The sequence below is a fragment of the Saccostrea echinata genome, unplaced genomic scaffold, assembly GCF_033153115.1.
Source record: "Saccostrea echinata isolate AGI-Se365-2 ecotype Australia unplaced genomic scaffold, CSIRO_AGI_Sech_v1 ptg000054l, whole genome shotgun sequence".
NCBI lineage: Eukaryota > Metazoa > Mollusca > Bivalvia > Ostreida > Ostreidae > Saccostrea > Saccostrea echinata.
The window spans coordinates 52,095,414-52,239,592 of NW_026889803.1; the positions used below are offsets into that span (position 1 = coordinate 52,095,414).

Here is a 144,179-nt window from a genome sequence, read left to right on the forward strand (position 1 = left end):
TAATATCGTCCGTTGAACTCGAAAAAGTTATTTTCAAGTATACACTTGAGAAAAAAGATAAGATCAGAACTGCAAGGTCGAGGTAATTCTAGATTAGAATTGTATGCTAAAAATATTTTTTCGACAGAATGTAGTAATTCATCAAATTCCATGTTAGTGTACATGCTGGTCACATCATAAGTAACTAAGATGGCATTTTCAGGTACAACTAAAGATTCAATTTTTTGTATAAAATCTGACGTGTTTTTGATGTATAAATTTTGTTTCTGAACAATGGGCACTAGGAAATGATCACATGCAGTAGTGACCTATATTTTCCGTTGGTGTGCCGCATTGAGAGATAATTGGCCGACCAGGTGGAATTTTTCGGAGGCTGCATTGGCCTTTTAAAAGTGCATCAAGCACTTGTTTGTTTATTTTATGTATTTTGGGGAGCAAATTCAGACTCCCACATTTCAAGTTGTCATTTTTGTTTGTGCTTAAAAACCGATAAGTTTCTTTGTCTAAGGTTTTGTTTTGATACATCTCAAAAACTTAAGACTGGAGCTTATAGATCAGGTTTTACTACTTCGACATAATAGGCAGAATCGAGTTGTCTCATACCGTCTGAGATATATTGATCTCTGTCCATTACAACAACTGTGTTGCTTCTGTCTGCCTTTTTTGATTACAATCCAAAGGTTACTTTTTAATGAGACAAATGGTTCCCTCTCGTGTTTAGTGAGGTTGTCTTCAAAACGTTTGATTGGCATTGATGTTAATTCGAGTTTGATCTTGTCGATATACTTTTCTCTCTTTTTTTTTTTTTTTTTGATTTTTTTTTCAACAAAATTCATTATTTACAAAATGTCCAATATCTTTTCTTTGACAGAATTGTGTATATATAGAATTACGAGAGAGAGAGAGAGAGAGAGAGAGAGAGAGAGAGAGAGAGAGAGAGAGAGAGAGAATTACAAAAATCGTTGGTTCCACCTGTTCCACTGAGTATCAAATTTCTCTTTTTCACCATTTTTATATGATATATATTTTTGTGTTTGGTAAAAATAACTCAAGTGTGATATCGCAGAGTGCACATTTAGAGGTTTTTCAGTGCATCTAGAAGTATAAATATAATATTTCAACCATAAGATTAAGATATAAGCTATTTCATTATTTTTTTCCTCCAATACCTAAAATGAATGATTTTTTTGTTATGGACAAATGGGGCTTTTTCTGCTGGAGATAATATTCAAAGTTTACAAGGAGTGATTGTACAAGATCACATTCCCATAGGATATGTTCAATTGTCTCTTCTTCTCTTTGAAAAAAAGTACATTGCTTTGAAACAACCTTTTTAATTTTGAATAAAAAAGAATTTGTTGCCAATATTTTATTTAAAATTCTGTACTGAAACCATTGGAGTTTACAGTTTTTTGTAACTTGAAATGGTAATTTATGAATTATTTTGCATTCTTTGCTATCCAAATCAAATAATTCAATCCACTTTTTGTAACCAGCTGTTAAAGAAGAATTTTCATTTAGAATTTGATAGAAGTTTTTTTTTTGATTTTTTGCATTTTGATACAAGATAAAAGCTAGACATAATAAGAAGATTTTCTGATTTTTGTAAATTTTTATCAAAATTGCTCCTCTTTATCCAAGCTTTAACTGCATGGATCAAACTAGAATATTCTAAAAAATTAATCTTTATATCTGGGTAAGTATTGCAAAAGCATCCATAGCTATAAAAAAAAGTCATCTACTCCAATAATATCATTAATATATCTAATATTATTGTCAAAAAGGTTTTTACTATAAAAGGTTTTCCCTCCAATATGGATCATAGGGTTATAAAACAGTGGAGAGTCTACAGTAACATCAGAATCAGTAAAAATTTTATTCAAATCAACCCAGGACTTGAACACATCAATCCAGAATTTATTTTTTTAAGGTTTTCATAAGTTGAGTGATGTATTCAATCCCACAGGATGCAAATTTATATATATTCATATTTGGGATGAAATTTTCCCACCCTTTATTTGTAAAAACTAGATGTATTATCCAAACTAATTTTAAAGAAACAATGAAAGCGTTTAAATTTATCATTTTCAGTCCTCCATCTTCATATTTTTTAACAATGACATCTTTCTTAACTCTATGGGTTGAATTATTCCATAAGAATGAGAAAAAAAGTTTTTCTAATTCTTTACAATAAGAATTAGATAGATTTTGGATTGACATAAATAAATGATTTAATATAGGTAAAGCCAGTGTCTTTATAACAGTAATTTTTCCAATTAGAGTTAAAAACCTTTTTCCCCATTGACTTAGAATAGACTTGATTTGCACTAGCTTCGGTTGATAATTTATTTCAGACATTTTATCTAAGTCAACATCAAATTTTATCCTTAATAAAGTAAATCTAGTAGTTCCCCAATTAAGTTGGTAATTTGGGATTAAAACCTCATCACTGTATTTTTTCGGTCCAATCCACACAGTGTGTGTTTTTGAGAAGTTGATGCATAATCCATACATATCTGAAAATGTGTTCAAAGTTTTCAGTGTTTCTAAAAGAGACTCCTCACTTCCATCAAGAATAAGGGAAGTATCATCTGCCAGTTGAGAGATCTTTTTTTTCTACATTTCTAATGGTAAAATACCTTTTATTTTTTTTATTTTTCCTAATTTGTATGACTAGAATCTCTGCACAGATCAGAAAAATATATGGAGACTAGGGGTCTCCTTGTCTACATCCCCTCTGAATATCAATTACATCAGAAAAATTACCACCTTGATTAACAGTAGCTTTAATATCCGTGTAAAAAAGATGACCCATTTTCTGATGAAAGGGCCGAAATTGAAAAAATGTCATGCTTTTTGTATGAAGTTCCAGGAAAGAGAGTCAAAAGCTTTCTCAAAATCGATCAGTAATAAAAGTCCTGGAATATTTTCTTCTGTAAAGTGCGTTATATCACATATCAATCTTATGTTTTCTCCAATATATCTGATGGAGATAAAACCGGTCTGGTCAGGGTTGATTATTTTATCTAAATATTTTTTAAATCTGTTTGCAATAGAGCCAGATGCTATTTTATATACAGCATTTAGCAGTGTAATAGGACGCCAGTTTTTAAGAAAATGTTTTGACTTGTCACCTTTAGGTAATAATGTTATAACTCCATGTCTTTGTGTAATAGACATGATATCATTCCTGTAACCATAGTTAATAGATCTTACAACAAAAGGCCCAATATATTTCCAAAACATTTTTAAAAACTTTGTGGAGAAACCATCAGATCCTGGAGATTTGTTAGCCTTCATATTATAAAGAGTATTTGAGGCTTCTAACAAGGTTATTTCACCCTCTAAATGGTTTGATTCTTCACAAGAAAGTTTGGGAACATCAGTATGTATCAACTCATTATCTAAATTTAAGTCTGTATTCCCTTCTTTAATTGTATATAAATTTTCATAGAAAGATTTGATTTCTTTCAAAATCTGTGACTGATCATGAATAACCTCATCATTGTTTATTTCTAATCTTGATATGATTTTACTTGTAAAATTCCTTGACTCCAGTTTACAAAAATAGTTTGTGGGCTTTCCCCCTTCCCCTTTCTCAATCCATCTTGCTCTACTTCTTATGTAATTACCTTGTGCTTTCTAATTTTTTCTAATTCTTGTTTTTTATCATATAGTTCTTCTAAGTTACTTTCAGAAATATTTTCTTCCATATTTTTAATGTCATTGATCAATGAATTTTCCTCATTTTCTCTCTTCTTTTTGACATATGATGAATAAGAGATAGTTTTACCCCTTATTTCTAATAGTAAGGTTTCCAAAAATAATTGATCATTTATGGTGAAGAATATATTTTCATCTGGCACTGTGTGCATGTTGTCATAATTGTAAACTGGAATTGCATATTGTCTTTTAACCTGTAAGATAACATCCTTAATACAGTTCAAGTACTTTTAATCATAAAGTAATGAGTTACTGAATTTCCACAAGCCGCGATCTCTCTTAAAGTCATTAAATACTAACAAGAGAGAAATGATAGAATGATCTGATCTGTAACTGGGCTCTATTGTACATGTATCTAATCCTGATAAAAGTGGCTCTGACATTAGGAAAAAATCTAACCTACTTTGCTTTAATGTAGACTTTTTCCTCCATGAATATCTACGAAGTGACTCATGAAGTTGTCTAAAAGGATCTACATAGCCATTAATCTCTATTATTTCTAAGAGTTTGCTCCATGTATTTGGATTATTTACTTTTTTATAGTTATAATAATGTAACTCTGGATTCAAAACCAAATTGAAATCTTTTTTCTAATTAATGCATCACATGTGTGCTCTGGTTTGTAACAAAAGAATGCAATAAATTATCATCGGAATTGCTGAACAAATAATTGCACCTTAATTTTCGTGCAAATTCGTCAAAACCTCTTAGTACAATGTTTTTGGCATTGTAAGACTTAGGACTTGGTATAAATTTTAGTCCTTTACTAAGAAGAGATTGTTCAGCACGTGTCAAACAGTGTTTTGACAACTGAAGTTTAAAACTTGGATTCCAGTTTTCTTTAAATTATTCAGCTGCAAGTTACGAGCAGAGATATATCGTACTCGTAAAAGAGCTTTTTTAGATTTCTGTTCTCTTTTAAAACGTCTACCCATTTTGCTTGTCAGATGGATAGAATATGTATGAGTAAGAAAAATCATCATCAATGCCAAACACACTAATCAACGGAAGTTTAATTTTTTTTTTCAAATAGAAATTATACTTCATAAAGTGAAGTTGTTTTTTGCAAAAGCTCCAGAGGTGAAAGCTAGTACTATTCAATTCTTGTGCGGTCATGTGCTCTCCATGTTTTGTTATAATTGCTTCATACATCATTATCTACAAAAATATGACAGAGTTTCAACTTCCGTTTGAATGCTAAACAATAAACAATGAAGATACTAAATAACGTTTTTTGAAAAAGTCAAAATAATACTGAATTGAATGGGATGTATCTCTATTGATGAACTGGAAAACATTACCTCAATTTTGAATTCACCAGCAATGGTGTGAATATCATGCCTTTGCTGATCCGTTAACTTGTACACGTGACAGGTATCGTTTGGCGACACAAGATTGGTGTTTCTCATAGCGAGCATACCCTGTCAAACAATACTATTCATTGTTCATTTTATCCTGATTTTTTTCTTTGCAGAGCATATTTGTCAAAGGATATCGTTTTCGTATTCAACCCTTCGTAATTCGAACTAATTTGATATGATGTAAAGAAATATAGAGCTAACAAACAGTAATCAAACTCAAAACTCCATTGATACAATACACATCGGGAGCAGAGGAAGCACAGACCTTTAAAAGCATCAGATGTTGGATCAGGTGCCATGAAGAGAAACAATATAACAAATACACAAGTATGCTTTGTGGATTGATAAACATGATTTTAAAATTATTTCACAAAATTTTTTTACAACATCCAAAGCATTCCAAAAAAAATCTTCAAAAAGACAATTCTGTATATGATTTCTCTTTTGTATCGAAATCAAATGAATATTGAAAGTAATGTATCAATGTTATATATATATATATATATATATATATATATATATATATATATATATATATATATATATATATATATATATATATATATATATATATATATATTACAATCTACCTTTTGGGGGTCATAATTGTAGGCTTAAGCAGTTCTCATATCAGGCTCACGGGGAAAGTTGACAAAAGTACATGATATAAAACACACTGAAAAAAAAATTATGATAGTATTGTTCCTATGCACTACATGTCACGATTTATCCGTGACGATTTATCCGTGACGATGATTTCGACTCTGATTGATCGGCAACTTTCAAATAATCATATTGAACATTTTACTACAGCTTGGGTGTTATTTGGTATCCGTCGTAGATTACATGGAATTTTCATACGTCCGTTTTATGCAGTGCTGCATTGTCTATTTATAAGTGTGCATTGTTTTACAGTTGCCATTATATCGTTATGCGATATTGTATCTTGCATATTGTACTTTTTTATTTTATTTAAGGAATGTCTTGTTGTTTCGTCTTATGATGTGACCAAACAGTTTGCTCAAGTGATAAATGACAATTTGCATGATGATCTTACCGTTGTCGTGAAATAGTTAGTCTATGAAGATAAAATATGATGACGTCAAAAGTGGCAATATGGTAATGTAAATTTCATGAAAAAAAAGTATTGGCAGGTACGCAAAATGGCAGAAGTTCTAGGGAATGGAAATATCATACACTTCTTTATTCAAACTAAAATATATTGTATAGGAAGGGTCAGAGAGACCTGGAAATTAATCTTTACACAGCACATTGGTATATACAACTGGATACAAGCGTCTGATTTCGATCAAAAGAATATGTCAAAAATGAAAATATATTACAAAGTCAAAATATTAGCAAATTCAGACTATTCTCAGCATGGCATGATTTATTTAACTACTTGTTGAAAGATCCCAAGAGATCTTGCTATTTGTATAATTATGCATATGTTGATTTTTGTGATTTCTACAAAGGATATTATTCCAAACAAGAAGTATTTCTTGGACAACACTGATAAGTTTATAGTATACTACTCAATAAAGCAAACAACACTGCCTAAAGTGTCGGATCTACATGTACCAAGTAGAAACAAAATGAATCTACAAAGCTCTTAAATACAACCGATAGGAATATACGCAAGGATACAACGTCCTTACAATCTCCCTGATTTACCATATCTTTCTAACGAATGAGTAGATGTGAACAAACGAAACCCTTATCGCGATTAAATACCTATTAAAGTCTTTGGCTTAAGTACAAATTATTTTAGTCTGAACATATATTTAAGTTAACAAATGTCTTGTTGTTTGACAACTAATTCTGGTCAGAAAATTATTTTGACAATTTTTGGTTAATATTGAATAGGTGAAAATAATGAACAGAGATCGATCTCAAAAATCAACAAACGATACAAATTTGTGAACAGGGCCTACAACATGGACCCCTGAAAATTAAAGAGATCAGATGCCAAGGAGAGGTAAATATCCGGTCACATCCGCTATGAGCCCTATGAATTGGTGAGGTATACGGGTTAATCTATAGACAAATTTAGTATAACTACAAAATTGGTGAATAATATCTGTCAAAATACGATCCAATGATTTTTTTCTAAGAGATCATTATAATGACCACAGAATTTATGAAATACTGACTTTAAACGAGGTTGTTGAAATCCCTGTAACATATAAACTTATTCCTCAGTAGCTTGCCTCATTTTAAACTTGATCGTACTCAGAGTATGCTCTTGAGTATCGAATAAGTTAGGAGACTTATAAAACACATATGCACGTGATAGTGGAATAGTGAACTATTACTACACAAATAAGAAAAGTTGACGATGGAAAAGCTGAGGTCATCCCGTTTGTCACACAGTTGTTAGTTGACCCTGATCTTTTATAGTCAGTAAAAAATCCAAATATGAAACAGATGTTACAGACTCTGTGGTGCCTTTCATTTCGAGTTCATGGGATATGTGGAGTCGAAATATGAATGTTAGTAACTACTGTTAATTGATCAAACGTCGTCGATAAATCTGAATATGCCGAGTTAAATACCACAGCAATTGAAATATTGAAAAGTGTTGAGAAGCGAAAGCCTTTGATTACATCACAGAAAATGACTAGAATTTAGAAATATTAGTTTAACATTCAAAATTTATTTTCAATGCTCAAGTAAATTTTAGATTCAAAGTGCAAATTAACAAATTTAAGTTCACATGTTAAGTAATTACCAAAAACACATTTCACAAAATGTGACTGTAAATGTAGTACATTATACAACAATTACATTAACGTGTGGCATGTAATACAGCTATACTGTTCTTGGTTTTCTTAAGTAGACTATTAAGCTTCTGTTAGTGAGTATTGGTGATTGGCTGTACATTTTTACCAGCATAGTTGTGTTAGTACTTTGTGTAGAAAAATGTTAAGATTATTTTTAACACTACAGTTTAGAAACATGAACTCTGCGATCAGATCGGGAGTGCTTGTTTGGTTATCATGTACAGGTGGTTACGTGCTGCCAAAAATCAGTAATGAATACCTAACGCTGTATTAAGTATTAATTTTCTTTCCAAATTGTTTTGTAGAAACTGTGTATTTTTAGCACTAGGAATGTAACGTTTATTGGCAGTATTCTAGTAGGAGTACACTATGGCCTTTAAACTATGATATTGTTTAACTTTAACTAATCATTCTAGTAAATTGAACTTGTTAATTCTATCTTCGTCCTCGGGTCTAAGGAAACAAACCGGGGTAATTCCTATGCACCCTTGATTGGACTTGTATAACTAATAATAAACAGATCAGCTGCATAACTCCCTTCGACAAATTGATTTCATTAAAAATAATGCCATGGTCAGGAAAATATGATACACGTAATCTGTTTCATTTTTTCAAAAATATTATTCAGAAGGTTTTTCAATTGATTTAACCAACCTGGTTCATTACCCACAGAACGTCTTAGCCTTGTTATTTAGTTCTCAAAAAGGAATGTCTGTCAAATAATGTGATACATAGCATGTTGACGATATAACACTTTCGCAGTGTTCACAAATCCGTTCTTTAGTTCTCATTTTACTTATCTTGTTAATGTTTATACGTCTAACAGGTCTTGATAAGATAAAAATGTTCCAAGCAGATACAGTCTGTATATTAGATTTACATGTACTTATATTAACTATGTAGTCACAGATATGGAAATGCAATATAGCTAAATAAGATCCTGCTATTTTTATTACACTTAGAAGTATACATTTTTTTCTCAAGAATGCGAATACACATAAGTACTAACACATATGAACATTTAGGACATGGTCTGTCTCCATTTGAACAAAATTAGATCAAAAGTATTAAAATAATCGTAAAGTTGGTCCAGTCGCATAAAAAATGCGTTCGTATTTCTTTGCCTTGTTTTTTTTTTCTGTTTTGTTTTGCTGTTTTTGTTTGTTTGTTTGTTAGAGTTTTGTTGTCTATGCCCTTTTTCCCTCTTTTTTCTAGAAGTGTTGTAAATCAAATGAAAATTCCAAAAAGACTTTAAGAAAATTTAAGATCACAAAATTTTTCAAAAAGTTAGTAAAATTAATATGTCTTATGACTTTTCTACATTATATACAACCATTCCTCACGATAGATTAAAAATTAGGCTTTTTGATATCATAGACAACCGCTTCTTCAATAAATATGAAAAGAACTACGCACGCTAACTCTCGATACCTGCCTACATTTTACACCCATTTAATTCAATACTAATGGCAATTTGTCCATAAAATCTTTGTTGAATGCAAAGAACAGTTCAATGGTAATTGACTGATAATTTTAATACCAGTGTTAAATAGTTATTAACCCCTAATTCCAGCTCTTTAAATAAGGGGGGTAGATGATATTTTTCATTGAAATCGGGCTTTAAAGCATCACCACACTTTAAAATATTCTTGGATATGAATAAATGTTCCTTAAATCTTATCTTATGTTTTACTCATTTAAAATAAAACATATATTATTAATAAAATACAATGTTTTAGTTGTAAACCCCTTTGAAAAATCTGTAAACATATGTTCCCACCGTGAAACACAAAAAGCTTTGGTATGAAATTGTGAAATGACAGTCCATATTACCTGTAAAAAGGAATTTTTTTTCACGGGGGGGGGGGGGTTAAAAATATTTTCCGTTTTCCGTTGATTTCAATAGTGAAAAACACAAGTTTTACCAAAATTATAGAGTTATCTCTCTTTGTTTTCCCAAGGAAGTAATGTTTTATGAAAATTCATGTAAATATCTATATAGATATGAAAAATCATTCAAATGTGTTAACTTTTGAAAATTGACTTTGAGGTAGGCGGGAGAACAATACTATCGTTCGCAGTTCTTTCTTTTCTTGTGATTGGTGCTATATTCTCATAAAGCAGAATTTTTCAAAAACTTCAATATAAAAAGAGGAAAACACCTTCTGTGGCCCTTCAACTCGACAATCAGATATATCGACGACGTTTTATCAATTAACAATAGTTATTAACATTCATATTTCAGAGTCTGACACTGTTTCATATTTGGATGTTTTACTGACTATAGACGATAAAGACCAACTAATATCTAAACCGTATGACAAGCGAGACTTCAGCTTTTCCATCGTTAACTGTCCTTATTTATGCAGTAATTGTATATGAGGTTTACGTCTCCAAACTTATTCGATACTGAAGAGCATGCACTGAGCACGATCAACTTTTAAACCGAGACTGGCTACTGACAAAGAAGTTGATGTTACATGGAATTCAAGGACCTTATTCTATGGCCGCTATAATAACCTTGATAGCAAATGCACTAATGTTGGGTCGTATGGCACATATTTATTACTAATTTTTAGGCTTTTCTTTTAATACTGAATGACCACGGAGAATTTGTCTACCTGATCAATACATGGGGCTCATGGCAGACATAAGTGGTCGACAGGGATGCTTACTCTTCCTATGCACCCGATCTCACCTCTGAAATTTCCGGTAGTCTGTTTCTCATGCCCTGTTATAATATTTGTATTGTTTGTCGATCACTGTTCGTTATCTTCACCTTTTTCAATCGATTGTTTGATAATAAACTTTATCGATGGAATAAGGAGATAACGAAGAGTAAGCAAGCTCAAAAATCCATTGAAACAATACAAATTAAGAGTAAAGCAAACACGGACCTCTGAAAACATCAGAAGTGGAATCAGGTGCCATGGAGGAGTAAGCATTCCCTGTCGACCGGTCACATCCGCTGTGTGCTCATTGTCATGATTGAGAAAACCATAAAATCCGTAGGCAATTCTGGGTTTAATAATGGCCTGACAATTAATATGAAAAACAGCATTCGACTTCATGATAGATTGTATTTCCCGACAAGGTTATTGTACCGACCATACAACTTGCAAAATGATGATTCTAAACGAGACTGTTGATATCCTTGTTTCATCAACTTGTTTATCAATAGCTTGTCTCGTTTTAAAAAAATTGTTCGTGCGTTTAACATCTTGTGTATCGAATGAACAGGGAGATATAAACCCAGTATGCAGATGACAAGGGTATATAGCTACATAAGTAAGAGAAGTTGACGAAAGAAAAGTTGAAGTCATCAGGTTTATTATAGAGCACTGCTGTTAGTTACCATTTTTTTCTAGTAAAATAATTTTGAATCCCCTGTGCTCTTGCGGACGAGTGGAGGACACTCATAATTATTTCTTTTTATACAGAAGCCAGACTTTTTCGACAAATTTTTGCGAATGGAAAAATTACATACTTTTGATATTCACACTTTACCTTGGGGATATTAATTGTTTACTGCTGCTGAGAATGAATATTTTTAAAAGATTTGATTGATTAATATCATTCACTGTTCTAAGTTTTAAGAACCATTCTCAATCCCATTTGCAAAAGTTTACAGACATTAAAAATATGTTCAAACCAGGTTCCTTTGACACATGCTGCAAGAAAAGTGTTGATCGTAGAATGTTTTGTGCTATGCTATGCAAGAAGTTGTTTAGCAATTCAAGCTTAACAAGTTCTTAATATATGTTTGTTTGTTCTGTTTTGTTTGTTTAACGTCCCTATGAGAATTTTTCACTCATATCGAGACGCCACCGCTGGCCGGTGGAGGGCTGAAAATTTAGATCTTTACTCGGCACATACGGCATTTGAACAGTGAGAGATCTTTTACGTGAAAGCACCTACTCCGACACGGGACCTCGGTTTATACAGTCTCATCCGAAGGACCGGACTCCACACGTCCTGCATTGGATTCGAACCAGTGACGTAAGATCAACTCCTTACGCCGCGACTCTAGAGCAATTTCTCTATATAACCACTGTGCCATGCAGGCGACTGTTCTAAAGCTAAATATAAAAATTTCAAAAAGGCAACTTATTCCGTCTATTTTATACAGAACAATTTACCAAACACACTGAATTTAAGCGCATTTATGGATATGGCAAAAAATGCCTTCATGGAAACATTGAAGTAAGAAACATTTTGTAAGAGAAGATAAGGATGACAGGAACAACTCTTTTTCATCAATTATATATAAAAAGAATGAATTGTTTAGTTCCGAGTTAAAACTTGAGACACAGATTTTCACACGTGTTGTTAACATTTATCCACTATATTAGTACGACATCATCTGTCAATCAATTAACGAAGGATCCAATTTGAATCTAGGCTGTAACTAGGAGAAGCATTTATATAAGCTTGTTTAGGATATTAGAAGCAGTTCTCCAATCTTCCGACACCATGCAAGAGCAAATGAGAGAAAACGCATCTCACTTCATTCTTTATTCAGCAGAAGTTGGATATAACAATTACAGTGAATATGACATGGTGGATATTGAGGTTGCAGAACAGAAGTGGCTTTTGTTCATTGCTAATGGATACTCTAAATTTCATGGTTACATAAGTTTAGTAATATGCATCTGTGGCATTATTGCGAACATTGTGAATATTTTCGTTTTGAATATGAAAGAGCTGCGTTCTTCAAATAATTTTATCCTTACTCTAATTGCAGTCAGCGACAACATCACCATGTTACTATATATACCACAAGTTCTTCTCTTCCATATTAATTATACAGATTTGCCTCTATCGCAGTATTTTTCTTACAACAGAGTTGCTTACAGTCTCATAGCGTCCAAGATAACCTTAGCTTCTCATAATGCCAGTGTATGGCTTGGAGTGTCCCTAACTTTTTACCGGTTTATCCAGACTAGGAGTAGACATCATATCCCTCGGGCCACGCGCAACATGCAGACAGTTGCAGTAGTGTCCATTGCCCTGCTGATCTCCGTTGCTTCATCGCTACCGAATTTTCTCACAAACAACATCGAGGGATATACTTTACCCAACAATGAGACTATCTACATCATAAATGCTCCTATGCTTGCCAATAGCGGTTCTCGTAACATCGTAGACACTAATGTTTTGTTGTATGCCATCGTAGGTAAACTGCTTCCCTGCATACTGATGACAATGTTTGTTGGGGCGCTGGTGCACTCTTTACTGAAAAGAAGCAGGAAATTTTCATTTGCTTCCAGTAAACGGTCCGTCATGATTGGGAGAACAAACAGGCTTCTTTACGCTATCGTTGCTCTCTTTTTGATCACAGAACTACCACAAGGAACACTGGTTCTGATGTGCGTCTTTATCTCCGGTTTGTATGAAAATGTGTACATTCCGTTAGGAGACTTCTTTGATGTTATTGCTTTACTTAACTGTGTGATTAATTTTGCTTTGTATTGTATCATGAGTAGTAAATTTCGATGTACATTTAATAGACTTTGCTTAAAATATATATACTGCAAAAATCCAAATAGACCTCCAATGGATCATGTCTCAATTCGATAATAAAGGTTTACCTAAAAGAGTTTACTGTTTTATTTTCTTTTTTGTAAGTGCTTCAAATAAAAATACCTCCTAATTAAAGATTTAAAGTGGATAGATTTTCCTTTCCAGTTTCCAGCTTAGATCTTGTATCAACATATCAGCGAAATATATCTGATTATTGCATTTTTATATATAAAAGGTGTGTTTGTCATTTGTACTTCATAATAAAGATATATTATTATAAACACGGTTTGTTTTGTAGGAAGGCACGGATGGTTTGTCTTTATTCGAGTTCATGTTTGTCTGGTATGAGGTGGTTTTTAAAGTGTAATATATGATGTCAAATATACTTGCATTATATATTACTCGCATTCAAATGTAGATGTTTAGCTACTTGAAAAAATCCTATCAATCTTCATATGGAAATCAGAATGATGCTTTTATAATAAATAAAAATAAAACAGTGAAACAACAAAATCAAAATCGATTTATAACACTGACCATGCATTTTACATAAAGATCATTCCCATCTATTTTGAAATGAAAAGTATTCAGAATTAAAATCATTATCATGAACTGAAACGAATCTTGACCCTCTTTTCTGTCCCTTAACTATATATAATAATTTCAGACTTAAGACGCGATATACCTCAAAGACATTGATCCTTTTCATTGACTCGTTTACGAAACCCCGAGTTTGATGTATCATACTTATTAACACTTGGTTAAGACATCGGGCGTTATCCGATTATTGAAAGATGCTATGATAAACAATCCAACCTTCTATAATCAAAACCTCACAAGATAAAACACTGTAATGAATCTTATGTATTCATTTAAGCTTCTTGGTCATTGCCACGATAAAATATTTTCTTTTTCTTGACTTACTTGCATTATAAAAACTAAATTTGATCTGTAAAAGGGCAATTTTCAAAAGAAAAATGATTATTTTACAAGAAGAGAGGGAAAATTGGAAAACAGAATTGTAATTCTGTAAAGTTTTTTTAAAGTTTCATAAGAAAAATGCTTATCTTGCTCGAAGAAAGGAAATTGGGAGTTCACAATTATAATACTGTATATTTGTAGATATGAATAGTATATATGTATCAAGAGATACCTTTAAAAATGTTTCCTATATAAATCTACCTTAAAAAGTTCTAACATTTACTGAGCGGTCATAAATATCGAAGTGAGTGAGATATTGGACCGCTTACGTCACACTGTGGGCAGGATCAGCTAAATCGCATTTGCATTCGTTGGTGTTCGACAGTGACAGAATTGGCCGAGTTTTACCGCAGTGGGGGTAAAAATGTAAACATTAACTGACTGTGTTCGAGGGCAAAATGTGTTTTGTCGACCCCCCGACCCCCCCCCCCCCAAACTCTTTGCCTTTGACCTAACGGCCTGAGGCAAACAGTTTGGTTCTTGGGTCCGACAAAATGCACGTGGCCCTTGAACCTAGTCAATAAATGTATAGAGTTTAATGCCAAATTCGGTTAACATATAGCAAAAAAAGAAAGGAATCATCTGACAAGTGAATATCAAAGGTTTTTTAAAGGGACCTGAACACTGTTGCATTACCGTTTCGTTAACAATTTTAATTTTCTATTTTTATTCAAAAAAAAAATCAATTAATGAATTGAACTAACATGAAAAATCTTCAAATTCAATGACAAGACATTCTTCATAACATCTCTCTAAACACTTGTGTTTGTAAACATTTACAAGAGCTCTGTTATTGTTAATGTTAACTTTTTTAACTGTGTTCAATTTGTTTACTCTGCACAATCACTGAGCTCGGACTGACAATACTGGTGAGTTGGTTTAGCATTCTCACCTTCCTACTCTGAATGTTATATATTATAGTTTCAATATTTTTCATTAATACACAACAAACTTTCCACTTTTCTTAAATATTAAGGTAGGCCCCTACTCGAGTGACGTCATCAATTGTAGTACTTTATTGAAAATACATAATTATCAACAATAGAATTATTGTAAATCTTTTTAAATGATGTTGCATTAGTAGCAGTGCAGTGTGAATTTGATTCCATATAAAAAAGGTCTTGATTTTCAAGTTTACAAAATGTTATAATTGACGTACATTGACGTACATACACATTCACATTGTACACCTTACATCTACTGTTCATACAGTATTTACAATAACTTATTTCATAAAAATACTGATGTAGTTCTTTTTTATCTTAACAAAAAGATTCCTATTGAGTGTCAAAAAAACAAATGAAGTCATTTTAGAAATATGTTTCATTGATAGTTTTCAAGTTGATATTGATTGATTTTTAGGGAGTATACGTGTTCTAGAAGCTGTAGAAAGATAAAAGGCCAGTGAAGTACAACATGTTTTTAGTTCTTTAAACGAAATAGATGTAAATGTAATGTTTTAAAGAGAAAAAGAAGGTGTTAAACCATGAAATTCTGAAAATATGTACATAGGTGTCAAATTTTGTGATAATTTTAAATTTTCGACACTTATTATGAATTTTTAACATGATAGTAGACAATTGATAGAAAGTTATATTACTTTAATTTTATGTTTAGATTAGCCAAATACTTATTTCATTTGAGATACTGTGATGAAAGAAGGTTAGGAGGTATACGTCATTTAGAGTTTCTGGTCAGAAACTTAACCTGTCAAGATGTGTAGTTTTGGAGCTTTTTAATAACATAAGATTAAAGTTCACTGGAAAGGGTAAGGCACACTACTGGGCTAAAGCGCTACACAGACAATATGGATTTTAAAACGACAATGAAGCACCGCATTTACATAATGGGATGGGGGGGGGGGGGTCATTTTTTATGGTCTCTGGGTCTTATCTCCATTTCTTTTAAAATGTTTTCTCGTTTCTTTGAATTAAAATGAACAAAAATATCATTTTAAAATCATGGAGAAATGACCCAGAGAAACTTTTAGAAAAACCTATTTAAAAATTATAACATTTTGTACCAAATGACTCATCTAGCCAATTATCAAGTTATTTTTAGCTAAATCAAAACACAATATCGGGAAAATATTTACCTTTCCTATTTCACAGGAACCCGATACATCAAAAGAATGCTTAAATTTCATGTGACATATCAGTGATATTTCATTTTTCAAGTGCGCCCAGATTCCTGCCGAATGCCAATCAAATGTGCCCTGGTTTTTTCAACATAAACTGTATTGCATTGTTTAACATTTATGAATTAATCTGTTGTAATAAAACCGTTTAATTTGCTCACTCTGGTTGTCGGATATCGTATGATTAATAAATATTCTAGTGCTATGTATTTTAATAGAATGATATTCATATTATACCAATCTATTATCATATAGATACGGTTGCAATATATTAATACATGATAGTTTTATCAAACCCTAAATTATGGCAACTTTCTAGCTCCAGGAATCATGACTTGAACAAACACAATTCTTTATTATAATTACTGAAATGTATAAGTATTGTACATTAATTTGAATATCTTTGGTCTGTTATTCTCGAGAAAAAGAAATCTAAATATTTTTCTCATATATTTTAATAGTGAATCGTGCATCTTTTTTTAACTAACCCTAGCTTCACGACGCACCATTTGTACAAAAACGAAATGATGTACTTGCCCCTAATACTAGCATGGCATTTTGAAAAGTAGACTAGTATGCCAAACTATGTCAAAAGCTTTCCTGGGTTCAATGAACAAAACATAAATTAGTATCACGCTCCCCCTTTATCCGAGTCTAATCCGAACTCTGACTACATTGTTAATTGTTACACTGTATGTATAGTAATGAATTAGGTAAATTAAGTTATTACCTGTCGAGACATCGGAAATAAGGCCTAATTGATTGCTGTAGTATAAATATGACTCTATACACATCTTTTCTTGAGGAGATTAGTTATTCTTGGAAATGTCATTATGGCCTTATTGTGCAGTGCATTGAAGTGATGGTTACATGTAGCTTGTTTCCATTCTCTTCTTTAGTTGTTTTTCAAAAGAGTCGCTGATAAGTCATCTACAGTATGCATGAATGGTTCGCAATGATTGTTTAAGCACAGATTATTTGACAGAATTGTTTCTATAAACTATGTTCTTAGTTTCTAAAGGAGGAATGACGTACAAGTTTGAGAGTTAGAAGTCTTACCATTTCCCTATTTTGTGATTCATTCAGGTCATTAAGGTTAGCTTTATCACATGTTCGCTTTTATAAACTACTTCAATCGATTCTCATTGTAAATGACGTAAATATACTCTGAAACGCTAAAGGAACGCAACAAACAGTAATCTACAAATATTTAAATTATTTTATCCAAAGATTTTCAAAAATGAATACAGTGAGCTAAAACTCGATTTAAAAACATCAGAGATTTGATAAAAATGGTAAATGATTATCTTTTAACTTTAGAAAGTAACACATGACTGTTAAAACACCCCACACCCCGGCCATTTAATTACGGAGTGCAAGACTACCATGCACACCAATTGCAGTTTGATTTCTACGATACAATAGGTTCATCAATTTCGAGATTTGAGCGAAAGAAATATTCTTCGCAATTTTTAAATGCCTGTTTTTCAGATAATGAGGTCGAATTTTCTCTAGCCTAGCGCAGTATAGTAACCCTTGGACTTCCGGTCCAATGACTGTCATTCATGCTAATGATACGTAAGAGCCTGTAGAGACGTGATGTAGTGCATATTTACATCTGCAACTCTGCTTTACCTTTATTTTGAGATTTTCGAGTTAGAGCTATGGAAATGTGTACTTAAGTCATTTTCAGGAAGCCTTGGCATCGCTTACAGAAAAGAAAGAAGAATTTATTTTTCAGAATATTGCTGCATTACTTATGATGAACAGATATAAACCCTTAAAACCCCATACTATTGCCAAAAGTTTTGTTAAACATGCAATTTTTTTTATTTCTGTTAAGCGGACTCAAACTTAACTTCCGGTAATGGTATGAAAATCATTCAACCGTTAAATTACCGATATTTACAAATCTGAACATGTCTTTACTTTTTAGATACAAAATTATATCCTATATATAATATTTCCCCCCTAAAATAGGACGTTGCGTTTCTTTTGCCCATTGAGACAAAAAAAATCGGGAGCAAAGCAAACACGGACTTGTTAAACATCAGAGGTGGGATCAGATACCATGGCGGAGTGACCATCCCCTGTCGACCGGTCACACCCACCGTGTGCTTCTTGTCATGATTGGGTAATAACGGAAAAATCCGTCGACAATTCAGTGTGTAAATAATGGCCTAACAATAAGTATGAAAAATGTCAGTCAGCATTTGACTTTATGATAAATTGTGTTTGCTGACAAGGTCATTGTATCGACCATAGAACTTACGAAATGACGACATTAAACGAGACTGCTGATATTCTTGTTTCATCAACTTGTTTGTCAATAACTTACCTCGTTTTAGAAATTGTTCATACCTAGAGCATGCTCTTGCGTATCAAATCATCTGAGAGATATAAACCCCGTTTGCAGGTGATCATGGTGATGAAGATATATTGCTCAGTTTTTAAGGTTTCATCCGAAAGATCTTTCACCTCAAAGTGCCGAGGGCGTGGAGAAGGAACAGTTGCTTCTTATTTTTTATCGAAGAAGAAGAGAAAAAAAAAGAAAGCCCCCGACACCGGCGGACTGGTGCCAGAGGCGATTAGTTATGAGAGAGAGAGAGAGAGAGAGAGAGAAAGAGAGAAACAAGTTCAAAGAAGAAAAAAAGCCTCCACCATCGGCTGACCGGTGGCAGACGACTTCGGTCAGTCACGGCCGGGGTTTGAACCCAAGACCTCTCCAACAAGGAGCGATCGCTCTACCGACTGAGCTACCGTGACGGTTGAACAATCCATAGACAATTAAGTTTAAAAATTATCGCCTTACAATTTGTATGAAAGACGTCAGTCAGCATTCGACCTAACAGCAGATTTTATTTTCAGAGGTCATTGTATCGACCATAGAATTGACAAAATATTAAGTTGATATCCTTAGTTCATCGACTTATTTGTCAATAGCCTGCATCGTTTTTTAAATTCTTCATATGTTGAACAATTGTGCTTGCGTACTGAATCAACCTGGAGAATAATCCGCGTTCAGGACTGGTGATAACCGTACATTGACACATAAAGGGTAGTTGACCATAGATAAATTGAAATCATCATATTTATCATAAAGTTTAGTTGTTACTTTGCATCATTGTCTTTCTCTTTTAAAATATCCAAACATGAAGCAAAGGTACCAGACTCTTAGGCGAAAGCCACAGCAAGAGACTTCTTTTTCTCATGTAGAATTTTTCAATAAATCAAAAGAATTACAAACTGGACTGCTTACCCATGGGAATCATAACAGACTTTTGGAAGACATGGTCTTCAAAACTATATAGACGACTACATGTATTGAAGCAATGTAATCTCTTTAGTTACAGCGTAAATACATGTATCTATTTTGCTGTCTGGAGCTTGGCTACAACATAACTGTGTAAGAGCGAAAATATGCATGATAATATTTTTTTTTTTTCGAAAAAGACACTGTTTTACCAAATATCTATCTTATTTTTAAATTGTTAATTTTATCTTTCTAATTTTGGTAAGAATGTCTTGAGATAAAAGATACCAAAGAGTCTAACACATCTGTTTCATATTTGGATATTTTACTTGAAAAAGACGTTAATGGTAATCTAACAACCAAGCTTTATGATAAACGTGATGACTTTAACTTTTCAATCGTCAACTTCCCTTACTTATGCAGCAATATACCTTCATCACCTGCATACGGGGTATATATCTCTCAGTTGATTCGATACGCAAGAGCATGCTCTACGTATGAACAATTTCTTAAACGAGGTAAATTATTGACAAACAAGTTGATGAAACAAGAATATCAGCTGTCTCGTTTAAAGTCATCATTTCGTAAGTTCTATGGTCGATACAATGACCTTGTCAGCAAATACAATTTATCACTGAGTCAAATGCTGACTGACGTTTTTCATACTAATTGTTAGGCCATTATTTACACACTGAATTGTCGACGGATTTTTCCGTTATTTCCCTATCATGACAATGAGCACACGGCGGGTGTGACCGGTCGGCAGGGGATGCTCACTCCTCCATGGCACCTGATCCCACCTCTGATGTTTAGAGGTCCGTGTTTGCTCTGCTCCTATTTTGTATTGTTTAATGGACTTTTGGGCTTGAGTACTGTTCGTTATCTCCATATATTTCATTTCCAACATAATAGACAATTTTCTGAATATAATATGTGTAAAATGGACTGAAATTCAATTCGTTTCATAAAATAAGCAATATTATTATTTGTGACTTCTTCTCAATTCTTCTGGAATATTGACAATATTTCTACCGTAAAGAATACAATGTAAATGTAATTTATGTATGCAAAATTAATAAAATATCTTAAGCAAAACATCAGTCTCAATTTTCAATTTTATCACAGTCAATGTGGCTGGATGCTCGTAATTTTCAAATTCCAAAACATGACATTTTTTTTCAGATTTGGAAAACTATTATGCTAACGACCTTTACAAGTATGACCAGCAAGGAAGTTTCCATTATATATATATATTTTTTTTATTTTCTGATAAATCACATTATCGTTATATAATTTAATAACTTACTAATGAAACAATTTAGACTAAATACGTTTACCAAAATCTCATGGAACATTCAAGTAAAAACATTTTTAGAACTAATTTAATAATAGTCGCATTGAAAATCAACAAAGCACATTGTCTGTTCATTTTTTAGGTCAGACGATACGTTCCTCAAATATCGGTTTTGTATATCTTCATATTGTGTGGAAAATATTCAAAATTTTAACTATCGTCTGATTTCTAAACTGGTTTCTAATTGTCTTTAAAAAAAACTGAAACACTAAAAAATGTGTTACTGGCTAATGAAGTTTGTTCCAAAAGGATTTTATAGGAAACAACTTCCTCTGGTATCTTGCACAAATGCCTGGGAAGATACCTCAATTTTTTGCAGGTAAACATGTTAAAGAAGCAATACTTAAATGACAAAATCTTAGAAAAAATTATATATTATTGAGGAACGTATCGTTTGTCCTTAAATAATTTTTGTTAATTCATTGTAGTATTTTTTCTTATCTATTTATTATTATCTGTTATATCAAATTATCTTTTATTCAAACACATTCTACTTTTGCTTAAGGCATGTCACTCTTGACATGAGTTAATTCAAGGATTTTTTTAGCAGTATATTTTAGATAACTACTCATGTAGCATGATTCAAAATCGCAAAAAAAAAATTGAGGGGCTGTGTGCATCTTACCGAGCAACGGTACAATTAACTTGACATGTTTTGCACTTAAATTGTAACTTTTAAGTTAATCACTTTAACCTTTATCATCATATTTTCCAAATGTAATCATTGCAATAAATATTATAACTATCATTTTATGTAAAATAATTTGAATAATGTTATTTATTGAAAAATTCCAGCAAATTAATGCGCGTAAATTTTTGTGTGACCTTTTCGCACTAAAAAAATATCATTTGAGGGTATTAAAAAAAATCTAAATAGGTAATAAAATATTTTCTTGTATCAAGCTTTCTATGACTTTTGTGCTGAAAGAATCGTGTAATTTAAAATAATTGGAGAAAAAGTTTATGCCAATGATGAAAATTTTGAGATATTGGTCAAAATATGCGATTTTCAGACGAAAAACAATATAGATTTTATCTTAACTTTCTAAATATATCTTCATTTTTTAGAAAAATCTGTTGAGTGAATGTGTAAAACTTGTTTTAAAAATTTTAATTGATACCTATTATTTAATATTTCTACCATATGATAACGAAAAAAATTCTCAGAGTAAAAATATGTACAGCTAAAGTTTCAAAATATTAAATCAAACCTACATGTATGTGCAGATTTGAAGAATTTTCCTCTTAATATCCTTCCACTACAAAAAATAGTCTCCCATAAATCTTGTTTCTTTACACTTTTGTGAGCAGTTTTTTTTAATTAAATATTGTACAATTTGTATAACATGTTAAAAAATTTAATTGTAATAAATAATTTTGAAGTATAAGAGGTTCTGACCAAACATTTCTTAAGGTATTCCGATCCTCAGGTTCTGAAAATCAGGCATTGAATAATTGAAAATGCTCATAAAAATGTCTCTGAATTCTCAAAGTAATGTGAATTTACCCACGGTAATTGTTCAAACTTCATCATTAAAGTTAATCATATTATATAGGAAAAATTAGTAAATCTCAAATAAATTTTCAGGAAATGCGAATAAAGACACCTACTATGCATTTTCTAATTGGAAAACATTTTAGGATTTAAAAAAAAAAAAAAAAAAAAAAAAAAACTATAGGTATCCAGGCATTTGAAGAAAATTGCATGATTTTATACTATACAGTACTTTAGTTTCTTCTGTGTACATTAATTATTTTATAATGTATAGTTTATAAACTGTTTCCTATCATTGCAAAACACCATAAATCATTTCTTATTTTATATCATACTAATTAGCATTGGTAGCTGAGGCTAAATTAAAGGAAAAGTCAATTTCTTTTAATCTGTATTTTTAACATACCTATATCAACGTTTTAAAAGACTGTTTCTAAAACTTCAAAGAACCTTGAATCATATTGAGATGCATAAAATGAAAATTGTTGCATGAAAAGATTTCATATTTAAGCTTCATTTTGAGACTTCTGGAATTAAACAATAAATTAAAGAGTTATCCTTCCTGGCTGAGGATGACCTACGTAAGTTTTCTACGGAGTTGTTAGCACATACTCAAAATTGAATTAATTTTAGATAATTCTACATTTGATTTCAATTTAAAGGGTAAATAATCTGCAAAATAAAATGAAGTTAATGATGAAGACCGGCTCAGAAGTTCGTTAATTACATTCAGCTTGTAAGGCCTTCAGCTTGTAAGAGTCTTCTAAGAGTACATAAGTAGTGTGGGTGATTTAAATGCAACGAAAGACATTAAATTAAACCCTTCGATTGACAGGATTGGATACATTTACAAATATTGAATCATACATTCATTACCCTCAAGTAACACAGATTTCATCCCTCCATGTGATAACGTGAGGACTGTGTTTAGGCTGGTAAATCTTGCATTGGTTTAGGAGGAAATAAAAACCTTTCCTATGAAATGTAAAAATAACGATTGGTGCACAGGGATGGGCACGATTACTGAAAAATGTAATCGATTAATAATCGATTACTTAGAGTAATTTTGTGTAATCGATTATAAATCGATTACACTCATTTTTGTCCTGTAATTGATTGTAATCGATTACTTTGGAAGATGTAATCGATTAATAATCGATTACTTCCAAGTTTTTAATACAGCACTTAAATCTGTTTTCCCTTCAAATTTCAAAGCAATATTTAAATGGTAAATGTTGATGTTATCCACTGAAGTTTGAATGTGTTCCTGCAGTTTCAGTGCAGATTCTTTTGAGGTTTTATTCTGGCTAACATTCTTACTAAATGCCCAAATGAGGGATTCTCTACCATGGAAGGTAGAGATATTATTCTTTCAACAATATATGCCAAGGAATTGATTATTCCTTTCAACCTTGGATCTGAACCTCCATCTTTATTGACTTGGCGCAAAAATTATTTATAATAATATTTTATTGTGAATTACTTCATTAGTAGTATTTGGGCTGCCCGTATGTTGACAGTGCACATAAAACATTCCTGTACGTGTCTTTTTTTTTTTTAAAAAGTAAATTAGAACGAACTCTTAGTAATAAACATGTAAATTAAATGTGTCTTTAAGTATTTTAACAAATAGCACAATTTCATTCTGTATTGAAATAAGTGTTTGAGAGCTATTAATTGTTTTAATAATATTGTTTGTCTTCAATGGAATGAAAGTTAAACACTAGGTAGTTCACAGTTTACACCTCATTATCTGCAAATCAAGGATGTCTCAGTCAATTAATTAGCCAATTAAGATAAGCAAACACAGTGACACACTCCCTCTCTTACAGACACTTATAATCTCTCATTGATATAAAAGCAACCTTACAATTTTGAATGAAAACATGAGATTGATTTTTCAAATTTTAAAGTTACTAAAACACAAGTTTGAAGTTGTTTAAATATTTTTCAGACATGAATAAGTATTTCCATCTTCTTCTTTTTTTCGAGTACAATGTAGTTTTTTGACCAAATTATTTATATTTAGTACATCACTTAAATCTGTTTTTGCTATTTATAATTTTCTATTACAAGACAAAGTTTTTCAACATCTGAAATATGAAAAAGGACATGCAGCAAGAGGACAGTGGGTCAAATGTAAAATGCACACAAAAATCTGTATATTTTATTAATAAATGGTTGAAATACACTTCTGAATTATTTAATACTAGACCAGTAGGTCCATAATGCAAATTTTATTGAGAAAATTATTAAACTTATGATAATAAAAGTTAGGAAATCCAAACATTACACTAGGTGGTTTATATTTGATATTTATATGTGACTGACTGGAAATAATTCTCCAAAATAACATCCATTTATGTATAAAATAATTGAAAGTAATCGAAAAAGTAATTATAATTACATTGAAAATTTTAGCTGTAATCGATTAAATTACGATTACAAGTAATCGAAAATCTCTTCAATTACAGATTACTGTCGATTACTTGAAAAAAGTAATCATTACAATCGATTACGATTACCCCATCCCTGTTGGTGCATGATCAAGTTTAAAAGCAATACAAAAATGAGAGCATGGGAAACACAAATCCCTTAAAACACCAGAAATGGGATCAGGTGTCATGGAGATATACCCATCCCTTGTCTTTTGGTGATATACTCCAAAAGCCCTTTGTTTTGATCAAGTTAAAGGAGTATCCCTTACACAAATCAGTATGAAGTAAAACAATGGCTCAACTATTTGTATGAAAAAATTGGTCAACACTCTACCCAATGGCAGGTTGTATTTGCAAACAACTTCATTATAACGATCACAAAGAATCTGCATAATGTTTTCTTTTTACAAGATTGTTAATACCTCTGGAACATCAGTTTATTTGTCAGTAGTTTGTCTCGATTTAGAAAGTGATCGTTCCCAAAACAAATTCTTGCACTGGGAACCATAAACAGCATATGTTGGTGATAATTGTAAATTGTAACATTAGAAGGGAATTGATGAAATAAAAGTTAAAGTTATTTCGTTTATTATGAAGTTAAGTAGTTAGTTTTCCATCAAAATATATCTATCAAAATATCTGAATAAGAAAAAGATGTGTCAGACACTGTGATTTTATTATTTCGATTTCAGTGAGATTCTTCTAATCAAAGCAAATGTATTCTTAATTGATAAAACGTCGCCAATATATAGATGCAACAGCAAGAGACTCCTTGTCATAAAGAAGTTTTTTTTTTAAATAATCCCTGCTTTTAAAATAAGGACACAAAAACAGTTCAGCTTATAAAAGGGTAGAAAAAGAACCCTTAGGAAAGATTGTGATAATCTATGAGGCGCCGTTTTAATATTTTTAAGGTATTTTCTGATAGCACAAAATGATTTTTTGATGTCAGAAATTCGAATTTTTGATATCAAAAAATCATTTTCTGATCATTTTTTGATATCAAAAAATCATTTTGTGATATCAAAAATTCAACTTGATTTTTTTATATCACAAAATCAATTTTTTTGTTGAGGCTCATACGGATAATCAACTCTCCCCAGAATTATGGGTTCACTGTGTTTGGATTATGTACTATTCTCTAAAGAGTGAGTGGAAAGGCGAACTTGTATGTTACAAAATAAGGGCTACAAGTTTCGGTGTTTGTGATGCAAAGAGAACTTACTGAATGCATAAAGTGTTAATTACTTTATTAATTTCTATGAATCTCTTCCCATTTCACTCATATTTTCTGATATCAGAAAATCGATTTTTTGATATCAAAAATTAGAAAGCATTTTATGATATCAGAAATTCATTTTCTTTTCTGATATAAAAAAAATCGATTTTCTGATAACAAGAATTCGATTTTCTGATATAAGAAAATCTACATTAATAATGATATCAAAAAATTGATTTCCTGCTAATGATTTTCTGATATCAGGAAATCAAATTCTTGATATCAAGAATTATTTCTTGATATCAAGAATTATTTTTTGAGATCAAGAATTTGAATTATTGATTGCAAGAATTCTTTTTTGGATATTAAAAAAATACCTCTAAAAATATAGAAATGGCGCCTCATAATAATCAGGCATTTTTTCGATTGTCATTTCTCTTGAAGAAGTACAGTCATCTTCTACAATTAATCATTATGTAGTCTCTCTTTCAATTAATAATATTGAAATGTAGTTTAAAAGTTGGAGAAATCGTTTTGATTTGGTTGATCTTGGAAAAGACTTATAATTTCAAGTATGATAAAAGATCTTTTGGATTTTTAATTCCCATATAAACGTCAGTTATTGGAAATTTTTAGCAAAGTACATGTTTCTGTCTTCGTGAGGCATAAGGTTGAGGCTTAATAGAACATTTAACAGGATCCCCATTTTTATCTTTGTATGGATTTTCATAAAGTTTTGGAATCCATTACAGGTATATATAATACAAATGGCTGTTGAGAATGCTGGTATTATTTAAAACTGGAATAATTGTGTCTGATATTGAAGAATTAATTCTTCCATCGAAAGGGAACTGCAAATCAAAGTGGAATTACCAGCAATAAGATGAAAAAATGAAGATAACGACATTGATCTAACTGAAAAATCCGGTAAATAATGCGAATCGTGAACTGGGCAAAAAACGCAGAGCCTTGGTCATTGGACACACTAGAGGTGGGTTCAGACGACGAGGAGGATCCTTTGTGGATTGGTCACACCCGACGTGAGCTCTCTGTATTAATAAGCTAAATGGAGTAATTCATAGTTAAATGGTATAAAACATGTAAAACAATAGCATAGCATTTGTGGAAAACATCATGTTAGTCAAACTACGAGTCAACGATAGGTTGTATGTGTAAACAAGGTCATTGTAACGACCATATAATTAAACTGCGAAATGTTGACTTTAGGCGATATAGTTGAAACCCGTAACGAAATAATAAACATCAATTTATTTGTCAGTAGCCTATAGTTTAAAAATTAATCGTACTCCGAAATGCTCTCGAGTATCGAATAAAGTGGGAGACATAAACACCATATGCAGGTGATAGTAGAATATTACTATATAAATAGGGAATGTTGACGGTGGAAAAGCTAATTAAAAGTCATCCTATTTGTTTTATATGCATGTAGTTTAGTTGTTAGATGACCATTGACGTCTGTAATCATGCAGTAAAATATCTAAGTATGAGCTTGAATACTGTTCGTTATCTCCATTTATTATATAGTCTATTTATAATCTCTATATAATCTATACAAACGCAAACAGTTCATAACACTACATATTCACTGGTTTTGAAGCCGTATTCACCGGAGGGACGGTGCGCGTGCAGCGGCATTGTGACGTCACAATCAAAACCTCAAACAACGTTGTAAACAATGGTTGCAACTGCCGGAGTCAGCTGTGTATCTGAGCAGGAAAAACATTAGCCAAGCCTATCGCAGGATTATTTCTAAACATTATGATGTCTTACAAACAGCAAAAGGAAAACACGGAAGTTATAATTCGTAATCTGGACATCTTTTTTTATTTTTCTACGACAGAAGTTCGTAAATGGAAGTGGTATCATCATACAGCCTTTAATGTCTTATTTATTCACATCCGGACTATATAATAAAACAATTATGGACTCTTTCGGTGGTGAATATGGTTTGTTATTCACCAGAAAAATATCAATATTGACCTCGGCTTCGCCATAGTCCATAATTGTATAATATTTCATGAAACAGATGTAGCGGGCTCAGTGGTGTCTTTTGTTTCGAGTTCAGTGGAACTATCGTTCATTGTTAAAACGTCGCAATATATCGAAATGTTGAATTAAAAGCTACAGAAAGAATTTTCTTGTTCTCGTGTAGAGGATTTTGAATAAAACCTGCTTTGTAAGAATATAAAAGGACAAGTCCGTTAATAAAGGAGCTCAGTATTAGTGCAAATTACATATGATTCCCACAAAATGTTGGAAGACCCGTATGCTCTTCAAAGATTACGTAGATAGTGTCAATGAGGAACCACATCACCTTTTTAATCACTGTATCAACTTCAGAGTACTTCTGTATAGCATTAAAACTTAATTTTTGATGTTCAACGTAATTTCGTAGAAAACCTATCACAAGATATTTCATTCATTTGATGAAGAGGCAGTTAATTGATGTCAATATTTCATATATATACATGTATTGTTCAAAGAAGCAGTCGTACATGTCTATGATGTCAAATAGCATGGTCTTTGATTCATTGTGAAACAATTTCTATATATATATATATATATATATATATATATATATATATATATATATATATATATATATATATATATATATATATATATATATATATATCTGTATATTAAGTGTTGAAAAGTTGATGTTACTGACTTTGGAAAAAAAAATGTGATTCCCGATTTTCTAAAAGTTCTTTGAAGTTTTCAGAATTCACATTTGATTTACACCACTTCTCAAACATGATGTTTGACAGAGAACAGCACTTGAGTAGATATACATGTAAGCACGTGACTTCTTGAGAATGTATTTATAATGATTAAGTTGGATTTCAGATGTGGAGATAAATTAGAGTTTTAATAAATATTTTTTTTTGTATTTCATAGGTGTCGGAACCGGGGGGGGGGGGGGGGGGCTTAGCCCCCCCCCCACTTTTTTTGCAAAGATAGACATAATATATGTGTTGAAAATTGGGGCTCAACTTTTTTCGTTGGTTTAGCCCCCTCCCCCACTTTCAATTAGCCACCCCACTTTCAATTTGCTTCCGACGCCTATGGTATTTTAAGTAATATAAATAACCATAATGATATTCTCGCTAGAAATGTCAGATCCATTGTGCAAAGCAACTAGATCTATAACTCGAAGCGTATATATATATCATGAATAAGGGTGCTTTCCATTAACGTTGATCTGCATTCATTCATATATATATATATATATATATATATATATATATATATATATATATATATATATATATATATCATTTGAATAATTCAATAAAAAAAACAACCTGGAATTTATATCGTTACAGGTGCTAGGGCAAATGAAGTCATTGAAAAGATCATGGGTTTCCCTCGAGTTTTAGGGGCTGTCGACGGATGCCACATACAGATAAGAGCTCCACAAGAAAAATACCATCCCATGTCTTATCTGAACAGGAAACGGGACTATTCGGTTATATTACAGGTGAACATACAATTCGGTTTAAAAATACTATAAGGCAAACAACAGCACTTCTTAATCGCCTCCATGATTCCTGTGATTTAATTCATTCATTTACTTTTTAGGCTGTATGTGATCATACTTTACGGTTCACGGACATTCTATCCGGATGGCCTGGGTCAGTACATGACGCAAGAGTCTTCAAAAATTCACCCCTTTATGAAGCCAGCTGCAGTGAAAACCTTTTTCCTGGCGATACACATATTGTTGGAGATGCAGCATATCCACTGCAAAGGTTAATAAAAATTGACATTTATTTAAAGAAATGGGCAGATTATACTTTTTTGAAAACCATGTACATCATTTATGTTCAAGTTATTTGTATTACATTTCAGTTGGGTTTTAACACCGTATAAAGATACGGGGAATCTGGCAGAGTGTCAGAAAAGATATAACTTCATACATGCAAACACTCGTCAAACGATTGAAAGAGCCTTTGGTTTGTTGAAAGGAAAATGGAGGAGGCTGAGATTTCTGGAAATGACCAAACTTGAAGATGTCCCAAGTGTTATAACAGCAGCCTGTACACTTCACAATATGTGCATAGAGGTATCCCCCCCCCCCTCAAACTTTGAAAAAAAAAAATCGTGAATTTTGGCATACGAAACACATGTAAAAATGAATCTTGCTCTTACTTGATTTCTTTTTTTTTTTTACAGAACAATGAGAATGACCTGGACATGTGCAGTGATACCAGTATCTTTGCTGATGCTCCAGCTGTGAGTGAGCCTTTGAACCAGAGTGGATCAGTAAAACGGAATGCCCTAGCCCAGTATTTCTGGTCTACCAATCGATATTAAATTCAACGAAATAAAGAAAACAATGCTAAATTTACAAATGTTTCCTTTTTTATTACAATTTAAGAAAAAAGCTTTTTATGTAACATTTACATTAAAACTTTTCCATAATCAGGATGATGCCTCCTGAAATTGTAGCTATTAAGTTAAATCCAATCCAATTTTTGGGTTGAAAAATCCTTAATTATCATCAATGAATGCATATACATACATGTATCAATGAACAACTAATAGTAGATTAACATCAATATTTAGATGTGTTGACGTAAATTGAATGGACTTGTCTACACTATCAATAAACAATGGGTAATTATTGGGTAACAACTTCAATACTCACATGCCTCTAGACCATAAACTACTTACATACTAAGGTCAAAATTTCAAATTAATGTACCTACTTGAACAATAAAAAATGATTTGTTTGATGTACAACCTGTCACAAATATTATCTGTATAACAGTCCTTCGCATAATGAGAACATTAATAAATTATTTAAAGTGTGAGTTTTAAGATAATTATCAAAAGTACTTGTAACTTAAAAAGAAAAAAAAAACAAAACTATCTACCAACACACCTTGAAAAATGATGGTCAGAGTACAATATAAAAATATGGATGGCTCTTGATGCATGAAAACATAACAAAATTTTCAGTATGTCTTTGTTTTTGAATATTACACAAAATTGCATTGTTTTGAAGAAGTGAGATAAACATTCTCTTCAGGGCTAAAGACCATAAACTGAGAATATAAACTTTAGTCAAAATTTCAAACCAATATATCTTTTGAAATAATTTTGATAATGAAACAAATGAAGTAAAATATTCAACATATGTTTGAATTAAAATGTTAGACAAAATTGAAAATTTTTAAGCAAATACATTCAATAAAACTAAAAATATTAAAAAGCAAAATTTTGACTTTGATCAATTCTCAATTTATGGTCTTGGGGTCATGTATTTACTTATTTGATCTATGATATCAGAAAACACAATAAACTTATTTTTCAAGCAAAGACACTAATTTCTCCATAAGCACCAGCTTTCTTTCATTCACTCTCATCTGCTCCTCCTGAAACTTTCTCCTGTCATCCCTCACCTCAGTCAACAAATCTATCAACTCATCCTCCCTCTTACGCTTAGACACGTTCTTCACTTTCTCACACCCTACTTTAACACTCACTCTCTCATGCCCCTCCCCTTTCTCCCCCTTCTCACCACTAATAATACTTAACCCCTTACCCACACCAACAGATATTGTTTTTAATGGCGTTATTTTTGGATCATCACCCATAACCTCCATCATTTCTTCATAGAACTCCATGGACCGCCGTCTCTCACCAGACTTCTTATTCGCATCCTCTACTGCCTTATACTTGGCAGTAAGCTTGTTGAATTTTGATTGACACTGAAGCCAGTCACCAGTAAACCCATACTCTTCCTTCAATTTGGCTGCAATTTCTTTCCATAGAGCTTTATGGGTCTTCTTCTTTGAGGCAAACTCTGCATCCAACTCGCCTCTTAAATTGATGAGGCCTTTCGTGAGACAGTTGGTCCACGTTTGCTTTTCATCTACAAAATAGACAATTTTATAATCTCTTATAATGCGTGAAAATTAAATTCAACAAGCAAATTCAAAGAATTGTGGTCCCCCGCTTTCGGTGTCTTAGTAGATGGGATGCTGTTATTTATGTCACATCGTGTCAAATATGAACGCCCTATCATATGTCATTCTAAAGTAATCACCAAAGTTAACATTTTTGAAAATTAGGGCAAACATGATAGTCAAGGTCAAGGGGCAAAAAATCATAGCGTGCTTGGAAACTTTTTGTCACCAGTAGTGTACTTGTCAAATATGAAAGCTCCATCTCTTCTCAATCAAAATTATAAGGAAAGATAACATTTTGAAAAGTAGGTCAAACATCACTGTCAAGGTAGCTGGGTCAAAAATCACGGTATATTTAGAAAGATTTTACCACAGGTAATATACATTTGTAATATGAAAGCCCTATCTTTTATCAATAGTTATGACCAAGGTCAAAGATTTTAAGACAGACGGACTGACTGACAGACGGACAGGCTGACAGATGAATGCGATTTAATGTCCCCTTGCTTTAGCGAAAGGGGGGGGAGGGAACAATGATATCAGTGAGAAAGAAAATATCATATTAATAGTATATGTACTGATATAAATAGAAGAGTCCAAATTTAGTGCCTAAAACTCTGTCCCAGGGGGCATGGAATATACAATTTATTTAGGAAGCTGTATGTTTTCTTTTTAAATATGGAATCCATTAAGTTTTCATTCTGTACAAACAGATTTCAAAAGCATTTTTCAAAATTTTATCTAATAGATTGTACAAGAAATGATGTACCTTGCACAGGTGTGGCAGGAGAAATTTCTGCGACAGTTGTTTCATTTTCTTCCCCTATTGATACAAAAAATATTTATTAGAAATTTATATGCTATCTAATAACAAGAGGCCCATGGGCCTTGAATCGCTCTTCTGATAAACTGTACATCCTATCACTTCTACTTGAAGCCTCGAAGTATCCTGTATATTTACATAAATTAACCCTTGAAATTCCAATTCACACACTGAGAACCCAAGATGATTCTAAGCCAATTAGTACCTGAGAGTTGGTAATGGTGACCTACTTATCACTTGTCATTCTCTGAGGACCCATCAACTGAGTTTGATGATTCTAAGCCAATTAATACCTAAAATATTTTTTAAAATTATAATCATAAAATTTTATAAGTGGGTCAAAGTGACCTACTTTTCAATTGTTTTACTCCAAGGACCCAAGATGCCTCAACTGACAAAGTTTGATGATTCTAAGCCAATTAGTACCTGTAATATTTAATTAAAGCCATAAATTTTCAAAAGTAGGTCACCGTGACCTACTTTTCAGTTGCTGTACTCCAAGGACCAAAGATACATCGACTGACAAAGTTTGATGATTCTAGCCAATAAGTACCCAAAATATTTAATTACAGCCATAAATTTTCAAAAGTAGGTCACAGTGACCTACTTTTCAGTCAACCTACTCCGAGGACCAAAGATGCATCAACTGACAAATTTTGACGATTCTAAGCCAAATAATTCCTGAAAAATATTAAATACAGCCATAAAATTTCAAAAGTAGGTCACCGTGACCTACTTTTCAGTTGTTGTACTCCGAGGACCCAAGACGCATCAACTGACAAAGTTTAATGATTCTAAGCCAATTAGTACCCAAAATATTTGATTAAAGCCATAAATTTTCAAAAGTAGGTCACGGTGACCTACTTTTTAGTCGACCTACTCCGAAGACCCATGACGCATCAACTGACAAAGTTTGATGATTCTAAGCCAATTAGTACCCGAAATATTTAATTAAAGCCATAAATTTTCAAAAGTAGGTCACGGTGACCTACTTTTTAGTCGATCTACTCTGAAGACCCAAGATGCATCAACTGACAAAGTTTGATGATTCTAAGCCAATTAGTACCCGAAATATTTAATTAACGCCATAAATTTTCAAAAGTAGGTCACTGTGACCTACTTTTTAGTCGACCTACTCCGAAGACCCAAGATGCATCAACTGACAAAGTTTGATGATTCTAAGCCAATTAGTACCTGAAATATTTAATTATAGTCATATAAATTGAAAAGTAGGTCACGGTGACCTACTTTTCAGTTGACCTTTTTTGAGGACCCAAGATGCATCAACTTACAAAGTTTTATGATCATAGGACTTAAAATGTCCAAATTATGCCTCTAAAACGCTTTGAAATCGAATGCCTGCAAAGTTCAAAAAGTAGGTCACTGTGACCTACTTTTTAATAAATATGTTTTATGGCCCCAAGAGGCATCATCTTACAAGATTTAATGATTCTAAGCCTCCCCGTATTCGAATTAATGACCTTAATTGTTTTAAAAAAGATTAGCCATAAAATTCAAAAAGTAGGTCAAGGTGACCTACTTTTTAAGTGACGTACTTTGACGACCCAAGATGCATCAACTGACAAAGTTTGATGATCATAGGCCTTAAATTGTTCAAAATATGCCTCTAAATCATTATGAAAAAGAATGGCCTTTAAAATTTGAAAAGTAGGTCACCGTGACCTACTTTTGAGTCAACATGATATGAGGTCCTTAGATGCACCAACTGACAAGATTTGATGATCCTAGTCCTTATAGTAAGCAAAATATCAACATTTTAATAAAATGTAATTTTTGGTCAACTTTGAAGTGACCTTGAGACCACACCCATTGCCCCAGGGTAAATCCCCGTGCAAATTTTAATCTACAACATATCCTCATCCTTTTGTGTAAGTTTGGTGATAATCTGCCCAGTGGTTCTTGAGAAGAAGATTTTTTAGCAACCAGTACTTTTGTTTCTATTTTCCTAATTATCTCCCCTTGTTAAAGGGTCACAACCCCAGTTTTAGTATAAAAGGGAGCCCTTGGGCCAAGGATACCCTGTGACAAATTTGACAATAATTGGCCAAGGGGTTCTTGAGTTATGGCCCATATTCTAAAAAGTTTACGCACACCGCACAAATGGCCATAGCATTAGCTCTTTGAGCCTTTGGCTCAGAAGAGCTAAAAATGCAATCTATTCTGATCATTTCATTCAACTTTCAATGGCATACATGTTTGTTAATTAATTATTGAATTATTAGGAATTCATATAATGAATACATGGCAAAATTTATAATTCAGTAATTGGTAAACAACACATGTATCAATTATTGTGCACACTTTTGGCATGAGTTACTTTTTTTTTTTAATAAACTGAGAATATATTCTCTGAACACTTATTTAGAATTGCAAAACAATGTATATTAAGGACAAATAACACAAACAAACTTTTTTCAGAAATCAGCAATATTTCTCATAGATTAATATTCAAATAGGTAACCTGAATGATATTCCCTGGGTAAAGTGGAAGAATTTTGTAAGATTTTGTCACAATGTCAAAAATACATGCAAAATTTTGTATAGAGTTTCATAGAAAACGATACAAAGTTGCTTACACATGTATAAGCACCAAAGAAAACTTACAATTTCTTTATATTTTAGGGATTGATTATTTATGTTATTTCCATTCATAATCAGTCAAAAAAAATATATATATATCAATCCATGCATCAAATTCTTGTTTGTGGTATGTACCCTTAAGTCAATTAACATGACTCTTAAATCATAAATTAAAAGAATAATTTTGAGGCATTACACCAAAATCCTTCCCGCATGTATAAAGATTTCTTTACTTAGTTACCATGTGCAATTGCCACAGTGCTTGTTGCAGCTTTATGCATCGGCTGACAAGCAGCCCCCTGACCATGATGTGGTTCTTCTTCCCTGCAAATATTTTGAAAACTAGAGTGGTATTAAAAAATTTTGAACCTTCTAAATTCTGGTTATCCGTAGCAGTGTTTATTTCTTATCATTCTTATTGCTGCACAAAATTTCATATCTTAAATAAAACATCGATGAAAATCTGCATACTAATGACAACATATGCAAAATAATTAAAATTTATTTTAATATATTATGATTATTTTATTTACAATGTGAACATACCTTTTCCATTTGAAGTGTGTGAACTTTTACTTACTTTGTACTTACAGTTATTGTGAAAAAAATGTTAACTCGTCAAGACTTTAACGTAAAATACCTATACACAGTAGCCATGTTATCCTTAAGAATAAGGGGTTGTACTGGCGAATTTACTGGATAGTTATGTTGATTAAAGTGAGCTATTAAACGAAAGAAATAACGAATTGCATCCAGGACAATGCAGTAGCTCCAGAGACGCCATCGTCAACAAACAGATAAAATGTAAAAGACAAGATCTTCTTAATCCAGACAGGTGATATGACGCAATAAGCAGTCAAATATGACGTAAAAAGGTGGGAATACTTACCATGCGTTTTGCGTTTACTTACCAAAGGATATAAATAAACAACCGTTTATTCTATGTGTGGAGAAAATTCGGGGTGGTTGTACTTTACAGGTTGAATTTAAAAAAATCATATATAATTAACTATGAAACGGATACTTATCTTGAAATGTGTTGGAAGGTGTTCTCCAGAACTAATTTTTATGCATTGATGTTGTTATTGAGCATATTATGACCCATCTTAGGAAAAATCGCCGTTTTGTAGTATCTGTAAATCTCTTCTTGATGACTCGACGCCATATTGTTTCCTAATCGGCAATGGTAAAATGCGTAACCGCAATTGCCAGCCGGCAACGCGCGTTCCATTCTCCGGCGTCGACGGCAACACCGGCAAATCCGGCGTTGCCTGTTTAATGGAAAGCGCCCTATGTGTCAGTTCAGTCAGTGCTTATCGGGTATTTAGGTTATACTCTTACATTGCAAACTGGAAACGGTATACGTTCCGGAAATGGTTAGTAACAACTTTTAGTCTAAAAATTGCGTAATTAATTAATATTAAACACTGCCACAATAATCATGTAGAATATACGCACATCAAACACTATAAAGTTCATGTTTATTTATGGATGTTTCAAGTGTTTGAGGTAGGCCTATGCGAAGTTTCCCTTTTTTTTCCATTTGGACCGAAATTCCTCAGTATTAGATAGACTTTTGCTGGAGTAGAATTTTATGGAGTACAGTTATTTTATATACTAGGCCTATTTAAAACACAGGATATTTTTATAACCAAAATGTCAATTATATCTAATTAATTCATATTATCTGTTGGCGATTCTAAATAGGCATAATAGGAAATAAACATTTTTGGTGTTAGATCAACATGCATCGATATATAACTATAAGGGAAGGTAAATATTTCGTGACAAGCCCCTGTGGTTAGATCTAACGTTACATGTATATTATGTTTAAGAATAATGATTGTTTGAAAAAGATACGGAAATGCATAACTGCCTTGTTAACTTCTTAAACAATTTAATAATGTGTTTAGCTATATGTACTCTGTGGCATGTGTCACATGTATTAGTCAGATGTGTAGTTGTATGACCGATACATGTACTATAAACTAAGGTGTAATGGTGCACTCTTGTAGCTCCTGTCTCTCTCCACCACAAATGAATTGGTCAACTCTTGATCCTCATGCTTATTGATTAAAATTAAGGCTGGGATGATATATCCAGGAATCGATATTCAGTGCCCTGTTCATACAGAGAGTTTAATTCAAATTAAATGTAAGTTACTGTGAATTAAAGTTGAACCACATTCACATAAGAATTTAATGCAAATTGGTTTAATAATTTACTGCACATTAAATTACTTCGCATTAGCTCTGAGTGAACGCTAATTAAGCAAAGCTAATTGGAATTAAATTTTGATGCATGCGTAATCATGATAATGGCAAAATTAAGTCTCGATGCCACATGTCGGTGGTCAGATATAGGTACTTATGCTATTTTTTAGTGAAAAACAAAGGAAAATTATGTTAATCACTGAAGTGTGTACAGACACTATGACATATTATGTCAAATGGATCTGCTCTGCATAAGGTGACGTATGTGATTTGAAAATTAATACATCATATTACCCTTACTGAATAGCCTTACTGTAGTGATCTCAAACTTGAATTATCCAAATGCAAAACTTGGTTCCCAAAATTACCAGAAAGAAAGAAGAAAATTATTTATTAATGTAAATGTTTTTGTTTTTTTTTTTTTTTTTAAAAAAAAAAAGAAGGATAACCAGACACACTACTGTCTATTTGGCAAGTTGAGGTACCAAAATAAATTTTGATGCCATGTTTATAGGTAAATGTATACCACTGTCCTTGTAGATAAATTTATACCACTGTGCTTGTTAATAAGTAGGTCACAAAATTGTCAGACATAGACCGTATTTACAACGAAACAAAATAGAATGACGAAACTGATTATCATGAACGGTATAATCTAGAAACGCTACCAATTAAGGGATTCTGAATGCAAAATCAATGTTGGTCACATACTGGGCAGAAATCAAGTGTTAGATTTATTTTTTATAAACTAATGTAAGCTAGATAATAATATACTTTTTAACAGAAAAATTCACTTGTCTGATCGGACAAGTAGGAGAATTTACTTGCCCCATGAAATCAAACAACCATTAATGTCGATCCCTGATATCAATATAAAAGCTAGATACCTCATGAAAAGGGGCAAGAATCTAGGACCATAATGAATTGAGTTTGGAAATTTTCAGTTTAGATTAAACAATATATTTCTTCATATTAAAACACCAAATAAGAATATTCAGAGAAGCTGTATATCCGTTATAGCACAAAAATTCCTAACCAATTAAAAATATGATATGTATTATATTGTAGTACTAATATCCAGATAGGTATTGATATAGAAGACAGCTAGTTTATCATCCCAACCCTAATTGATTTCATCCTTAAGGTTTTCTTCAATGGGTGATAAATCTAGCTGTACTGCATTAATTAAGTGGCCATTCCAACTTGTCCAACATACTAGCTGTAACTTACAGGAGAAAATCTGACACACCAGACTAGCAGGCATTGAACCTGGGCCCACAGGCACTTGTTTTTGTAATAATTTTTTTAACCCATAGTATATTTATTACACAAGGTATCTAACTCTGAATTACATGGAGTACCCCCCTCCCCAGAATCACAGTCATTTACACTTTCAGAGAAAATGCACTGACAAACTGTTTATTACCATTGTCTTCTACGATAATTTATCTACACAACCATGATGGCGTGCTAAGTAGCTTGTCTTTATTTTATCTCCATAAACAGTTTCAACTGCTTATTGATGGGAAAATTTGTCTCTGACAGTTACACTGTGAAGTGGTATGTATTAATGTTTTTGGATTTTGATTGGCTAAAAATCTTTTTCTAAAATAACGTCAGAAAAACATTATGTTTTTATGGAAAATAGAATGTAAACAAATTTTATTTATTCACTGCAATATTTAAACATTGGAATTGAATTTTGAAACCCACTCTTTTTTAAATTTGCTCTTTGCTTGAGACTAGTACATACCTTTTCTAGTTTGGAACACAAGGGCCAAAGCAATCCAGGTGAGCACTGTGGCCCATGGTTTTCTTACTTAAAATTAGGTCAGACAGTCTGGCATGTAACCCACAAAAATCTCTTTCCTAATTGCAGTAGTTATTGGAATTTAACTTTGCCTAGTCATTTTAATGATTATCATGATTATATAAATGTAAAATGTCAATAAACTTCATCATTGATAAAATGCTTACCCACACTGATAATCTTTTCTTAAATGCATGAATTCAAATAAGAAACTATAATTTTAAAAATGACAGTACATATTATAAGTCTATCAACCAAGTAAAATTCAGCTTTATAAATAATAAAAGTGTCCAAGAATTGGTAAATTAATCCAATGACTCCTCTATTCATGTCTTTTATTTAAAAGAAAACTTTTTTGATCAGAGTCAGTATATTAGCATTCATATACATGTATATATATGCAGGAATTTTCTGAGCGTATTATTGACCAGAATAATCAATTATCAGTGTGAATTTAAATGTATTACTTCTATTGGGATTCTCATGGAGAATACATGTAGTGGCAAAATCAATGAAATTCTCTATTTGTCACTATTGTGCATGCATTTCCACACATTCATCCTGGTCATCTTTAGCTTTCACCATATATATATAATGATCCATCTTCCATTTAATTATACTTATTCTCTCTCTCTCTCTCTCTCTTTGCATTTCTTAATTGTGTCACTGAAATGCAAATTTTATTGCAAAGTGATGTATGATGATGTGAAAACAACTTTATGAAATAAATAAAAAAAAATCAGAAATAATTCTCCGAGGAATTGTAAGAGAATAATAGAAAAGATGATCCTCGAGAGATTTTGTTGGAAAATAAAAACCTCACCCTTCAGACTTGGTTTTTATTTCCCAACAAAATCTGAAGACTGGGAGTTATTCTCCAACAATTTCAATGACAATTGGGAATTATTTCTATTCTGCCATTGCAAATTTTTAAACCACGAGGCACCTGCTCCCACCTCTTAGATTTTCCATGGGTCTATGTTTTATACCCTGATCTATTATAACCTCTAGATTTTCCAGGGGTCTATGTTTTATACCCGGATCCCACCTCTAGTTTTTCCAGGGGTCTATGTTTTATACCCTGATCCCACCTCTAGATTTTCCAGGGGTCTATGTTTTATACCCTGATCCCACCTCAAGATTTTCCAGGGTTCTATGTTTTATACCTTCGTCACAGATTTGTTTTGTTTATAGTTTTTTTTGTGGATCGAATCATTATCTTTAACTTTTTTTGAATAGATAAGTGGAGTGGCTAGATTTGAACTTCAATAGAAGTGTCTTTTGAATTGTTACAATCGAATGTTACTTATTAATTTACACTACACCTATTAAAGTTTTCCATACCCTCACCCTGACACCACCAAGTTTAAACTTAATTTTCAAGACAAACTGAGAACTAGCATAATATTCTCCTTTCCCACATCAAATATAACATTTGTCTCTTAATAGCTTAAAAATTGATATTTACGCCCTCATCTGAGAAACACTATGCTAAAACAGTTTTAAAAACCTGAGCTTTTGCTCAGACACAAAATGGGTAACATTTTAGACGAATTCAAGTCAAATCTGATCCAAAATATGGCTATTTTATTCTTATATATATAGTCCAGTTTTACATTGATTTATTGCTTTCTTACTGTTCTGTAACTTGCCTTGATAATATGCCACCTGTATTGTGATTATCATGATTATATATTTGTGTCTTCATGACACACCTACATGTATCTATGATCATAATGTTTCTTCATTTACAAATCATAGTAGCTCAGTAAAAATCAGAAGGTTATGGGTTCAAGCCCCAGCTGAGACAGACTTAAATTAATACAAAAAAAAGATAGCAACTTTCTGGTCTTTCTGATGAGAAAAAATGAAAAAGGAACTGAAGAAAACTTTCCTTATAAAATATTAAAAGAATATATCATTGATATCCAGCTAATAGGTTTAGCTTAGCTATTATAATAAAGAAATTGATAAATGTAGATTTTACTCTGGGGCACATGTAAGTATTGTGAACATTTCTTCGACTCCTTTTCTATTTCCCAGGGTAATGCTGATTAAGATTTCATAGTTGTTGAATAATGAATGTTCAGTTTGATAAAATACCCGTAGGTTTCAATTGCCAAATTCTATGTCTGTGTTTGACCACTGGTGTTAGGAGTAGAAAAAATTCCAGAAATAGAAAAAAAATATCTGAAATGAAGAAAGAAAAATATTCGTTGGGAATGGAAAAAAAAATGTCAGAAATGATGAACATGTAATTCTGGAAATGAAAAGCAGTGGGTAATGGCCCAATAGAGAACCCTTTGTGCTAAATGGCCTTGACCAACTTGAATGCCAGATAAAGGTCTAAATTTCAAACCTTTCACCGACATATGATGATGTCTCATGTATGAGTTCAATAATCTTGCAAGGGATGTATTAAACTACAAACAATCATTTCAAATTACTGCTTAAGTGGGTTAATTAACTATTTTGCAATATTGCAACTGTTCATAAAAAATAGATATCTGTTATTTTTAGCTCACCTGAGCCAAAGGCTCAAGTGAGCTTTTCTGATGGAAATTTGTCTGCTGTCTGTTATGTCGTCGTTGTTGTAAACTTTTAACATTTTCATTTTCTTCTCAAGAACCACTGGGCCAATTTCAACCAAACTTGCCACAAAGTATCCTTGGGAAAAGGGAATTCAAGTTTGTTCAATTGAAGGGCCAAGCCTTCTTCCAAGGGGAGAAAATTATGATTTCGTGAAAAATTAATGACATCATTTTAAAAATCTTCTCAAGAACCACTGTGATTCATATTGAAAATATGAAACTTATGTGGAATCTTTGTGAGGTAGTGTAGATTCAAATTTGTACAAATCATGACCCCCAGTGCTAGGGAGGGGCCACAATGGGGGATCAAAGTTTTACATCGGCATACATAAGAAAAATCTTTTAAAATCTTCTCAAGAACAGCAAAGCCATGATTGGTCATATTTCTATGGAAGCATCCTTTGACTGGTAATGTTGATTCAATTTTGTTCAAATCATGACCCCCGGGGGTAGGGTGTTTTAGGATGTAAAGTTTTACATAGGAATACATAAGAAAAATCTTTAAAAATCTTCTTCTCAAAAACAGCAAAGCCTTGATTGGTCATATTTATATGGAAGAATCCTTAGATAGTAAAGATTCAAGTTTGTTCAAATCATGACCCTCGGGGTAGGGTGGGGCCACAATGGGTGATCAAAGGTTTACATAGGAATACATAGGAAAATCTTTAAAAATCTTCTTCTCAAGAACAGCAAAGCTGTGATTGGTCATATTTATTTGGAAGCATCTTCAGGTAGTGTAGATTCAAGTTTGTTCAAATCATGACCCCCAGGGAGGGTGGGGCCACAATGGGTGATCAAAGTTTTACATAGGAATAAATAGGAAAAATCTTCTTCTCGAGAACACCAAAGCTGTGATTATATTGCTATGGAAGCATCCTCAGGTACTGTAGATTCATTTTGTTCAAACCATGTCCCTGGGGGTAGGGTTGGGCCACAATGGGTGATCAAAGTTTTACATAGGAATACATAGGAAAAATCTTTAAAATTCTTCACAAGAACAGCAAAGCCATGATTGGTCATAATAATATAAAAGCATCCTCAGGTAATGCAGATTTAATTTTTAGCTCACCTCGACGAAGTCGAGATGAGCTTATGCTATACCCCCGGCGTTGGCGTCGTCGTCGGCGTTAGCGTCGGTGTCCCGGTTAAAGTTTTAGGAGCAAGTCCCATTCCCAAGTTACTATAAGCCCTACCTGGACCAAACTTGCATGGATGATGCATCTAGAATGGACACTGCCACACTTGCTTCGGATGCTGGATCTGACCTAGATTTTCCAGATGAGTGACCAGGTTAAAGTTTTTGGAGCAGGTCCATTCCCAAGGAACTATACGCCCCACCTGAACCAAACTTGTATGGATGATGCATCTAGGGATGGACACTACCACACTTGCTTCGGATGCTGGATCTGACCTAGATTTTCCAGATGAGTGACCAGGTTAAAGTTTTTGGAGCAGATCCATTCCCAAGTAACTATAAGCCCTACCTGGACCAAACTTGCATGGATGATGCATCTAGGGATGGACACTACCACACTTGCTTCGGATGCTGGATCTGACCTAGATTTTCCAGATGAGTGACCAGGTTAAAGTTTTTGGAGCAGGTCCATTCCCAAGTAACTATACGCCCTACCTGGACCAAACTTGCATGGATGATGCATCTAGGGATGAACACTACACACTTGCTTCGGATGCTGAATCTGACCTAGATTTTCCAGATGAGTGACCAGGTTAAAGTTTTTGGAGCAGATCCATTCCCAAGTAACTATAAGCCCTACCTGGACCAAACTTGCATGGATGATGCATCTAGGGATGGACACTACCACACTTGCTTCGGATGCTGAATCTAATCTAGATTTTCCAGATGAGTGACCAGGTTAAAGTTTTTGGAGCAGGTCCATTCCCAAGTAACTATAGGCCCTACCTGAACCAAATTTGCATGGATGATGCATCTAGGGATGGACACTACCACACTTGCTTCGGATGCTGAATCTGACCTAGATTTTCCAGATGAGTGACCAGGTTAAAGTTTTTGGAGCAGATCCATTCCCAAGTAACTATACGCCCTACCTGAACCAAACTTGCATGGATGATGCATATAGGGATGGACACTACCACACTTGCTTCGGATGCTGGATCTGACCTAGATTTTTCCAGATGAGTGACCAGGTTAAAGTTTTTGGAGCAGGTCCATTCCCAAGTAACTATAAGCCCTACCTGGACCAAACTTGCATGGATGATGCATCTAGGGATGGACACTACCACACTTGCTTCAGATGCTGAATCTAACCTAGATTTTCCAGATGAGTGACCAGGTTAAAGTTTTTGGAGCAGGTCCATTCCCAAGTAACTATACGCCCTACCTGAACCAAACTTGCATGGATGATGCATCTAGGGATGGACACTACCACACTTGCTTCGGATGCTGAATCTGACCTAGATTTTCCAGATGAGTGACCAGGTTAGAGTTTTTGGAGCAGATCCTTTCCCAAGTAACTATAAGCCCTACCTGAACCAAACTTGCATGGATGATGCATATAGGGATGGACACTACCACACTTGCTTCGGATGCTGGATCTGACCTAGATTTTCCAGATGAGTGACCAGGTTAAAGTTTTTGGAGCAGGTCCATTCCCAAGTAACTATACGCCCTACCTGAACCAAACTTGCATGGATGATGCATCTAGGGATGAACACTACACACTTGCTTCGGATGCTGAATCTGACCTAGATTTTCCAGATGAGTGACCAGGTTAAAGTTTTTGGAGCAGATCCATTCCCAAGTAACTATACGCCCTACCTGGACCAAACTTGCATGGATGATGCATCTAGGGATGAACACTACACACTTGCTTCGGATGCTGAATCTGACCTAGATTTTCCAGATGAGTGACCAGGTTAAAGTTTTTTGAGCAGGTCTATTTCCAAGTAATTATAAGTCCTTCTTAAACCAAACTTGTATAGATATTGATCTTGGGATGTACACTAACTAGAAAAAATATGATTTGAGATTTGCCTTACTTATAGATAACCTTCGTCGAGGTGAGCTTCGTAATCTTTGATTACCTATGTTTTTCAAATCATGACCCCCCAAGGAGAATAGAGGGGCCATAACAGGGGGGGGGGGTCATAGTTATGCAAAGGAATATAAAGGATATATCAATAAAAAATTTCATCTTAAGAAGAGCAAAGCCATTATGTGTCAAATTAATTCAAAAGCATCCTTAGGAAGTGTACGGGTAGATATCAATTTTGTTCAAATCATACCCCCCTCCCCACCACCACCACTTTTATATTGAAACTTTTCAATACTGAACTGATTTCTGCTATTTCCTAGCCAGAGTCCTTAGGTGAGTGATGTGGCCCCGGGCCTCTTGTTTTTAAGTTGTTGAAAATTTTGAAAGTAAATCTTCATCTTGTTTGGTGTAATTAATTAAGTCATTAACAAAGAGTTCATTCTTTGTAAGTACTTCCTCCATTTCTCAGCATTTTTAAGGGAAATAATTAATAAATGCTACACATTCTGCAAGTTTATTGATTTTTATTGGGAAAAGTGGATCTTGAGAGCATTAATCTCATTTATATCATATCATGCAGAGATCGATACAGAATTCCATATTTAATATCTGCTTACGTAAATCCTAGGCAGTACACAAGTACGAGTGTCCATAATATCAGCCATTTTGTTAAAATTCTTAATTTACAAAGTAACGGGGCACTGTGCTTCATTTTTGTCTTTAGTGCAAATTTTTTTTTGGCTGGAAGCAGCGTAAATTAAAAATGCAGAGCATAAAGCAGGCTTTCACTTTCATTAAATCCTGAATCATGCTTGGAAGATTCTCCTTGTTAATCAAATCCCAGATATGATCTTTTTTTTTGGTAAATAGTGATGTATTGATTTTCAACGCAGTCATGAGCTTCATTAATTGAAAAGAATTTCATTGGACTTACAAGTATCCAGATATGGTATCAAATTATAAACTTCATTGTATAGTGCAGGCTGCTGGGAAAAGTACTGTTGACATATTTATTGGGAATTGGTGTGTTCTTTAAGATTCTATAGTGTCAGTGCTTGAGATAGATGGACTGTCTTGGGTGTTGACCAAGTGTATATGGGTTGCTGTTGTAGCTACCAAGTTGTGTCCAAGAATGGAGTAGGGAGACAGATCCGTATCAATGGTAATCCCTGTGAAATCTACCACAGATGTGGCAGACATTTTGAGGTGTTACCTGTTAGATATCCGATATCTGTCACAATACTTATCTATTATTACTTTGAAGCTCAGTAGAATGCACTGGCTGGATTTTTTTTGTTAACAAGTTGTATGACATTTACATAGATCAATAAAAATGACTTCCTTTTCAAGAAAAAAGCAGCTGTGCTCAATTAAGTGCTAGACATTTTCCACGTGGACAATGTGTACCTACCAGGAAAATGGAAGTGCATTTATTTTATTTTTTTAAATCCTTTCTTTTTCTTTCTGAAGTACATTTCTTTCAATGATAAACATGCCCAAATTTTTTACATATTATAATTTATATTTGCTTAATGTTATCTTTACATAAGAGTTTTTTTTTTTGTTTTTACTTTATAATTTAAATTTTTGAGCTTAAATTTTTCTCTTAGATATATATATATATAGTTTTCATTTGTATTATTTTTCAAAATCTCTTAGACTATTGCCTTCCTTGTGTTATAAAAGGTATGAAAAAAAGCATAGCATACATTTCTTAAACAATATGCATATTATTTGTTAATCTAGACTATAATAAGTGAGCACCATTCATTTTTTAGTGATTGAGCCCACCAGTGTAAGTGCCATTGAACAGCCATCAACATCAGTGTTACGGAGTACAGAAGGTAGTTTTGAAAATCAGGCCAAACTTTACGTACCCCGTCACTATGGTAACCAGACTGGACTCAAAAGTTAACTGTGATGTCATGATCAGTTACCAAAAAAATGACTTGGAATTTACTTGCAAATTAGCAGGTAAGCAGAACTGTACTTAACTTTATTCAAGGAAAGTTCAAAAGCATGAAATGTCATTTTTATCATACTGTGTTAAGCTGATTGATGACTTTTGAAGTGCAAAGATTGTCATACATTTCAGATAATGTTATTTATACTACATGTGTATAATAGCTTGTTAGAGTCTGGAATATTAAATTAAGAAGTGATTTTCAAAACTCTTTTTTTTTGTTTGTTATTCAGTTTGCTGTCACTAGTTCTTGAACTCTTTTTAGCTCATCTGAGCCAAAGACATTAACTTTTTCAATGTGAGCTTTTCTGATCAAAATTTATCTGTCCATGTTGTTGTTGATGCATGTTGTAAACTTTTCACAGTTCCAGCTTTTTCTCCAGAACTACTGAGCCAATTTCAACCAAACTTGCGACAATTTAAAGCATCCTTGGATAAAGGGGATTCAAGTTTGTTTAAATGATGGGCCACACCCTCTTTCAAGGGAAAAAATTCAAAAAGAGTGAAAATAGGGTGGGTTATTTAAAAAATTTCTTATCAAAACTCACTTGGCCAGAAAAGATGAAACTTGTGTGGAAACTTTCTAAGAAGATAGTAGATTTACAGTCTTCGACAAATCTCCAGAGTCCCATGACCGAGACCTGGTAAAGTTGGAAGCGGGCATGTGGAAATTGCACACTTACAAGCCCCAAGGGCATATAATTTGGAAGCTTAACCCTCCATATTGTTTATAACGATGTACTTTCACTTTTGATTCGTGTGATCGATTTATTCATCAGATGTTTCATTTCCATTCATAAAGTACATATGAAATTAAATTACACCAATAACATTAAATATTCTTAAAATTGTTTTATTTATTCATCTGAAGTACATGGAAAATAAAAGTTTAACAACAGTTTATTCTACCGCAATTTCCAAGAAACTCTTTGCATTGGAGACACAAAAAGTGTACTCATTGAAAACAATTAATGGCTTGACAATAGATAAAAAAAAAATGAATTTCATATCATTTCCTTGGCAAAAGGCAAATTAGAATAAAATTACTTGATAAAATTCTGGGCATGTAAATATTTATTCGGCGAAGACTGGATTTAAGTTTGTTTAAATCAATAGGAGATCAGAATTTTACCTAGGAATATATGCAAGAAAATATTTTAAGGTGGAGCGACCTTCTGATAAGAGAGATAACTTCCCAAGACAATAATTCCAAGCTGTCTGATAATTTGTGTTACCAGAGTTCAGTAGTGAGGACCATTGTATAGTCAATTCATTCAAATCCTATTAATGTTACAACCATAGACTTATTTTCTTTTGCCAATAGTTTTAATAATAACTAATAATACTGGATATAAAACATTTGCACCCAGTTCTTTTAAACTGTTAAAATTTGGATATTTCTATCTCTTGCTATACAATTTTAAAAATGCGACAGTAACAGTAATTTATCATGTAATGGATAAAGAATTTTCATTTTAAACACATTTTCCCCCTAAAAATATTTTAAAGAAAGATAACTCTTGTAGATGGATGCATTTTTCTTACAAACTTAAAAAGCAATGCTTCATTATGCTTTCTAATATGAATTTAATACATGTATGTACAGTACTGTATGACACTAAATATTGTTTTCATATATATTTCGTATTTTTAATTTAATGTTAATTGTGATAATATATTATTGCTCTTTCTATTAATTCACTGTGTCAAATTTTCTTCATATCATGATTAGACATAATATTCATTTCTGAAAAAGTAAACAATACTTCATATTTCATACTGTTTTCCATTTGAATCTATAATAATGCTATTAGTGAAATTTAGAGCAGTGGGTTATTACACCTTAAAATCTAATAAGAACAAGAGTTGGCCAAGATAACAAAGAGCAGAGCCATAATCTGTGATTTTAAATTACAAGCATCCCCAAAATCAGATTTCACGTGGGAATATTATAAATATGTTTTATAATTTTTCCTAGAACAGTAAAGTCATGATTATTAGAGATATTAATATGCAAGCATTGACAGGTAGTGCAGATTCAAGGTTGATCAAATCATAACCCCTTGGGGTAGGGTTGGGCCACAGTAGGGGATCAAAATTTCACATGGGAATGTATAGGGAAGATGTCTAATAATCCTTTCAAAAACAATAGGGTCATGATAAGTGGTAGCTATTAGATGCAAGTATTCACATGTAGTGCAGAGATTCAAATCAAGACCCTCCTAGGAAAGGTGTGCCACAATAGGGTATCAGTGTTTTCAAAGGAAATTAGGATTGTATTTTTGTAAAAATATTTTAGAAAATAGAAAGACCACACTAAATCACATTCATATGGAAACATTCCTAAATTGTGTGGATTGAATTTTTTCTTCAGATGATAAATCTTGGATTTAGAATAAGGCTAAAATTATGGAGCAGTTTTCACCTAGTGCATGTTTACTTCTGCAGAACTGTAAGGCTATGTTAGGCATAATGATATTGAAGCATCTCCAGGATGTGTTGATTTAATTAAATTAGGTTATATCATGATCCTTTGTGGCTAGGGAGAGGTCATGATATGGGACAACCATTTTTAATTTGATTAAAAATTGAATTTTTCTATTGTTGTGATAATTAAAGAGCAGCAGGGCCAGTTTGTCTCAGGTAAGGCCAAATAAAAAAATATGTGTGGTTCCAGTTACCCGACCTTCCCTATTTTATACCCCTGACCCTAAACTTTTTTTTGGCAATTTTCATATTTTTTGCGGAATTTTCCCTGATTTCCATCAATGGCTCCGGTTTAAGTTTTAGTTTCAGCAATGACGGCCTCCTTGCAAAACATGGTGCTAGTATTTAATAGTTTTAAATCCAAAGCAAGCTAGCATGTAGGTGTCCCCTACCAATATTGACTAGTATATTATCACAGCACATCTAAATACCATTTGAAAAGCAGTGATAGGTATTACTTAGAAAAATTAAGAAAATCATTTTGTTAAAAAAAAAAAAAATTCCCTACCTACCTACCCTAATTTTTTTGGAAGTGTAACCGGAACCACACATATTTTTGTGTTTGGCCTAAGCATTGGGGCCCATAGGAATCTTGTTTGGTTGAAGATTTTTTTCATCTGTAGTTTGTCATCAGTAAGCTTTCTACATTTCTGCCTTCTGCTCTGAGCCACAGAAGCCGGAAGTATAGTCCCATGAAATACATATACTAGGGAAAAATTACTAATTAATACATGTATTTCTCTTGAAGGACAAGATAGGATTTAAGACCCCTTTTTTGCCCCAAATGTTGGGTGTCTTTCAGAATGATGTGATTGTTCATGATTGAAAACCTGTTTCAAAATGAGTCTTGATTTTAGTGACAAAGGTGATAGAAAGATCACAAAATATATCAATTTCCAAATTTTCTCAGTTTTAATCCGATTTTCACCAATATTTAAGGCACATCATTTTGGTTTCAGAAAACACACAGCATAATCAAGCTTGTCATATTTCCTGGGCTATTATCAGATACATCTTTAGTTGCAGAACTGTAGCTCTCCAAAGAAATATTTTTCCAAATTTTTAGGTCACCTGAGTAACTCAGGTGACCTATTGCTATCCGTTTTCGTCCATCGTCGTGCGGTGTGTGTCGTGCGTCATGTGTTAACATTTGAACATTTTCAGCTTCTATCTCTGCAACCGCTCAACCAATTTCAACCAATTTTGGCATAAAGCATTTATGGGTTAAGGGGAACAAAAATTGTGAATTTCATGGTCCCTGCCCCCCTGGGGCCTGAGGGGTGGGGCCAAAACCACTAAAATTAATGCAATCTTTAAAAATCTTCTTCTTTACTCCTGGACATCAAGCAGTCAAACTGTTTGCATGATTGTAATAAGCATTGAGCCCTCAACCAAAATTGTGAAATTCATGGCCCCAGGGTCAGGGGTTCTGGCGCTAGGGTGGGGCTCTAATGATTATATAGTGAAAATGCATTAATTCTTTAAAAATCTTCTCCTCTGCTCCTAGGTATTTAGCTGATGAACTAAGTACATGGTAATGATGAGGAAGAGTGCCTCTTCCAAAATTGTGAATTTCATGGCCCCAGGGTCAGCAGTTCTGGTGTTAGTGCGGGTCTCTAATGATTGTATTGTGAAAATGCATTAATTCTTTAAAAATCTTCTCCTCTGCTTCTGGATAATAAGCCAATGAACTAAATATATAGTTATGATGAGGAAGAGAGCCTCTTCCAAAATTGTGAATTTTATGGCCCTTGGGTCAGTGGTTCTGGTGTTAGGGCAGGGCTCTAATGATTTTATAGTGAAAATGCATTAAGTCTTTGAAAATCTTCTCCTTTGCTCCTGGGTATTAAGCCGATGAATTAAGTACATAGTTATGATGAGGAAGAGTGCCTCTTCCAAAATTTTGAATTTCATGGCCCCTGGGTCGGGGTTCCATTTGGGGGTGGTGAGGGGGGGGGCTTATTTATTATATACTGAAAGTAAATTAATGCTTTGAAAATCTTCTCCTCTACCCTTTGGTATTAATTAAACTAAATACATAGTTATGATGAGAAAGGATGCCTCTCCAAAATTAAGAATTTCATGGCCCCTGGGTCAGGGGTTCTTCCGCTTGGGTGGGGCTCTATTGATTAATTAGCAAAACTGCATTAATGCTTTGAAAATCTTCTCCTCTGCCCCTGAGTACTAAGCAAACTAAATGCAATCTAATATCATTGTAAATGTATTAGATATAATTATAAGTAAATGTGCCTTTTCTTTGCTTCTGGGTATCTAAGAGGCAAACAGAGTACAGAATCAGTATATGATAAGTGAAGCAAATGAGTTACTCCCCTTTGCTAAATGTTGTTAATCAAGAAATCCTTGTGTATACTTTAACTAACAGGTTATTTGATTGAATGAGAATACGAGAAAGAATGTTATATATGTAGGAAAAAAATAAAAATGAATGTTTGGTTTAAATGAGCAAAGCATGCTCAAAATCAGATTATTGCCTGATAAGCAGTGTAAAAGATTGACATAAAGATTATTTATATACTTAGCAAAAGTTTTAATTGTATATATAGTATGTTTACACTGAGGTGATCAATGGTAGAAGAGTCATGGATGACAAGAGACTAGATATAGTTGTTTTATGCTCTATCAAAGTGAACAAAGAATCAAAGAGATCCGGAGTGACTTACTGTAGATAGTGGCAAATAGCCACTTAGTATACCCAAGTCTGTGTGTACTGAATTGTAGCACTAGGCAAGTGACAAAAACATATCTGTATATAATGAATACATTTCACAATAGGCAAATGTCCATTGTATTTGTATATTTTGCATTCATTATCATCCCTGTAAGACTTTGGAAAACCAAGTATGATCCCAAGGAGATCACTGGAGTCTAGCACATTACAATAAGCAAGGGTATTTTTACCAGATTTTGAAATTCTTGAGCAACATTGCTTCATCTATCAGTTTATTTTGTTTTATATTTTTATGGATCCTTTACAGTGTTGTATAATACTCAGGTGACCGTTAATGCCCTTGGGCCTCTTGTTACCTAAACTGCACAAAAGTTTAAATTCCTTGGACCTTTGTCAACCACCCTTGTAGTCCTTTACAAATGACTTTTTTAAATTAGGACTTTCTAAAATTCACACAGATCAAAGAAAGACGTAGAAATAAACATGTAAATGTATATAAATTAGCATATATGAATGTTAAAGTAATTTTTAATCTTCAATTTATGGACTGAATAGTAGTTAATAAGAAATTTGAAAATTAAATTACCGGAACATTAACCAAAGAACATGAACACAAAGGCTTCAATATTATGTGCCAGGCTTTTCCTGCTTGATTTAAGGCCAGAATTAGGCTTCTTGTATCAATCTTGCTTTTTTTCTCCAATATTCTTGGGAAAATTCCCAAACTAAAACAGGAAGTGGCCTATATTTTCTGGATGAATATTAATGACCAGGTTGAAGTTTTTATAACAGGTTCATTTCCAAAGTATATTTTAGTCCTTAATCATAACTAAACTTGCATGATGCATACACATTACTAAACTTGCTTTGGATGCAGGATATGATGTAATCTTAAGCATTAAGTGGGGTATTTTCCTTCATTTTCTTTACTCTTGTAATTAGATTGAATATATTGGTATTAAATTTCATGGAACTACAGTATTTATTAATGTTTCAATTAGCATTGTGATCAGACATGTAAATAATAATCTTATTTTCTAGAAAGGAAGTGAATTATATAAAAAACACTCTATTGGTCAGAGAGAGTCTCCCAGAAATCTGTTTATTTTAATATGACTGTACATAAAAAAAAAAAAAAAACAGACTGATATTGTTTCCTTTAAATGTCTGGCATCAAGAGATTAATTTGGAAAGATATCAAATTACAGTAAAAAAAAAAAAAATGTAATCAATTAAAAAAAGAAGAAAATCAGTAAATCAATGTATTAAGAGCAGTTTGCTCTTAATGTCTGATATACAGTGTAACATTTATGTAAGGACCATTATTATTACATATTTATTTATGATACACTTTACTAACTAATATGACCATAAAGCACGAAATACTCCACTCCCAAAAATGAAATGTATAATTATTATATATTTATACTATAATATACATATATGATAAAAAACAAATTTCTAAGAAGGGTAATTTATTTTCAATAATTTTAATGCTGTTTTATGTTAAAATGGAAAACAATTTCAGGGAGATCGAATGACCCTTTACTCAATGCAGTTGGGTTTGACTCTCCCTGTAATAATTACATGTAAGTGTTCTAACAATAATGGGGATAAAAATGAAGTTCAAACTACATGTACTTTCAAATACCATAGGGGCTTAATATTGAATTGTGGAAGATGATTGATAACGTAATCAGAGTTACCTCTCTTAGCAGAGGGTTATCTCTCCTGTGTATTTTGTAGAAAAGTTTGAAGAGCAAGGATGGAAGGTTTGGTTTGCGGACCCTAAAATGGAGCACCGCATAATGGTCAACCAAAAAGGAGAAGCCATCCTCTCATGCAAGGTATAAACAAGTTAAATGATTACTGTATGTACCTATATTTGCCCGACACATCTGTAAGTATCCTGGATGTTTAAAAAAAAACTGTAAAAACTTATTATATCTGCCTGTATGTATTGTTCATACAATGTAAGTCTGGAAGGGCTGGTTTCTTCTTTAGACACATCAAAGTATACAGTTTGAAGGAGGTATTTGATTATTAACATGCACAACTTTCCAGGAAATATTAAAAGATGATTTGTATAATATGTTATTTCAAAGTGACAGCAGGAGACACTTATTTTGTTAAATTTGAAAAAAACAGGAAGAGGCCGGTGTAAGTGTGGAAAGGTGTGAGACCTCGGTAATGTGATAAATGCTGTATAATGATATTGGATGAACTTGAAAAACTGTGAAAAATCCACCTCTCTGATAAGAGAGGAAACCTTCACAGGGGTAAAGGACAATATTTTTTTGTAAAATAGTCAAGATAAAAGGTCAAGATAAAAGGTCACAAGGTGTGTGGTGTAAATTGATTTTACAGGTAATTCAATCTGATTGCAGGTAATTAGATTCCTTTTTGAAAAATCATTAGCATTTAAGCCAAATTTGATAGGAGTGAACAGAGGGGTAATGAACCTTATACATTATGTTTCTCATCTAGGTAACTTATTACATTGTTATTACATTGTAACTCATTATGTTGTCTATCAAGCTAATTATCTCAAGCATGGTAGGAGTACAATATATGAAGTCTTTAAGTTGGTCTGAAGTTTGCATGCACACTGTCGAGTATATATTTGAAATGTTTGAGTAGGTTTTAATTATGTCTGTATATTAATTGTTTGTAGGTATATATACTTTTTCTGTATCAGGTTTTGTTTTGTTTGATTTTAGGTGTTTGTAACTGTGATCACAGACACTTCCGCCAAAGACACCCAGTGTCAGGATGAGTTAGCGCTGGCTTATATATCCAACTCCTCCGTATTCCCAGTCAGTCTGAAGAAATACAGGGAAATCGGTCCAATGCTTGATGGAGGAATGTATGTAACATTCATAGCATATAGCTATTAAGTCAACATGCCTTGGAATTTACTCATGGTTTCCCCCAAAGTTATTATGTTTTAAGGCAGAATAATTTGAAATAATATATAATTGAGAAATAGTGAGTACTAGATCTGTTCAATGTTCCATAATTCAATAGGTTTACAAATATTTTAGCTGCCTAGTTTACCTTTTGCATACATCATGGCCAGGATTAGTGATATTTTAAAATATGCCAGCAACCTCAAGAAGTGCAGATTCAAGTTCAAATAATGGTACCCAGGCAGGCCTCTAAGTGACCTCTAAAATCTAGGCGCCAGCTGGCTCCTAATCAAAAATATTTAGTCGCCAATGCAAATTTTTAGTCGCCAGGCAATTTTTCTTAGGCGTCAACTTTAAAAGCTTATATTAGTCAATATACGGACCCACTAGGGCAACATGGGAAAAAGGGGGGGGGGGGTCTATTGCAATCATAAAGAAAAAATCAACGAGAAATAAAAGCTGGCAAAATGCCAAAAGGTTTTAACTTAAGCATGCATGTAAAACTCTATCATCTCAACCACTGTCTGTAGTCTTTTTAAGAGACTTAGATCTCATAACTCTAATAATATAAAGAATTGTTTACATGATTTACATTTTATGCTCGTCCGTACAATTACGACCAAACAGTAATGTCTAGACGATATCTCTAATGAGTGAGAATTTAATTGACAAACAATTGACCACATCCCATTCAATTTACTGTGTTTCACAATAGTTGATTTTCTGGAGTCAAAAATTACCTGGGGCTGCTTAATTGTATGTTAATCGCCAAGTCAATTTGAAATGGTCGCTTATTTTAAATGAAATTTTAGGTGCCAATCAAAATTTTTTGGTGCCATGGCAACTAAATTAGTGGCCAATTAGAGGCCTGCCAGGGAAAAAATGGAGCTGTAACAAAGGATAAAAGTTTTTTGAGGGAATGTAATCGAAAATTAATGAGGGGGGGGGGGCACAGCAAAACTGAAAACCATGGTATCAGATATTTTTATTGACAAGGCACACATTTTTGTGGCCTTAAATTAAACAGAAAAATATACTTTAGAATCATTTAATTTGTGGGGGTCAATGTCCGTGGGCAAGCAAACTTTTACTTGTTCGTTGGGACATAATTTCATGGGTTACATGTACTCGTTCATATAGTAGATTCAATGAATCAATATGTTTACATGTCAATTCATGGGTAAGGGTGACCCACAAAATCCACGAACATTGGTCATCCACCAACAATGATAATTCCAAGGTACCAAGTAGAAAATACTAAATCTTTTTAAATTATTTACAGTATTTTTTGAATAGAAACCTGTTACAACAGAAAAATACATGTCAGTAAGAATCTGCTAAAAGCATACTTTTATGTGATAGGAAGTTAATGTTGGCAAAGATCAACTGGACATTCTTTTTCAAAGAAGAATTATTTGAGCAGAATATGCCAGCTTTGTTGAGTTCCATAGGGAGGGTTATTGATGAAAAGACAGAAGAAACGGCAGCTCCGGAGTCATTTGATGATGGTAATGATAAGGTCTATAGTAACAATGTATAAAAGACACTGTGTTGGGTTCACAGAGTTGTTTTATTAAGACATGGAATATTAGAACCCTGAAATTGATAATAGATGAAAATCTGCATTACAAGTAATTACAAATACAAAGCATATAATATTTTTATTTTAAAATATAATGATTGTGATATTATCTTCAGCATTATGATACAGCTGCACTCTACATAAAGGGCAATAACTCTGTAGCAGAACAAATTTACAGAGATAATGCATAGAATTCAAGGAAAATGGATTTTGGTTATTTAGCTGGATTAATGAAAATATATGTCAAATATACTTTATAACTTATTACCTTATTAAATAATTTCAAGTTTTAGAAATTTCTACAGTAGGCCTATGTTACACTTATTGTTATCAAAAACAATTTTTCTGGAGGTTTTGATACATTGAATTTGATATTACTTCAATTATTCAAGGGAAATTTGCTGTGGTCCTACTTCAGCAAAATAACATTAAAAAATAGTTCAATATGTGCTTCACACTCATTTACGTTAAGTTCTAAAATAAAGAATATTACTTGAAACCAATAAAACTGTAACTATAAAAAATGATTAACTGAATTCAAATGTTTAACTTTAATATAGTCAAAAGTAAAGGAAAATAATAAGCTGTGAGAATTAGTAGGGAATTCACTAACCTGCTGTTAGGACCAAGGTCTGGGTTGAAAGTGAAAACATGAATTGCATGAAACCAAACTGTCAAGGTGACAGACTTGTTTCACAGATACATTATATGGCAAGAGAAGTAACTCTTGCTTATGTTTAATTTATTTCCTGGAGCTCCTAGATCAGTGTAATGTTTTTATTTTCTGGAGATATTGAGATTGCATGCAATCAGATTGCAGATAATCATCTCTTAATATATTAAACTGTACAGTATTGTGGCAGAAAAGATTTTATATTGTGTAAAATAAGTAGGACAGTTTTTTTTCACACTATATTTTTGTTATTCAAAATTGTCTAAGATTTGCAAAATGGTACAGAAAAAAATCATATTAATTCAATTTTAGGCACAATTCAGTTCCATGGCATGAATATAAATGTCCATGACAAATTAAATGTCGATTCTGAGGGAGAGGATGAAGATGAAGGGGAGTCCTCAGGTGATAAACCCCAACACATCCAGAAGTCGGACTCCAGCATGCTCAGCTATGATTTCTGGGATAGAGCCTTTGGTGACAAGACTGAAGTGACCTGGGTGGAGTTTAAGAAGAAGTTTGAGGCTGAGTACAAGGAAAAGATTGTCAAGACATACACAGAGGAAGAATGTAAGCTGTTTTTGAACTTGATCTACAAAGACATATTTATGCTGAACAAATCCATGAAGAAAGCCACCTATGACCAGTTCTGTGAGGGAAACCCCTCTGCTGATCCCCACAGGTTCTACCACAGACTGGCTCAGTATGCCAAGGGATATCACGCCATGAGAGAAGTCTTCAATATGGATAGTACACTGAGGCTTATCACCATACAGAAGCTAGGTATCTAATCTATTTCTTTGATATCAGTAAGATTAAATATGGATAATCCAATGTCCCTAAAGTATTCTCAGTTTAAATTGATTAATTTTTTTTTAAATTTCAAATTCATAACCTTTATGTGACCCAGACTTATTAGTTGGTAATGAGCATTTGATTGTACGTTGGTCATTATGACCATGCAGGCAGTTATTAGGCAGTGAGAAAATGCAAAATACTATTTAAAGAATATTTACATAAAAACAGAATTTATATGGTAAATGGGACACACATTCAATCATCATCATCTATCATTTCCTATACATGTATTTCTTAAGAAAAATTTGGCAAAAATTATATGTCTGTTACAACTGTGGCAATCAGGTAGGTTCAATCACCTATGGCCAGATACTAATTGGTAGAGCACCTGACTAATGATTCAGGGGGCCCGGGGTTGAATCCTAGTCTGGTCTGTCACATTTTTTCCTTTCCAATTTAAAAAAACTAACAAAACAAATTGTCATAAGATTTTGATGTAAGATGTGTTAACGACCAGACGTGTAATGTTGCAGGAGAGTTCTGTTTCCCAGCTGTCATCAGTGGACTCACAGACATGTTAAAGGATGAAGATGCAAACATAAGAGCAATAGCCACAATAGCCTTGGCAAAGTCAGGTAAGACAACCATGATACATAAAGCTTCAACCAAGTCAGGTAAGACAACCATGATACATAAAGCTTCAGCCAAGCCAGATAAGACAACCATGATACATAAAGCTTCAGCCAAGCCCAGTAAGACAACCACAATGCGTGAAACTTCAACCAAGTCAGATTAGACAACCATGATAAAGCTTCAGCCAAGTCAGGTAATAAACCATGATGCATAAGGCTTCAGCCAAGTCAGGTAATACAACCATGATACATAAAACTTCAGCCAAGTAAGGTAATACAACCATATAAAACTTCAGCCAAGTCAGTTAATACAACCATGATACATATAGATATAAGCATACTGTGAGGCCATGTTTATCTTTGTCAGTAAAACTTCCTCAAATGTCCTTGATTTTTAGTAATTTTGATCATTTTTCTAACAGCTTATTTTGTTAAAAAATATTCTGATTCTACACACAAGTACTCCAAAGTTGAAATTAAAAAGATGATTGAGTTTCTGATTTACAATATCTATGTAATTTTTGAAGATCAGGTCTTCCAACAATCTTTTGCAATTCCTATGGGTACTAATTGCACCCTTTTATTAGCAGACCTGTTTTTGTATTCATATGAAGCAAATTTATTTTAAAACTTTTACATGAAAAGTGGAGGTATCTTGCTATAGCCTTCAATTCGACATTCAGATATATGGACAATGTTTTATCAAATAACAGTACTCATTTTCATTCTTATGTTGATTCAATATATTCCTTTGAACTTGAAATAAAGGACACCACAGAGTCGGACACATCTGTTTCATATTTGGATATTTTACTAGAAAGGCAAACTTACAACAAAACTTCATGATAAACATGATGACTTCAACTTTCACCTTCCCTTATTTTTGTAGCAATGTACCATTATCACCTGCATATGGAGTTTACATGTATTTCTCCCAGTTGATTTTAGCAAAAACAATCCGTTGCTAAGTCCAATGTTGACCGACATTTTTATACAAACAATTAGGCATTATTTTCACACTGAATTCTCTACAGATTTTTCTGTTTACACAATCATGACATGTAGCACATGGCAATAATAAGATTTTCTTGGGAATTTTTTTATTTTTGTGTTTAGAGTACATTGCTCTTGTTGATTTCTAGCACAAAGTAAATTGTAGATATTCATTTTGCTATTACTGTGGAATCATCATTGTTCGTGGGGGATCAATGTTCCTGGATTTCGAGGGTCACCCTTACCCACGAATTTACCTCCCCACAAACAATTTTTTTGTCATCGTACTGATTAAAAAAATCTACCAAATAAACGAGCTGCCCATGAAATTACATCCCACGAACCAATAAAATTTTGCTTGCCCAAGAACATTGACCCTCACAAATTTAAATGATTCCACAGTAATAAATACAGCCATATTAAATTGAAAGTAAAATTAATTCCTCATTTTTTGCCTTTTTTAACAGGAAGAGCACAGAAGACCACTGTAGAGAAGATAATTGGGATGTTAGAGGATGTTGACAGACTGGTCAGAGAGAGTGCCTGTCTAGCACTGGGATACCTAAAAGCAGGAGGAAAAAGTGAACAAGCAGTTGCAGATCGATGGTAAAATTTGCAGATACATTCAGTTACTGAGGAATGCTGAAAATAATACTATTAATGTTTGAATACATGTAGTTGACTCCTTGTTTTTATCATTTTTATCAACAGGAGGAATGATCCCATTAAATCTGTGAGAGAAGCAGCAGAAATAGCACTGAAACGAATGGGAGGAGATCTGGCCAAAAAGTGTATCCATATCACAGACGTTCTGTCCTCAGAAATGCAGTTCCTAAAGACTCCTATATCCTAATGGTCTATCAACTACACAGAGAAATTAACTATGGCGCAGAATTCACTTTCCTTTTTAACCTGTTTAACTAAACTATGGTGTACCGGTAATTTATTACAAATGAGGTCCTGCTTTGTTATGTCAACAGGGTAACTTCAATTGTAGAAACTTTATTGCTCTTTATAGAAACATAGAGCTTCATAATTTTTTAAAGAATTAGTCTGCATTAAGAAGATTCTTGTAAAATACACATGTAAGACTTTTATAAAAAACATAAAAACAAAAAAAAAACATACAGTCAAACCTCATTATCTTGAACTAGATGGGATGGAGAAAAAACTTCAAGATATCCGAGGATTAGAGATATCAGGGGTAAAATACTTAAAGAATAAAGTGATTGGGACTTTCAAACACTTCTACATATCCATGGTATTCCAGATATCAGTGTTCAGGAAACCAAAGTTCAACTGTATTAGATTCTGAATTATTTTAACAATCTTCTATTATTATTTATTTCAAACATGTCTTCAGGGGGTTGGGTCTGTTTTTCATGTTCACCATTGGTTACAGCCATCATAAGCAATGGGGGAAAATCATGCAATAATATTCATGTATTTTTGTCACTTCAAAGGATGAATATATTTTTGATCATTCTGGGTTGGTTGAAATGACATTCCTCTGTTGTGAAAAAATTTTCCAATCACATCCGTCCATGCACAAAAAGAGGCTTTATTTATTTATTTTTTCTTACACTGTACAACATTTTTGAAAGTCTCAATAATTTATATTTACAATTATTTTCTTTCTGCCAATATCATCCTCACAATGTCAAGGTTTTGTGATTTCGGAACTCCACACAAACCCTTGACATAAGTCATTATTTAAAAGTTGGGCTAAAAAGCTTCTACTTCATTTGTTCCTGGTCTGGAACTGGAACAAATCAGAAAACAGCTTTTATTGTATAGGTAAGTTTTGTAAACAAATATGACTCGTCTTTAAAATGGAAAGTGTCAATATTGTAGGATTTGTGACTAGTTACTTTAAATGAAACATCGGGGATAAATTTTTTGAAGATTGTCCTCCTTACAATCACAAAAGATATGCTCTAGATTTGGGCAATTTGATAAAGACTATTTTGAAAAATATATTCTCATTGGTTAGTTTATAATTACCCATTACGTCATGTGTAACCACAAGCCCAACTTTTAAATAATGACTTATGTCAAGGGTTTGTGTAGAGTTCCGAAATCACAAAACCTTGACATTGTGAGGATGTGCCAAAATATGATTGAAAAGTTTTTTTTATTGAATCTTTTAATAAAAATCCTCTTTAACTTTATGTAACTCAAGCAGAAAAGTTTTTTTTCCCATGAATCTTTGATCTGTGATAGTTTTTTTTGATGTATGTAAATTTTTTTTATATACTTCTTTATTTTTATTTTCAATTCCACTACATGTATTTTTGTTCATTATACTCATCACTTGAAAAAGTATATATAAAAAGGGTCTATAATGATGGGGTGTCTGCACATCTGTCTTTATGGGTACCACAACTATACCACTGAATAAAATTTAGTGAGATTTCCACAGAATCTTTATTACATAATGCCATTGTGACCTCTTTTTAGCTCACCTGAGCTGAAAGCTCAAGTGAGCTTTTCTGATCACCTGTTGTCCAGTATCAGTCCATCTGTCTAGCTGTCCATCCATCTGTAAACTTTTCACATTTTTGACTTCTCAAAAATCATTGGGCCAAATTTAACCAAAGTTGGCAAAAAGCATTCTTGGGTGAAGGGGATTCTAAATTGTTTAAATGAAGGGCCAAGTCTTATTCCAAGGAAAAGGAAAAAATAGGGTGGGGTAATTAAAAATTCCTCTCAAGAACCACTGGGCTAGAATAGAGGAAACTTGTGTGAAAGCTTCATGAGATAGTGTATATTCTAAATTGTTCAAATCATAGCCCCTCGGTTTTGGGTGGGGCCACAATGGGATATCAAAGTTTTACATTTAAATATATAAGAAAAATTCTTTAAAAATCTTCTTCTCAAGACCACTGGGCCCAAAGGGATGAAACCTGTATGAATGCTTCATTACATAGTGAGATTCTAAATTGTTCAAATCATGGTACCCAGGGGTTGGGTGGGGCCACAAATTTACATTGAAATATATAGAAAAAAATCTTTAAAAATCTTCTCAATAACCACTGAACCAGAAGAGATGAAACTTATGTAAAAGCTTCCTGAGGTAGTTTAGATTCTATAATCATTCCTTCAAATCTTGGTCCCCAGGGTTGGGTGGGGCCACAATAGGGGATCATAGTTTTACATTGAAATATGTAGGAATTTTTAAAAAAAAAAAAAAAAAACTTCTTCTCAAGAACCACTGGGACTGAAGAGATGAAACTTGTGTGAAATCTTCTTAAGACAGTGTAGATTCTAAATTGATCAAATAATGGCCCGGGGGTTGGGTGAGGCCACCAAGGGGATCAAAGTTTTACTTTGATATATGTATTGTATGATTATAACAATAGAAGATCAGAGTTTTACATTGAAATATGTAGGAATAGTTCTTTAGAAATCTGCTACAGAACCACTGAACCAGAAAAGGTGAAACTTAAAAGCAAGCTTCCTGATGTACTATTCATTCTAAATCATTCACATCATGGCCTCCCAGGGTAGAGTGGGGCCACAATAGAAGATCAATTTTTTATGTTGTAATACATAGAAAAGAATTCTTTAAAAATCTTCTTAAGAACAACTGGGCCAGAGGAGATAAAATTTCCTGAGGTAGTGTAGATTCTAAATTGTTCAAATCTTTTTTCTCAAGAACCTTTGGTCCAGAAGTGAAGAAACTTTTACAAAAGCTTCCTAAGATAGTGTAGATACTAAATTAAATAAATGGTGGCCCCTGGGGGAAGGGTGCCATCGCAATAGCAATCAAAGTTTTACATGGTATGATACTGGAAATAAATTTTGAAAATCTCCTCAGGAAATACATTTGCACCATTCATATGCAAACATTCCAAAGTTGAGTGGATTCATTTTTAGCTCACCTGGACGAAGTCGAGATGAGCTTATGCTATACCCCTGGCGTCAGCGTCGGCGTCAGCATCCCGGTTAAAGTTTTAGGAGCAAGTCCCATTCCCAAGTAACTATAAGCCCTATCTGGACCAAACTTGCATGGATGATGCATCTAGGGATGGACACTACCACACTTGCTTCGGATGCTGGATCTGACCTAGATTTTCCAGATGAGTGACCAGGTTAAAGTTTTTGGAGCAGGTCCATCCCCAAGTAACTATAAGCCCTACTTGGACCAAACTTGCATGGATGATGCATCTAGGGATGGACACTAACAAACCTTCTTCGGATGCTGGATCTGACCTAGATTTTCCAGTTGAGTGACCAGGTTAAAGTTTTTGGAGCAGGTCCATTCCCAAGTAACTATAAGCCCCATCTGGACCAAACTTGCATGAATGATGCGTTTAGGGATGGACATTGCCACACTTGATTCAGATGCTGGATCTGACCTAGATTTTCCTGATGAGTGACCAGGTTAAAGTTTTTGGAGCAGGTCCATTCCCAAGTAACTATAAGCCCTACCTGGACCAAACTTGCATGGATGATGCATCTAGGAATGGACATTACCACACTTGATTTAGATGCTGGATCTGATTTAGATTTTCCACATATGAGACCAGATTTAGATTTTGGAGCAGTCTCATTCCCAAGTGAATATAAGCTCCATCTGGACCAAACTTTCATGGATGATGCATCTAGGGATGTACACTAACAAACCTGCTTCGGATGCTGGATCAGACCTAGATTTTCCACATGAGTGAATTTTAGCAATATTTTAACTAAATTAGCACGGATGATGTATCTAGGGATGAACACTTCCAGACTTTCTTTGGATTCTGAATCTGACTTACATTTTCTAGATGAGTGACCAGGGTAATTTTTTTTTTGGATTAGCTATATAAAGTTATGGCCTGTTATGATTAAACTTGCATAGATGGTGCATTTAAGGATGAAACTTCCTGACTTGCTTTGGATGTTGGAACTGACCAAAATTTTCTTGATTAGTAAACAGGTTAAAAGTTTTTTGAGCAGGTCTATTTCCAAGTAACTATAAGTCCTACTTAAACCAAACTTGCATGGATATTGATCTTGAGATGTACCCTAACTAGAAAAAAAAATATGATGTGAAATTTGCCTTACTTATAGATAACATTCGTCGAGGTGAGTTTCGTAATCTTTGATTACCTATGTTTTTTCTTCAAATTATGCACTGTGGGTTAGAGTTAGCTAAAATAGGAATTAAATTTCACATAATGCATAATGAAGGAGAAGAATTTGCTTTATTGAATTATTGCAAGACCATGATAGTCATGATGATATTGAAGCATCCCCATGCTGTGTGAATACAAAGACCTTTAGAGTTAGAAGGAATACAGAAATATTTTTGGAAATCTGATGAAGAACAACAGGGCTAAAGGTACTCAGGTGAGCATTGTGGCTTCTTGTTTACTTTATTTGGTCTTTTTCCATTATACTCATATGGGGCAGGGGGTGAGCTCAGTACTCACAGTACTTGAGTTTTCTAATTTCGATGTGGGCTTATTGTGAGCTTATACATGTAGTCAAATTTTTGAGAGTTTTGTTAAAATGGTTTCTTTAAAATTATTTTTGTTATTGAATATTGTTTATTTTGACTTTATATATAAATGAATCATGGAATGAAACCCACATGCAGTTTGAATTTTTTTCTGTTCCAATGAGACAATTATACATTAAGACTGATATTGGCACATTAAATGCAAGTTGTATTTTGTTTTTTAGATTTATTCTTCATCATGTTCATAAACATTGTACCAAAAATGAGATTCTAGAAAAATTGTGCACTATAAAAAAAATCATTTATTTGTTGTTTCTTTTCAAGTTCTTATCATAATTTTTACTGTGAAGATCAATAATGAGTGTATCGAGTGTTGTGATTTCCATATTCATCGTAAACACTACAGAAATAATCAAATGGACGCACTGCCTCTACTGGGAATTTGTAGGTCAAGGTGACCTCTTTTCTCTTTAACATGGTAGACGATGGCTCTATTTTCTCTGATTTGTTGATCAAAACCATGTGGTCTGGCACTGGAACATGACAGGATACCCTCATCTGTCCATTTCCTTCAACCACGAGTCGAAGATTAAGCTAAAAGGAAACATTGATATACTGGTATATTGGTATCTAGGATAAGCAGAGTGTTTGTTAGATATCTTAATTTTAGTTGAATATCTGTCTGTAATAATTATCCTTGTTTATAGTTACAAAAGAAAATGACAAACCCTTCAAAAAAGATCATCCTAAGGCTCATGAGAATTCATAATTTTCTCATGCACAAACATCAACAAAAAGGAAATCGAAGTCTATGAGACAAAACATTAAAGGAATCTGTCAATACTTACCTCTCTTGAACTGCTTTCTGTCATCTTTGTAAGATCTTCCAAGAAGGTGGGCCCTGTGTACACTTTGAAGGTGCTTACATTCTTGTCACCTCCTGGATTTTCAGAGAAACAGATGTACTCGCCATCTATTTCTCTGTTTTGTACATCTTTCTTATGAAATGTGACATACGAGGAAGAAAACAGGGGACTCCTGACTTCCTGTATTGAGATATTTTCAGATTTGCTTATTTGACTACCATCTTTTTTCATGTATACTCTTGGAGGATTTTCCCCAAATGTTTGGCAAGTGACAGTTGAAGGTTGTGGAAAGGTTTTCCCTCCACTTTCTGACAAGTATACCTCAGGGGGGAGATTTTTACTAATGGATACTTTCTCAACAGAGGAAAATACCATGCCCAGTCCAAGGATGAGAGGGGCATCTAAAGTGACTTTCAGGAATACCACTCTCTCATTCAGAAATGATTTTGGAAAGCTAATCTTTGCCCAGGGTGTTGGCCCAATTGTTATATTTGCTAACTCGTGTTTAGTTAATAAAGTTTCGCTATTTACAGAATTATCATTTGACAAATCTTTCGATGGTTCAATGTCTCTGTCAAAAGATCTTCCCCGAGACGGGATCTCGAACGATGCTCTTCGAGAGGAAAACTTGCCTGTGCTTCGAGGATTCCTTGACAGTAGCACACCTTTTCTTTCACTGTGATTTTCTATAGGCTGATAAAAAATTTTATCATCTGTGTTGTTGAACAAATAAACGCCAAACTTTATTCCCCAGTATACCCTTGGCCAGTTATAATAATTTGTTGAGAATGGTGGGTCGCAGTTAAAGTCGACATTAATTTCGTGGACATCTGAAGTTGGTGACGAGACCTCTGAGAATTTGGAGATACATTTTCGCAACTGTACAGGGAAAGTTGATTTACTGGGATAATCCTTGCCCCATGAAAAAGACTCAAATCGCAGACTGCTGGTCTGGTCAGCAATTTTGGTGGTAAAGTACACCGCTCTTACATAAGATGAATCCACAGTCAGAGAATAAACCGTCAGTTTTCCATTTTTCTTCACAGAGGACCCAAATGTTGGCTCATCAACTAAAATGAATTTAATATTAGTATAATATAAAGAGCAGTGAGGATATGTGATGGTTTGTGCCACTCTGTATATGCATATTCGACTTCAGTCCTTAATACATTTGGAACAGTATATCCACATGTCTTAGGCGTCTTAAAAAAATTGTCTACCTAGTCGATTTTATCTGACCTAAAAGAACTTTATTAACCTTTTTAGAGGTTATCTTTATCGCCTCTTGCTAATATGGAATTTTCACCAAACAAAATTTGATGAAGACCCCCACTGCTACCACGTATGATCATCTGTATGACCATTGCCTTGCAGTTTGTTTCTTGTGTGTATACAGCTGATTCCTACTTGAATCCTTCATATTTAGCTCACCTGAGCTATGAGTGCACGTATTGTTGTCTGAATTCAAGTTTGAATAAACCATGACCCCTTGGAGGTAGGCTGGGGTCACAATATGGGGTCAAAATTTCACTGGGAAGAAAGAAGGGGAAAATCTTTTTGAAAAAATATTTTGGCCAAGGTGACTCAAGTGAACGCTGCTGCCCATTGGCCTGTTGTTCATATAGTACTACTAATATATTATCATCAATATCCTTATTTCTATAGCGTTGCAAAACTGTACTTGCATAATAAATCCGATGCAAATCCATTAGAAAGAAACGCAGATATAGAATGAGTTTTGAAGTAGACAATATCAGGATTTCCATATCAGTTGAAAAAGTACTAGTTAAAAGTGTACAAAGTCTGATTTTAATACGCAGTATTTTTCACATAAAAATTTAACAGCAAATAATATAACGTAATTGTAACCTAGAATTATTCTTTTAAATTTCTACAGAAAAACTAAATAATAAAATCGATAGATTTTCATACAGCAGGATGTGTCATACACATTCAGGTGTGTTTATCACTGAAAAACAAATCTGAGTGTGTATGATCCTTTGTTTCAGAAAAAAATAAAGGCATTTACAATTTACTGCAATATATTACAATTTCGACCGCTTACCCCCAATGACACCCGAGTTGATTTGCCAGTACACAGTTAAAGAGAGACCCGCCTCCGGAGCTACCATCTCCACAGAAATATCAACAAATCCAGTGGTAGAGTTGTACTGTTTGCTGACTGACTTCACGTTATTTACACCATACTTCTGTCCCTACAATATGTAAAACCGAGAATTTTAGTAATGTAGTTTTTTCCACTTTTATTTTGTTTAAAAAAAAATACCGCAAAAATTCGAATATTTGAAATCACAAAATCATTTTCTGATATCAAAAAATCGTTAGGATTTTCTAATATCAAAAAAACGCTATTTTTTATATCAAAAATTCGAATTCTTCATATCAGAAAATTGCAAGTCATTTTCTGGTATCAAAAATTCGAATATCTCATATCACAAATTCAAATTCGATTTTCTGATAACAGAAAATGATTTTTTTTTTTATATCAGAAATTCAAACTGATTTCTTGAAATCACAAAATATTTTTTCTGATATTAGAATTTAAAAAAAAATGGAGAAGAATCTTCACATAAATAATGAACACTCCTTTGACCCGTAGAAAATCGCTGAACCATAGTGCCAGGTTTGCTTTCTAAAATGTGTTGTCATTTTTCATGAAAGAATTATACGAATTTACCATAATGAAATTTGATTTACTATTTTATAATTCCTCACATCAGAGACATAAATAACAGAGATTCCCAACTCCGCCATTAACATGTTTGTTTAACTAAAATATGCAATGGACCTGATTTTATCCTAAAAATAAGTCTTTACCGGTTGTGTATTTCTATCCAAAATTAAATTAACTCTTTTATATGTGGCTGTATGATTTGTAAAGTTTTAAAACAATATATTGGTTTTTAAAAGCAAACTAGGCAAATTAAAGAGGTCATTGACCGAAAGTAGGCGAAATCGCGGCAATATGGCCGACCACGAGTCACTTGTTGCAATTTCAAATTATTCTTTTCGTATTGCTTATTATTTTTTTTTTAAAGTACGAGAAAAATAACATCCTAAATAATTTGTTTATTTAAATATTTTTTTTTACTTTGTTATCCCTGTTGATTTTAAAGATTTATGTGATTTAAATTGCATAAGATTGGAAAAGTGTAAACAATAGGGACCGCAAGATCACGCGAGACTTTGAAAAGTAACTTGTGAATTTCTGTTACATTGTATTTATGTCTCTATTAATGTGGGTCTACATTGATTTACAACTAATTTCTGGGAAAGACGAAGGTTGCCTCACAGGGAGCATTCGTAAATTCGTTCTTATTTTTATGGGGTCTTATTTTCTGACATCAAAAGATCGATTTTCTGATATCAGAAAATGCAAATCATTATTTGACATCAGAAAATCAATTTCTGATATCAAGAAATCGGATTTTTTATAAATAGTAAAAAAAAAATGAATTTTTTTTTATATCAAGAATTTATTTTTAGCTCACCTCAACGAAGTTGGGGGAGCTTATGTAATACGCATCCCAGGTTAAGGATTTTGGAGCAGTTTTCTTTTCAAGTACTTCTATGGCCTATATTAGTCAGAGATGCATGGAAGATGCTTCTAGTGTGTTTCATTGTACCAGTCAAGGTTTCAGATGCTGCAATTTCAGCTAAAGAATGACCAGGTTAACGTTTTTGGAGCAGGTTAAAATTTTTGGAGCAGGTCTCATTTCCAAGTAACTATAAGCCCTATATTGACCAAACTTGCATGGATGATATATCTAAGGATGCACACTACTGAACTTGCTTCGGATGCTGGATCTGACCTACATTTTCCGGATGAGTGACTAGGTTAAAGTTTTTGGAGTAGATCTCATTTCCAAGTAACTATAAGCCCTATATTGACTAAACTTGCATGGATGATACATCTAAGGATGCACACTTCTGGTCTTGCTTCTGATGCTGGATCTGACCTACATTTTCCGGATGAGTGACCAGGCTAAAGTTTGGATCAGATGTCAATTCCAAGTAACTATAAACCCTATATTGACCAAACTTCCATGGATGATGGATGATACATCTAAGGATTCACACTACAGGACTTGCTTCAGATGCTGGATCTGACCTACGTTTTCCGGATGAGTAACCAGGTTAAAGTTTTTGGAGTAGATCTCATTTCCAAGTAACTATAAGGCCTATCTGAACCAAACTTGCACGGATAATACATCAAGGGACGAACAATCTCAAACTTGCTTTGGATGCTGGATTTGACTTACATTTTCTGGATGAGTGACTAGTTTTAAGTTTTCAGATAAGTCTATTCCCAAGTAACTGCAAGCCCTATCAGATAAAAATTGCATAAATGTTGCATCTAGGGATGCACACTCCAAGGTTATTAGTTTAGTGTGGGACTTTGCCTTACTTAAAGACAACATTCGTTGAGGTGAGCTCTGTAATCTCTGATTATCTATGTTTTTTATATCAGGAATTCGATTTGATATCAAGTATTCTTTTTGTTTTGTTTTTTAAATCAGAAAATACGTCTGAAATATTAAAACGGCGCCTCATAATATAGAAAACTGAAAGGCTAACAATATCAGAGATGGTCCTTCTATGGGCGGTTAAAGAAATTAGCAGATACACATTCAGGCATACATACATACGGACAGACAAATTGATATGACCCTTAATTTTTAACAGTCTTTCTTTTGTAGTAAAGTTCTTCTGTGTAAAATTTAAAAACTGTTTGAGTCATCGAGTCAAAACTATATATGTGTAGATACAGACAGCTAAATCTAAAGGTGTCTTGCTCTCATAGTAAAGAACATTAAGTACAAAATTTAAAAGCATTGCAATGAAAAATCTTTAAGTAATCGCTCACAACAAAAGTGTCATGGATACATATTCAAACATGTGTACAGACAGATGGACAAGGTGATGACCGTAAAATCTATAGGTATCATTCTTGCACTTATGGTAAAGTAGTTATGGACAAAATTTGAAATTTCGTGAAAATTAATGCGTTATCGCGTCACAAAAAAGTGTTGATAAACAGACATACAATGTGATTCTTATAGGGCTCCCATATTTTCATGCGGGGCCCTACTTACCTGTATTTCATTTATTTGACAAAGGAGTACAGCCAGTAGAAATGCAATCATCCAAAGAGATGAGACATTTAAATCCATGCCTATTGATCACAATTTAAACAATGTGAAAATGTAGCGTAACGTGTCTTTATACTTTTTCAAATTAGCCCAAAGGAAAGATATCTATCAAAGCTGGAACTGGGATCACGATTTTTGCGACATATGTTTATAAAAATGAAACTCTTTAATCTAATTTAACAGTCTCATTTTTTAAAAAAATGCATCTATGACTCCTTTGAAAAGAATTAATTTTTTCAACCTTAATGAAACATGAAAAATAATCAGAATTCTACGTATGGAGTATTCAGTCTAAATTTGACAATTAGCCGGTTATTGACCTTGTTTGTGAGAAGGTAAAAATTATTTGTCTCGTACCTCAATGCTTCCAGATAATTTTATTTTGTCAGTCTGTTTCCTTGGCCGTCTGGAAAAATTAACTTAAAATCTTTAAAAAAAAGTTCAACTTCGATACATCATAAACGGGAAGCTCAACGTTCATCAGTATGTGCATTTACTGTTAAATCACATTTGTGTGAGGTGAAATTTTTGTGGTTATAGGAAAAAAATATTGGTAACTGAGGATTTGATTTCATGGCTAAAGGAGTGTTAGGTAGTTATGCATTTGAAATTTTACATTTCGGGGGGGGGGGGGGGGGGATTAATGGGTCTTTTCATACCTCGAAGACAACCAAAATTAAACATCCCTACCCCACCCCGCCCCTACCCCCACGAAAATGTGTGATTTAACAGTGTGTATTTGGAATTTCCTTTCCATACATCGATTTGCATCTAGGGATTCAAAAGTGTATATGAAAGAAAAGCTTGAAGCTACTGTCACAAATCTAGATGACAATTAACCAGCACTTTGCAAGGTCACAACATTCTTATTCAATAAATCCTTAGGCTGAAATTCAATTTTATTAACAATCTTTGTATTCTCTGTTACAACTTTATGTTAATTCTTTTGTTAAACGATCTGTTTCTTATAGTCAGTATTCTTTGCAACTTATATTTTTTTCTTTTACAAAATGATTTTTATCTTCCTTCTGCATTTTGTATTCATCTTCTGCCACCTTTTGCCTTTATTCCCTATTTTAGGTCTTTTTCATTTTTTTTTTCGTATCTTTTTTTCTAAAGTGTTCTTCTATGGTATTTTCTTGATAAAATAGTTCTGCTTGAATCTTTTCGGACACAAGCTTTTCCCACGTTGAGGATACACTGGTAAGAAAGAACAAAATAGAATACTTTATATTTCAAATATCTGTCATATGTCTAATGACATATATCTCTTATCATTTCAGGTTTCAGTTACTTTGTCTGATACATTTCATTCACAGTTTGCCTCTTAAAAATAATTCATGGAATATACTTTTTGGAACTCGAAAGGCAGCTGAGCCGTTTTAGATGAGTCCTGCTTGAAGGTCGTGAATGGCTAATTCAAAATTTATGTGCATTCTCATCTCCTTAATTTGCCATAAAATATATGGAGATAACGAACTGTATTCAAGCTCAAAAGATCATTAAACAATACAAAATTTGGAGCAGAGCAAACATGAACCTCTAAAACACTAGAGGTGGGATCAGGTGCCATGGAGGAGTGAGCATCCCCTGCCGACCGGTCACACCCTCCGTGTGCTCCTTGTCATGATCGAGAAATAACGGAAAAATCCGTCGACACTTCAGTGTGTAAATAATGGCCTAACAATAAGTATGAAAAACGTCAGTCAGCATTTGACTTTATGATAAACTGTATTTGCTGACAAGGTCATGTATCGACCATAGAGCTTACGAATGAAATATGAAGATAACGAACAGTATTCAAGCTCAAAAGTCCAATGAAACGATACAAAATTGGAGCAGAGCAAACACGGACCTCAAAATTTAGAGGTGGGATCAGGTGCCATGGAGGAGTGAGCATCCCCTGCTGACCGGTCACACCCGCCGTGTGCTCCTTGTCATGATCGGGAAAAAAAAACCCGGAAAAATTCGTAAACAGTTCAGTGTATAAATAATGGCCTAAAAATTAGTATGGAAAAGGCCAGTCAGCATTTGACTCAATGATAGGTTGTATGTGCCGACAAGGTCATTGTATTGACCGAAAAACTTGTGAAAAGATGACTTCAAACAAGACTTTTGGTATCCTTGTTTCGTCAACTTGTTTGTCAATAGCTTGCCTCGTTTTAGAAGTTGTTCATTGTTCATGCTCTTGCGTATCGAATCAACTGAGAGACATAAAATCCATATGCAGGTGATAAGGGAATATTGCTACATAAGTAAGGGAAGTTGACGATTGAAAAGTTGAAGTCATCACGTTTATCATAAATCTTTATAGTTAGGTTACCATTAACGTCTTTTTCTAGTAAAATATCTAAATATGAAACAGATGTGTCAAAATCTGTGGTATCTTTTATTTCAAGCTCACTTGGATACATCGAGTCGACGTATGAATGAAAGTAACTATTGTTAATTGATAATACGTCGTCGATATATCGAAATATGGACTTTAAACGAGACTGCTGATGTTCTTGTTTCATCAACTTGTTTGTCAATAAATTACCTCGTTTTAGAAATTGTTCATGCATAGAGCATGCTTTTGCGTATCGAATCAGATGAGAGATATAAACCCTGTATACAGGTGGTGAAGGTATATTGCTGCATAAGTAAGGGAAGTCTACGATTGAAAAGTATCATGTTTATCATAAAGTCTGGCTGTTAGATTACCATTAACGTCTTTTTTCAAGTAAAATATCCAAAATATGAAACAGATGTGTCAGACTCTAGATATCTTTTATCTCAAGTTCACCGGGATATATCGTATCGACATAAGTATGGAAATAACAATTGTTAATTGACAATACGTCGTCGATATATCTAAATGTCGAGTTGAAAGGCACGGCAAGTGTTTTCTTCTTTTGACGTATAAGATTTTGAACAAATTCTGCTTCATATGAATACACAAATAGGTCTGCATCTGTCAATGATATAAAAAAGCCTGCACTGGACTTTAATGTAACTTTAATGGGGAATGGTTGTATATAAAGTCGGAAGTTTTTATGCTGTTGATTTTGGTACAAAAAAATTCCAAAAGTTCCTTGGAATTTTTTAGTATCCACATCTGATTTACACCACTTCTCGAATATATTGTTGCTGAGTACTCCTGAAGTTTGTCCTTCATTTTTGTTAATATTTTAGTGAGGAGTAAAGAGGCTTGGTAGAACATTTACTGGAACCCTCTATGTATTTTTATGAAGATTCGGAATCCAATATAGATATGTTAATTCAAATTCATATTGGTTGTTGGGAATACTGTAAATCACTTTTTATTCGCGAGAATTTTATTTTCGCGTAATTACGCGAGACGGTTTGCTCGCAAAAATTTCATTCTCGTGTTTATTTTTATTTGCATATATACAGCAATAACTAGCATTCGTGAATATTTTGTCTCGCTTATAATTACCAAATACCTATCTCGCGAAAATAAGGTGTCGCGAATATTTGGTGATCTACGGTATTAAAAATATTCAAAACTGACATATGATTTTGAAGAATTTCCTCCTTATAAAGGGAGCTATGGGTATAAGTTGGATAACCACTTGTAGAATTAAATCCCATTTCTTCTAAAATACAATTTAAATAAAGAGCCTTACAAACAAAGACACTGTTGTTACCTGCTTTGTCAGCAGCACATACTGATCGTGTAGTGGGTGAATTAAAAAAAATGACCAAACGCATATTTATCAACCCACACTAAAAATACAGGCAATGAAAATTTTTATGTCTCAGCAAATGTCTTTAGATAGTGTCTAAATACCTGCCAAATATCTCGTTGATATCTCAATTAACAAAAAAGTTATGCCCAAAAATGATGCTAAAAATGTCAGGAGTGAAACACCTTTGTGTGACATTTTGAAATTTCAATATTTTTTGAAGATCTGTGAAATAAATAATAATGGACTGTAGTAACTTTTGTTTAATTAAGTTGTGGTCATGGCTGATGTTTAAAAAAATGTTATACCATGTCAGGAGTGCAACAGAAAAAAATGTAGTGTTGCCAAAAAATCGATTGTAAAATTCTGAAAGAAAATTAAGACAAAAAAGAATTTTCGAAGTATAAAACAATAACTGATATACATTTTAAAACTCAAAAATATTACATAAATCACAAGCAGCATTAATGAGAGTCAGGTTCATACCCAATAATGTCAGGCGTGCAACATTTGATGTTTTGCTCCCAAGCATGAAAAAACTATTATCATTACATGATTTTCTGATTTTCATTTTGGAAAATAAAGACACAAAGAACATTTTTATCAAATAGATTTATCAATTATAGAATCTGTCTGTGCTTCAGATATATATTTCTATGGTCAGGAAAGCAACACATTTTTGTAAAGATTCAGCTTGTGTGACGAAAACACTTCTATTCATGCTTAGAAGTATTCATTACTTAATAATGATCTTTTTGTATAATTTAGTACTAAATTATTGACAGATTTATAATTAAAATCCTCCCTTTTTCAATTTTATCAATTCAGATGTGTTTTTATCTATTTTGTGATTTTTTTTAATGAACGTTAAAAGTAAACACACTAAAAAATTGTCATAAAATTCAAGTAATTCCTCCTCAACTTCACTGAAACAACAGAACAAGTTCTTATGTAATTTTCACTTCACAATTCTACTTTAAAGGGCCCAATGCTTTTGGTCAGGAGTGCAACAAATATGTTAGAATTATAAATCATCCGCTAAGAATAAAAATAAAGAAAAAATGATGAGTACAATTTTTCTGGTGGATTACTGTGTTTGTCCTCTAAAGGAAAATATGCTTTAAAATATATTTTATCTTCTAAATATACATTTAAGCTAGTTTTTTGGCATAAAATAGGGTATAATTCCAGATAAAATGCGAATTTTAAATACTTTCATCTGTTTTAATTATGAAGTATAGGACTATAAGTATTGCACAATTTCATTACCACTTGATGTTGCCTACACTTTATGAATTTTTGTGTTCTATGGTTTTAATTTTAAACTTTACTGCAGTCAGGAGTGCAACAAAACTGCTTCATAATTACCGATGCTTTTTAACTATCTTTAATAAAAAATAAGTTGAAAAAAATGCTTGATACTATTTGATGTTCAAAACACTATGTCTATCACCAAATTACAGAAATTTTACAGTCAATTCAGGGAATAGTCTTCATCATTTCACATATATTTTAAATACAATTTATATATATTACTCTTTGCAAATAATCATGTTTTAAGGTCTTCAAAATATGAAAAACCTTCTGTAAACGATGAAAAATATCAACACGACAAATTGATTTACAAAGTAAGAGTGTGTTATTGTGTGTTATAATTTTTAAAACAATGTTAAATAAAATACATATCAGATGTCAGGAGTGCAACACAATAATGTAACATAGAGTCACTTCAAAATCTAGTATTTTTTGTAAGAGAACTCGTATATAAAAATTCTTTTTTGGCTTAGATTTAAAGAATTTACTTGAACGGACAAAAAAGTGAATTTTGGGGAAATTTATTGCTTTATTTTTTTTTCATATTAAAACTTTTCAAACCGGAATTGAAAAAATAATGTAAAATAACAATCAAAAAGCCAATTTGTTGTCACATATTTTAGAGAAGATACTCAATCAAGGTCTAGATTTAATCATTTATACCCCTTTTACCATTTTGAAGCATAAAAAAACTATAATTTCTTGTGATTATGTATTTTAGATAGTCTTTTAAGGTGTAATGATATTTTCTTTTTTCAAAAGAAATTTTACTTATAAAAATTCTGAAACTTTTTTTTATCCAATTGTCTATTCTATTGCCACTTTAGGATTTTAAACTAGAATGCATGTGCAATATGATGATATATGTGAAAGATATGTTATAAGTAGTTGAATTTTTCCAAAAAAAATTCAGTTTGGTGGTCATTTTTTTTTAATTCACCCTAATCTATTTAATTCTTTTTCACTTCTGAATTATTGAACACAGAAGAATAGTTGGTTTTTATTTTGCCCCTCAACCGCTTTATGCAAGATTTTAACATACATCCGATACATTTAATCCATTCTGACAACGTGTCAAGGTCTTCTTTTTCATGTCCGGCCCATCACCTGGCGTTATCTTCCACAGAATCCATAATATTCATGAAATTATGACGCCAGTTAAAAGATCGGGGTTCCTTAAATCGTGCCGCTTTTAAAATTTATGATTTAAGGTCATCATTATTAACTATATTTATGTCACCAGTAATAACGTGTCCAGCAGGACCATAGTTGTAGGGTAAAGAAGAACATGAACAGGAAGGATGATTATGTTTCAGATATTCGATATCTATAGGCTCTGTAAAGTTTTCTTGTAATTAAAAAGTTAGTTATAGACTTCAACATTCTCGTGTCCAAAAGTGTCCAAATGCCAGATTACTTCCTAAAGAAGGTAAACAGTTTTCAATTTCGGTACTTACAGGAGGATTACTGAGCTTTGTTAGACATGTACTGGGTATAGATTTAAGGCATCTTCTACTACAGGCAATCTTTTGCTCAAATAGATGAAGTTGACATAGACATTTCATAATCAGGGTTATGTAGTAATATATGAAGCAAATTTGGTTGTGAAAAAATTGGAACCTCCCGAAATAAGAGTTTCATGTTTAGACAATTTTCTTCTCTCTCTCTCTCTCTCTCTCTCTCTCTCTCTCTCTCTCTCTCTCTCTCTCTCTCTCTCTCTTACGTTCATGTACTCAGTATCTAAAACATGTAAATCTTTAAACAATTTGATATATAATATTACTAATAAAAGAAATTCAATTAATGAATTATTTATGATTTTTTTTTTTAATTCATAAGCTTAAACTGATGATTTGAAGAGGAAAGATTCTAGATGATCAAAATACCTTTATGTCAATTTGAAATACTTATGATTATCTTTCTGAAGAAAAGAACGAAATATACATTGTAATATACATTGAATTAAAAAAGTCTCCGGCATTGGGTTGACTTGAATGACTCATAAATATAACAAGAGGCCCAAGGGCCTTAACGGTCACCTGAGTATAATACAACAATTTAGAAGTTAAATACACTGATAGTTGAAGCTTTGTTGCCCTAAAGCAAGAGAAGTAGGAAGATCAGGATCAACAAAATAATTAGTCTAGTATTCAGTATCAACTTATAAATTAAGTTCTAATCTGTCCCCCACTTAACACTATGCAGACTATTAACAAACTATTAGTGCTTCTGTACTATTTTTAAACCCATATTAAGACCTCTAGCATTGACCTCTCTTATGATCTTTGAAGAACTTTTAATAAGATAAGTTGTTTTTGTCTCATTTTTATTTATCTATTACTTACAGGTCTACCTGTTTATTAAAACTAAGAAAGTACTTTTTTAATTATACAATAAACATTCTTGCATAATTATCTTATTCTATTAACCTTTCAAATACATTATTTACAGTGATTAATTATCAAAGGTGAATGGAAAAGGGGAATAACTTCTCTCAGTAGAATACAAATTAATAGAGCCCTGCCCAGGACCAGAATGCTTAGACCAATGGTCCAGATGTTTATATAATCTCCAGTAGCAGAGAAGAAGATTTTCAAAGAATCAATGCATTTTCACTATATAATCTATAGAGCCCCGCCCTAACACCAGAACCCCTGACCCTGGGGCCATGAAATTCACAATTTTTGAAAAGGCATCCTTATGCATCATAACCATGCACTTAGTTTGTTTAAATAATCTCCAGTAGCAGAGAAGAAGATTCTCAAAGAATCAATGCATTTTCACTATATAATCAATAGAGCCCCGCCCTAACACCAGAACCCCTGACCCTGGGGCCAAGAAATTCACGATTTTTGAAAAGGCATCCTTATGCATCATAACCATGTACTTAGTTTGTTTAAATAATACCCAGGAGCAGAGAAGAAGATTTTTAAAGAATTAAAGCATTTTCACTATATAATAAATAGAGCCCTGCCCTAACACCAGAACCCCTGTCCCAGGGGCCATGGCTTTCACAATTCTGGAAGAGGCCCACCTTCTCATCTTAACTATGTACTTAGTTTATCACCTTAATGCCCAGGAGCAGAGGAGAAGATTTTCAAAGAATTAATGCATTGTCACCATATAGTCGATAGAGCCCCGCCCTAACACCAGAACCCCTGACCCTGGGGCCATGAAATTCACAATTTTGGAAGAGGTACTCTTGCTCATCATAACTATGTACTTAGTTACTTTATTTAATATCCAGAAGCAGAGAAGAAGATTTTCAAAGAATTAACTATATAATCTATAGAGCCCCGCCCTAACACCACAACCCCTGACCCTGGGGCCATGAAATTCACAATTTTGGAAGAGGCACTCTTGCTCATCATAACTATGTACTTAGTAACTTTATTTAATACCCAGGAGCAGAGAAGAAGATTTTCAAAGAAATAATGCACTTTCACTATATGATCTATATAGCCCCACCCTGGGGCCAGAACCCCTGACCCTGGGGCCATGAATTTCACAATTTTGGTAGAGGGCTCCATGCTTATTACAATGATGCCAACAGTTTGACTGCTTGATGTCCAGGAGTAAAGAAGAAGATTTTTAAAGATTGCATTAATTTTGGTGGTTTTAGCCCCACCCCTCAGGCCCCAGGGGGGCAGGGATCATGAAATTCATAATTTATGTTCCCCTTCACCCATAGATGCTATATACCAAATTTGGTTGAAATTGGTTGAGCGGTTTTAGAGAAGAAGTTAAAAATGTTCAAAAGTTAACGCACGACGGACGACGCACGACGCACGGACGAAAACAGATAGCAATAGGTCACCTGAGTGACTCAGGTGACCTAAAAAAAATATCGTCTTTAAAACAAGTTTGGATATATGATCGGTTTTATCACTAAAGGCCTTATAGGTCATTTAGCCTGAGAATTTCGACATTATTATTTGGAAAAGTCCACTTCGTCATGATCAGCACCTGAAAATTTAGTGAAATTAGTTTGCGAGTCATTGTAATAAATAAATGCATTACATCATTCTTGATGGTAAAGATGTTTATTTACATAAATTATAAGCCAAATCTACCATTTAAAAAAAATAATTGATTACCTATCCCCTGTGGCGATTTCTTTTTCCACATTTTGCTCAGGATTGGCCACTTTATCATTGATTTCGTACTCTGTTACCGGGTCGACTGGCGGTAGGCGAGCACCACAGAACCTGTCTGCGATCACTGCTCCCATGACAACAGAAGTAGCATTATTGGTTGATCTTATCCTGTCACTAAATAAATATCAAAAGAAATACATGTATTTTCATGTACCAAAGAGTGAGTTAAGTGGCTTCGTATCTGTCACCAATATTTCACAATTACACCTGTATGGAAATTAAAAATATGATATTGATTCTGCATCTATATAAAAATTCACGAAGAACGAATTCTCATGAATACTTTGGTGGTCAAGATTCACCTGTAGAATTATTCCCAAGTACACTGGAGTAATTTGTTATGAACACTTTAATATGCACGTCGCAAATATAAAGAAACAGAATAAAAATTTTCACAAAGCCATTTCTCATAAAACAAATTAACATTTCATTCTTTAAAAAATGCTTAGAAAAATCTAAATTAGTAATTTATAAAATAGCTGTTAGGTCAGATAATACATTAATTCGTTGAATACATTGTATGATACAAATCGGCCTAACTTTTCATATTTTTCGGCAACTTTGTTGATAATCAAAGTACTGAAAGTACTGAATGACGGAGGCATGAATACGACAATTTACGTAAAAAAAACCCGGTGAATTGCAAATACAGGTTGTTGAGAATAATAGGTTATTCACGTTAATTCCGCATGAAAACTAGAAGCATAACTTTAAAAAATGCAGATACTTGTGTGGCTATTTTTAAGTACAGTGTTAAGGAAGCTCTAAACACATACTGCACATGCACTAAAGAGTTCAACTCGTAGGAGTTTTATGCAGTTAGAGTGATCTGCCCTTAGAAGTAAGATAGAAAAAATGATCATTTGCTGTTAATTATACAATTTGTAATAGATTAAAATATTCTTAACCATATATTACACCAAGAATAAGTAATTGAATTCATTATTTCCATTAATTTTCCCAATGTAAGTAAACAACAGTGATTTCTGTTCACAAATAGCGATGGCGTGTTTATATGAGCGTGACGGTGTGTTGTGTAAAGTTGCGTTAGCGTGACGGTGTGTTGTGTGTTAGCGCGACAACTTGTTATAAACAACGTGTCGGGGCATTTTCACTTTGCGCTAGCGCGTTGTCACTTACAAAAGTGCAACAATGCGTTAGAAACAATTGCACGTTGTGAACTACGTGCTAGCCCGTTGTCACCTATGCTAGCGCGTTGTCACTTTGCGTTTTCGCGTTATTCCTTACGCGTTTTTACACTTTTGCAAATGGCCCTATCAGGACACCATAGAAAACGCTGATTTACACATATCTTGGCCTTATAGCGAACATAAGATTGATACTTAATGATTAATAATCACTTTTGTGATTGATTTGTTAATTTGCAATGAACAGTGCAAAAATATTATTGATAGTTCGTCAATTACTTTACCAAAACTGTATAATGTAAAAAAAAAGGGGGGGTCATCAAAAGCCACAATAGAAACTATAGCAGGGTTCCCCATCATTTTAAATTTTACGGTGTTGCAGATTTTCCGCAAAGCACTCATATTAGCGATATTTTCGCGATCAAATTTATCCACTATTTATTATAATTACAAAAGCAGATATACACACACAACTTTTTGAATCACCAATTCGTTACACAAATGTTGTGGTCGTACATATTAATGAAAAATAAATAAATCGATATTGAAAACAATTAGAATGTCTCCTGTATATCATAATGTTCATACTAACACCAACCAACTTCAACTCCCCACTCCCACCCCCTCCAACACACAACTTAAATAAGTACAATTAAAAAAAATATTTTACATACTTGTATCACTATGTACAAGGTGTACCTGTATTAAACCTTAACTTGATATTTTTGTATATAACTTTCTTACATGTGCACTGAAGAGAATGCAGTCGAAATTCTGGTTAATACAACAGAACTACTTAGCATCTTTAAAAGTAAATTTTGCCGTATTTTTGGTCACTTGATCGAATTACCAGTAAGTTTTTGAATTTCAAAAAGAAACTTTAGAATAGTAAAATACTTTCAGGGGGTGTCTTTAAATTCTTCAACAATACATTTACATCAATTTAATGATTATGGCTCGATGTTTGACTCACAATGCCAACAAAATTCTAGAGACGTGGTTCTGAAGTAAAGACAATTATTCAAATAATTTTTAAATGTTTAAATAATACAGTCAAACCTCGCTATCTCGAATTATGTATTTAAAAATTCAACTAGTAAATATAATACGGTTACATTGAACTGTGAAAACAAGTTATTTGTCTTTGTTCCTTCTTGCGTAAAGTCCAGCGAGGGTTTAGGAGATAATTGATACTGCAAGGTGAAGCAAGACAATGTGCCCTAATCTAAGAGAAAATTAAGTGCTCTGGCTATAAAAATTGAAAGACGATAGATTTGTTTGATTAACGTTTCAGAGATAATTTATGTTCTGATTTTCTGATTACGGATCTTACTGTGTCGCTTTTTTTCTGTGTCGCACGCATAAATTTGAATCGTTAGGCCTACCGAGTCGGGAAAACCCTGCTATAGTGCAGATTGCTAAAAACGAGTTTACGAAAGTCTGTTGAAGTTTCTCCACAGTACGACAAAATTGTAATTTAATGATACGGATACCTACGATACATTTATCTAAATATTGTCAAGTATACTATGACAGCTTATCGTGATCATAAAATTTTCCTGATACATGTAATCTGATGAGTTTCAAGGGATTGTGTGAATTTCTTACACTGCGTTCTTCGAAAGTAAAAGTTATAATAAGGCTCATTTCAAAAAGTATTGTTCATACCTTCTAATTGTACCATAGAAATAAGAATACTAAAATTACACTGGATGTGTGAATCAACAACATGAAGTGATTCAACTGAATCTACTAAGAATAAAAAAAAACATTCTATTAAACATATATGCTGTAACTAGCAATTAAATGTGTTCTCGATAGAGTGGACGTCCAGCATTATAAAATTATGTATTAATTAGACGTACTTCATAAGGTCAGTATATAATTCTATTTATTTGAAATATTAATTGTCACAGATGAATAGTTGAAAAAAATACTGTCTTGATCATGTCAGCAAAACCAGTTTAGCCCCCAGTATAATAATAGAAAATGCTAAATAAACCAAATTTTAAAAAAAATTGGTGTTGCTCTGTTTATGACCTGCTTAAAATATACGACCTCATGCTGATTCTCACTGAGACAGATGATATAATGGTCATTCTCATAGCTATTATAGTTAAGATTTGCATTACTATGTATGTCAAACTGGTTTGTGAAAAGATTTACATGTATATGTATATGTTCAATATTTAAAAAAAAAAAATTTCCATCTTATTTCTTTATTATTTACATTATCAAAACTCATTAAAGATAATCTGTATTTATTTAAATTTGTGAATTCCTATTTTCAAAACATACTTCACAATAATGTGAACATGTGTTGTTGTTTACAATTCAACCAAAGTTATCGTTCTTGCGCAAGGTTCGTCTGAAAGAAGAAATTAGTTTCCCATACCGAGTTCAAAGATACATTTTGTAGTTTCTCTTTATAAAACGTTTTGTGTATTTAAAATATTTAAGACATGTTTAATCAGAATATCATATCGTTTTGCTGTATCTAACCCTCATTATTATCGGTCTCCTGTAGGTTTCAATTACGTGTAGGTCGTCAATTAGGCCGCGCCTTTCAAAGATTTGCCGCTAGATGGCGATCACAAATTCCCATCCGTCGCAGATTTGCGTTAGCAAAGGACGCGAGACTCTATAAGCCTCCGTCCAAAAAGTGGGCACAGGCGTGGAACGGTCTCAGAATCGACGTTATATGCATGACATTTGATGATAATTAAATAGCAACTCAAAACAGATAGTAACCTTCATCTGGTACGTAAGAAGTACAGAAAGGTCTGTCGCTCCACACGAGAGAGCGAGGAACACAAAACCCTTTTACCTCCATGTCACCCTTGCTTTCTTCATTCTCTAGAAATTTGTCCCGTTTGCTCCCACGTTTTCAACCTCAATCCTCACTTTCTTACTCTGGCTCTAGCTCTGTCGCTAGAGGCCGCCAGATTTTCGCTCGACGTTGTGCATGTTGTGTACTAGCTGTTTCGGGAAGGGGGGGGGGGGGGGCACGGGGCTTATGGAGGTCACCTCTAACGTTTCTGCGGAACGAAATTATTGCCTGGAGACACATTTGTAAAGTCTGATTTAAAAATTTTAGATGTTTTATCACTGCCATATTTTAAAAAAATTTAAGAAAAAACTTGTTTGGAGAGGGGCGGGGGAAATTACTTTTTTAATAAAAATCTTGATTCAAATTTAATAACAATAACGATTAACTTTCAAAATTCTGTGACGCAATCCCAAACTTGCGTTGTACACCTCACAACTCGCCGTTCTGTTTAGAATCAATGTCTTTTCCTACAAAACTTTTGTTTTCATAAAGATACTTGTTTCAAAATCACAATCATTCAGCTCTACATTTAGATAAATCAGTTAAAATTCCATGATTCGGGGCATTGGTGTGAAAAAAGTGTATTTATATATACATGTAAGTGTATCTATTGCCAAAGCTCAAGCAAAGTTGCCCATGCTGGCAAGGACTGTATTTTCTGGTGAAGAACGAAGAAAAGGCCCCAATTTTCATTGTCAATAATATTAATATTATTACAAGATCTTCATTACATCCCATTTCTGCAACTGTACAAAAGTAAAAACTTACCCGCGTGAATTTCGCCAGAATGCATGATATGAAATTCATGTGAATATGTGCGAAACTTTTTAAGCCTGAAAGTCACGTGAGACACATATGACTGTGTACATTCAGAATTTGCTCAAGCACAGAAAATCATTTCAAATTTGTTTGTAAAATTTCTTACGATACTTACTCATACCATTCCAGCGCCATCAACAAGCCAATGTTTGTGACGTCCATATTGAGGGATGATAAGATAATCAACACCGTGACAATGCCCGCCGAGGGAATTGACGGAATGGCGAGGGAGCTAACCGTAGTCAACAACCTGTAATAGTAAGCAATAGTACAATCTCCGTGTCAGAGATCTGCAAAACAAACTTATCCTATAAAAGACATTGAACTGGATCGCTAAGCAGACTTACCCCATTCAAGTGACCAAACAGACCTCTCAGTTTAAGTAAAAAAGTTTGTTTTTTTTTTTTTTTTTTTTTTTTTTTTTTTTTTTTTTGCTGCCAATTACAAGCTTGTTCTCAGAAATCTGATAAAATGATTTCCTTATAAATATGCGAAATATAAGACACTAACAGTCTGAATGGGTCTGCATTGAGTAGGCGTAACAAACCTACCAGACTAGTACGATCGTAGGAGCGCTTGGCGTAAGTCCTTCTAAATTCATCAAGAATAGAGAAGACAGAGAAATAAACTGGGTACTTCCTGCACGTGTGAGTGCAACTCCTAGTGGCACGGTGTAGCGCGAGATTCTCTTATCCACATGGAGCTTAGTTTCCACTACTTTCAACAGTTCTGGCATTCCAATTGCTCTGTCGATGGAATATTACAAATTTATGACTTTCTGTATATTGATTGTGTAAATCTTCCATGAATGTGTGTATGCATATCTTAAAATAATGTTTAGAACCACTCCAATCACTTTTACTCAAAAATGAATTAACTACGTATCTTGACTATTTTCTGCCCAAATGCAGATTTTAGAGACAATTATGACGATTTCATTCTTTGAGATTTCTTTATCAGAGTTTTATATCTAGCAAATTAAGAGACATAAGAATACGAAGAACGAAAAGATATGAGTACAAACTAACGAGCTTGCTACAGCAAACACGGTCATCCATGCTCTTAGTGACACAGCGATGTAATACAGCGGGTTCTTCCTCGTGGCAATGAAGTAGAGCAGAGGTATAACACCGAGGAGGTGTAATCCCATTCCAATGGACAGGGCCAGTACATACATCCCAAGGCTGTTAAAAACTGTCTCCAGGTTGGACACTTTCAAGATGGCGGACGCAATAAGACTGGTCACTCCAATCGGTGTTAACCTAAAGAACAGGACAAAAACGTAAGTAAGCAACATGGCGTAATAATATTAGTAAAGCATGTCTATATATCCTTTCTTTTAGGATAAAACATACATAATAATCCAGTTCAAAGCCATGATGACGAGATGGGAGACAGCGTAGAAAAAATCCAGGAAAGGTTTGACAATGTTCCTAAGTTTGCTGGCGGCGATTCCGAATAAAGTAGAAACAACAATGAGACCTGTAATGGTGGTATTTTTTCATAGAAGATTTTACTCTTAAGACTTAATTACCATGTAGGCCATGGAAACAACACTCATAATACAATACCCTAAACTTTGACACATTCAACCTAATATATTGACTCCAGCAGCTGTGGTTATTTCTTTTCTCTTGGTAGTGGTGGTCACGTTAAGCTCTGTCTTCGTCTTTGTTATATACGTCATCGTTTGTGTCTGTGAATAAACATAATATAACTTTAATGATTTCATACAAATTATCTGAATAGTTAACTTTCTGTTTTAAAGCATCAAGGAGAAAAATTTAGTAAGTTCATGGCTCGTAACTGGATTTTGAACAGCAAGTATTTTTAAGAAATAAATGTGTTAGATGGCACATATCATGTATATCATGTATACTTTTACCTTCTGGAAGCATGCTGTTATCATGTTTTCCGGGAAAAGATTTCTGGAAGTGAAATAAAGTCATTCTATTTGTCTTTGGTACATGAATTTTTTTTTTTCATTCTGGCGCGCTTTCATTTCTTAAACTCTCGTGTATCCAAAAAAAAAATAAAACTTACAAATTTTTTTTCGAATGGCAATATTTGCAAACTATTTTCAAAAAAATGATATTAAGATATACACTGTATCTACAATCTTCTCTGTTTTTCGGCTCTGTTATTTGAGAATGTGATTCACATCCATTTTCATGGGAAAAAACCAATGCCACTTTATTTAAAAAAATAAAATAAAACTAGTAGACTAATTGTTCTTGAACAATTAGAGGTCTTTCCACCTTCTTCAAACTTCATATATTCTTCACATTTAACTCTCTACTGTTTATTTTTTTACAAAAGAAACCAGAAATGGCTTGAGAGATGGAAAAAATGAATATTTTAAAAATTTTGAAATGACCTTGACTTCTGACCTTGAACAAATATTCAAGGTCAAAGGTCAAGGGTCACATTGCAATTAACCCCATGCTTCTATGACTTTTAATTTTAAAGTTATAAGGTTTACATGTAAGCGCAAAGACGTTAAAGGGCGATAACTCATATAAGGGGTCACCGGATACTTTCGCGCTGAATAGGTTGAAGTTGTGTTTAAAGACCCTGAATACATTAGTGAAGGTTTCATGTCTCTGCGGTTTACGGTTTCAGAGGAGTAGTGATAACAAGGTTTTTCGCACAAGGGGCAATAACTTTTAAAATGGTTAAGCTTAGGGGACAAGATTGAAATCTTTGAAATAGTTTTAAAAGTACATATTAAAGATGTTAAGATATACTGTATATGTTGAAAGACAAAAGAGCTATAAAAAGAGCTTTATTTCTCATATTTGGAATGACCTTGACCTCTGACCTTGACATAAACTTCAAGGTCTAAGGTCAAAGAATCTAATGCAGTTTGTTTCATGTCTCTACGGCTTATCGTTTTGAAAATTTTTCATTATTTGTAAACATCAAAAAATTTCAGGGGCAATAACTCATAAAAGGGGTTGATAAATACTTTCGCAATGAAAAGATTGAAGAGTCCCCTCAATTAGTCGAATACATTGGTGAAGGTTTCGTACCTCTACGGTTTACGGTTTTGAAGGAGTAGCGATAACAAGCTTATATTGCGAAAGGGGTAATAACTCTTTGAGGGGTCAAAGTTCATATACGCAGGGTCAACTGCAAAAATCTTTTACGGAGTACATTCTTATGGACTATCAATCTTTTCGATATATCTTGAAACTCAAAATCACACGGCGGAAAAATAATAAAAAACTAGTAGACTAATTGTTCTCGAACAATTAGAGGTCTTTCCACCTTCTTTAAATTTCATATATTCTTCACATTTAACTCTCTACTTCTTATTTTTATATAAAAGAAACCAGAAATGGCTTGAGAGATGGAAGAAATGAAAATTTTAAAATTTTTGAAACGACCTTGACCTTTGACTTGAACAAATATTCAAGGTCAAAGGTCAAGGGTCACTTTGCAATTAACCCCATGCTTCTACGACTTTAAGTTTTAAAGTTATAAGGTTTACTAGTAAGCGCAAAGACGTTAAAGGGCAATAACTCATATAAGGGGTCACCGGATACTTTCGCACTGATAGACTGAAGTTGTGTCTAAAGACCCTGAAAACATTAGTGAAAGTTTCATGTCTCTGCGGTTTACGGTTTCGGAGGAGTAGCGATAACAAGGTTTTTCGCACAAGGGGCAATAACTTTTAAAATGGTTAAGCTTAGGGGACAAGATTGAAATCTTTGAAATAGTTTTAAAAGTACATATAAAAGATGCAAAGATATACTGTATATGTTGAAAGACAAAAAAGCTCTAAAAAGAGCTTAATTTCTCATATTTGGAGTGACCTTGACCTTTGACCTTGACATAATCTTCAAGGTCTAGGGTTAAGGAATCTAATGCAGTTGGTTTCATGTCTCTACGACTTATCGTTTTGAAAATTTTTCATTATTTGTAAACTTCAAAAACTTTCAGGGGCAATAACTCATAAAAGGGCTCAACAAATCCTTTCGTAATGAATAGATTGAAGAGTCTTCTCAATTAGTCGAAGACATTGGTGAAGGTTTCGTAACTCTACGGTTTACGGTTTCGGAGGAGTAGCGATAACAAGGTTTCTAGTGAAAGGGGCAATAACTGCGAAAGGGGTCATAAGTTATACGCGTTGGGTCAAATTTGTTCATAACTTTTTATGACCTTTACGATGAACAAAAAGTTTTTTTGATAAATGTCGAAACAAAAAATCAGCGGAAGAAAAATAATAATAAGAAGAATAAGAAGAAGAAGAATAATAATAATAAACAGAAGAAAATCAATAGGTCTTTCCACAGAAAGGTGGAAAGACCTAATAATCATAAACAGAAGAAAATCAATAGGACTTTCCACAGAAAGGTGGAAAGCCCTAATAATATGTGTCGAAAGATGAAAGAGACATAAAAAGTTCATGTTTTAAATGACCTTGACCTTTGACCTTGACTTAAATTTCAAGGTCAAAGTTTCTAAAGTAGTCGAAGACACTGTTGAAGGTTTCGCATCTCTACGGTCAATGGTTTCTGAGGAGAAGCGATAACAAGGTTTTTCGCACAAGGGCAAGAACTGTTTAACCCGTCAGGCTCTACAGGTTAAAAAGAGAAATTTGAAAACAGTTTTATAAGGACATTTGATATATTTGATGTTATGTGATATATGTTGTAAGACAAAAGAGATATAAAAGAAGCTATAATTCTCATATTCAGAGTGACCTTGACCTTTGACCTTGAACAAATTTTGAAGGTCAAACGATGAAAAGTCCAATGCAGTTGGTTTCGTGTCTCTACGATTAATCGTTTTAATTTTTTTCATCATACGTAAAGAACAAAAACTTTCAGGGGGCAATAACTCATCAAAGTGCTCGATCTATCATTTCGCAATGAAAGATTGAAAAGTCTTCTCAAGTAGTCGAAGACATCGGTGAAGGTTTCCTAACTCTACGGTTTACGGTTTCGGAGGAGTAGCGATAACAAGCTTTTATTGCGAAAGGGTTCATAACACTTTGAGGGGTCAAAGTTCATATACGCAGGGTCAACTGCAAAAATCTTTTACGGAGTACATTCTTATGAAGTATAAATCTTTTCGATAGATCTTGAAACTCAAAATCACACGGCGGAAAAATAATAAAAAATAATAATAACTAGTAGACTAATTGTTCTCGAACAATTAGAGGTCTTTCCACCTTCTTTAAATTTCATATATTTTTCATATTTTACTCTCTAAAGTTAATTATTATACAATTAGAATCCAGAAATGGCTTGAAAGATAGAAAAAATGAAAATTTTAAAATTTTGAAATGACCTTGACCTTTGACCTTGAACAAATATTCAAGGTCATAGGTCAAGGGTCACACTGCACTTGACCCCATGCTTCTACGACTTTTAGTTTTAAAGTTATATGGGTTTAATAGTTATCACAAAGACGTTAAGGGGTGATAACTCATATAAGGGGTCATCGGATACTTTCGCACTGAATAGATTGAAGTTGTGTCAAAAGACCCTGAAGACATTAGTGAAGGTTTTGTGTCTGTACGGTTTACGGTTTCAGAGGAGTAACGATAACAAGGTTTTCAGTAAAAGGGGCAATAACTTTTAAAGGGGTAAATCTTAGGGGACAAGTATGAAATCTTTGAAATAGTTTTAAGAGGACATATTAATGATGCAAAGATATTTAGTATATGTTGAAAGACAAAAGAGATATAAAAAGAGCTTAATTTCTCATATTTTGAATGACCTTGACCTTTGACCTTTGCATATATTTTAAGGTCAAAGGTCAATGAATCTTATGCAGTTGGTCCCATGTCTCTACGACTTTTTGTTTTAAATTTTTAAATTATTTCTAAAAATCAAAAACTTGGAGGGGCAATAACTCCTTGAAGGGGTCCATGAATACTTTCGCAATGAATAGATTGAAGACTCCCCTCAATTAGTCGAAGACATTGGTGAAGATTTTGTACCTCTACGGTTTACAGTTTCGAAGGAGTAGCGATAACAAGCTATTCTTGCGAAAGGGGATGTAACTCCTCGAGGGGTCAAAGTTGATATACGCAGGGTCAACTGCAAAAATCTTTTACGGAGTACATTCTTATGAACGATAAATCTTTTCGATAGATCTTGAAACTCAAAATCACACGGCGGAAAAATAATAAAAAATAATAATAAGAAGAAACAGAAGAATATCAATAGGTCTTTCCACAGAAAGGTGGAAAGACCTAATAAGAAACAGAAGAAAATCAATAGGTCTTTCCACAGAAAGGTGGAAAGACCTAATAAAATCCAGAGACTCATTATAGATTTCTTAATTATGAATTTTGGTTTATTTATTCTTCTTATCACATATGACATTGTAAAATTTTGTAATTCTGTGTTTTATGCCACACTAGCACTTTTCCAGACCTGATCATATCAGCAAACATATCACTTGTTTCCACTTTCGTTGTAGTGAATGATACTGCTCTCTCCATAGAAATGTCATTCGTAATTCCCTCGCCTGTTTATAGAAAAATCGTGACTGAATATAATAAAACTTCATGTGTAATGGGTACTTATGAAATTACATGCATAGTTTAGCTATAATTACACTACAGATAAGCTCTAGAACAAAACATCATAACTAATCGGGAAAAATTCTACTTTCGGATAAAATTAAAATTTATATTATGACCAAAGGAACTTGTAAAAATATTCTAAGAGATACTTTATATACTAGTAAACACTACAATGGGAACCCTCCATGGAGAACTGGAAAAGCAGGATTATTTATCAGGAGATGGCCAAGGCAACTTTAACCGTACATAAAATGAAATCACGCTGACTATCTCCAGCAAAGCATATAAAACACACCAGAAAGTGCATGAAACTTATAACAAATGATAATAAATTAACATAATAGTGATCATATATTATTTATCAATATGAAATAGCTGAGGATAACGAACTCAAAAAACCTACAAACAATACAAATCTATGAACAAGGCATAAACACGGATCCTCGGGAATTCAAAGGTGGGTCAAGTGGCAAGGAGAGGTAAACACTCCCTGTCGACTGGACACACCCGCCGTGAGCCCTATGTATTGTAGACGGAATAATTCGTATAGACAAAAGCCTAACAAATGGTATGAAATATGTCAATCAAAATAGGACCCAATGATAGGTTGTACTTACTAATACGGTTATTATAACGACCATAAATTTACAAAATGCTTACTTTAAACGATGTTATTGAAATCCCTGTAACATCAACTTATTTGTTAGTAGCCTGCCTCGGTTTAAAAATGTATCGTACTCAGAGCATGCTTTTGAGTATCTAATAATTTTGGAGACATAAACATCATATGTAGGTGATGTTGTTATATTACTACATAAATAAGGAGAGATGACGATGGAAAAGCTGAAGTCATCTCGTCTGTCATACAGTTTAGTTGTTAGTTGGCCCTTATTGTCTGTAGTCAGTAAAATATCCAAATATAAAAAAGATGTGGCAGTTTCTATGATATCGTTTATTTCGAGTTCCTCCTGATATATCGAGTCGACATATGAATGTAAATAACTATTGTTAATTGATAAAACATCTGTTGGTACATCTAAATGTCGAGTTGAAGGGCCACATCAAGTGGTTTCTCTTCTCATGTAGAAGTTTCTGAACAAATTTTGCTTCATAGGAATTTTAAAAACAGGTCGTCTTATAAAGGAGCACAATTAGTACCCAGCGGAATTCCAATAGGTTGTTGGAAGACCTGGTCTCCAAAGACTACATAGATGTTGTCAATGAGGAACTCCAGTAACCTTATATTATCAAACTCAGAGTACTTATGTGTAGAGATCAGAGGGATATACCTTTACTTTTAATTTTTACAGATGACCAATCACGACATAATGAAATATCTGACTTCCACTTTCATTGAAGAGAACTTTGTCTATGATACCGTCTACCTGATCAATACGTAGGGCTCACGGCGGATGTGACAGGTCGATAGGGAATGCCTACACCTCTCCGGCACTTGATCCCAACTCTTGAATTTCCGGAGGTCCGTGTTTTCTGCCTTATTCACAGATAAGTACAGTTCGTAGTTGTTTTTTTTTTTTTTTTTTTTGTTTTTTTGTTTTTTTTTTTTTTTTTGGTAGGTTTCTAGAGTTTCATCACCGTTCGTAATCTTCACCTATTTCATTATGATATGGCTATGCTGTTATAAATACACCACTCTAAATTTTTATATCGAAAAAACCATATATCTTGGTATTCAAATCAAGTAATCATGATTACTAAATAATTCTCAAGATATGCTAGTATTTAGTACAGCATTACTTCGTATTTGCAATGATTTTAACAAATAAGAAACTAACCTGGTTTGAATATAAAGTACATTATAATTCCAAGAATGGCACCAAAAGCGTTAATGATAAGTATGTAGGCGAAGGTTATACTGGTGATACGCCCGTTAGACTTGGGGTCAATGGTGGCAGTACCTGAAAGGATAATGACATTCTTCTTATTGAATTTGAAATGCAAAGTGCACGTAATTTGTTCATATCAGTTATATTTATTTTTATATATGTATATATTTCTGTCTGCGCGAATGCTCTGCTTCTTTAAAATTCCAAGATTTTCAAAAGAATAACTGCGTTGCAGTCTTTAAGCTGAATCGCAAATAAAATACAATAACTAAAAATGCATTCAAGATGCAAGCTTTTCACTCTGTGTTAAGATTACCTGTAATTATAGTGGACACGATTAGAGGAAGAATGGTCATCTTTAACAGCCTCATGTACACTTCACCTGGCAGCCCTGATTAATGAAATCTCCTTGATTAATGGTTTTATCTATAATATTATACCTAGTGTTACATTAACATTAAATTTTTTTTTAAAAATTTAGATATAAAGAACTCTATAACATTTTCAGAGAAGTTTTCACATGAAAGAATATGGGGGATAAGTCTTAGAAAATGCTTATAACTTCAATTGCAAAAAAAAATGAATTTATTTCTTAATGCAGTGTTTTAATCAATAATAAAGGGATAATATACAATAAGCACCCTTTAAAAGTAATATACTAGTATAGTACTTAAAGATTGTCCCACTTAAAATCCACCATGCATTTTCGATGCCTTTACTGTCTTCACTTACATGTTTACTTTGTATAGTTACACTGTAGTAAGTTTATTTTATAATGATAGTGAATTCATTTTATATAAATAATATGTTTATTTTTTTTTTAATAAATATTATGTTAATTTTGTATTGATAATATGTTGATATTGTACATTTAATATGTTTATTATTTTTATAGATACACGTAATATATTTATTTGTTTAGATAGAAAGTTAATTTGTATGTAGATAGTATGCTTATTTTGGATATAACGTATGTTTATTTTTAGTGGATATACATGTAGTATGCTTATTTTCATACACAATATCTTTATTTTGTTTAGATAGTAACTCTATTTTTTTTTTTTATAAATAGTATGTTTATTTTGTATAGATAGTAAGTTTAAGACCTACGCACGCTAACTTTCGATTCCCGCCTACATTTTATACCCATATAATTCAAAACTTATGACAATTTGACCGTAAAATCTTTGTTGAATGCAAAGAACAGTTCAATGGTAATTGACTGATAATTTTAATGCCAGTGTTAAATAGTTAATTATTCCTAATTCCAGCTCTTAAAATAAGGGGGGTAGACGATGTTTTCCATTGAAATCGGGCTTTAAAGCATCAACACATTTTAAAATATTTTTGGATATGAATAAATGTTCCTAAAATCTTTTCTTATGTTTTACGCATATAAAATTAAACATATATTATTTAAAAAATACAATATTTCAGTTGTAAAACCCTTTGAAATTGGTGAAAAAATAAGCATTTTTGTAGTTTTTTATCTGTAAACATACGTCCCCCCCCCCCCCCCCGTGAAACACAAAAAGCTTTGGTATGAATTTGTAAAATGACAGTCCATATTACGTGTTAAAAGGAATTTTTGTTTCACGGGGGGGGGGGGGAGGGATGTTTTAAAAATATTTTCCGTTTTCCGATGATTTCTATTGTGAAAAGCACAAGTTTTACCCAAATTATAGAGTTACCTCTCTTTGTTTTCCCAAAGAAGTAATGTTTTATGAAAATTCATATAAATATTTATATAAATATGAAAAATCATCAAAATATATTAGCTTTTGAAAATCGACTTGGAGGTAGGCGGGAGAACAATGCTATCGTTCTTTGTATAGATAGTATATTCATTTTGTATTGATAATATGTTTGTTTATCTTTTATAAATATTATGTTTATTTTATGTTATATTATTTTATGTGGATAATATTTTTATTTTGTATATATATATATATATATATATATATATATATATATATATATATATATATATATATATATATATATATATAGTATGTTAATTTGTATAGATAGTATGTTTATTTGTACAGATAGTACAATTGTATGCTTATTTGTATAGATAATAAGATAATTTGCATAGATAGTTGTGTTTATTTTGTATAAATTGTATTTTGATTTTGTAAAGGCAATTTATTTTGCATAGTTAAGTTTTTTTAACATAGATACAGTACCAACCAGACCCAACCTGACACCTAAGCATTCTCAGAAAGCAGTCCCCGGGACTGCTCTGGGACCGCTGTGGGACTGCTCTTGGACTGCTGTGGGACTGCTCTGGGGACTGCTCTAGAAAGCAGACCCAGCAGTCCCTGGGACTGCTTCCTGGGACTGCTTTGTTCACTCATGCATGAAAAAGGTTCTGAGTGACATGATAGCTCCGCCCCTTGTGTATTCTGAATTTGCAGCTCCCTGTTGTTGTTTTGTTTACTTTCAGCAGAGAGGTGTTTAAGATAAAGATTTAAAAAAAAACCAAGGATTTTTTACAACATTATAATAAGTAGAGATAGATATACATGTAATTACTAAATGTCTTCAGGGGCTGTAAATTTACACAATTGTAGTCTAGAATTAATTTTAAAAAATGAAAGTAGTTAAAAGGGAAGTCAGGAGATGACTTTTATCCTTTAAATTAAACTTTAATACAGGTGTTTGAAAAATATATATATATATATCTAGGCCTATTTAATTAATTAATGCTAATTAAAACTTTAATACAGGTGATTGAAAAAAAAATATCGAGGCCTATTTAATTAATTAATGCTGTCAAGTTACGGAATGTACTCAAAGTTTGCATTAGCACTATTTAAAAACAAACAAACAAATAAAAAAAACTTGTCATTATATTTGTGAACAATTATTGGGGGATTTATTTATGAATTTGTTTTTGATTTATAAACAAGTAATTAAAAGAGTAAATTTATAAACATTTTAAAATATTGGGAATTGTGACTTATTTCTTATTTGTTTTGTGTGTGTTTTCCTGGCCGATTAATAAAAAGCAATACAAATGTATAAAATGGTGTCAACACCTGAAGTCGGACATGATTAAAAGAAAGTCAATGCATGTTATTTGGGTATCAGTGTTACACATCACTGAACATGCTGGTCAACAATGACACTAATTTCAATCTATGTACTGCAAAAAATCTTCGTTTCAATAAATGTGTATAAATTTATTTCGGGATTAATTAATTTTGAACATAATCTGAGGGTTTCATTCGCGTGATTTACAGATGTTCACTCAAACTTTTATATAATAAAAGTATTATTGTTTTCTGTTACATAGATAATTTTAACGATAATTAAATTGGCAAGTCAGTGAAAATAATCATGACTGAAATATAATACGCAAAGAATTTTTCAAAAGCTCCAGTACTTAAGAAAACTGCATTCAGAGTATAGTATGGAAATCGGCCTTGCTCTATAATTATAAGGCCTATTTAAAGCTAGTTTTGATAGAAAATAAATAACTCAAGCTTAATTATCTATTAAAAAAATAAAAAATAAATAAATGTGGAAACCAATATCAATCACAGTAATTTAGAAATTGATTTATTTTGTTGAAAAATTAATATACCACAATAAAAAATTTTTGGTAAAAAATTAATATACCACAAAACTGTGTTTAAATATTCATGTTATTTATAGGTGTGAACGTCTTCTTTGTTCAATATTAATTATTTGTTTCTATACGCGTAGTGCGATTTTCTTAACAGTTAAAAAATGACTGTCGCATGAGAATTGATACTGCTCAGAAAGAAATGGATCATCAATTTCAACTGCCTTTTATAGTTACATTGTTTATTGGTAATCTCATTTCTGAGTAAGCTCCGCCCATTAAATTAATTAACCCCGCCCACTGGGACTGCTGGGACTGCTTTCTGGGACTGCTGGGACTGCTCTGGGACCGCTGTGGGACTGCTCTGGGACTGCTTTAGCAGTCCCAGAGCAGTCCCAGAAAGCAAGGACTGCTCTGGGACTGCTTTGTGTCAGGTTGGGTCTGGTTGGTACTGTAACTAGCATGGTTGTATATTTTGGTGAACATTAACCTAGAAGCCTCCTCCGTTATCTGTAATTGAACACGACTCCAATTCAAAAATTTTAACTTAGGATTGCATGCCAAGAAAATTGTATTTTACATTATGAACACATATTAAGCATTGAAATCCATCAAACAACAAAAACAGTTGAGAATATGATATGTTAGACACGATAATAATAAACAAGTTATAAATGCCAAATTCATCAAAAGTGTCCCTTATAATGTTATTAAGACCACGGAACATTAACTGGCAAAATTGGAAATATGCAGCGTACGTCATTTCATCTGTTACAGTAAAAACATTTAATGATAGACAATGAAATGGGCGGGTACAATTCGACACGGACGTCCGAGAAAACTTTGGATTGAAATTTTAGTTTGAAGTTCATTTTCAATCCACCTGAGCTGTTTTCAAACCTAAAGTGTGAATGTATGATCCAAAAGACAAATAATTTCAATTCCCAAATATATGTTGTTTGAAATTCATATTTATGTGAGTTTTTTAGCCTATAATTTTAAGGACACGTAAAAGTATATGCGTAGAAGGCAGTGGTTATTTTTTCAGGGGACGACCATTTGATTCTAGAAAGGGGTGGGGGGGGGGTCAAAAATTGTGAAGTCAGATCATGCCTTCACATGACAGAATATACATGTATTCTAGGATGACAAGTCTTTTTTTTTTTTAGTTTTGTCTTCACAGAAAAATGTTCAACAAACAAAAACAGAGAGGGATTGTTAAAACTAAAAGAAAACTAACTTTCTTATTTATTTCCAAGATCGTTCAGCCCCCCCCCCCCCCCCCCACACACACACATACACATACCAAACAGAAATCAAATATTTGCCCCTTCATATTTCTTTAAAAACACTGGACAGAAAATTTTGATTTATATAAATTTCAAACTATCTCCGAAATTGAAATTATTTGTCTTCTGGATCAATCAGTAACACTGAGCGTTCTAGAGTAGCTGAGGTGGATTGAAAATGAATTTCAAACTGGAATTTCAATCCAATGTTTTCTCGGACGTCCGTGTCGAATTGTACCCGCCCATTTCATTGTCTATCATTAAATCTTTTCACTTTAACAGATGGAAATGACGTAAGTTGCATATTTGCAATTTTGCCAGCTAATGTTCCGCGGTCTTATTAGATTCACAGTATCAAGCCATGTGGTTTTTGCTTAAAATGCCTTCGAAATAATTTATTTGATTTTGATAATCATATTCTGTACTCAATTATAAATATGTTGTGATATGAATGGAACTCCTTGTTTTTTGTATCCCCATTCATAGAAAAATAACAGAGGACTTGGTAGTAAAGTGACATCACTATTGTATTTTAATTTGGTATCATTGATGAGCAAAACAAAAATATTTTACGAATTAATTCTGTGGTAAAAAGGGGTTTGTTTAGGGATTGAACGTAAGCGATAATAATCCTATCATTTTTAGTCGCTGAAACTAATACACTTTTTTGTGTTTCACTAATTTATAATTTAATAAAATTGTAAATGATTACACGACATCGTGTGATCATTTAAATTGCAACTTTAAATTGTAAATTAGTAAAGGACACTAATCTCCAGGCTAATAGGTTTTAAAAACTTATTCCTAATCCTTTTGTAATTACAAATTACAATATGTTCAAATCAGCAAAGAAATGGTGGAGTGCATGATTTTTAAGAATTTTTCCCAATAGTATATGATTCGTTACCCTACATTCTATGACCTACTAGGAAATTACTTAATTTGTAGATTGCAATGTTGGTATGAAGCATTAGGATTTTAAGACAGACAGACGTGGAAGCTATTCGATACCTTATTGTTCACAGAAGAAGTGGAGCTCATCAGAATGTCTTAGATTTTATCACAACATGCTCTTAGTTACTCATACTCGGCAGAATGTTTTAGTTTAGTATGATAAAGTGGGAGGGTTCGATAATACTATAACAAAACTCTTTACGAAATGAAAATTTCCATAAACGATTCACAGCAAAAGACCTTTTCTCTGAAATAACTGGGCGGCGAGACTCCCTCCCCTTTGGTCTGCAAAACATCGCATAATTCGTCTATCATACAACTTACGCATGGAATTAAAACAATTTGTTTATCAAATTAAATGCATGCATTTAAAGACAATTTTTTTGTTCCTGGTTTCCATTCCAAGTAACTGCCATACAACACTTTACAGATTACCGAGTCAGCGTGCATAAAAATATATTGAAGGTTAAGCATACCTATCCACAAAATAACATCTTCTGAAGGCTTGTGTTTTCTGAGACCAAATCCAACTCCGAGACCCACCCCGATCCCGACCAGAACAAAGAGGAGGAGGGCATTAGTCCGGAGGCAACTGAGCGCATGTTGTCGAGGATTTTCAGACATCTTGAAAGAACGACCCACAATTCTCAGTCACTGCACTCAGATGTAATGGGAGATTAATGAATGCATGGTGAGACGTATTTTGTACTTCCACAGTGTCTTTTATCACTGCATCAACCTTAATTAAGTGTAACTTAAAATAAGTACGACTAACAATTTGAAGCAGATGTAAGCGTCTGAATTACTTTTACCCCTTTTTCTTTTTGTTTGTTTGGTGTGTCTTATCTGTATTTTTTTTTTTTCAATTCAATGTTTTGTGTATTTGTTTATTTTTCAATAATTCATTTGTGGATTTTTTCTTTGTTTGTACGTTTTGCTTCTTTGTATTTGTCTGGATTAGAGAAAGCTAGGAAGGTTCTAATTCGCTAATAGCATTTAATGTTTTAGTTATCATGAGCTACATGTATAATTGTATTGGGTATATATATATATATATATATATATATATATATATATATATATATATATATATATATATATTTATATATATATAATATATATATATATATATATATATATATATATATATATATATATATATCAGGCACTTAGCATCAAGGGGGGGGGGTGTCCCCCCAACTTTTTTCTAAACATAACTTTTTACTATTGAAAATGTTCATGAAAGGCCGGTTGCCCCCCCCCCCCACTTTTTGTTGCAGTATAGTCAAATAAGGGTAATGTAGTAGTGTATACGGTATAGATAAAATCTGGTACTGAAAGAAGTTGGAACCTACCCCCCCCCCCCCCCCCAAGAAATAGGATTTTCGATTTTGGAGAATTTTTTTTTTTTAAATTTGTTTGTCAATTTTTTTTTTTCAGGTTAGTTGAAATTTTTTTCTCTGGCTGCCCCCCCCCTTTCAAAAACGATGCTACGTCCCTGTATATATATATATATATATACATACATATATATATATATATATATATATATATATATATATATATATATATATATATATATATATATATATATATATTGACGAACCTATCACGATCCCTGGACTCAGGGAGGTATGAATTTTAAAATGTATTTTCAATGTATAACCATACAACCAATTAAAGACTAATCAAGTACCTTCCACAGATATACACAGTAAGTCGAGAGAGGATGAATTTCACAATTTTGGAATACGGATAAGTGTTAATTAAATGCATTTATTCTGTTTGTCTTGTAGATGTCCGTGGGTAGAAATTTTAAAAGGTGAGTTGTTTCTTTTATTTCAATCTATGACCAATTTAGGGCCACCATGGGGTTTGAACGGTAGACAGGGGAATATGGTTTTGACAATATTTATATAGGGATATGCATTCACTGCAATCACATAATCATTTTGTCCATAGAATCTGACATAAAAAGACCTTAAGAAAAGAAAATTTTCGAAGATGAAATGAATTTTTAACGTATGCCCCTACTTAGTGTTTATTGATGTTATCATGGAAACGGATTTCTCTGCTTCATGTCAGCGAGTACAAAGGAGTTTTTAAAGATGTGATGTATTTTCAATAAATAACCGACGCCTTACACAGCTATGGAATTTTCAATTTTTGCAGAAGGATTGTTTTTTATTATAACCATACAACATATTGACTACCAGATGTTTGTAGAGAATAAGAATTTCAAAGGTGTAATGTATTTTAATATATGCTCAATTAGTCACGACATTGGACCTAGTAGACAACAGTTTTACAATTTTTGTAAATGTTTAAGTACTCCCTGTAACCATGCAAATAATTTACCTGTTACATTTCCCTGTGTAAGAACGATTTACAAAGTTGTATAGCTTTTTCAATATATGCCTAAATTAGTCCATCGTGGGGTCTGAACCATGGGTTAGGGGGCCATAAATTTCACAGATGGTCGAATAGTTTATCAGCTAGAATCCATAATTAAAGGAGTGGTTTTCTAAATGTCCTTAAAAAAAACAAGCAAACAAAATTGTTAAAGGTGTAATGAATTCTTAATATACATGTATGTCCAACTTGGCCAAAACCTGGGGCCTGCACGCCGTCCCAGAGCCAGGGACCATGAATTTCATAATTTTGACAGAGCTAATTGTTTATTATAATCAAGGAAACAGTTTTTCTGCTAAATTTTATATTCACGAGTAGAGCAGAGTTTTCAAAGATAAATGTGTTTGTAATATGAACAACAAAGCCCAGACCTAGGGCCTCGGCTATGAGCTAGAGGACCATGATGTTTTAAATGTGGAAAAAGGTTTAGTGTTAATTATAATCATGGAAACATTTTGTCTGCTCAAAGTCAATAATATATTAAGAAGCAGATTTTTTCAAAATATAATGCATTTTCAATATATGACTAGCAAAGCCGCGACCTGAAAGCTTTACCATCATGGCATGATCCAGGAAATAAGATTACACTATTTTAATAAAAGGTTTAATACTCATAATAAGCATGAACAGTTTCCCTGCTTGATGTCCTTGAGTAAAGATGATGGTTTTTAGGTCTCTTGAGTCACCCAGAGTTTGCAAAATTCATGGCTCCTCTGTCAGTAGTTATGGTGTTAGGATGGAGCTCAATTACACTGTAAAAAGTAGTGTTAATTTTTAACATGTTCATGTGTTATTTGATCCACGGCAGTGTTAAAAGTTCATATATCAACGGTGTAAAATCTTAAACGCATAGTGCATTTAAGTATTCCATGTACTCTGCTTTAACATATATGTGTTAAAAGCTTCTTTAGTCTTCTTGCAGTTTATTTCAATTAATATTTATAGTTTTTTTTTTTTACCTTTGATTTTATGAATATAAATTTCAAGCTTAGCTTGTGTAAAAATTCTGTAACTCCCCCGACTGATATATTTTCTGAACAGATATCAATACCTTAGTATACAAATATGTGTATATAATTTTAGGTGTATATCAATTTATATGCATTACATGTACACTGACATGATTAATAATATTCATTATCTGTTTGTTACAATATCTTTAAAAATCCTTGAATTGTTTTTTGTTGAAAAAAAAATCACTCAAAATGCAAGTAACTGACACATACTATATTAATTGTTAAATAACACTAATGTCAAAACTAGGAATTATTTCATTCACACATTAAGTGTATATTTTCGTGCCTGCCTTGTGATATAACTGACCTCTCTCTAGTTGACCTATATGTAACCTTTGCCGCCGCATCAGTAATTTCTTTGTTTCAAAGATAGCGGTCAGCAGAAAATTCAAAGAAAGGATAGCCAACTTCGGTGTGTTCTTGTGTGCAAGGGTAAGTTGATTTTTAAGTAATTTTTTACACAATCTGTAATAAATATATAATTATTTTTCAAAACTTTTATATCAGAAGCACTTGAATTATGCATTCTTTGGTCGGTTGAGTCAAGTAAACAAATAGTAGATATTGTACTAATTTGTAAACGTTTTCAAAAACTCTAGCTGATTCTTTTGATTTTTAATAGCTTATATTACGATATTTAGCACACTTCCAAACTTAAAAGTATTTCCTTATGCATTTCCATCATTTATTTAGAATGTCCATTCAATAGAAAACCTACCATCAACACATCTCAAAGGATCTCGAGTCTGAAGAGGAATATGCCCCTTCCCTAGCAGCTTTCTTAAGTGATGAAGAACTTGTTGTGATATACATGTACGTCGTTGGAGACGGATGTAAAATATTAGAAACTATGACTGCATATTACGTATTTGAACTGGACTACCATGGAGAAATTTACGGACAGTTTTTGGATATTTTACAACTGTGGGTGGTTGGTGATATCTTTACACAAAACAAAACTACAAACTGGAACAATTTAGTGAGCAATTTGGACATGCATATGTTAAAAAATAAAATTATTCTCGTAAAATGTGTATTTGTCTTTGTTTTCCCCACAGGACAACAATCAAAAGGAAAATAATAGGATTTTATTTTCAAAAAATGTGTTAACTGGTTAACATCAGCTTTGGAATTAACACGTTAAAGCGTGAATTAAGTGTTTCCAGGGGTTTTAACGTGTAATGTGTTAATTTTATGAAACATTTCTACATGTTAATAGATCAACACACACGTTAATGTATTTACACTTTAACGTGTGAATTAAGTGTTTCCAGAAATGTGTTAATTTAAGGAATAACTGTCAAATTTTTTGGATTCATGATGTGATCAATCGAGTGGCTTGCGTGATAATTTGCATAAACGCCGAAGGCGTTTATGCATAAAATTATCACGCAAGCCAATCGATTGATCATCGTCATGAATCCAAAAAATCTGACAGTTATTCTTTATATTTACATGCTCTTGATTCTGCAAATTCCCGTGCTAATAGCCCCGCGTCTGTCTCTATTTGTCCCGCCCGCACGTGATTTTTCTTTTAACCGCGCCTATCGATGAACCAGTAGATTTATGTAGAAATAAAGTATTTTTACAATTTGTAATTTTATCTCGGACAAAGACATTGGAAATGTAAATATAATTGTGTAAAATTATTTACACTTCTTTTTACAGTGTAATCATAAAGTGAAAATGCATTAATTTAATTCTTTGAAAATCATCTCTGCTCCCGGGTACTAATCAGACAAAGTAATGCATTGTTATGATGAGCAAGGGTGCTTCTATCTAAATTGTGAAATTTATGGCCCCTGGGTCAGGGGTTCTGGTGTAACTCACTGTGCAGGGCTCTATTGATCATGCAGTGAAAATTAATTAATTCTTTGAAACTTTTTTCAGCTCCTGTACATCTAGCGGGCTTACCAAGTACTAGTTGTAAAGAGCAAGTGTGTTTACCAGATCTGTGAAATTCACGGCCACAAGGTCAGGGATTCTGGTTCTGGGGCAGGTCTTTACGGATCATGTAGCGAATTTTTTTTACTCCACTTTGAGAGATGTTATTGTCCTTTGGTTTTTATTAATGATAATTAATGTAAATATTGTAAATTATAGATATATTGAATAAAAAATTATACTTTTTTAAAATGTATAATGTAAAAAAAAAATATTTTTTTTTATAGTTTTCAATGGTCAAGTAAATTTGTAAGTAAAAAATAAATAAATAGCAGACAAATAATTTAAATTTGCACCACAAGTATTAATGAAAGATCAAGAAAGGGAGATGGAAGGGATTGGGTTTACTATATCATGCTGAACTACAGTATTGTTCTTAAGATTTGTGACAAATGGAAGTAGTGTAGCACTGGCATGAACAGGAAAGTCAATAAAATCTACTTCCTGAGTAGTTGCAGATTACCAGATAAATTACTTTGTTGATCCTTGATTGTCTGGCCAATATCTCTTATTTGTGAACAACTTCCTCAATTTATTTCCCTTTATTATATAATTATCAAAATACCGTTCTGTGAATCCTATATAAAGTTGTATCATATTCAGGTGGCCGTTAAGACCCTTTGGCCTTTTGTTATTTTCAAAATGTATCCAACTTAGCATCCTTCTGGAGCATGTACCCAGATAAAAAAATAAATAGTAACAACAATCTGTTATAACTGGCGATAAACTGACACGTCTATATTCTCTTCTCTCTCTCTCGTGAGCTGCAAATACAAAATATTCTCACGAATGAAGCATAATTTACATGTAGGTTCCTGGAACCGATTCAATAACATCTTTCTGTCTCGATATAGTCTGAATAGTCTAGATAATATAACAAATGAATAATGTGATTATAAGATCATATATAAATAGGGCCTGAAAAGAATTAAACATTTACAAAGCATCTCTCTCACAAATGTACTGATAATCTCTCTTGTCACATGGTTCATCACACCAAGTACGACCATACGGAACAAAGAGACACAGACAGTCCTGATTATTGTAGTTGTTTGGTTGGTTGTGGGAGACATCCCAGTCGCTGAACGTCAGAGGGGTATTCTCATGTGCCCATCGCCATCGACCTTCAACCTCACGATCAGTTGCGCCTAACCAGACACTCGCTTTGATGAAAATAGAAATACAACGAATGAAAATAGAAATACAATGAATGAAAATAGAAATACAACGGATGAAAATAGAAATACAACGTTAGAGTTTAAAAGCACTTAGAGCCAAATACGCGCTTTTTGAGAAATAACAAGATGTGTTTGTAAAACACTGATGCCCCTGAATGGCATTCCGTGGTGAGGGTTAAAGTTTCTCAAATGCAAATGAAATTCCAAGGTCAAGAGATCAAAAATGTTGGTATCCAAAGAAAGGTCTTGTCACAAGGAATACACCTGTGAAACGTGAAAGCCCTAGCACCAACCATTCAAAATTATCGTATGCCCAAGGTTAAAGTTTTTTTTTCAAAATAGGGACGTCAAGGTCAAAGGTCATATTAATGGTGCATAGGGGAAGGTCTTGTCACAAGGAATATACATATGAAAGCCCTGGCACCAACCATTTAAAAGTTATGGCCAAGGTTAAAGTTTCTCAAAAGAGGGTCAAACTCCAATGTCAAGGACAAATTAAAAGGTCAAATCTATTGGTACCTTAGGAAGGGACTTATCACAAGAAAAAAACATGTGAAATATGAAAGCCCTAGCACCAACTGTTCAATAGTTATGATCAAGGTTAAAGTTTTTTAAAAGTAGGTCAAACTCCATGGTCAAGGTCAAAATTGTTGATAGGCAATGAAAGATCTGGCGACAAGGAATACACATGTGAAATATGAAAGCCCTTGCACCAACTGTTCAAAAGTTATGGCCAAGGTTAAAGTTTTTCAAACGTAGGTCAAACACAGAGGTCAAGGTCAAAGGTCAAAAATTGTTGATACCCAAGGAAAAATCTTGTCACAAGGAATTCACAGGTGAAATATGAAAGCTCTGGCACCAACTGTTTAAAAGTTACAGCTAAGATTAACGTTTTCAGGTCTTGTTACAAGGAATACACAAGCGAGACGCAAAGTAAGATAATTAAATAAAGTTGATAGTCATATATTGATGGGGAAGTAAAAATCCTACTAAAACAGTTAAATAAATCACTAATATACAATTTATTCCAGTGCGTGATATCAGTTGTCACCCTAAAAGTAAAAAGTATATATATCTGCCTTTTTTCTATTTGACAAATAAACTTTAATTTTCTGGGTATTATTCAACTTGAAGTTACGTGTAAACATTCCATTTATTGAAGTAACTGGCAGATAACCATAGAGAATTTATCGTCAAATTTTCCTCATTATGTTTTACCAACCTGTTAATTTTTTAGCAAGGCTGCGAACGAAGTTATTCTGGCTCGATGACTCGATCTCAACAAGTTTTGCACCAAGCTTTTCACACTCTTCCTATATTAAAATCAAAGATATCACATGCTGTTAGAAAATAAATACATGTAATTATTCAAAAGAAATATCAATTAGAGATAAATATTATTTTTCTATAAAAAGTTCAGGGATAGATGATAATAAGCTGTAATCTGTGCTAGATTTTCAAGGAGAATCTGGAGTTTGTTGTGTACATTATAATCTGAGGATATTAAGTTGATACTCTAACAGAAAGTTAATATTTTCTAACGTTCAAGAATGATTATCATAATAAGAAAATTAAGAATAATAAGTTCCATCTATATGAATGTGGTCTTATGCACTAGGTCATGCAGTAACTTATCAACACAAGGAGGAATTAGCACTGTATATTTGTACATTATTAGTAAAAGAATGGATTCATATGTTTTTAAGTTTTATTTGTGATTTACACAAGCGAGGCAAAACATCCACCGTTTATCACGATTTTGGCATTTTATCTGGTTTGTCTAGAACATTACAAATGATAGCAAACCCTGGTCGACTGATGATGAGAGTCATGACCTTACGAGATCTCTCACAGGATCAGTGCTTTGTTATCAAACAAGAGGTCAAAGGGCCTTAACAGTCACCTGGGTATACAATTAAGTACACAGAGAAATCTCTAATGCCTGTATATTTACTCGATGTGAATCAGGTGATGCCTCTAGGCTACACAAACGACTTAGCTGCTTGCCACTTGGTAACACTTGGTACCAACACTTGCCTCTTGGCTACACAAAAACTTGGTAATACTTGTTACCAGCACTCTCCATGCACTTGGCTTAGTACTCAACATGGCTATTTGCCACTTGTCAGTAACTTCAACATGTCCCCTTGTCACCCTGGCTCTCTGTTCACTTGTTCACTTTGATGCAGTATGAAAAACTTCTTGCAGTCTCTTACCAATTGAACTCTGATCTCCATGAATTTACCTGACAATAAGTCATCTATGCTCAACGGAACACTACAGTATACACATTCTAAGTACAATTGGCCCATTTGCTGCATAAATACTATTAATCTTTATTTCAAAGTTGAATGTCATTGCAGACAAGTTATCCCGGTTCCAATTTCAGGCGGCCCGGCAGTTGGCACCACATCTGGTGGAAGATCAGACACCCATACCAGACTGCCTCCTGCACATTTGACCAGTGAGGCACAATCTCTACTCTCTGCATCATTATCACCTTCAACACAATCAGCATATAGAAGATCATGGCAGCTTCTTCAATCATTTCAAGCCAATACAACATTACCGTTACAGGTGACAGATGTTTGCAACTTCATTGCTCATCTCCATGGCTCTCATTTTAGTGCAAGTACTATCTCTTCTCATATATCTGCGCTAAGCTATGTTCACAAGCTACTTGGTTTACCTGATCCTACACAAATGTTTATTGTCAAAAAAATATTAAGGGGTTGTCACAAATTGTCTCACACTGCAGATTCACGCCTTCCAATTACTATAGGTATTCTAGGACAAATTATTAATGCTCTGCCAAATACTGTCCCTGTTTTTGACCATCATATCATGTTAAAAGCCCTTTTCTTGTTTCCATGCTTTCCTTAGGATGGGAGAAGTCACTGTAAAGCAGGGTATTGCCCATAACAAGGTCATTCAGGTGCAAGATGTAACTTTTCAATACAAAGGTCAAAATCCCTGCAGTGTTCAATTAGTTTTACGTCATTTTAAAACTCAAAAAATGAATGAGCCCATCATAATTTGCTTAGAGAGTTCTCCCAATTCTGAAATATGCCCCGTCAATGCATTATGTGTATATCAGTCTCAATTTTCACATATCTCCGGCCCACTCTTTCAATTTAAAGATGGCACACCACTCTCATATAATTATGTTTCCAAGCAACTTGCAGCCTCAGTAAAATTTACTGGTCTGAATCCAGCATTATATAAAGGTCATAGTTTCCGAATTGGAGCCGCAACTTATGCTGCTCAAAAAGGGTACTCTGAGAATTATATACAGCAACTGGGTCGTTGGAACTCTAATGCCTTGAAGCGTTATATTCGAATCCCTGCCTTCTCTGTTTAATATCCTTGTCTGTAGATACAACCCAATCTAATACTTGATGATAGGTCAGTGTTTAACTGCTATCTAACTAATAGGTCTGATACATGTATGTAATAATGGAATGCACAACTTACTTATACAGGTCAGTGTATAACTGCTGTACAAAAGGTGTCACATAGCACTATGCATGATTAGCCTACCCCTGTTTATTTAATTGTTTGTTTCTACATGCAGGTCAGTGTTTAACTGCTCCATTCATCATTAGGATTGTCATTAATTTTATGTATACCATAAGGAGAATGCTACAGGTCAGTGTTTAACTGCTGTAGCCATTATTATCTGTGGTATATTCAATGTTAATGTAAAGTAAATGCTACAGGTCAGTGTTTAACTGCTGTAGCCATTATTATCTGTGGTATATTCAATGTTAATGTAAAGTAAATGCTACAGGTCAGTGTTTAACTGCTGTAGCCATTATTATCTGTGGGATATTCAATGTTAATGTAAAGTAAATGCTACAGGTCAGTGTTTAACTGCTGTAGCCATTATTATCTGTGGTATATTCAATGTTAATGTAAAGTAAATGCTACGGGTCAGTGTGTAACTGCTGTAGCCACATTATCAGTGTAATATGGATCATGGTCAATTTAAACTTTGGTTCCTTCAGGTCAGTGTTTAACTGTTTAAGAAACCTCAGTAAAATTAAAAAGGTCTCCCATTAATGTGCTGGCTCACCAATACATTTTGTAGTTTTTCATGAAAAGTAGACTTTAATTAAAAATGTCAAGTTGCTATAGCTATTTTGTACGTTTTCATTAGGTTATATATAAAATAGCGGCTCACCTTGGATGGCGTGGGATATGATCTGATGATCATATCTTTGGCCATATTTGTCGCCATCTTTTGCTTTTTGTAAGCCGTATACCAATTTTTATAAAGTTTATGTTGTATCTAGTCAGAACTAAAGTTTTCTTTGTGACCTATTTTCTATGGGGGAAATCAGAACGTATGTGTGCATATCTTGTAAAATGTATATATCTATATGTTCAAAATGTTTGGTATTTGCTGATTTCCCCCCTTGTTTGTAAAACTTATTTTTTCGTCATTTACTGTATTGAATAAATGACAATTTTCATTCTCACATATAATTGTCCTGTCGTATTTGAAATAAAATTCGGAGCAAAACAAAGCTGCGGTGAGCTGCTTGTATTAGGAAATAGTGAGAGACATAAAACACCTATTATGTAGATAATAGCATTTATGGCGATACTTTTCCCTGTAATAATAGTTGCCCCTTTTTTGAACCCCTGTTGATTAAACCCTGTGTTGAACCCCTGGTAATATGAGCCAAGTAGATGGTGCTTTAGCCAATGAGAATTTGATAAAGAGTCACGTGGTTATGTTATTATTGCCAAACATTGATTCGAGGAACACGCTTTTAGACCTTTGGAATTTTAATTGCCCACCACCTCCCCATTCTCATTCCCACCTATTTGTTTTTCATTTGTACTCAGGGTTGAAGTTTTGGATGTGATTCTTATTTTTGTATTATATACAGTGTTAAATCCCTTGCATATTGAAGTCTGTGTTCATGATGTATATTTTTTACGAGTTTTTGTTAATATCACAATTTTTGAACATCCTTTGTCTTTGGTAATGCCATATACATATTGGCCATATTTGTCGCCATCTTTTGCTTTTTGTAAGCCGTATACCAATTTTTATAAAGTTTATGTTGTATCTAGTCAGAACTAAAGTTTTCTTTGTGACCTATTTTCTATGGGGGAAATCAGAACGTATGTGTGCATATCTTGTAAAATGTATATATCTATATGTTCAAAATGTTTGGTATTTGCTGATTTCCCCCCTTGTTTGTAAAACTTATTTTTTCGTCATTTACTGTATTGAATAAATGACAATTTTCATTCTCACATATAATTGTCCTGTCGTATTTGAAATAAAATTCGGAGCAAAACAAAGCTGCGGTGAGCTGCTTGTATTAGGAAATAGTGAGAGACATAAATACTATTAATCTTTATTTCAATCTTTTATGCTGCTTTGCAGACAAGAATCCAACTTTGAGCATGCTCTGCTCGTTTAAACCAACATTCCTTTTTATTTTGTATCTATATATATAAAACATTCTCTCTTGTATTCTCATTCAATCAATTAACCTGTTAATAAATTATATACAAGGATTTCTTTATTTATCACAATTCAGCGAAGGGGAGTAATTCTCATTTGCTTCATTTATTACAATTTCGTACTCTGTTTGACTCCTACATACCCAAGGGCAAAGAAAAGGTACATTTATTTATATTTATACATTTACATTTATATTATTGCATTTAGTCTGTTTGCTTAATAATTAGGGACAGAGAAGATTTTCAAAGTATTAATGCATTTTGCTATATAATCAATAGAGCCCCGACAACAGAACCCCTGACCTAGGGGCCATGAATTTCACAATTTTGAAATAGACACCCTTGCTCATCAATACTATGTACTTAGTTTATCGGCTCTATGCTCGGGAGCAGAAGAGAAATTTTTCAAAGAATTCACTATATAATTATTGGAGCCACGTCCTTACACCAGAACCTCTGACCCAGGGGTCACACCTTTCACATATTGGAAGAAACACCCTTCCTCATCATAACTATGTACTTAGTTCATCGGCTTAATGCCCAGAAGTAGAGGAGAAATTTTGAAAGAATTAATGCATTTTCACCATATAATAATTAGAGCCACGTCATAACACCAGAACCCCTGACCCAGGGGCCACAAATTTCACAATTTTGGAAGAGGCATCGTTGCTCATCATACCTTTGCATTTAGTTTGTTTGCTTAATACCAAGTGCAGAGGAGAAGATTTTTCAAAGCATTAATTCATTTCAGTTTATAATAAATATGCCCCCCCCCCCCATGGCACCCCTGACCCAGAGTCCGCATCTTTTAGAATTTGGAATAGACAACCTTGCTCATCAATACTATGTACTTAGTTTATCGCCTTAATACCCAGGAGAAGATTTTCAAAGAATTCACTATATTATCATTAGAGCCCCACATTAACACCCAGAACCCCTGACCCAGGGGCCATGAATTTCACAATTTTGGAAGAGGCATTTTTCATATATAACCAATCGACTCCCACCCTTACACCAGAACCCCTGACCCAGGAGCCATGAAATTCACAATTTTGGAAGAGACACCATTGCTCATCATAACTTTGCATTTAGTTTGTTTGCTTAATACCAAGGGCAGAGGAGAAGATTTTTCAAAACATTAATTCATTTTCAGTGTATAATAAATATGCCCCACACGGAATCCCTGACCCAGGGTCACATCTTTTATATTTTGGAAGAGGCACCCTTCCTTGTCATAACTATGTACTTAGTTCATTGGCTTTATACCCAGAAGCAGAGGAGAAGATTTTAAAAAAAAAAAAGTAATGCATTTTCACTATATAATCATTAGAGCCCCGCCCCAACACCAGAACCCCTGACCCAGGGGCCATGAAATTCACAATTTTGGAAGAGACATCCTTGCTCACCATAACTATGCATTAAGTTTGTTTGCTTAATACCCAGGAGCAGAAGAGAAGATTTTTAAGAAATAATGTATTTCACTATACATTCAACAGAGCCCCGCCCTAGCACGAGAACCCATAACTCTGGGGCTATGAATTTCACAATTTTGTTAGAGGGCTCATTGCTTATTACAATCATGCGAACAGTTTGACTGCTGGATGTCCAGGAGTAAAGAAGACAATTTTTAAAGATTGCTTTAATTTTGGTGGTTTTAGCCCCATCCCCCAGGCTCCAGGGGGCATCGACCATAATTTCACAACTTTTGTTTCCCTTCACACATAGATGCTATATGTCAAAATTGGTTGAAAATGATTTAGAGGTTGCAGAGAAGAAGCTGAAAATGTTCAACTGTTAACGCACATCGCACGACGACGGACGAAAAAAGATAGCAATAGGTCTCCTGAGTGACTCAGGTGACCTAAATATTACCGTTTTGGCGCGTACAAGAATAGATTAATATTTAAGTTTGAATTGTGATTTACACAAGAGTGGCAAAGCATCCGCCGCTTATCACGATGTTGGCATTTTACCTCATCTGTTTTTTTTGTTTTTTTTTTTGTTTTTTGTTTTTTTTGTTTTTTTTTTAACATTAGAGAGGTTTACACATGGTCGACTGATAATGAAAATCATGACCTTAACGAGATCTCTCACAGGGTCAGTGCTTCATTAAGAAAAAAAAATATCGTTTTGGCAGGTTCTAATCTTGATATTCCGTCCATTAATTCTGATGTTTTTAAAAGCTACAGTAAACAGTTCTCATTTCTTCTATTTACCTTTGCTTCAGGAATAAAAAAAGTTAATGCCAGTTTTTTCTAGAAAATGAATTTTCCCTTCCATTGGCAGGGCTTTAATTGTATTTCTTAAAATGATTTTGCATACATGTACGCCTAGGCGAATCACTGTACTGCCATCTTGATAATGCAATCGTTTCACTCTTTCATTCAATGATGAGAATCTATTTCTTTTTTTTTTTTAATAAACAAAATTTAATTAATTAATTTTATTGAAATGGGGCTATGACTTTGTAAGCTCATGAAACTTTATCCATCAAATGGGAACATTTGTTTTTTATTGAAAAATTACCCAGTTAATTTTGAACTTGCGAAAGTCCTTGCACTAAATAATGGTTGCACCATACTTGAATGCTTCGCACAGAAATGTAACATTGTTACATTTAACTTTGCTTACGATAAAATAAATGATTTTAGTTAAGACAACTTCTATTAAGAAATCATTGTAGTCTGTGCTGTACCTGATTTATTTGTTGAAATAAATAAAAAAAAATTAAGAATCATATAAACATGTTAAATGAAATAATATCAATATTTTACTAAAAAGCATTAAGCATCTTACGCTTGCAGTCATCCATTTCACTTTCTGCCTTCCTAACCAATATTCCGAGTCTCCAAATCGTGTCCATCCTTAAATACAAAGAGCAACAATAATAGGAAAAGAAGTAACAAAATTTAAGAACAAATTCTGAAAGGGAAGGATAAATACAACAATCTATAAACGGTAACTGGGAGCAGTGAGCCTATTTAGTTCTTTACTAGATAAACAATGAAATTAGAAATATTCTTCTTTGATTGTTTCAAGAAAATTATTAATTAAACTCAACTGAAAAAGGCAACATGCTCTGAATTTATCTCAAATGTACATGTATAAATCTTTACCACTGAGTAAAATATATAGTGTACCTTTACCAATTTAATATTTACCACTAATAAATGAATTAAACAGTATATGATAATTTTTACTGAACATTATGAAAAATTAACAATTTGCGCATATAACGATTTACAATGCATGTAGTCATTACCTGAAGAGAGATGAGACGTAATTTTCAGCAGTTGACTGCTACTGGCATTTTGTTCTTGGCGAATGGTTTCCATTGTTTCATTGAAAACAGTCCAAAACTTCTGTAGACTAGTATCAACCATTTGTAAGTATTTGTCGCTGTCCCCATTCACAGACGTAATAGATTCAAATACTTTCTTCAGTTTTTCGTTTTCTTCTTCAAGTTTTTGGTTTTTAGTTTCCAATGCATGCAGTTTCTTGTTTATGTCGCTTAATTTTCTCTTGAAAGCTTGGGCATCGTTTTTGTTATCTATGACATCCATTGTCAAACTCTGAATTTTTTGCACCATTGAAAAGCGCACTAAACTTTCTTTATTCAAAATATCCAGTAAAAGATCTTTTCCATTTGTGGTACTAGACGTTATTTCATTGGATTCTTTATCTGGTAGAGTCAGGCCAAAGGTCTCGAACAAAAACGGAAGAAAACAGAGCAATTGTAAAACATGAGCATGCCCCATTGTTTTAACAATAACTCGAATGATGTATCTACTGCTTATGAGATGTGTGAAATATCTCGATTAGTTTGTGCTCTCGACTGAATTTTACAAGTAAGTGAAAAGGCAGTACCCAAAATGATAAATATATATGAACAATGACGTACTAAGCAGATTTTGACGTCAGTCAATTTGATTGATTCTATTCAGAACTTGGCTACTGGTACGTAAAAAATATTTAGGATGAGCTGAAAACAACATGTGCAGGAAGCGGAAAGCAAGTTCCGAATGGCTCAACATCAGAATCTATTATACGTGTAAATTATATAATCAAAAAAAAAAAAGAAAAAAAAAGATATTGGCTTTTCTTCTAATCAATTTATTTGTATCATTTCACTCGCCCTGGTTATCTTAAAATGATATGTATTTCCTTTTTGAAAAAGAAATCTTATTTATAAACATTTATCTCAAGTGAAAAGGAAAAAGAGATATTTAATACATACTGAATTACTCTTTCATGTTCGCTTTCTATGAAAATCTAGGAAATACACAAGGCCGATACGGGGTTTCCTGAGAGAGAGAGAGGGGGGTGCGGGAGAGGGTCTGGGAAGGCATTCCCTCTTCTAAGCCAGATTTTTTTTAACTGATTGGGTTCTTGTTTGTTCTTTTCATTTTGTCATTTGTTTTAAATTAATTACAGCAAAATTTCAAAGCATTTATTTAAGAAAAATAACATTCCAAGATTTCTTTTTCAAATGTCAATTTATTATTAGATCAAGAGTATAAAATTCAAGGGAGAAAGTCACGAACTTAAAGATTCATTTTGTCTTAATCTCTATCGACATGTTTTTTAAAATGTTTTATTGAATCGTAGACATGATATCCGGCTGAAAGCTCACAATCTATAATAAACAATGCCTACATTAATTTATTTTTTATCTAGTTATTCAAGAAAACTTCATTTCCTCCGCTTCCCTCTGACGAACTTGTCTGATGAATGACCCAATGATGAAAGCGATTCCAGTAAATTTGTTTTATTTTAACCTTGAGCTTTCGTGCAGATTTTTGTCTGGACCTCTGTTTATAAAATTCTGCATTACTTTTTAGTTCTTACAATGAACTTGGATTCTACAATGCCAGTTAAACTATATTCAAAAAAAACAAAAAAACAAAACAAAACAAAAAAAAAAAAAACACATGATTAAATTCCATACAAAAAGCATTAAGCGAGGAACTATATTTTGTGGCAGAAGTTTTTTTAAAAAGAAAATGATCGAATTTTCTCTTTCGAAGTATTTACAGTACTGTTTTGTTTTGATTCCTATTTTTCCAAAAAGACTGCACCCAGTGTTATTTTAAGCAGTGAAATGTTTTATGCTGGTCGCGAATTATGTATTGAATTAACTAGTATGAATTCTATCATCAAATTGTGACAAATATACATATAGCAAACATTTTTGTGAAAGTCCAGTAAAATTACTTTAAGATTGACACTTTTTAAGTAATATCTAAAGAATAACATCACAATCCTCCACTGTTAATTTTCTTTTCTGAATACGAGGGTCATTCAATAAGAAATGCAACATACAATTTATCATAATAAATGTACAAGTATTAAATTTTATTTCTTAACAGTTGAAAAGTTCTATTAAGGAACCCCTAATCAAAGAAAACCTCATGTTTTTTTTTTCTTATTGTTCTCGCAAATGAATTCACTTTTAAAGTAAGCATGGTCACTACACTGAGCTGATGTTTAAAAATGATCTCTGCCAAGAAGATGAAAATGAGTGCGTATACATGTGAAAACTGTGCTTCATTACATACTAGTAAATAGCTGAAGAATCAATATTAAAGATATGATTTTAACATCAATTCTCTGTAAGGACCAAAAATGTTTGGCCACGCACTATCATGGAATTTTATTTTATCACTATAATATTAGAGAGTGCCCTATATAAAGACTATTGGTGGGTAAATTTTGGACAGTACCTCCTTGGTTTCCATAGCAACGACTTTGAAATATTTTGTCATGGCAATCACCATGTAAAATAATTCCGTGCTTCCTTAATGTAGGAAAGTTATGAACATAACATGGGTTTCATTTTATAGCTAAGTAATCAAAGTTTCTGTGCAACTAAATTTTATTCAATTTAACCCAAGGTTTTTAATATGATACAGATCAATTTACATGAATTTGTCATAAAAATGAATACAAAGGTGCCAATTTCTTGATATGCATATTAAATTTTGCAGGCAATTGAAACTTAGAAAAAAGATCTTTTTAGTAAGATCAAGCTTAGATCTAAAAGATGCAAAAAGATTTGAGGTGGGGAAATCAGTTAAAAGTCATATTCCAATCCCCTCAAATTATAACTTTTCCTAAAAATTAACCTAGAGTTATTTCCCTTTGCTGACTCTTTTGCACTGAAGACAAAAAATTAAACTGGTGTTATTTCCTTTTGTTGACACTCCTGTATTGAAGTCTAAAGGTAGCTAAACACAGTTTCGTATAAAATCCAGGGTTTTCCTCAGAGAAAAGCATGATGGGTAGGGATTTCCCTGCTATTTTTATGCAGTGTACATGAAAATTGCAGCTTTTTTATTTTTATTTGCATAAAGTAGAGTCTTATCTTAAGATTAAATGAAAAAAGTATACAAATATTTTTTGAGAATTATTTTTTGTGTGACTTTTTAATAGTGGGAGATAACTCTAAAATCACCCATTTTTCACATGTGCAGAATTGCATGATTTGAGTAGCAGGTAAAGTAGCTCTTTAAAAAGCTGGAAAATGTACCCTAAAAGTACAACAAAAAGAAACCTAAGGACTTGCTCTGTTAAATGCACAGCACTTATATTTTCTGATTTCTGCGCTGTTTGTGATCAAGGGAGCTAAAAATGCATAGGTGTACTACAATTAGACGCATAAACTTCCCTATTTCCCTCATGTTTCATGTGTCAAATACACCTTATTAGTAAGTGATAAATGCAATATATTTACATATTTATAAAATTCACAATTTTATCTTTCTACTGATATATAGATGTCTATGTAGCAAGTCTTCATATTATTTCTTTATGGGGGTCACTTTAGCATGTCCCTCATTTAGTAACGTCATGATAACGTCATACATAAAACTGTGTTTTGCACCCAAAGAAGTTTATAACAACATGTGGCAAAAACAGACGCCAGAAAAATAAACATGAAACAATAACGGAAAGATGATGTGTCTTTCAACTCTTTAAATTGGAATTCAGGTGTGAATGGCAAAGGAATTCATCAAATGAAGGAGACACTGCTTTCTCAGCATTCAACTTGATAATGATGTACAGGTCTTTATTATGATAATAGATTTTTAATGTCAAATTCACTTTGCAAAATATTGAAACAAATTTTATGAGGTCTGACTTGCATTCCCATCATGTGGGATTCCATGTACTCTAAAACCCATGAGAAAAATGCAAGATGCAATTGGAGGAAAACAACAAGCAGAAGACAGGGCAGTCAGTGGGAATGGTTAGAACAACCCTAGGCACAGGTATAAATTTGAATGTTTTCAAATATTCATTTTGTATAAAAACTACATGTAAGAAGCTTTTTTCAAATAAATTGACATAATTTTAAATTAAATAACTTTTTTTATATAATAGACTTAATTGGTCTATATTCAAAGATCACCATGTTAGCAGGACATTCCAGATATATATCTTATTAATATATTTGCATTATATTTTTGCTTGCTTCAGAAAGCAACTTACTTTGGCAAATCATAACTACAAAGTTTATCAAAAGGAGGAGAATATTGTAGAAGATGTAAGTTGTATGTAATGAAAAATATACACAAGGCTATATAAAATATATATATATATTTTTGGTAACATTGTACACAGTGGCGGTTCCAGGAATCTTGAAAAGGGGGGGGGGGGACCAGTGTGGTCTCGGGGTACTGGCTCAAGGCCACACCAAAAAATTGATTTATTAAATCTGTCGTATATTTTGGACACAAGGGGGGGGGGGGGGCTGGGGCCCCCTCTAAATCCGCCATTGGTACAGTTTAAAATCTAATTTGGCCAAAAAAGTAGTAGGTGGTGGGGTAAAAATTAGAGATGGTCGACTTAACGGAAACACATAAAAAAAAATTTAGTCTAAAAAGAAGTCATATAATTCCGATTCACTGTAAAAGAACAAAACATATTTAACTGCAGCTATAAATACAAACTAATAAGATATAAATATAATATACCAATGTAAATGTATGCATTCATGATTGACAATAAGAATGAATTTCTTTAATTTGAAAAAAAAAAAAATATTTTAAACATATTTTAGATGTACTGGTGCTTTGAAAAGAAAAAAAGAAGATGAAAAGATACATAGAGAAATAATTTTCAGTAAAAACCAGGTGAATTTTTTTTAATATTACAATTGTCTGGATATTGAATTTTCATTTTTTTTAATGCCACTGCCACCATGAATTTATCAATCTTTTATAAAAGTCATGATTTTGACAGATTCTGGGGGTGTAATAATTATGAAAAGAAATACAAGAAATACAAATTGGTTGTTGATTATATATACTTCTATGTATGAAATATATGGAGATAACGAACAGTATTCAAGCTCAAAAGTCCATTATACAATACAAAATAGGAGCAGAGCAAACACGGACCTCCAAACATCAGAGGTGGGATCAGGTGCCATGGAGGAGTGAGCATCCCCTGCCGACCGGTCACACCCGCCGTGTGCTCCTTGTCATGATCGGTAAATAACGGAAAAATCCGTCGACAATTCAGTGTGTAAATAATGGCCTAACAATTAGTATGAAAAACGTCAGTCAGCATTTGACTCAATGATAAATTGTATTTGCTGACAAGGTCATTGTATCGACCAAAGAACTTACGAAATGATGACTTTAAACGAGACAGCTGATATTCTTGTTTCATCAACTTATTTGTCAATAATATATTGTTAACATTTTAGGACTGTGACACAGGAGCATCACTAAGTATGAAAGGCTGCACTCAAATAGTACAACGATGAAGGATACATGAGCAACTGTAAGTACACTATAATTTAATTAATTCAATTTTCCTTTTTCACTTGATGTATGTTTAATCAAACTTTTAAGATAATCTTAATTCACAAGCAAATTTATGGTGGGTATAATTTACAAATATTCAATCAGAACTTGTTCAGGAAAGTTTCCCTTGTGAGTACAAGTTCATACATTGAATATGTATAAAATTTATTTAATATGCAATTATATATATATATATATATATATATATATATATATATATATATATATATATATATATATATATATATATATATATATATATATGACCTCTTGATCTTGGAGTTTGACCCACTTTTGCAAGAATTTACCAAACTTTAACCTTGGCCATAACTTTTGCAGGGCTTTCATACTTCACATGTATATTCAGGTTTCAAAACCTTTCCATGGCTATAAATAGTTTTGACTTTGAACTTTGACCCACTTTTAAAAAAACTTTAACATTGGAAATAACTTCTGAACAGTTAGTACTAGGGCCTTCATATTTCACAGGAGTATTCCTTTTGATAATGGTTTCCTTTGGTCACCAATAATTTTGACCATTTGACCTTGGAGTTTGACCCACTTTTAAAAAAAACTTTAATCTTGGCCATAACTATGGAATGGTTAGTATTTGGCGTTCATATTTCACAGGTATATTCATTGAGAGAAGTCATTTCTTTATCTTTTTTATTCACATCTCTTTTACATTATTGTACATTGAAGTTAATACAATATGGTGTGTTTTTTAAGAATAGATAGATAAAGGAGAGAGAGAGAGTTAAGAAAAAAGCCGATTCCATCTGTTCCACTGAACATAAAACATTTCTTTAATTTGGGTAATAATATTTTGAATTCTTGACCTTGGGAGTTTGATTTGGTTTGACACTTAATGATCTAGCATCATGATGACAAGGCTTTGTTTTATTATCACTTTCCTTTATTAGTTTATTACTTATGATCATACTTTATAAGTTTGCGCACATGTATTTTTTGTATATAAAATCAATCTTATTTGAATATTTTGACAAACAATTTATATTTAAAGAAAGGGTATAGCTTGGCCATCCTCGTCGCCTCGAGGGAATATATTCTGTTTGAAATGGAGTGTACACAGAGCAAGTTGTGTTATAACCGGTCAATTATCGGTGTCTTCAGAACAGAATCTGATCATTTCGGACCAAAATGGCGTTTCGAATGGAAGTATACGCCATGTTCTGACGTTGTAGAGAGCCCCCTTAAAATTAATATTTCAAAAAGATAAAATATATAGATCGTTGAGGACAGATACTTTTTGTTAATATCACTTCCCACCATAGGAAGTTTACGCACTATATTCCCTGGGATTAGAGGATAATTAATGCACGACTTCTAAATGATTTTGCCTTATGATTCTATAAATTTAATTCATTCTATGCCATTCAAGTTTAATGTGTATGGAATGGGATCTCAGAACCAGCAAATTCTTGAAATTAGAGAAAACTGTTTAATTCAATAAATTTATTCCATCAGTGAGTTAAAAAGATAAGTTTATGTATCTAAATAACCTTTCTTGGTAAATGATAAACATAAATGTTCATAGAAACGATGCTAATACATGCAATCAAATTAATTCCAACATTTTGAGTAAAGAAACTGGGGGGATAACCGAGTCATATGCCTATATAACGATCGATAAAAAATCAATAAATTCATTTTACAAAAATTTCACTATATGTTGAATTAATGTAATGCTTATTACCATTTGCATACAAATTTGACAAAACCTGAATACTGTAACAGCGAAAATGATTCTGATTAACACAACAAAACGGCATCACGTTAAAATATGTAGAAAGACTAGTCTTTCACGCTGTATAGTTTTCAGATGTATTCGGAAATTCAAAAGTTAAAAAAGTACAAGTAAAAGATCGTAGTCAAACTGGTCAATTGAAATCCGTAGGGGCACCAAAAAATATCAATACTGTGAGCAACATGATATCTGAAAATGCTAGATTTACTTTGATAGTTATTGCTAATACGCTAAACATTACATCGTCACAACAATTTATAGAGTTCAGACAAATGAAATAAATCTAACAATAATTCTATCAAATGGGTGCCTTATTTCCTTACAAATGCTTAAGAGAAAACACACGTTTTATGGCCCAATGGTCTATTTAAAAATGAACATTTTGATTTGATAAACTTGAGTGATAGATTGTAACATGGGTGTAGTTTTTATAGTCGAAAAGTAAGATCAAGGATAAAATGCGGAATCAAAGAGGAAGCTGTCGTCCTATTCTAGCAAAGAGAAGCAAGGGTATTTCTTTTATTCAAGAGGTTCCCTGGAACATGTACATACAGCCAAAGGAAGAAATATCAATGGCTTTAGACTTTAGACATGTGTAGATGTTACCAGGGAATGCTTTTAGGGATTGAAAGTATTAAGAATCCGTTTTACGAACTTTTTTATTTTTAGATGACATTTTGCATTATTATTGAATGACCCTCGTAAATAAGACTACATGACAGTTCTGCTTAATTTCAGTAAAACCTTGAGACTTAAAAAAATTACTGCTTGTTAAAACTTTAATGCCAGAAAAATGACAGTTTGCAGTGGCGGATTTAGGGGGGCGCCCCCTAAAATTATCAAAATAAGTGTAAATCATAGTTTCGTCAAGAAAATGTAAAAATGTCTACTTGGTAGGCCTCATTTTTACCATACAAAATCTCTAGAATCCAGGAGCTTCCGGAGGGTTCGCCCCCTGGGCCCCCACCAGGGTGAAGTCTTTGACCCACTGGGGGCCTCAAGGCGGCCCCCAGACTCCCTGCCTACTTCGTGTGCCCCCCCCCCCTAACTTCAATTCCTGGATTCACGCCTGGTTTGTGAGTGCAGAAAGATCAAATGATTGATTCGGAGTAATTTGAGAAAAACATTGATGACAAAGTAACAACTATACTTTGAATAAAGTGATGACATGAAATTTTCTATCGTCAACTCCCTCTCTTTATTTAACAATATATCATTATCACCTGCATGTGGTGTTTATGTCTCCAAGTTGATATACAAAAACATGCTCTACAAACGAACAATTTTAATTTAATAAAAATTTAGACAGACTCTAGAAAAATAAGTTGATAATACATAGGTACAAGTATTAATAATCTCGTTTAAAGTCAACTTTATGCTAATGCTATGGTCGATACAATGGCTTTGTTTGCTAAAACAATCTGATACTAGTATTAGATAGAATGCCGACTGACATTTTTTCATACGAATTGTTAGGCCATTATATTCATACAAGACTGTCTACGGATTTCTACGTTTAACCGGATATGATAAGGGGCTCGCTCACGGCGGGTGTGACCAGTTGACAGAGGACCCTTAATCCTCCACGATTCCTGATCCCACTCTGATGTTTTAGAGGTCTATGTTTGCTCAGCTCTCAATTTGTATTGTTTAATTGGAATTCTGAGTAGGATTACTGTTCACTTTCTTCACATTTCCTCAGACAGAAGGACGGGCAGACATACACTAGGCAAAGTGATTCCTTTGTGTCAGCCATGCTAAGAAGGCGGCCCAAAAGGAAGGAAATTTTAATGTTGTACAGTCTTACGCATTGATTGAAGTAAGGAATAGTTTTTTTCAACAGACTTCGGGTTTATTCTCTTTAGAGAAGTGGACAGGCTTTCGCCTACATGGTTAGGAACGTCAAGATTCCTCATTTAAAACACCGGTTCTAACCCTGTTCAAGGGGGAAGGGGATGAAATTCTGCAGCGCCATTCCTAGTGTATTTCTTGTAAGACTTTCTCTTTAGAGTGCTAACAACACATATGTCATCAACGATTACAATATCATCTCGACAAATTTATCTACAAGCAAGACAAAGTCTCTCACAAAATAGGCATTTCCAAAGGCATCATTCATGGTCCAGTAATAGGACCTATATATGTTACTTTGGAATGGAAATGCTCAAAAATTATTTATAACCTAATTACTCATCCAAAAATGAAAGTCAGATGCTGCGAGAGTACATTCACATTTACCAAATCAACTGGTCTCCGTAAATTTCATCTTTTTCTCCAATCAAAAACCTGTGGGACTACCTGTAGGGTTTGAAGGCATCGGAATGCCCCAGCTGCTCTCGACCAACTAAGGGCTGCCCTGTGGGAAGGGCTGAATAATATCCCTGTGAGAAAGATAAATGCACTGATGAACTCCATGGAGTAGACAAGGCTGTGACAGAAGCGCGATTTGTACCAGGGGGTGGGGGGGTGGGGATGGGTTACCTTCATATGAATTTCAATATAACAATACTGGAAAAAGACAAAGATTACTTATGTCCTGAGTATGTACTTTGATCTTTACCAATGGACATTAGATTACCCAATTCTTTAATGGAAAAAATTGAAAGTTGACACTTTTGACAAAGATTATTTATTACCACATGTGTGTCATGATTTTGAACCAAAGTCAATTTTCTTAGTTCATCACTTTTAGAAGAGTGAAAAATTCCTATTAACTTGTAATGGAGAAACATTGGAAACACCTTTCTTTTGTGCTGAGGCTGTGTTAGCTAGGATCAAAGGTCGTTGGACAAGTTCAAGGTCACTGACAGAAAAAGTTCATAATCTGTTTAACATATCTGAGCAATTATGAATATAACCTTGTTTAAACCCACACTAGTTGGTACTTTTTACAATTTTAATTTTATGAGAAAGGGGGGATTTATTAAAAATGTTAACAAAATTAACATTATCATCTTTATTTCACAGTCTATATTCAAATATCACAAGTCAAAATATAAATAATGATAAAATTGTACAAATGCATGAAACATCCTAAAACATATATTTAATGTTATCATTGGTAATAAGTTAATTAGCACTTAAATGCTGTTACCCACATTCAGTTTCAGAATGTTTAACATTCTAAAACAACATGTAATTTAAATAGAGTTCTCTCCCTGATTATCCCATCAGTTGACTGAACGTTGGGATAGGCAGCTGTTACTGAAGGCAACACTATACAGACAGGACATTGGACAGTGGAACAAATATTGCCAACTTCTGTTCTCACTGCATCAGACTGATCAATGCATCAAAAAACTTGCTTTTATCCTCTACTTTCATCTCCATTACTATAAAAAGAAAATTGGGTCAGACATAAATATGCGCTATATCAAAAATTATTTTATTTTCTATGAAAATTGAACTTGCTTCTGAATGTTGTAGGAACTGAAGCTTTTAACTTTCTGCTCAACACACATCCATGTTAACTCTCTTTACGTGAGATACTTTGTAAATTTACTTACTGAAAGAATCAAATTGGTCGTGTAAAGTCCTGGAGTTAGTACTAGCTGCTGCTTGTTCAAAAGCCTTCCCAAAGAAACTAAAAAAGGAGTGAAAAATTTTATTTGATAAGAAACAGAGATGACATTAAGAATTCTTTGTCAAAATAAAAACAATGATAAGAAAGATTACTTTTTCCTGTCTTCATCTAGCTGTAAAGGAGGGATGCCTATGACTAATGTTGTTCCTTGTTCCAAATCCAGAGGAGCTCCAAGTACTAATGGAAGGGAACGAGCTTTTTTGTTGCGAGTCTGTGAAAAAAAAATATATCAAACTTAGCAATTCTTTAATCTGGTTAGTTAAAATAATTAGTACAGAATGATATAAACTAAAACTTATATTTCATCAGAATAACTAATATAGTAAAGGAATATGCCTTTATTGAATCGTGATTGTGTACATTAAAATTTGTGATTACGAATTTTCAGTTCATTATACTAATACATGTAAAAAAATATTTATGATACAGAATTTTAATAACTTATATTAGATCGACAAATAGAATGTTAGAAGAACTACAAATAGGACTAGAGCGACAAATGGAATGTTAGAAGGCTACAAATAGGACTAGAGTGACAAATAGAATGTTAGAAGGCTTCAAATAGGACTAAAATAGAGTAACAAATGGAATGTTGGAAGGCTACAAATAGGACTAGAGTGATAAATGGAATGTTAGAAGGCAACAAATAGGACTAGAGTGACAAATGGAATGTTAGAAGGCTACAAATAGGACCAGAGTGACAAATGGAATGTTAGAAGGCTACAAATACAACACCCCCCTCCTTCTCACTTACCACTGAACAATAGGCTTCCAGTGTAAACCTAGCTAGTCTCACAAGGCAGTTTGGTTTGGAAAAGAATTTCACATCCTGAGTGCCCTACAGTTTTAAAGAATGTGTTGATGAACTTTAAATGTTTAATAATATCTTATAATTTCTTAAATCAATTCCTCCACAAAAAATCAAAATGTTAAACTTCACTAAATTCTTAAATCTCTTTTGCAAAGCTCAAAAATTAATCATCCACTACCACTTTCTCATAATGACTATAAATGTTTTTCAATTTAAGGATTAAGGCATGCATGTGAATAGAAGAGTGTCCTTTGTATGTTAACACACACCTCCTGGATGAATGTATAGAGGAATGGGCCTGCAGAGATAACCTGGTGAATATCCAGGAAGGTTTGGACCTGAGCGACCACTGCCTGCAGCTGTTTCCTGGCTAGGTCTATTGCCTTCTCCAAGGACTCCACATTAGACCTATACAAAAGTATGACAGTTAACAATCGCAACAGTCTAAGAAATGTGAATATATATGTATAATTGATCTCAGTTTGAAAAACATTAGTGAATACCTGGCAAATTATAAAACATTCTTTTCTTTCTCGTCAAGTACAAAAAGATAATTTAATCATAATTGAATTTCTTGACTTGAACAAATAAGATAACATAACAAAGCAACAATGAATTGAACTGGCCTCTAACAACAATTCCAATACCCACCTTCATATGTTCAAATGGCTTTGAACAGTATTTCCATGTAGTTTGTACATGTAGTATAATATGAACAGGGACAGACATTAACTTTCAGATTCACTTGCCCTTCGGGCAAGTGATCTCAAACTTTGACTTGTCCGAATGCAAAACTTGGTTGCCCAAAATTAGGAACTTCAAAGAATTTCAGAAGAAAATTATTAATTACTGTAAAGTTATGATAAGTAAAAAGGTGACCAAATACACTACTGTCAATTTGGAAAGTTGAGCTACTTGAAAAAAATTTGATGCTGCATTTGTACATAAATGTATAGCACTGTACTTGTAAATTTAACCTGTTAACACACACTGCCATGCAGCAATATCCCTCCGTTTCCATTTAATAAAATTTATATTTTTAAAAATCATTTTCGGTAGGATCCTTCTGTGAATCGTGATTTTCAGAGATAACTGTGAAGCAAAGCTAAAAGAAGATATTTGATACGAAACATCTTCTTGATCAGGATACATCGTATTCCACTGTACTTATATATTATGTGCGTGAATAAATAATCTAATTTCTTAAAAGAAGTTAACAAAATTTTGTTAGACATAGAACATATTTACTATGAAAGAAAATAACGGACCCGATTATTAAATGAAATGTATAATCCAGAAACACTAGCAAGGTACTCTGAGTGCAAAAACATTTTCAGTCAGGTAAATGGCGGAAATCAAGTGTTCAATTTATTGTTTTATTTATAAATTAATGTAAACTAAGTAAATATATAATTTGTATGAGTAAAAATCACTTGCCCGATCGGACAAGTACATCAACAATTTCACTTGCCCGAAATGAGAATTTACTTGTCCCGGGCAATCGGACAACCGTTAATGTCAATCCCTGATGAACATCTAAAAATGTTAGTTTTATTAATATTAATACCTATTCAAAACATCCAGGGCTTTCAGAAAATTGTCTGTAGGACTGTTCCCTTTTTCCTGCAATCAAATAAAACTTGTCATGAACATAAACTGTTGAGTTGCCAGAGCACGTATATTCCTGTGACGGGTATAATAATGTCACTTCAAACTTATTTGTTGGGGGAGAGTCGGAGGACTAATATTGTTAATCTTCTAGTTTTATCCTCAGGAGTTCTTTGACTATCTTAATGAAACTTCACTACAATAATCACCAAGTATAGTTGCACACGAAACTTGTGAAACTTTTCTATGGCCGCCATTGCCATAGAAAAGGCAGAAGGTCAGTTTGTGGTGACAAAAGCTTGCAGTATGAAAGTTTCTAGCTTTTCATGTCATCATTATCACATACAATCAACTATACAGACTTTTTTAAAACCAGAATTATTGAAAATAAATGCACAACACTATGGGATTCTTGCAGTAGAAACACCTTCTATAGTATATGCATGTACAAACTACAGGCTAACTTACAATAGATTCCAATGTAGCAGAGCAGGCCAGTGTTACATCTGCTGCACACAGTTTGTTTTTAAATCCATACTGGGCATTATATGATGGAATGACAACATCATCTGCAACCAACCTGAAAATTACATGCAAGTCTTTGAAATTTAGCTCACTAAATGTCCATCCCTTTCTTCATGCCCAGCCTTCCTACTTTCAAAGTAAGTGTTCCTCCTTTGACTAGAGACACACATATAAAGTTAATCTACATTTACTTCTTCTAATTCTCCCAAGTTTTGTGATGAGAACGAAAGGGGAAAATATATAATGAAGTGAAACATTCCCTGTATATAGTAGGTTTTTTTCCCCTTCAAAACAGGAGAGTTCGACTAGCAGTTTATAATTACCCATATTTTTCCATGTTTTCCTGTATCATTGCTTTGATGTTTTTCTTCAGAGTGGAATCCATGGCATTGAATTTTTGTTTACATTGTGTCAGAGGTAATCTGCAACAATCATTTTTATGATCTTTTATCAGTTAATGGCTTTGAATTAAACAATAAATAATGCTACTTCATGGAAAAAAATGTTGATATCACATCTAATTATTCAAGAATAACAATTCTGCATTTCTTTTAGAAAATATCAGTGACCCTAAGAAAAGAGAGATAACTCTGGAAATCGGTAAAGCACTTTGATTTCTTCATCTTTTAATAACAATGATTTGTCTAAAATTCTATTCCACGTACCATACTAAAACTGCTTAAATTTTATTCTTACATTTTTATCTCCATTCTGTTAAAAAATTGCCACTATTAAGGTTTTGCCAAAGGTCAACATGTCCAAAAATTTATTTTTACAATAGCTCCAAAACAATGTGAGGTATAAAGTTAAAACTTTTACAGTTTATAAATATATCATTGATTAACAGATAGAAAGTATCACTTGAAATCAAATATTAAAAAAAATTTTTTATTTTTTTTGAGAAAAAAAAAAAAAAATTCAAAAATTTGCATATTTAAAAAAAATGCACCTGATTAATTCTGTCCTTTTAGTGAAAACCTTCAATGCAGAAATAATATATGTTTATCAATGAAAGGCAAGTTGGACGTGAATGGTCTCTGAAAGGCCGTTATTGAAAGCATGACATGTATAAAGAAAAGCACCCTATAAAATGCAATGTACTTTCGGTTTCAAATCTTAACATTTGGACAAAATAAACAGGGAAAACAACTTTCCAGAGGCTATCAAAGTCCAACTTGCCCTTCATTGATCAGCATATGTTGTTTCTGCAATGATGGCTTTCACTAAAAATACGGAATTAATTAGGTGTATTTTTAAAAAATATATGCAATTTTTTTTAAAGAATTTTTCTCGATAAATACTATTTTAAAGTATTTGTTATCAAGTGATACTTTGTATCTGTTAATCAATGATATATTTATAAACTGTAAAAGTTTTAACTTTATAAAGCACATAGTTTTGGAGCTATTGTAAAAATAAATTTTTGGACATGTTGTTAAAGAGAAACTTACAGTAATATAAGATGATCTTTGAAAAATATGCTGCAATTTATTTCCAGCATTTATGAAAATACATGTATGCTTCTTTTCTATCATGTTTGGCATTTATCAAATATTATTTTCCAGCAAAAAATTGAAACTTTTCTGTATTAAGATCTTTCAAAAATTAATCATTAATATCCCAAAAGAAGCTTCTTTCATTTTATAAAGAAAATTTGGGTAAAAACAAGCAACAGACTAAATCTTTGCTCAAGATGTGAAACAGAAAAATTACAAAAACAGTATAGAACAATACAATGCACTTTTTACAGGAGGGGAGTTGACTAGACTCTCTCAAGTATTGAATTCAGTGTTGTAAATGACATATAATGCAAGCATAGGGCTCTTCTAGGAAAATGTATACTGTAACTGCTGTTTGTACATGTACAGTGTATATATTATAATGTTCTAATTTTGAAAATGTTTTTCAAGATAAATGTGTAATATTTAGATCCTGCACACAATCTACCTTCACCTTCCCATGGTGAGAGCGGATTGACAAAAAGTTTTACCTGACTATGGTAGAGGTAACAATAAATTGCCAGAAAAGTACAAAAAAAATTATGCTGGTATGATATGTCAGAAATGCTGAGCATAATGCTGGAAACAAAAAGCAGCAGGAAGATTAAACAAATTTGAAGGCTGGCATTTATCAAGTCTAGTCAAACTTGGTACTTCACAAATTATTTCTTCATTTACTGTCCTTGCAGAAATCCTTCAACCTTACCCCATTTCTGCCAGATACTCATGCAGCCTTTTCTGTCCTTTGAGGGTCCAGATTTTGAATTTACAAGCAGTGCCAACAGAATGACAAATACTCTCAAATAATGACCAATGTCTGTAGAGAGTAAGCAACAGCTCATCCTCGTACGAGATCTTCAGACAGTTCACAGATATCAAGTTGTCATCTTCTTCTCCTCTGTAAAACATTACATATATCTCTAATTTATCTATGGTTCATGAAGCCATCTGTTTTAATACATTGTATAAAAATAATCTTTATCCTTTTTTTTTTAAATACACCAAATAAATATACTGAAATACATGTATTGAATTTATACAATATCTTTTTCTTCAAGCTCAAAGTATTAAAATAATACTTAGAGTAGGCCATAATGTTCATAAACCTTGATTACAATGAATTCAAACTTTAGGATGTTATACTAGTATATCAAGATCCCAACTCAGATATATCTCAAAAGTCAAGGTCACTGATCAAAAAATGTTATGCCATGACTAGTTACAGTTGGTGAAAGGGGAGATAATGTTGATCACTAAGTTTTCGTGACATCTTATTTTTGCAAGGTTGTTGTTTAGTATTTATAAGCGAAACAAAATTTTTCATGAATTTTGGCTATTGCTCTATATTATCTTTATAAATAGAATTATACCCGAATAGGAAATTTTTGAGAACAGATGGTCTCGCATAATTATGTGAAAATAAAGTTCATGAGAATATTTGTTTCTGGTCAGAAAACTACATCTTGATAATAGTGATTGTTATGTACAGAAAAACTCAATTGTTTAATCTTTTCTTGACAACATACCTGTGGTTATGTCTTGACACATGAGCCTGCAATGTGATGATGTCATTTATATACTTGTCCCTGGTTGTTCTGTAGTGAAGAAATTGGTCTGTCACACCCAGTATCGCTAACCTTCAAAATACAAGGCCATACATCACAAGCATACAAAGACAAAATATCTTAAAATTTCTATATCTTTTCGCCATGGTGAGTAAGCACAGAAACTATAGGCTCATAGAAAAAAGTGGCCGAAAATATAGGAAAATTATCAATAATTTCATGGGCACTATAGAAACCTATGAGGCAAGTACACACACCTTGTTCAGGTTGTTATGTGTATACATGTACTTAATATGACACAAAATTTTGTCAAATTTTTGCTTTATATCTTGAGCAACTAATAAAATGTTTACCATCTTTGGGTTCAGAGTGTTGTACAAAATCACTACATACCATTTTATTAGGAATATCATTTGAAAATGCACACTTCTGTGGGGTCTAGCAAATAGCATAAATTCCAGCTGTACTGATTATATTTATTTCATCTGTATTGATGATAATATTAACTTAAACTAATACTCAGAAGTCAAAGCAATAAATTATTGGCAGATATTTTTCCCCAAACCCTACTGTTCCTTTTCATCACTTAAAAAATCCCCCCCCCCAAGCACTTAAAAAAACCACATAAACAAGAGGCCCAAGGGCCTTGAATCGCTCTTCTGATAAACTGTACAACCTATCACTTCTATTTGAAGCCTCTAAGTATCCTGTATACACACATTTAGATAAAGCCTGAAATTCCAAAGGTAGGTCATCATGACCTTAATTTTAGATGAAACACTCTAAGAACCTAAGATGATTCTAAGCCAATTATTATCTGAGAGTAGGTCATGGTGACCTACTTATCACTTCCCTGAGGACCCAAGATGCATCAACTAAGTTTGATGATTCTAAGCCAATTAATACCTAAAATATTTTTAAAATTATAACCATAAAATTTCAAAAGTAGGTCACACAGTGACCTACTTTTCAGATGACATACTTTGAGGACCCAAGATGCATCGACTGATGAAGTTTGATGATTCTAAGCCAATAAGTACCTGATATATTTAAATAAAGCCAAAAAATTTCAAAAGTAGGTCACAGTGACCTACATTTCAGTCAACTTACTCCGAAGACCCAAGATGCATCAACTGGCAAAGTTTGATGATTCTAAGCCAATTAGTACCCGAAATATTTCATTATAGCCATATAAATTGAAAAGTAGGTCACGGTGACCTACTTTTCAGTAGAAGTACTCCGAGGACCCAAGATGCTTCAACTGACAAAGTTTGATGATTCTAAGTCAAATAGTAACCTGAAAATATTAAATACAGCCATAAAATTTCAAAAGTAGGTCACAATGACCTACTTTCCAGTTGTCATACTCCAAGGACCCGAGATGCATCAACTGATAAAGTTTGATGATTCTAAGCCAATTTGTACTTGAAATATTTAATTAAAGCCATAAATTTTCAAAAGTAGGTCACGGTGACCTACTTTTCAGTCGACCTACTCCGAGGACCCAAGATGCATCAACTGACAAAGTTTGATGATTCTAAGCCAATTAATACCCGAAATATTTAATTATAGTCATATAAATTGAAAAGTAGGTCACGGTGACCTACTTTTCAGTCGATTTACTCCGAGGACCCAAGATACATCAACTGACAAATTTTGATGATTCTAAGCAAAATAGTACCTGAAAAAATATTAAATACAGCCATAAATTTCAGAAGTAGGTCAAGGTGACCTACTTTTCAGTTGTCATACTCCAAGGACCCAAGATGCATCAACTGACAAAGTTTGATGATTCTAAGCCTCTTAATACCTGAAAATATTTAATTAAAGCCATAAATTTTCAAAAGAAGGTCACAGTGTCCTACTTTTTAGTCGACTTACTCCAAAGACCCAAAATGCATCAACTGACAAAGTTTGATGATTCTAAGCCAATTAGTACCCGAAATATTTAATTACAGTCATATAAATTGAAAAGTAGGTCACGGTGACCTACTTTTCAGTCGATTTACTCCGAGGACCTAAGATACACCAGATAAATTTTGATGATTCTAAGCCAAATAGTATCCTAAATATATGAATATAGCCATAAAATTTCAAAAGTAGGTCAGGGTGACCTACTTTTTAGTTGAAGTTTTTCGAGGACCCAAGATGCATCAATTTACAAAGTTTTAAGATCATAGGCCTTAAAATTTTCAAATTATGCCTCTAAAACGCTTTGAATTCGAATGCCTGCAAAGTTCAAAAAGTAGGTCAGTCTGACCTACTTTTTAATTAATATGTTTTATGGCCCCAAGATGCATCATCTTACAAGATTTAATGATTCTAAACCTCTCAGTATTCAAATTAATGACCTTAGTTGTTTTGAAAAAGATTAGCCATAAAATTCAAAAAGTAGGTCAAGGTGACCTACTTTTTAGTTTTGACATACTCCGAGGACCCAAGATGCATCAACTGACAAAGTTTGATGATCATAGGCCTTAAATTGTTCAAAATATGCCTCTTAATCAGTTTGAAAAAGAATGGTTGCAAAATTTAATAAGTAAGTCAACATGACCTACTTTTGAGTCAACATGATATGAGGTCCTTATATGCATCAACTGACAAGATTTGATGATCCTAGTCCTTATAGTAAGCAAAATATCAACATTTTAATAAAATGTAATTTTTGGTCTACTTTGAAGTGACCTTGAGACCACACCCTTTGCCCCAGGGTGATGCCTTGAACAATTTTTAATCTACAACATATCCTCATCCTTTTGTGCAAGTTTGGTGATAATCTGCCCACTGGTTCTAGCAACCAGTTCTTTTGTTTCTATTTTCCTAATTATCTCCCCTTGTTTAAGGGTCACAACCCTAGTTTTAGTATAAATGGGAGACCTTGGGCCAAGGATACCCTGTGACAAATTTGATAATAATTGGCCAAGGGGTTCTTGAGTTATGGCCCATATTCTAAAAAGTTTACGCACACCGCAGAAATGGCCATAGCATTAGCTCTTTGAGCCTTTGGCTCAGAAGAGCTAAAAACATAACCCCTCACCCACTTTTAAAAAAAAATCAAACAAAAAAAAAACACGCATAAAAAAACATAACAAAAATATTTCTAATACTTTTAGGTTGCTAAAAACTTTACATTAAAAATTTACTGGCTCAAAATAATTCAGCAGTTTCTGAGTACATGTAATTCTAAATCCCCTACCATAACAAGTCATTGGTGTCTTTAGACATCTTCCATGCCAGCTCAAACATGATAAAAGCTGCCTAAATATAAAAAAAAAAAAAATTGGTTGAAATCAAATATGAAGCATAATGGCTGATTTTTCTAATTACTGATTTCTGCAACACAGATAAATGTAATACTTACTGATGTGCCAAAAGTTGAGAATTGTGTGTATTCAAATAAAATCTTTGTTCTGAAACAGAGATATTTTTTATTTTAAAACTACTTGATTCATGTAAAATTTAAACCTGCCATCTTGTCAAACATCAAACATGAATATCACTGAAGTAGTAATTAATATGTTCACAAGTCGAAATGTGGACAGAGTACCTATTTTCTTCCCAGAGCCGCCTTTCTCTGCGCTTCTCAATGGAAGCGTCATCGAATCTCCGTCTTTTTCCTGACCTCTCTGAGTCATCACTGTCATTGCCAGAGTCGTCATCTGACTGGAAAAAAATAACACCTGTAATTTTTTTTCTGAAGTTGGAGAACATTTACCCTGCACACAGAGCTTACCTTGCTAATTTCTGTCAACTGTTTTAATATTAGAATATTAGTGCTCACCGAGTTAGTGAATGCAATATATAGGAAAAGATGGACTTCATGTAATGAAATTCTAGAGGTTTTTTAAAGAGACACTGTGACGGACAAACAGGAAAATCGACAAAAGTAGAATTTTTGCAAGACACGTGCAAATTTTATTCAATTCTTGAAAGCATTAGGTTTCAGAACCAAAAAAATATAAGTAACTAGAAATATGTCCATAGGACATGAATGCCCCGCCTAGGGTATATTAGTAATGCAACATTTTAACACAAATTGAGAAAAGTGAGGTCAAGGTCAAAGGAAAGGTCAAGGTGAAAATATTGATGCAGTTGAATAGCTTACATTAGTATGTATCAGCATATGAAATTTGACACAAATTTAAGAAAAGTGAGGTCAAGGTCAAATGAAAGGTCAAGGTAAAAAAATGTTGATGCAGTTGCATAGCTCTCATCAATATGTATCAGCATATAAAGTTTGACACTCATTTAAGAAAAGTGAGGTCAAGGTCAAAGGAAAGGTCAAGGTCAAAAAATGTTGATGCAGTTGAGTAGCTCTCATCAGTATGTATCAACATATGAAGTTTGATAACACTATCTTGAATGGTATCTTTAAAACTGAGCTAAAAACTTATTTAAGAAAAGTGAGGTCAAGGGCAAAGGAAAGGTCAAGGTAAAAAATATTGATGCAGTTGAATAACTTACATCAGTATGTATCAACATATGAAGATTGATTACACTATCTTGAATGGTATCTTTAAAACTGAGCTAAACACTAATTTAAGAAAAGTGAGGTCAAGGTCAAAAGAAAGGTCAAGGTCAAAAAATGTTGATGCAGTTGAATAGATCTCATCAGTATGTATCAGCATATGAAGTTTGATAACACTATCTTGAATGGTATCTTTAAAACTGAGCTAAACACTAATTTAAGAAAAGTGAGGTCAAGGTCAAAGGAAAGGTCAAGGTCAAAATGTTGATGCAGTTGCATAGCTCTCATCAATATCTATCAGCATATGAAGTTTGATAAAAATATCTTGGATAGTTTCTTTGAAACTGAGCTTTGAACAGAGCTAAACGCAAAGTGTGACGGAAGGACAGACGGAAGGACAGAAGGACGGAAGACGGACATGACAAACACTATATGCCCCGGCCATATTCCTGGCGGGGCATAAAAATAATTTTAGTTTGCCCCAACACGAAAATATTGCTTCACTTCTTCCTCTTTAAGGTACGCATGCGCAGAAAAGTTGAAGAAGTTACCATGGTATCAATACCATAGATGTAAATGTCGGATGACTGAGAATTTTGATAAAATCTTCAAAAAAAGATGATCAGAACTTATTCCTCACTTTTGATTGCTCCAATTCAATGTTGTTTACAAGTTTCAAGCTAGAAATAAAAGACACATGACCTTGACCTTGACATTGACGATAACAACCACGCCATAGATACAACTTTTCTTTTTCTGGCACTTACATTTTGCAGTTTTTCTTGCTTTTACCGTGCAGTTGAGATCTCAAAACTTCGCCTTATTCATATTTCTCATAAATCTTTAGCTTTATGATATAATTTTCTTACAAGAAACACATGATATTGACTCACTCTGTAACTTAAAATGCACTTTTTCATGAACAAAGACTATATATATAAAGTATAAAAATAGGAATGATACTACATGTATATGCATACAATATCTCACAGTAACAAATGCTTCAAAACATTTCTACCTATAATATAAAACTCATCCAGTTCAAACATGGATATAGTGTTTTGGGGGATACAAGGTAAAATTCTTAACAAATTAATTCCTTGTAAAATTTTAAAGTTACTTAACAAACTCTGATATCATACAAATTTATGAAAAATAGTGAACTAACTCTGTGTCCAGTAGAGGTAAACTAGAAATATGTCCATAGGACATGAATGCCCTGCCGAGGGTATATTAGTAATGCAACATTTTAACACAAATTGAGAAAAGTGAGGTCAAGGTCAAAGGAAAGGTCAAGGCGAAAAAATATTGATGCAGTTGAATAGCTTACATCAGTATGTATCAGCATATGAAGTTTGACACTAATTTAAGAAAAGTGAGGTCAAAGGTCAAAGGAAAGGTCAAGGTCAAAAATTGTTGATGCAGTTGAAAAGGTTACATCAGTATGTATTAGCATATGAATTTGATAAAAATATTTTGAATGGTTTCTTTAAAACTGAGCTAAACACCAATTTAAGAAAAGTGAGGTCAAGGTCAAAGGAAAGGTCAAGGTCAAAAAACGTTGATGCAGTTGAATAGTTCTTGTCAGTATGTATCAGCATATTAAGTTTGAAACTAATTTAAGAAAAGTGAGGTCAAAGGATAAAGTGAGGTCAAAGGAAAGGTCAAGGTCAAAAAATGTTGATACTGTTGAATAGCTCTCATCAGTGTGTATCAGCATATGAAGTTTGTTAAAAATATCTTGAATTGTTTCATTAAAACTGAGCTAAACACTAATTTAAGAAAAGTGAGGTCAAGGTCAAGAGAAAGGTCAAGGTCAAAAAATGTTGATGCAGTTGAATAGCTTCATCAGTATGTATCAACATATGAAGATTGATTACACTATCTTGAATGGTATCTTTAAAACTGACCTAAACACTAATTTAAGAAAAGTGAGGTCAAGGTCAAAGGAAAGGTCAAGGTCAAAAAATGTTGATGCAGTTGCATAGCTCTCATCAATATCTATCAGCAAATGAAGTTTGATAAAAATATCTTGAATTGTTTCATTAAAATTGAGTTAAACACTAATTTAAGAAAAGTGAGGTCAAGGTCAAAAGAAAGGTCAAGGTCAAAAAATGCTGATGCAGTTGAATAGATTACATCAGTATGTATCAATATCTGAAGTTTGATTACACTATCTTGAATGGTATCTTTAAAACTGTGATAAACACTAATTTAAGAAAAGTGAGGTCAAGGTCAAAAGAAAGGTCAAGGTCAAAAAATGCTGATGCAGTTGAATAGCTTACATCAGTATGTATCAACATCTGAAGTTTGATTACACTATCTTGAATGGTATCTTTAAAACTGTGATAAACACTAATTTAAGAAAAGTGAGGTCAAGGTCAAGAGAAAGGTCAAGGTCAAAAAATGTTGATGCAGTTGAATAGCTTCATCAGTATGTATCAACATATGAAGATTGATTACACTATCTTGAATGGTATCTTTAAAACTGACCTAAACACTAATTTAAGAAAAATGAGGTCAAGGTCAAAGAAAACGTCAAGGTCAATAAATGTTGATGCAGTTGCATAGCTCTCATCAATATCTATCAGCATATGAAGTTTGATAAAAATATCTTGAATAGTTTCTTTGAAACTGAGCTTTGAACAGAGCTAAACGCAAAGTGTGATGGAAGGACGGAAGACGGACATGACAAGCACTATATGCCCCGGCCATATTCATGGCGGGGCATAAAAATAACGAAATTTACTTGTGGGGGGGGGGGGGGGGGGGAGGGGATATACAAAGATCCCACAATTTTTAATATTAAACTGACATTATTTTTCTCAAGTATTCATATTTGAAATTCATCAGAAAACTTCAAAACTCAAAGGTATTTTACTTTCAATACTTCCCTGAGCGTATTCAGTAGTCATACTTGGAAAAAAAAAAAACATCTATATTGCCAATTCGCTTTAAGGAATTTGTTATACAGATATAAAGTATTATGGACAGCACTCGTTCACTTATCCCGGACGAGTGAAAATGGACTGAGGACAAGTGGATGTCATAATCTGCCTGTCCCATATGATGAGTAAAATTTTTGGCATGAAAATTTTCTTCTGTTTATATTTGGTGATAATGTCAAGAAATGAAACAAAAAGCCTCCAGATTTGCCAAAACTTAGATCTGAATTAAAACAAATATCATATGCACAACATGCAGACACAGTTTGAGAAAAACTTAAAACAAACTTTAATTTTTTTTTTATTATTTGGCAAAAAGCAAGCTTTACAAAAGACAAGTAAAATCATCATGGGGATGTGTGGATACGATTTCAAACTCTTCCCCTGGGACGAGTGGTCACTGAATTTTTTTCTTACCCTGATGAATACATTGAAGTAAATTCTCAGGTCCAAAGGAGTTTAACTTTGTATCAGTTTGCTTCATTAAACATCGGTCTTTTTTCATTTACCTTTGTCATTAAATTTTAACAACTTAATTTACTTTCATAGCTATAAAACAGGACTCCCAGGAGTGGAGGATTATTTCTGGAGTTAAAATCCAAGCCTATGTAAACAGAATTAAATACACAACACTACATAAATGGACTATATTCGTATTCATTAAAAAATAATGACTGTACATTTAAACTTTTGATCTTAGTGTGTGTTACCTTATGATAACTATAGTGATAACAGTTATTGATAGTCAGCACATGTTATCTAGGGTACGATGGATATCTGCACACTGTTCCAATGTGTGAATTGTTAATACAAGGATAAAAAAATTGTTGTATAATACATATGCAATGCAAGAAAACTGTGAATTGGTGAAGCCATGCAGAGTTACATAGAGAATGTATAGGCATAACTATAAGGTAAGAGCCATCAGGTCCTTTTTAGCATCTGTATTATGTTCACACATTTAATGTTAGTTCATTTGATGTTTTAAGTCCAAAATTACATTCAAAAACATTCAGTGAATAATCAGTGAGTTTGAACAAGATGAATTCAATAGAATCACAGGAAATTGTTTTTCACTACAATGTTAATCTAATCCTAACATGCATTTTGTACAAGATGAACACCTTTCTGCATTATTTCTGACCAGATCAATGAAGACATGGAGTCTGCTAATGCAGATGAATTATGGGAGAAGTCACATGGACTTCCAGTTTGGAGGAAAATCTGTTTTGCAGTTGGTGGAATTCCATATCAAATTACAAGCACAGTGTTAGGATTTTTCATGAGTATATTTCTCCTTGAGGTGGCTCAGGTATTGGTGAATTTTAAATTTATAAAAATTGAAAAAAATATTTATCAATTAGTCTTTTTTTTAAATTAGGTATAGTCGAAAATACTCAAGTATAGTCTTTATCACTTAGCACTATCATATGACACAAATGTTACAAACTTGGTAAGAAATTTTGATAAATTTAGCAATTTCAAAGAATCCAGTACCAAAGTGCTGTGAAAGTTCTGCATGTGAATTGTGCCCTGTAACGTATTCTTATATTCACAAAACTATACATAATCTCTTTGTTGCTGCTGAGCAGGTTCAGCCTGCCTATGTGTCAGTCATTGTTTTTGGAGGGAAACTGTGGTATGCTATGACTGATCCTATCTGTGGTTACCTTGTCAACAGGACTAAACCAACCTCATGGGGCATATACAGACCATGGTAATTTCTATGTATATTTTACTACAATGAAATTGATTTTCCTCTGAAATTCAAATACCAAAATCAAAGCTTTTACTTTGTTTGACCTATCCCAGTACATGTATATCTGTGTAATTCAAGAATAAGCAGTGAAATACCATGATGATTTCTCCCACTAGGATTTTGCTGACCACCCCCTTTGCCTGTGTGACCTATCTTTGTTTCTGGGCTGTACCAGACTACAACGAGGAGGGTAAATTGGTGTGGTACCTGACATTCTACTGTCTGTTTCAAGGGTTCCTCTCTGTAAGAATTCACTTTACATATCTTAAATGCAGTGCCACACTTAATATTTATAAATTGCATTTGATAGTTTTGCATGTGTTGCTGAAAGTTCCTTGTTTAGCAATTCAATGCAATTAGAAAAACATTTTTCATTCATATATATTCATAATTAAAGTGTAGTTTAGTATGTATGGTGAATTCCGTCAATCAGAACTTCAATTACTTGCATTTTGAAATCAAGCAGTATTGCTATGATAAATCAAAGAGAAATGTTGTAGTATACGTGTCACACCTCTGCTGACTGTGCATATTTTTTTTCTAACAGGGGGTCCATGTGCCCTACACATCCATGACAATGAGTATCAGTACCAGTCAGCAGGACAGAGACTCAATAACAACTTACAGTAAGACATCCTGTAAACATCAGAAATAACAACTTACAGTAAGACATCCTGTAAACATCAGAAATAACAGCTTACAATAAGATATCCTGTAAACATCAGAAGTAACAACTTACAGTAAGACATCCTGTAAACATCAGAAATAACAGCTTACAGTAAGACATCCTGTAAACATCAGAAATAACAGCTTACAATAAGACATCCTGTAAACATCAGAAATAACAGCTTACAGTAAGATATCCTGTAAACATCAGAAGTAACAACTTACAGTAAGACATCCTGTAAACATCAGAAATAACAGCTTACAGTAAGACATCCTGTAAACATCAGACATAACAGCTTACAGTAAGATATCCTGTAAACCACAGAAATGACAATAACAGTAAGATATACTATAAACCACAGAAATAACAGCTTACAGTAAGACGTGTAAACCACAGAAATGAGAATAACAGTAGGATATCCTATAAACCTCAGAAATAACTTACATTAAGACATTCTGTAAACCACAGAAATGACAACTTACAGTAAGACATCCTGTAAACCACAGAAATTAGACTCAAATAACAACTTACAGTAAGACATTCTGTAAACATCAGAAATAACTGCTTACGGTAAGACATCCTGTAAACCACAGAAATAACAGCTTACAGTAAGATATCCTATAAACCACAGAAATAACAACTTACAGTAAGACATCGTGTAAACCACAAAAATAAAAACTTATAGTAAGATATCCTGTAAACCACAGAATAACATTTACAGTAAGATACCCTGTAAACCACAGAAATAACACAGTAAGATATCCTGTAAACCAGAACTAACAACTTACGGTACGATATCCTATAAACCACAGAAATAACTTACACATGTAGTAAGATATCCTGTAGACCATAGAAATTTCAACACTTTGCTTCACTGTGAATTTTGTTTTATACCCTTCTCTATCTCTTAATAAAACCTATACAAATTGGTTATTTATACTTCAGTTTATTTAAAAGTATAAGTAATTCACATAAACTTATTCAAATGATTTTTAATACAAGAAATCTAATATCACTTTTTTACTTCCTAAATTCATAGATCCAGATTCTGTCTTGAATTAATTAATTGCAACTGAATCATCAAGTGTTGCATATCCTCTTAAAAACTACTTTTTAATCCTCTTTTATTAACCTAGGAATGGTTGCTGAAGCCATTGGGGTTATGACTGGGGTGATTATTCAAGGTCATTACATCAAAAAGCATAGAACAGCTGGAGCATGCAACAAATTATCTGGGTCAATGAATTTTACAATGTCAACAAACAACAACTTAATAAAGCAGGTATTATGCCAATAATTACAATCCTGTACTCACTCAATTCTACAAATATCTCAATGATGCTGCTTGTGCACCTTTTAAAACATGTCTTTTTGAACAACTGAAACCAACCATTCTTCTGTTTCAGATTGCAATAAAATTTTTAAAATACCATCTTTAATGAAAACGATTCATTTAGAAATCATATATCTAATTTTCTATACTTGTATAATTCTGCAGATAACTTCATACCATGATGCATCTGTGACTATAGTTAGTCTTTACATTGCCTGTATCCTTGTTTGTTTCTATGGTACAAAGGAACACAAAGGCAAGTTGATTAAAACAACCAAATCACAGATTAATTTGCATAAACATTATTCAAACTTATCTCTTACAAATCAATACTGAGATATTTTTTCTTTCAGTCAAACAAGTGATGATGGGAGATGGTTTCTTTAGAGGATTACGGAAAGTGTTGTTTTTCCGGCCCTACCTGAAGTTATCTATGTCTGTTTTATTTTTGTCTGTAGCAATCTCAGTAGGTAGATATTTAAACTCACTGCTGAACCTGAGTACTTTTTAGAGGCTTAAATTGATATATCTTATTTAAATACCAGGTATACCCTATAATTCTGTAGAACGTTATAACAATTTAAATGCCTAAATACTTGCAAGTTCGAAGTCTCACATCGTAAACACGTTTGTTAAATTGTCATCTTAATCCATATATCCATGGTATTGCAATTAGCATTCTATCCCATTTAATATTTTGAACGTAGTTTTAAGCATTTTGGAGTATTTTCTTGCTTAAAAAAAAAACAAACAATTGCAATCGGTCAAGTCCAGCAACTGACCATTTTTCCAGATCACTCAAGGAAACTTGGCTCTGTTTTGTACGTATTCTCTTGGCATGGGCAAATATTTCTCCACATTCATCACCATCATCATGGTAAGTATATATATGTACAAATAATTGTGTCACCTTTTACAGGTTTTAATCAATGAGCCTATAGTCATACAATAAAAACTTCTTTTAAAACATATTTAAAGGCCTCCACCATCTGCAGTCTACCAGTCTGGCATTTTATACAAGTGAAAATTGGCAAGAAGAGAACTTTTGCTGCTGGAATGTTGGTAAGCATCTTGAGAGTGGATCTTTAAAAAAGGCATCACATCTCAGCAAATCTGGCACATAGAAATTTTATGTGTATGCCACATATTCAGATGAAATAAAG

The 144,179-nt window shown here is 33.1% G+C and overlaps 8 protein-coding genes and 1 long non-coding RNA gene across 9 annotated transcripts in view; 4 read left to right on the top strand and 5 right to left on the bottom strand.

Annotated features, from left to right (window-relative positions):
• Positions 1 to 12,847: 12,847 nt before the first annotated feature.
• LOC133205004 (uncharacterized) lies at positions 12,848 to 30,608 on the top strand. The gene is made up of 5 exons (XM_061340744.1): positions 12,848 to 13,043; positions 29,618 to 29,772; positions 29,874 to 30,043; positions 30,144 to 30,357; positions 30,468 to 30,608. Exons 1-5 carry the CDS (start codon positions 12,848 to 12,850, stop codon positions 30,606 to 30,608), a joined length of 876 nt encoding a protein of 291 aa, XP_061196728.1.
• Positions 30,609 to 31,450: 842 nt separating this feature from the next.
• On the bottom strand, positions 31,451 to 36,830 carry LOC133206368 (uncharacterized). Its single transcript, XM_061342319.1, has 4 exons — positions 36,271 to 36,830; positions 35,872 to 35,954; positions 32,976 to 33,029; positions 31,451 to 32,172 (listed from the first exon to the last, which is right to left on the bottom strand). Exons 1-4 carry the CDS (start codon positions 36,285 to 36,287, stop codon positions 31,601 to 31,603), a joined length of 726 nt encoding a protein of 241 aa, XP_061198303.1. The 5' UTR covers positions 36,288 to 36,830; the 3' UTR covers positions 31,451 to 31,600.
• A 128-nt stretch (positions 36,831 to 36,958) lies between these two features.
• On the top strand, positions 36,959 to 60,941 carry LOC133205207 (uncharacterized). Its single transcript, XM_061340967.1, has 9 exons — positions 36,959 to 37,006; positions 47,037 to 47,232; positions 54,144 to 54,244; positions 55,118 to 55,263; positions 56,669 to 56,814; positions 57,874 to 58,344; positions 58,893 to 58,994; positions 60,452 to 60,590; positions 60,696 to 60,941. Exons 2-9 carry the CDS (start codon positions 47,145 to 47,147, stop codon positions 60,835 to 60,837), a joined length of 1,335 nt encoding a protein of 444 aa, XP_061196951.1. The 5' UTR covers positions 36,959 to 37,006; positions 47,037 to 47,144; the 3' UTR covers positions 60,838 to 60,941.
• A 4,729-nt stretch (positions 60,942 to 65,670) lies between these two features.
• Positions 65,671 to 71,484, bottom strand: LOC133171557 (uncharacterized). Its single transcript, XM_061306323.1, has 4 exons — positions 71,417 to 71,484; positions 68,365 to 68,515; positions 66,282 to 67,369; positions 65,671 to 66,027 (listed from the first exon to the last, which is right to left on the bottom strand). The coding sequence occupies exons 1-4, from the start codon at positions 71,465 to 71,467 to the stop codon at positions 65,785 to 65,787; spliced, it is 1,533 nt and encodes a 510-aa protein (XP_061162307.1). The 5' UTR covers positions 71,468 to 71,484; the 3' UTR covers positions 65,671 to 65,784.
• Positions 71,485 to 78,350: 6,866 nt separating this feature from the next.
• On the bottom strand, positions 78,351 to 100,277 carry LOC133206335 (excitatory amino acid transporter 2-like). Its single transcript, XM_061342290.1, has 12 exons — positions 100,115 to 100,277; positions 94,138 to 94,212; positions 93,771 to 93,893; positions 91,823 to 91,916; positions 87,316 to 87,358; positions 87,024 to 87,126; positions 86,786 to 86,912; positions 86,459 to 86,692; positions 85,982 to 86,176; positions 85,546 to 85,680; positions 80,574 to 80,747; positions 78,351 to 80,442 (listed from the first exon to the last, which is right to left on the bottom strand). Exons 1-12 carry the CDS (start codon positions 100,260 to 100,262, stop codon positions 80,436 to 80,438), a joined length of 1,458 nt encoding a protein of 485 aa, XP_061198274.1. The 5' UTR covers positions 100,263 to 100,277; the 3' UTR covers positions 78,351 to 80,435.
• Positions 100,278 to 105,880: 5,603 nt separating this feature from the next.
• On the bottom strand, positions 105,881 to 115,326 carry LOC133171494 (perlucin-like protein). The gene is made up of 4 exons (XM_061306253.1): positions 114,935 to 115,326; positions 114,469 to 114,536; positions 107,411 to 107,501; positions 105,881 to 106,173 (listed from the first exon to the last, which is right to left on the bottom strand). Exons 1-4 carry the CDS (start codon positions 115,260 to 115,262, stop codon positions 105,947 to 105,949), a joined length of 714 nt encoding a protein of 237 aa, XP_061162237.1. The 5' UTR covers positions 115,263 to 115,326; the 3' UTR covers positions 105,881 to 105,946.
• A 3,430-nt stretch (positions 115,327 to 118,756) lies between these two features.
• On the top strand, positions 118,757 to 119,808 carry LOC133172620 (uncharacterized). Its single transcript, XR_009718952.1, has 3 exons — positions 118,757 to 118,943; positions 119,152 to 119,218; positions 119,735 to 119,808. It is a non-coding gene; the product is annotated as an uncharacterized LOC133172620 (long non-coding RNA).
• Positions 119,809 to 125,194: 5,386 nt separating this feature from the next.
• The window catches only part of LOC133171554 (cell division control protein 45 homolog), a 27,332-nt gene continuing 8,347 nt past the window's right edge, over positions 125,195 to 144,179 (bottom strand). The window contains exons 6-18 of the mRNA XM_061306321.1: positions 135,392 to 135,507; positions 135,206 to 135,254; positions 135,041 to 135,102; positions 131,806 to 131,916; positions 130,986 to 131,177; positions 129,104 to 129,202; positions 128,724 to 128,835; positions 128,215 to 128,270; positions 126,917 to 127,055; positions 126,591 to 126,674; positions 125,929 to 126,047; positions 125,760 to 125,836; positions 125,195 to 125,585 (exon numbers count right to left, since the gene is read on the bottom strand). Of these exons, the coding sequence (XP_061162305.1) occupies positions 125,521 to 125,585; positions 125,760 to 125,836; positions 125,929 to 126,047; positions 126,591 to 126,674; positions 126,917 to 127,055; positions 128,215 to 128,270; positions 128,724 to 128,835; positions 129,104 to 129,202; positions 130,986 to 131,177; positions 131,806 to 131,916; positions 135,041 to 135,102; positions 135,206 to 135,254; positions 135,392 to 135,507 (1,281 nt within the window). The 3' untranslated portion in view covers positions 125,195 to 125,520. The remainder of the gene's footprint in view (positions 125,586 to 125,759; positions 125,837 to 125,928; positions 126,048 to 126,590; positions 126,675 to 126,916; positions 127,056 to 128,214; positions 128,271 to 128,723; positions 128,836 to 129,103; positions 129,203 to 130,985; positions 131,178 to 131,805; positions 131,917 to 135,040; positions 135,103 to 135,205; positions 135,255 to 135,391; positions 135,508 to 144,179) is intronic.
• The window catches only part of LOC133171558 (sodium-dependent lysophosphatidylcholine symporter 1-A-like), a 20,736-nt gene continuing 16,654 nt past the window's right edge, over positions 140,098 to 144,179 (top strand). Inside the window, exons 1-10 of the mRNA XM_061306324.1 lie at positions 140,098 to 140,171; positions 140,405 to 140,569; positions 140,850 to 140,974; positions 141,133 to 141,259; positions 141,564 to 141,642; positions 142,820 to 142,965; positions 143,182 to 143,285; positions 143,359 to 143,482; positions 143,810 to 143,893; positions 143,995 to 144,078. Coding sequence (XP_061162308.1) covers positions 140,151 to 140,171; positions 140,405 to 140,569; positions 140,850 to 140,974; positions 141,133 to 141,259; positions 141,564 to 141,642; positions 142,820 to 142,965; positions 143,182 to 143,285; positions 143,359 to 143,482; positions 143,810 to 143,893; positions 143,995 to 144,078 — 1,059 coding nt within the window. The 5' untranslated portion in view covers positions 140,098 to 140,150. The remainder of the gene's footprint in view (positions 140,172 to 140,404; positions 140,570 to 140,849; positions 140,975 to 141,132; positions 141,260 to 141,563; positions 141,643 to 142,819; positions 142,966 to 143,181; positions 143,286 to 143,358; positions 143,483 to 143,809; positions 143,894 to 143,994; positions 144,079 to 144,179) is intronic.

Bases quoted from the DNA above. Each gene is read 5' to 3' on its own strand.
- LOC133205004 (XM_061340744.1), top strand. From the start codon at position 12,848: ATGCAGACAGTTGCAGTAGTGTCCATTGCCCTGCTGATCTCCGTTGCT. The intron at 13,044-29,617 runs GTAAACTGCTTC...ATATCGTTACAG, and splicing joins TTTGTTGTATGCCATCGTAG to GTGCTAGGGCAAATGAAGTC. The intron at 29,773-29,873 runs GTGAACATACAA...TTTACTTTTTAG, and splicing joins ACTATTCGGTTATATTACAG to GCTGTATGTGATCATACTTT.
- LOC133206368 (XM_061342319.1), bottom strand. The intron at 33,030-35,871 runs GTAACTAAGTAA...TTGTATCAATAG, and splicing joins CACTGTGGCAATTGCACATG to GGGAAGAAAATGAAACAACT. The intron at 32,173-32,975 runs GTACATCATTTC...TCTATTTTGTAG, and splicing joins TCCTGCCACACCTGTGCAAG to ATGAAAAGCAAACGTGGACC.
- LOC133205207 (XM_061340967.1), top strand. From the start codon at position 47,145: ATGGTAACCAGACTGGACTCAAAAGTTAACTGTGATGTCATGATCAGT. The intron at 56,815-57,873 runs GTAATGATAAGG...ATTCAATTTTAG, and splicing joins TCCGGAGTCATTTGATGATG to GCACAATTCAGTTCCATGGC. The intron at 60,591-60,695 runs GTAAAATTTGCA...TTTTATCAACAG, and splicing joins CAAGCAGTTGCAGATCGATG to GAGGAATGATCCCATTAAAT.
- LOC133171557 (XM_061306323.1), bottom strand. From the start codon at position 71,467: ATGATTGCATTTCTACTGGCTGTACTCCTTTGTCAAATAAATGAAATA. The intron at 68,516-71,416 runs GTAAGTAGGGCC...TACATATTGTAG, and splicing joins GTCAAATAAATGAAATACAG to GGACAGAAGTATGGTGTAAA. The intron at 67,370-68,364 runs GTAAGCGGTCGA...AATTCATTTTAG, and splicing joins CAACTCGGGTGTCATTGGGG to TTGATGAGCCAACATTTGGG.
- LOC133206335 (XM_061342290.1), bottom strand. From the start codon at position 100,262: ATGTCTGAAAATCCTCGACAACATGCGCTCAGTTGCCTCCGGACTAAT. The intron at 94,213-100,114 runs GTATGCTTAACC...TTCATTAATCAG, and splicing joins AGATGTTATTTTGTGGATAG to GGCTGCCAGGTGAAGTGTAC. The intron at 86,913-87,023 runs GTTGAATGTGTC...CCACCATTACAG, and splicing joins TGCTGGAGTCAATATATTAG to GTCTCATTGTTGTTTCTACT.
- LOC133171494 (XM_061306253.1), bottom strand. From the start codon at position 115,262: ATGGTGCAAAAAATTCAGAGTTTGACAATGGATGTCATAGATAACAAA. The intron at 114,537-114,934 runs GTAATGACTACA...TTTGTATTTAAG, and splicing joins TACGTCTCATCTCTCTTCAG to GATGGACACGATTTGGAGAC. The intron at 107,502-114,468 runs GTAAGATGCTTA...ATTTTAATATAG, and splicing joins TGAAATGGATGACTGCAAGC to GAAGAGTGTGAAAAGCTTGG.